General features: G+C 69.8%; 57 non-coding genes across 57 annotated transcripts; all 57 read left to right on the top strand.

Annotated features, from left to right (window-relative positions):
- Window positions 1-362: 362 nt before the first annotated feature.
- LOC132596091 (5S ribosomal RNA) lies at window positions 363-481 on the top strand. Its single transcript, XR_009562192.1, has one exon. It is a non-coding gene; the product is annotated as a 5S ribosomal RNA (ribosomal RNA).
- Window positions 482-3176: 2695 nt separating this feature from the next.
- Window positions 3177-3295, top strand: LOC132596109 (5S ribosomal RNA). The gene has a single exon (XR_009562210.1). It is a non-coding gene; the product is annotated as a 5S ribosomal RNA (ribosomal RNA).
- A 931-nt stretch (window positions 3296-4226) lies between these two features.
- Window positions 4227-4345, top strand: LOC132596120 (5S ribosomal RNA). Its single transcript, XR_009562221.1, has one exon. It is a non-coding gene; the product is annotated as a 5S ribosomal RNA (ribosomal RNA).
- Window positions 4346-5276: 931 nt separating this feature from the next.
- On the top strand, window positions 5277-5395 carry LOC132596131 (5S ribosomal RNA). Its single transcript, XR_009562232.1, has one exon. It is a non-coding gene; the product is annotated as a 5S ribosomal RNA (ribosomal RNA).
- A 2695-nt stretch (window positions 5396-8090) lies between these two features.
- On the top strand, window positions 8091-8209 carry LOC132596093 (5S ribosomal RNA). Its single transcript, XR_009562194.1, has one exon. It is a non-coding gene; the product is annotated as a 5S ribosomal RNA (ribosomal RNA).
- Window positions 8210-9140: 931 nt separating this feature from the next.
- Window positions 9141-9259, top strand: LOC132596142 (5S ribosomal RNA). Its single transcript, XR_009562243.1, has one exon. It is a non-coding gene; the product is annotated as a 5S ribosomal RNA (ribosomal RNA).
- Window positions 9260-10190: 931 nt separating this feature from the next.
- Window positions 10191-10309, top strand: LOC132596097 (5S ribosomal RNA). The gene has a single exon (XR_009562198.1). It is a non-coding gene; the product is annotated as a 5S ribosomal RNA (ribosomal RNA).
- Window positions 10310-11239: 930 nt separating this feature from the next.
- On the top strand, window positions 11240-11358 carry LOC132596100 (5S ribosomal RNA). Its single transcript, XR_009562201.1, has one exon. It is a non-coding gene; the product is annotated as a 5S ribosomal RNA (ribosomal RNA).
- Window positions 11359-14054: 2696 nt separating this feature from the next.
- Window positions 14055-14173, top strand: LOC132596101 (5S ribosomal RNA). Its single transcript, XR_009562202.1, has one exon. It is a non-coding gene; the product is annotated as a 5S ribosomal RNA (ribosomal RNA).
- A 932-nt stretch (window positions 14174-15105) lies between these two features.
- Window positions 15106-15224, top strand: LOC132596102 (5S ribosomal RNA). The gene has a single exon (XR_009562203.1). It is a non-coding gene; the product is annotated as a 5S ribosomal RNA (ribosomal RNA).
- A 2696-nt stretch (window positions 15225-17920) lies between these two features.
- Window positions 17921-18039, top strand: LOC132596103 (5S ribosomal RNA). Its single transcript, XR_009562204.1, has one exon. It is a non-coding gene; the product is annotated as a 5S ribosomal RNA (ribosomal RNA).
- Window positions 18040-20735: 2696 nt separating this feature from the next.
- On the top strand, window positions 20736-20854 carry LOC132596104 (5S ribosomal RNA). Its single transcript, XR_009562205.1, has one exon. It is a non-coding gene; the product is annotated as a 5S ribosomal RNA (ribosomal RNA).
- Window positions 20855-23549: 2695 nt separating this feature from the next.
- LOC132596105 (5S ribosomal RNA) lies at window positions 23550-23668 on the top strand. Its single transcript, XR_009562206.1, has one exon. It is a non-coding gene; the product is annotated as a 5S ribosomal RNA (ribosomal RNA).
- Window positions 23669-26363: 2695 nt separating this feature from the next.
- LOC132596106 (5S ribosomal RNA) lies at window positions 26364-26482 on the top strand. Its single transcript, XR_009562207.1, has one exon. It is a non-coding gene; the product is annotated as a 5S ribosomal RNA (ribosomal RNA).
- Window positions 26483-29176: 2694 nt separating this feature from the next.
- Window positions 29177-29295, top strand: LOC132596107 (5S ribosomal RNA). Its single transcript, XR_009562208.1, has one exon. It is a non-coding gene; the product is annotated as a 5S ribosomal RNA (ribosomal RNA).
- A 2695-nt stretch (window positions 29296-31990) lies between these two features.
- LOC132596108 (5S ribosomal RNA) lies at window positions 31991-32109 on the top strand. Its single transcript, XR_009562209.1, has one exon. It is a non-coding gene; the product is annotated as a 5S ribosomal RNA (ribosomal RNA).
- A 2694-nt stretch (window positions 32110-34803) lies between these two features.
- LOC132596110 (5S ribosomal RNA) lies at window positions 34804-34922 on the top strand. The gene has a single exon (XR_009562211.1). It is a non-coding gene; the product is annotated as a 5S ribosomal RNA (ribosomal RNA).
- Window positions 34923-37616: 2694 nt separating this feature from the next.
- Window positions 37617-37735, top strand: LOC132596111 (5S ribosomal RNA). Its single transcript, XR_009562212.1, has one exon. It is a non-coding gene; the product is annotated as a 5S ribosomal RNA (ribosomal RNA).
- A 2694-nt stretch (window positions 37736-40429) lies between these two features.
- Window positions 40430-40548, top strand: LOC132596094 (5S ribosomal RNA). The gene has a single exon (XR_009562195.1). It is a non-coding gene; the product is annotated as a 5S ribosomal RNA (ribosomal RNA).
- A 931-nt stretch (window positions 40549-41479) lies between these two features.
- LOC132596112 (5S ribosomal RNA) lies at window positions 41480-41598 on the top strand. Its single transcript, XR_009562213.1, has one exon. It is a non-coding gene; the product is annotated as a 5S ribosomal RNA (ribosomal RNA).
- A 931-nt stretch (window positions 41599-42529) lies between these two features.
- LOC132596113 (5S ribosomal RNA) lies at window positions 42530-42648 on the top strand. Its single transcript, XR_009562214.1, has one exon. It is a non-coding gene; the product is annotated as a 5S ribosomal RNA (ribosomal RNA).
- A 931-nt stretch (window positions 42649-43579) lies between these two features.
- On the top strand, window positions 43580-43698 carry LOC132596114 (5S ribosomal RNA). The gene has a single exon (XR_009562215.1). It is a non-coding gene; the product is annotated as a 5S ribosomal RNA (ribosomal RNA).
- A 2695-nt stretch (window positions 43699-46393) lies between these two features.
- LOC132596115 (5S ribosomal RNA) lies at window positions 46394-46512 on the top strand. The gene has a single exon (XR_009562216.1). It is a non-coding gene; the product is annotated as a 5S ribosomal RNA (ribosomal RNA).
- A 931-nt stretch (window positions 46513-47443) lies between these two features.
- On the top strand, window positions 47444-47562 carry LOC132596116 (5S ribosomal RNA). Its single transcript, XR_009562217.1, has one exon. It is a non-coding gene; the product is annotated as a 5S ribosomal RNA (ribosomal RNA).
- Window positions 47563-50257: 2695 nt separating this feature from the next.
- LOC132596117 (5S ribosomal RNA) lies at window positions 50258-50376 on the top strand. Its single transcript, XR_009562218.1, has one exon. It is a non-coding gene; the product is annotated as a 5S ribosomal RNA (ribosomal RNA).
- A 931-nt stretch (window positions 50377-51307) lies between these two features.
- On the top strand, window positions 51308-51426 carry LOC132596118 (5S ribosomal RNA). Its single transcript, XR_009562219.1, has one exon. It is a non-coding gene; the product is annotated as a 5S ribosomal RNA (ribosomal RNA).
- Window positions 51427-52357: 931 nt separating this feature from the next.
- On the top strand, window positions 52358-52476 carry LOC132596119 (5S ribosomal RNA). The gene has a single exon (XR_009562220.1). It is a non-coding gene; the product is annotated as a 5S ribosomal RNA (ribosomal RNA).
- Window positions 52477-55171: 2695 nt separating this feature from the next.
- On the top strand, window positions 55172-55290 carry LOC132596147 (5S ribosomal RNA). The gene has a single exon (XR_009562248.1). It is a non-coding gene; the product is annotated as a 5S ribosomal RNA (ribosomal RNA).
- A 931-nt stretch (window positions 55291-56221) lies between these two features.
- LOC132596121 (5S ribosomal RNA) lies at window positions 56222-56340 on the top strand. Its single transcript, XR_009562222.1, has one exon. It is a non-coding gene; the product is annotated as a 5S ribosomal RNA (ribosomal RNA).
- A 931-nt stretch (window positions 56341-57271) lies between these two features.
- Window positions 57272-57390, top strand: LOC132596122 (5S ribosomal RNA). Its single transcript, XR_009562223.1, has one exon. It is a non-coding gene; the product is annotated as a 5S ribosomal RNA (ribosomal RNA).
- A 2695-nt stretch (window positions 57391-60085) lies between these two features.
- Window positions 60086-60204, top strand: LOC132596095 (5S ribosomal RNA). The gene has a single exon (XR_009562196.1). It is a non-coding gene; the product is annotated as a 5S ribosomal RNA (ribosomal RNA).
- Window positions 60205-61135: 931 nt separating this feature from the next.
- On the top strand, window positions 61136-61254 carry LOC132596123 (5S ribosomal RNA). Its single transcript, XR_009562224.1, has one exon. It is a non-coding gene; the product is annotated as a 5S ribosomal RNA (ribosomal RNA).
- A 931-nt stretch (window positions 61255-62185) lies between these two features.
- On the top strand, window positions 62186-62304 carry LOC132596124 (5S ribosomal RNA). Its single transcript, XR_009562225.1, has one exon. It is a non-coding gene; the product is annotated as a 5S ribosomal RNA (ribosomal RNA).
- A 931-nt stretch (window positions 62305-63235) lies between these two features.
- Window positions 63236-63354, top strand: LOC132596125 (5S ribosomal RNA). Its single transcript, XR_009562226.1, has one exon. It is a non-coding gene; the product is annotated as a 5S ribosomal RNA (ribosomal RNA).
- Window positions 63355-66049: 2695 nt separating this feature from the next.
- LOC132596092 (5S ribosomal RNA) lies at window positions 66050-66168 on the top strand. Its single transcript, XR_009562193.1, has one exon. It is a non-coding gene; the product is annotated as a 5S ribosomal RNA (ribosomal RNA).
- A 931-nt stretch (window positions 66169-67099) lies between these two features.
- LOC132596126 (5S ribosomal RNA) lies at window positions 67100-67218 on the top strand. Its single transcript, XR_009562227.1, has one exon. It is a non-coding gene; the product is annotated as a 5S ribosomal RNA (ribosomal RNA).
- A 931-nt stretch (window positions 67219-68149) lies between these two features.
- Window positions 68150-68268, top strand: LOC132596127 (5S ribosomal RNA). The gene has a single exon (XR_009562228.1). It is a non-coding gene; the product is annotated as a 5S ribosomal RNA (ribosomal RNA).
- Window positions 68269-70963: 2695 nt separating this feature from the next.
- Window positions 70964-71082, top strand: LOC132596096 (5S ribosomal RNA). Its single transcript, XR_009562197.1, has one exon. It is a non-coding gene; the product is annotated as a 5S ribosomal RNA (ribosomal RNA).
- Window positions 71083-72013: 931 nt separating this feature from the next.
- LOC132596128 (5S ribosomal RNA) lies at window positions 72014-72132 on the top strand. The gene has a single exon (XR_009562229.1). It is a non-coding gene; the product is annotated as a 5S ribosomal RNA (ribosomal RNA).
- A 931-nt stretch (window positions 72133-73063) lies between these two features.
- On the top strand, window positions 73064-73182 carry LOC132596129 (5S ribosomal RNA). Its single transcript, XR_009562230.1, has one exon. It is a non-coding gene; the product is annotated as a 5S ribosomal RNA (ribosomal RNA).
- Window positions 73183-74113: 931 nt separating this feature from the next.
- LOC132596130 (5S ribosomal RNA) lies at window positions 74114-74232 on the top strand. Its single transcript, XR_009562231.1, has one exon. It is a non-coding gene; the product is annotated as a 5S ribosomal RNA (ribosomal RNA).
- Window positions 74233-76927: 2695 nt separating this feature from the next.
- On the top strand, window positions 76928-77046 carry LOC132596132 (5S ribosomal RNA). The gene has a single exon (XR_009562233.1). It is a non-coding gene; the product is annotated as a 5S ribosomal RNA (ribosomal RNA).
- Window positions 77047-77977: 931 nt separating this feature from the next.
- Window positions 77978-78096, top strand: LOC132596133 (5S ribosomal RNA). Its single transcript, XR_009562234.1, has one exon. It is a non-coding gene; the product is annotated as a 5S ribosomal RNA (ribosomal RNA).
- Window positions 78097-80791: 2695 nt separating this feature from the next.
- Window positions 80792-80910, top strand: LOC132596134 (5S ribosomal RNA). The gene has a single exon (XR_009562235.1). It is a non-coding gene; the product is annotated as a 5S ribosomal RNA (ribosomal RNA).
- A 931-nt stretch (window positions 80911-81841) lies between these two features.
- On the top strand, window positions 81842-81960 carry LOC132596098 (5S ribosomal RNA). The gene has a single exon (XR_009562199.1). It is a non-coding gene; the product is annotated as a 5S ribosomal RNA (ribosomal RNA).
- Window positions 81961-82891: 931 nt separating this feature from the next.
- On the top strand, window positions 82892-83010 carry LOC132596146 (5S ribosomal RNA). Its single transcript, XR_009562247.1, has one exon. It is a non-coding gene; the product is annotated as a 5S ribosomal RNA (ribosomal RNA).
- A 931-nt stretch (window positions 83011-83941) lies between these two features.
- LOC132596135 (5S ribosomal RNA) lies at window positions 83942-84060 on the top strand. The gene has a single exon (XR_009562236.1). It is a non-coding gene; the product is annotated as a 5S ribosomal RNA (ribosomal RNA).
- Window positions 84061-84991: 931 nt separating this feature from the next.
- On the top strand, window positions 84992-85110 carry LOC132596136 (5S ribosomal RNA). The gene has a single exon (XR_009562237.1). It is a non-coding gene; the product is annotated as a 5S ribosomal RNA (ribosomal RNA).
- A 2695-nt stretch (window positions 85111-87805) lies between these two features.
- On the top strand, window positions 87806-87924 carry LOC132596099 (5S ribosomal RNA). Its single transcript, XR_009562200.1, has one exon. It is a non-coding gene; the product is annotated as a 5S ribosomal RNA (ribosomal RNA).
- A 931-nt stretch (window positions 87925-88855) lies between these two features.
- LOC132596137 (5S ribosomal RNA) lies at window positions 88856-88974 on the top strand. The gene has a single exon (XR_009562238.1). It is a non-coding gene; the product is annotated as a 5S ribosomal RNA (ribosomal RNA).
- Window positions 88975-89905: 931 nt separating this feature from the next.
- LOC132596138 (5S ribosomal RNA) lies at window positions 89906-90024 on the top strand. Its single transcript, XR_009562239.1, has one exon. It is a non-coding gene; the product is annotated as a 5S ribosomal RNA (ribosomal RNA).
- Window positions 90025-90955: 931 nt separating this feature from the next.
- LOC132596139 (5S ribosomal RNA) lies at window positions 90956-91074 on the top strand. Its single transcript, XR_009562240.1, has one exon. It is a non-coding gene; the product is annotated as a 5S ribosomal RNA (ribosomal RNA).
- Window positions 91075-93769: 2695 nt separating this feature from the next.
- LOC132596140 (5S ribosomal RNA) lies at window positions 93770-93888 on the top strand. The gene has a single exon (XR_009562241.1). It is a non-coding gene; the product is annotated as a 5S ribosomal RNA (ribosomal RNA).
- Window positions 93889-94819: 931 nt separating this feature from the next.
- LOC132596141 (5S ribosomal RNA) lies at window positions 94820-94938 on the top strand. Its single transcript, XR_009562242.1, has one exon. It is a non-coding gene; the product is annotated as a 5S ribosomal RNA (ribosomal RNA).
- Window positions 94939-97633: 2695 nt separating this feature from the next.
- LOC132596143 (5S ribosomal RNA) lies at window positions 97634-97752 on the top strand. Its single transcript, XR_009562244.1, has one exon. It is a non-coding gene; the product is annotated as a 5S ribosomal RNA (ribosomal RNA).
- A 931-nt stretch (window positions 97753-98683) lies between these two features.
- LOC132596144 (5S ribosomal RNA) lies at window positions 98684-98802 on the top strand. Its single transcript, XR_009562245.1, has one exon. It is a non-coding gene; the product is annotated as a 5S ribosomal RNA (ribosomal RNA).
- A 931-nt stretch (window positions 98803-99733) lies between these two features.
- LOC132596145 (5S ribosomal RNA) lies at window positions 99734-99852 on the top strand. The gene has a single exon (XR_009562246.1). It is a non-coding gene; the product is annotated as a 5S ribosomal RNA (ribosomal RNA).
- Window positions 99853-101849: the final 1997 nt, after the last annotated feature.

Below are 101849 nucleotides of genomic sequence, written 5' to 3' on the forward strand. Positions count from 1 at the left end.
CGGGCAGGAGGGCCGGCCCGGGCTGCGGCCGGGCTGCGCCTAGGGCCGCGTGGGCGGGCAGGGCCGATGCCCAAGGGACCGCGGGCCCCGGGCCCTGAAGCCTCCGGGGCCACGTCCCTGTGAGCGACGTGCGGGATCTTGGGCGGGGCGCCAAGCGCCGAAGGGTTTGCTGGGTCACGGCCGCCCTGGGCTGGGAGGTGGTCGCCAAACCCTCCGCCGCCGCCCGATACCCGAGACCTCCGTTGCCCCTGCCTGGGCGGGCGAGGGGGCCCTGCCGGGGCGGGCCGGCCGCCAGGCTGGCGTTAAGGCGCCAGCGCCAGCGAAACTGGGCCTCAAGAGGCCGCCCGCGGCGCCCCGCCCCCGTCTACGGCCATACCACCCTGAACGCGCCCGATCTCGTCTGATCTCGGAAGCTAAGCAGGGTCGGGCCTGGTTAGTACTTGGATGGGAGACCGCCTGGGAATACCGGGTGCTGTAGGCTTTTTGCCTCCCGCTCCGCCCGCCTTCTCCTTTACTCGCCCGCGGCGGGGGGGCCGCCGGCTCCGCCCCCGCCGAGCCCCGCTGCAGGCAGTAGTCAAGGTGGGTTTACCTGCCCGAGCAGGAAGCTTGGGCGATGGCAGAAGTGGGAAGAAACTCTTGAGCACAGGTTCTTGGGATCCACGGAGCAGCGCATGCACATGCGATGGGTGCCTACACAGCTGGCTTGCTTGTCTGTGGGGAAAGGCGAGATGGGTCAGGGCCTGGGTTCCTGAGGGGCTGAGAATCAAGGCAGGGATAGAAGAAAGGGGACAGGCCCACATCCCCTGAACCCACGCCGGCGCCCACTCACCTTTGTGGAAAATACGATTGAAAAGTGCCCGCAAGAATCTCTTCAGATGCCTCCAGAGTTGAGGGAAGAAGGGGAGGGGGGAGGCCGGGAGCAGGGTGAGCCCTGAAATCCAACCCTTGTCCCGGTCACACCCCAGCAGCCCTCCCACCTCAGCCCCTTCAAGACCCCAGGGCTCCCCCAACCGCGCTGCACAGATCCTGCCCTGACCATAGTCACCATGTTGATCCCCACGTTGAGCAAGATGAAGCTGACCGGGATCAGAAGAATTGAGTATCCTTGCTCCTGGCATTTCCTGGGGATGGGGCCAGTGAACGGCTCGGCTCGGTAGTAGTTTCGCTCACCCATGGCCGTTGGTCCCAGGACTGCCTGGGCCCTCTGCCCTCCAGTTTTAACTGGGAGCCAGACTGGGTCATAATGGGGCAGGTGGTGAGGTCACAGTGAGGGAGGGGGATGAAAAGGAGGGCCCAGAGTGGCATTCCCTGGTAACCAGGGTCAGGTAAGCTGAGCCTGGACAGTCAAACAGGGCCCGGTGGCCGGCATACATCCCCTCGAGCGGTCATTCATTCGCTCACCGCCCGCTGACTCACTTGTTCAAATGACACATTGCGTCTCTTGGCCCCTCTTGAGACTAGGAAGACCTTGGCCTCAGAGGCCTGCTGAAGGCCTGGCTGGAGTCCAGAGCCTCAGCCTTCTTCATGCCCTTCACTGGGCCTGGAGCTGGACCTGCCCAGATGTGGAACCTCCCAGTTTGGAAGCAACTTCTTGTATGAGGCTCTCTGTGGACAGGGACAGCTGAGACACAGAGGAGGTGCCCAGAGACCAGGGGTTTGGAGTCTGCAGCTGCAGATGTACTTAGTGCATGGTATAGGACCAGGAGGGGCCTGCTGGCAGAACTGTGGCCACTAAACCAAAGGGACCCTCAGGCCAAGAAGGGGACACTGGCTTCTTATTGCAGGAAGCCAAGCGCAGGGACCCAGGCTGGCAGAAGGAGTGGCGCTTCCAAGCCACAGACCACCAATGTTTCCTGGACTCTGGCGCTCTTTATTCCTCTCTCCATGCCCTGCCGCCCCCTGCCCCTGCCCCCACTTGCTGCTGGTAAGTTCATTTTCCCAGTCTGGCTCCCGTGCAGAGAGGGCCTGGAGGCCGAGGTGGAAGGTAGCAGCGAGTTGGCCCGCGCTTGGCCCTCCTGCGGTTGCCGCTTCAGCACCAGACTGTCATACACCTGGTAGTTGGCATTGCCTCCCGGGTTCCGGCTGAGTGGCATGAAGGTGGGCGGGGGTGGAGGGTGCTCGGTAGCCTGGACGTCGGGCAGGAGGTGAGAGGGGCGGAGGAGCAGCGCTGAGCTGGGAGCCGGGGCCCGCTGGTCCGAGGCCTCGGCCAGTACCGTGAGGGAGGCGGAGGTGGCCACAGGGCGCCGCAAGGGCAGGATCTCAGCCCATTCGGCCGCCGGGTGCCGCACCTCGTGGGGATCGCGGGAGTAATCCAAGTGTCCCGTGGAGGGATGCAGGCTGCGGTTGGACTCGCTGTGAGCACAGCTGGGGAGGCTACGTCTGTGGGCCGGTGGGGTGTCGCGCTACCAGGCGTCGGGCCGGTAGACCCGAGGCACCAGAGCGGATGGAGGCTCAGAGCCCTCCAGACCCAGACTCCGCCGCGGGCCCAGTTGCCGTCCTTTCGGCCCGCGAGCCCCTCGACCTGCACCTGGCCGCCCCCACCGGCGCCCAGCCCCGGCGCCGCCACCTGTGTGCCGGTGTGTCCCTCCACAGCTCCCTCCGACAAAAGCCCCCCCCACCCCGCCCCTCTGGCGTGTCACCGCGGCCGGGTGCGGGAGCGGGATCGAGGGCAGGGGCCGCTTCCCCGGGCCTGCCGGCCACCAGGGGCGGGGTCCTGAGCTCGGCGGGGGGTGTGGGGGCAAGGGTGGCCTTGCCGGGGCTGAGGGGCCGTGGCGACTCAATGGTGGCTCCCAGTGGCTTCGGGCCAGCTGCTGTCGGGCAGGAGGGCCGGCCCGGGCTGCGGCCGGGCTGCGCCTAGGGCCGCGTGGGCGGGCAGGGCCGATGCCCAAGGGACCGCGGGCCCCGGGCCCTGAAGCCTCCGGGGCCACGTCCCTGTGAGCGACGTGCGGGATCTTGGGCGGGGCGCCAAGCGCCGAAGGGTTTGCTGGGTCACGGCCGCCCTGGGCTGGGAGGTGGTCGCCAAACCCTCCGCCGCCGCCCGATACCCGAGACCTCCGTTGCCCCTGCCTGGGCGGGCGAGGGGGCCCTGCCGGGGCGGGCCGGCCGCCAGGCTGGCGTTAAGGCGCCAGCGCCAGCGAAACTGGGCCTCAAGAGGCCGCCCGCGGCCCCCCGCCCCCGTCTACGGCCATACCACCCTGAACGCGCCCGATCTCGTCTGATCTCGGAAGCTAAGCAGGGTCGGGCCTGGTTAGTACTTGGATGGGAGACCGCCTGGGAATACCGGGTGCTGTAGGCTTTTTGCCTCCCGCTCCGCCCGCCTTCTCCTTTACTCGCCCGCGGCGGGGGCCGCCGGCTCCGCCCCCGCCGGGCCCCGCTGCAGGCCCCACCTCCTCAGGCCCCTCCCACCACGGCGCGCGCCGGCGGGGTCGCTCCCCGCCGGCCCGGCCGGCCAGGCGGCCAGAAGGCGGCCCTGGAAGGCAGGCGCACCCCAGACGCTCCCGGGGTGGCTGGCCCGGACCCAGACTCCGCCGCGGGCCCAGTTGCCGTCCTTTCGGCCCGCGAGCCCCTCGACCTGCACCTGGCCGCCCCCACCGGCGCCCAGCCCCGGCGCCGCCACCTGTGTGCCGGTGTGTCCCTCCACAGCTCCCTCCGACAAAAGCCCCCCCCACCCCGCCCCTCTGGCGTGTCACCGCGGCCGGGTGCGGGAGCGGGATCGAGGGCAGGGGCCGCTTCCCCGGGCCTGCCGGCCACCAGGGGCGGGGTCCTGAGCTCGGCGGGGGGTGTGGGGGCAAGGGTGGCCTTGCCGGGGCTGAGGGGCCGTGGCGACTCAATGGTGGCTCCCAGTGGCTTCGGGCCAGCTGCTGTCGGGCAGGAGGGCCGGCCCGGGCTGCGGCCGGGCTGCGCCTAGGGCCGCGTGGGCGGGCAGGGCCGATGCCCAAGGGACCGCGGGCCCCGGGCCCTGAAGCCTCCGGGGCCACGTCCCTGTGAGCGACGTGCGGGATCTTGGGCGGGGCGCCAAGCGCCGAAGGGTTTGCTGGGTCACGGCCGCCCTGGGCTGGGAGGTGGTCGCCAAACCCTCCGCCGCCGCCCGATACCCGAGACCTCCGTTGCCCCTGCCTGGGCGGGCGAGGGGGCCCTGCCGGGGCGGGCCGGCCGCCAGGCTGGCGTTAAGGCGCCAGCGCCAGCGAAACTGGGCCTCAAGAGGCCGCCCGCGGCCCCCCGCCCCCGTCTACGGCCATACCACCCTGAACGCGCCCGATCTCGTCTGATCTCGGAAGCTAAGCAGGGTCGGGCCTGGTTAGTACTTGGATGGGAGACCGCCTGGGAATACCGGGTGCTGTAGGCTTTTTGCCTCCCGCTCCGCCCGCCTTCTCCTTTACTCGCCCGCGGCGGGGGCCGCCGGCTCCGCCCCCGCCGGGCCCCGCTGCAGGCCCCACCTCCTCAGGCCCCTCCCACCACGGCGCGCGCCGGCGGGGTCGCTCCCCGCCGGCCCGGCCGGCCAGGCGGCCAGAAGGCGGCCCTGGAAGGCAGGCGCACCCCAGACGCTCCCGGGGTGGCTGGCCCGGACCCAGACTCCGCCGCGGGCCCAGTTACCGTCCTTTCGGCCCGCGAGCCCCTCGACCTGCACCTGGCCGCCCCCACCGGCGCCCAGCCCCGGCGCCGCCACCTGTGTGCCGGTGTGTCCCTCCACAGCTCCCTCCGACAAAAGCCCCCCCCACCCCGCCCCTCTGGCGTGTCACCGCGGCCGGGTGCGGGAGCGGGATCGAGGGCAGGGGCCGCTTCCCCGGGCCTGCCGGCCACCAGGGGCGGGGTCCTGAGCTCGGCGGGGGGTGTGGGGGCAAGGGTGGCCTTGCCGGGGCTGAGGGGCCGTGGCGACTCAATGGTGGCTCCCAGTGGCTTCGGGCCAGCTGCTGTCGGGCAGGAGGGCCGGCCCGGGCTGCGGCCGGGCTGCGCCTAGGGCCGCGTGGGCGGGCAGGGCCGATGCCCAAGGGACCGCGGGCCCCGGGCCCTGAAGCCTCCGGGGCCACGTCCCTGTGAGCGACGTGCGGGATCTTGGGCGGGGCGCCAAGCGCCGAAGGGTTTGCTGGGTCACGGCCGCCCTGGGCTGGGAGGTGGTCGCCAAACCCTCCGCCGCCGCCCGATACCCGAGACCTCCGTTGCCCCTGCCTGGGCGGGCGAGGGGGCCCTGCCGGGGCGGGCCGGCCGCCAGGCTGGCGTTAAGGCGCCAGCGCCAGCGAAACTGGGCCTCAAGAGGCCGCCCGCGGCGCCCCGCCCCCGTCTACGGCCATACCACCCTGAACGCGCCCGATCTCGTCTGATCTCGGAAGCTAAGCAGGGTCGGGCCTGGTTAGTACTTGGATGGGAGACCGCCTGGGAATACCGGGTGCTGTAGGCTTTTTGCCTCCCGCTCCGCCCGCCTTCTCCTTTACTCGCCCGCGGCGGGGGGGCCGCCGGCTCCGCCCCCGCCGAGCCCCGCTGCAGGCAGTAGTCAAGGTGGGTTTACCTGCCCGAGCAGGAAGCTTGGGCGATGGCAGAAGTGGGAAGAAACTCTTGAGCACAGGTTCTTGGGATCCACGGAGCAGCGCATGCACATGCGATGGGTGCCTACACAGCTGGCTTGCTTGTCTGTGGGGAAAGGCGAGATGGGTCAGGGCCTGGGTTCCTGAGGGGCTGAGAATCAAGGCAGGGATAGAAGAAAGGGGACAGGCCCACATCCCCTGAACCCACGCCGGCGCCCACTCACCTTTGTGGAAAATACGATTGAAAAGTGCCCGCAAGAATCTCTTCAGATGCCTCCAGAGTTGAGGGAAGAAGGGGAGGGGGGAGGCCGGGAGCAGGGTGAGCCCTGAAATCCAACCCTTGTCCCGGTCACACCCCAGCAGCCCTCCCACCTCAGCCCCTTCAAGACCCCAGGGCTCCCCCAACCGCGCTGCACAGATCCTGCCCTGACCATAGTCACCATGTTGATCCCCACGTTGAGCAAGATGAAGCTGACCGGGATCAGAAGAATTGAGTATCCTTGCTCCTGGCATTTCCTGGGGATGGGGCCAGTGAACGGCTCGGCTCGGTAGTAGTTTCGCTCACCCATGGCCGTTGGTCCCAGGACTGCCTGGGCCCTCTGCCCTCCAGTTTTAACTGGGAGCCAGACTGGGTCATAATGGGGCAGGTGGTGAGGTCACAGTGAGGGAGGGGGATGAAAAGGAGGGCCCAGAGTGGCATTCCCTGGTAACCAGGGTCAGGTAAGCTGAGCCTGGACAGTCAAACAGGGCCCGGTGGCCGGCATACATCCCCTCGAGCGGTCATTCATTCGCTCACCGCCCGCTGACTCACTTGTTCAAATGACACATTGCGTCTCTTGGCCCCTCTTGAGACTAGGAAGACCTTGGCCTCAGAGGCCTGCTGAAGGCCTGGCTGGAGTCCAGAGCCTCAGCCTTCTTCATGCCCTTCACTGGGCCTGGAGCTGGACCTGCCCAGATGTGGAACCTCCCAGTTTGGAAGCAACTTCTTGTATGAGGCTCTCTGTGGACAGGGACAGCTGAGACACAGAGGAGGTGCCCAGAGACCAGGGGTTTGGAGTCTGCAGCTGCAGATGTACTTAGTGCATGGTATAGGACCAGGAGGGGCCTGCTGGCAGAACTGTGGCCACTAAACCAAAGGGACCCTCAGGCCAAGAAGGGGACACTGGCTTCTTATTGCAGGAAGCCAAGCGCAGGGACCCAGGCTGGCAGAAGGAGTGGCGCTTCCAAGCCACAGACCACCAATGTTTCCTGGACTCTGGCGCTCTTTATTCCTCTCTCCATGCCCTGCCGCCCCCTGCCCCTGCCCCCACTTGCTGCTGGTAAGTTCATTTTCCCAGTCTGGCTCCCGTGCAGAGAGGGCCTGGAGGCCGAGGTGGAAGGTAGCAGCGAGTTGGCCCGCGCTTGGCCCTCCTGCGGTTGCCGCTTCAGCACCAGACTGTCATACACCTGGTAGTTGGCATTGCCTCCCGGGTTCCGGCTGAGTGGCATGAAGGTGGGCGGGGGTGGAGGGTGCTCGGTAGCCTGGACGTCGGGCAGGAGGTGAGAGGGGCGGAGGAGCAGCGCTGAGCTGGGAGCCGGGGCCCGCTGGTCCGAGGCCTCGGCCAGTACCGTGAGGGAGGCGGAGGTGGCCACAGGGCGCCGCAAGGGCAGGATCTCAGCCCATTCGGCCGCCGGGTGCCGCACCTCGTGGGGATCGCGGGAGTAATCCAAGTGTCCCGTGGAGGGATGCAGGCTGCGGTTGGACTCGCTGTGAGCACAGCTGGGGAGGCTACGTCTGTGGGCCGGTGGGGTGTCGCGCTACCAGGCGTCGGGCCGGTAGACCCGAGGCACCAGAGCGGATGGAGGCTCAGAGCCCTCCAGACCCAGACTCCGCCGCGGGCCCAGTTGCCGTCCTTTCGGCCCGCGAGCCCCTCGACCTGCACCTGGCCGCCCCCACCGGCGCCCAGCCCCGGCGCCGCCACCTGTGTGCCGGTGTGTCCCTCCACAGCTCCCTCCGACAAAAGCCCCCCCCACCCCGCCCCTCTGGCGTGTCACCGCGGCCGGGTGCGGGAGCGGGATCGAGGGCAGGGGCCGCTTCCCCGGGCCTGCCGGCCACCAGGGGCGGGGTCCTGAGCTCGGCGGGGGGTGTGGGGGCAAGGGTGGCCTTGCCGGGGCTGAGGGGCCGTGGCGACTCAATGGTGGCTCCCAGTGGCTTCGGGCCAGCTGCTGTCGGGCAGGAGGGCCGGCCCGGGCTGCGGCCGGGCTGCGCCTAGGGCCGCGTGGGCGGGCAGGGCCGATGCCCAAGGGACCGCGGGCCCCGGGCCCTGAAGCCTCCGGGGCCACGTCCCTGTGAGCGACGTGCGGGATCTTGGGCGGGGCGCCAAGCGCCGAAGGGTTTGCTGGGTCACGGCCGCCCTGGGCTGGGAGGTGGTCGCCAAACCCTCCGCCGCCGCCCGATACCCGAGACCTCCGTTGCCCCTGCCTGGGCGGGCGAGGGGGCCCTGCCGGGGCGGGCCGGCCGCCAGGCTGGCGTTAAGGCGCCAGCGCCAGCGAAACTGGGCCTCAAGAGGCCGCCCGCGGTCCCCCGCCCCCGTCTACGGCCATACCACCCTGAACGCGCCAGATCTCGTCTGATCTCGGAAGCTAAGCAGGGTCGGGCCTGGTTAGTACTTGGATGGGAGACCGCCTGGGAATACCGGGTGCTCTAGGCTTTTTGCCTCCCGCTCCGCCCGCCTTCTCCTTTACTCGCCCGCGGCGGGGGCCGCCGGCTCCGCCCCCGCCGGGCCCCGCTGCAGGCCCCACCTCCTCAGGCCCCTCCCACCACGGCGCGCGCCGGCGGGGTCGCTGCCCGCCGGCCCGGCCGGCCAGGCGGCCAGAAGGCGGCCCTGGAAGGCAGGCGCACCCCAGACGCTCCCGGGGTGGCTGGCCCGGACCCAGACTCCGCCGCGGGCCCAGTTGCCGTCCTTTCGGCCCGCGAGCCCCTCGACCTGCACCTGGCCGCCCCCACCGGCGCCCAGCCCCGGCGCCGCCACCTGTGTGCCGGTGTGTCCCTCCACAGCTCCCTCCGACAAAAGCCCCCCCCACCCCGCCCCTCTGGCGTGTCACCGCGGCCGGGTGCGGGAGCGGGATCGAGGGCAGGGGCCGCTTCCCCGGGCCTGCCGGCCACCAGGGGCGGGGTCCTGAGCTCGGCGGGGGGTGTGGGGGCAAGGGTGGCCTTGCCGGGGCTGAGGGGCCGTGGCGACTCAATGGTGGCTCCCGGTGGCTTCGGGCCAGCTGCTGTCGGGCAGGAGGGCCGGCCCGGGCTGCGGCCGGGCTGCGCCTAGGGCCGCGTGGGCGGGCAGGGCCGATGCCCAAGGGACCGCGGGCCCCGGGCCCTGAAGCCTCCGGGGCCACGTCCCTGTGAGCGACGTGCGGGATCTTGGGCGGGGCGCCAAGCGCCGAAGGGTTTGCTGGGTCACGGCCGCCCTGGGCTGGGAGGTGGTCGCCAAACCCTCCGCCGCCGCCCGATACCCGAGACCTCCGTTGCCCCTGCCTGGGCGGGCGAGGGGGCCCTGCCGGGGCGGGCCGGCCGCCAGGCTGGCGTTAAGGCGCCAGCGCCAGCGAAACTGGGCCTCAAGAGGCCGCCCGCGGCCCCCCGCCCCCGTCTACGGCCATACCACCCTGAACGCGCCCGATCTCGTCTGATCTCGGAAGCTAAGCAGGGTCGGGCCTGGTTAGTACTTGGATGGGAGACCGCCTGGGAATACCGGGTGCTGTAGGCTTTTTGCCTCCCGCTCCGCCCGCCTTCTCCTTTACTCGCCCGCGGCGGGGGCCGCCGGCTCCGCCCCCGCCGGGCCCCGCTGCAGGCCCCACCTCCTCAGGCCCCTCCCACCACGGCGCGCGCCGGCGGGGTCGCTCCCCGCCGGCCCGGCCGGCCAGGCGGCCAGAAGGCGGCCCTGGAAGGCAGGCGCACCCCAGACGCTCCCGGGGTGGCTGGCCCGGACCCAGACTCCGCCGCGGGCCCAGTTGCCGTCCTTTCGGCCCGCGAGCCCCTCGACCTGCACCTGGCCGCCCCCACCGGCGCCCAGCCCCGGCTCCGCCACCTGTGTGCCGGTGTGTCCCTCCACAGCTCCCTCCGACAAAAGCCCCCCCCACCCCGCCCCTCTGGCGTGTCACCGCGGCCGGGTGCGGGAGCGGGATCGAGGGCAGGGGCCGCTTCCCCGGGCCTGCCGGCCACCAGGGGCGGGGTCCTGAGCTCGGCGGGGGGTGTGGGGGCAAGGGTGGCCTTGCCGGGGCTGAGGGGCCGTGGCGACTCAATGGTGGCTCCCAGTGGCTTCGGGCCAGCTGCTGTCGGGCAGGAGGGCCGGCCCGGGCTGCGGCCGGGCTGCGCCTAGGGCCGCGTGGGCGGGCAGGGCCGATGCCCAAGGGACCGCGGGCCCCGGGCCCTGAAGCCTCCGGGGCCACGTCCCTGTGAGCGACGTGCGGGATCTTGGGCGGGGCGCCAAGCGCCGAAGGGTTTGCTGGGTCACGGCCGCCCTGGGCTGGGAGGTGGTCGCCAAACCCTCCGCCGCCGCCCGATACCCGAGACCTCCGTTGCCCCTGCCTGGGCGGGCGAGGGGGCCCTGCCGGGGCGGGCCGGCCGCCAGGCTGGCGTTAAGGCGCCAGCGCCAGCGAAACTGGGCCTCAAGAGGCCGCCCGCGGCCCCCCGCCCCCGTCTACGGCCATACCACCCTGAACGCGCCCGATCTCGTCTGATCTCGGAAGCTAAGCAGGGTCGGGCCTGGTTAGTACTTGGATGGGAGACCGCCTGGGAATACCGGGTGCTGTAGGCTTTTTGCCTCCCGCTCCGCCCGCCTTCTCCTTTACTCGCCCGCGGCGGGGGCCGCCGGCTCCGCCCCCGCCGGGCCCCGCTGCAGGCCCCACCTCCTCAGGCCCCTCCCACCACGGCGCGCGCCGGCGGGGTCGCTCCCCGCCGGCCCGGCCGGCCAGGCGGCCAGAAGGCGGCCCTGGAAGGCAGGCGCACCCCAGACGCTCCCGGGGTGGCTGGCCCGGACCCAGACTCCGCCGCGGGCCCAGTTGCCATCCTTTCGGCCCGCGAGCCCCTCGACCTGCACCTGGCCGCCCCCACCGGCGCCCAGCCCCGGCGCCGCCACCTGTGTGCCGGTGTGTCCCTCCACAGCTCCCTCCGACAAAAGCCCCCCCCACCCCGCCCCTCTGGCGTGTCACCGCGGCCGGGTGCGGGAGCGGGATCGAGGGCAGGGGCCGCTTCCCCGGGCCTGCCGGCCACCAGGGGCGGGGTCCTGAGCTCGGCGGGGGGTGTGGGGGCAAGGGTGGCCTTGCCGGGGCTGAGGGGCCGTGGCGACTCAATGGTGGCTCCCAGTGGCTTCGGGCCAGCTGCTGTCGGGCAGGAGGGCCGGCCCGGGCTGCGGCCGGGCTGCGCCTAGGGCCGCGTGGGCGGGCAGGGCCGATGCCCAAGGGACCGCGGGCCCCGGGCCCTGAAGCCTCCGGGGCCACGTCCCTGTGAGCGACGTGCGGGATCTTGGGCGGGGCGCCAAGCGCCGAAGGGTTTGCTGGGTCACGGCCGCCCTGGGCTGGGAGGTGGTCGCCAAACCCTCCGCCGCCGCCCGATACCCGAGACCTCCGTTGCCCCTGCCTGGGCGGGCGAGGGGTCCTGCCGGGGCGGGCCGGCCGCCAGGCTGGTGTTAAGGCGCCAGCGCCAGCGAAACTGGGCCTCAAGAGGCCGCCCGCGGCCCCCCGCCCCCGTCTACGGCCATACCACCCTGAACGCGCCCGATCTCGTCTGATCTCGGAAGCTAAGCAGGGTCGGGCCTGGTTAGTACTTGGATGGGAGACCGCCTGGGAATACCGGGTGCTGTAGGCTTTTTGCCTCCCGCTCCGCCCGCCTTCTCCTTTACTCGCCCGCGGCGGGGGGGCCGCCGGCTCCGCCCCCGCCGAGCCCCGCTGCAGGCAGTAGTCAAGGTGGGTTTACCTGCCCGAGCAGGAAGCTTGGGCGATGGCAGAAGTGGGAAGAAACTCTTGAGCACAGGTTCTTGGGATCCACGGAGCAGCGCATGCACATGCGATGGGTGCCTACACAGCTGGCTTGCTTGTCTGTGGGGAAAGGCGAGATGGGTCAGGGCCTGGGTTCCTGAGGGGCTGAGAATCAAGGCAGGGATAGAAGAAAGGGGACAGGCCCACATCCCCTGAACCCACGCCGGCGCCCACTCACCTTTGTGGAAAATACGATTGAAAAGTGCCCGCAAGAATCTCTTCAGATGCCTCCAGAGTTGAGGGAAGAAGGGGAGGGGGGAGGCCGGGAGCAGGGTGAGCCCTGAAATCCAACCCTTGTCCCGGTCACACCCCAGCAGCCCTCCCACCTCAGCCCCTTCAAGACCCCAGGGCTCCCCCAACCGCGCTGCACAGATCCTGCCCTGACCGTAGTCACCATGTTGATCCCCACGTTGAGCAAGATGAAGCTGACCGGGATCAGAAGAATTGAGTATCCTTGCTCCTGGCATTTCCTGGGGATGGGGCCAGTGAACGGCTCGGCTCGGTAGTAGTTTCGCTCACCCATGGCCGTTGGTCCCAGGACTGCCTGGGCCCTCTGCCCTCCAGTTTTAACTGGGAGCCAGACTGGGTCATAATGGGGCAGGTGGTGAGGTCACAGTGAGGGAGGGGGATGAAAAGGAGGGCCCAGAGTGGCATTCCCTGGTAACCAGGGTCAGGTAAGCTGAGCCTGGACAGTCAAACAGGGCCCGGTGGCCGGCATACATCCCCTCGAGCGGTCATTCATTCGCTCACCGCCCGCTGACTCACTTGTTCAAATGACACATTGCGTCTCTTGGCCCCTCTTGAGACTAGGAAGACCTTGGCCTCAGAGGCCTGCTGAAGGCCTGGCTGGAGTCCAGAGCCTCAGCCTTCTTCATGCCCTTCACTGGGCCTGGAGCTGGACCTGCCCAGATGTGGAACCTCCCAGTTTGGAAGCAACTTCTTGTATGAGGCTCTCTGTGGACAGGGACAGCTGAGACACAGAGGAGGTGCCCAGAGACCAGGGGTTTGGAGTCTGCAGCTGCAGATGTACTTAGTGCATGGTATAGGACCAGGAGGGGCCTGCTGGCAGAACTGTGGCCACTAAACCAAAGGGACCCTCAGGCCAAGAAGGGGACACTGGCTTCTTATTGCAGGAAGCCAAGCGCAGGGACCCAGGCTGGCAGAAGGAGTGGCGCTTCCAAGCCACAGACCACCAATGTTTCCTGGACTCTGGCGCTCTTTATTCCTCTCTCCATGCCCTGCCGCCCCCTGCCCCTGCCCCCACTTGCTGCTGGTAAGTTCATTTTCCCAGTCTGGCTCCCGTGCAGAGAGGGCCTGGAGGCCGAGGTGGAAGGTAGCAGCGAGTTGGCCCGCGCTTGGCCCTCCTGCGGTTGCCGCTTCAGCACCAGACTGTCATACACCTGGTAGTTGGCATTGCCTCCCGGGTTCCGGCTGAGTGGCATGAAGGTGGGCGGGGGTGGAGGGTGCTCGGTAGCCTGGACGTCGGGCAGGAGGTGAGAGGGGCGGAGGAGCAGCGCTGAGCTGGGAGCCGGGGCCCGCTGGTCCGAGGCCTCGGCCAGTACCGGGAGGGAGGCGGAGGTGGCCACAGGGCGCCGCAAGGGCAGGATCTCAGCCCATTCGGCCGCCGGGTGCCGCACCTCGTGGGGATCGCGGGAGTAATCCAAGTGTCCCGTGGAGGGATGCAGGCTGCGGTTGGACTCGCTGTGAGCACAGCTGGGGAGGCTACGTCTGTGGGCCGGTGGGGTGTCGCGCTACCAGGCGTCGGGCCGGTAGACCCGAGGCACCAGAGCGGATGGAGGCTCAGAGCCCTCCAGACCCAGACTCCGCCATGGGCCCAGTTGCCGTCCTTTCGGCCCGCGAGCCCCTCGACCTGCACCTGGCCGCCCCCACCGGCGCCCAGCCCCGGCGCCGCCACCTGTGTGCCGGTGTGTCCCTCCACAGCTCCCTCCGACAAAAGCCCCACCCCCACCCCGCCCCTCTGGCGTGTCACCGCGGCCGGGTGCGGGAGCGGGATCGAGGGCAGGGGCCGCTTCCCCGGGCCTGCCGGCCACCAGGGGCGGGGTCCTGAGTCGGCGGGGGGTGTGGGGGCAAGGGTGGCCTTGCCGGGGCTGAGGGGCCGTGGCGACTCAATGGTGGCTCCCGGTGGCTTCGGGCCAGCTGCTGTCGGGCAGGAGGGCCGGCCCGGGCTGCGGCCGGGCTGCGCCTAGGGCCGCGTGGGCGGGCAGGGCCGATGCCCAAGGGACCGCGGGCCCCGGGCCCTGAAGCCTCCGGGGCCACGTCCCTGTGAGCGACGTGCGGGATCTTGGGCGGGGCGCCAAGCGCCGAAGGGTTTGCTGGGTCACGGCCGCCCTGGGCTGGGAGGTGGTCGCCAAACCCTCCGCCGCCGCCCGATACCCGAGACCTCCGTTGCCCCTGCCTGGGCGGGCGAGGGGGCCCTGCCGGGGCGGGCCGGCCGCCAGGCTGGCGTTAAGGCGCCAGCGCCAGCGAAACTGGGCCTCAAGAGGCCGCCCGCGGCCCCCCGCCCCCGTCTACGGCCATACCACCCTGAACGCGCCCGATCTCGTCTGATCTCGGAAGCTAAGCAGGGTCGGGCCTGGTTAGTACTTGGATGGGAGACCGCCTGGGAATACCGGGTGCTGTAGGCTTTTTGCCTCCCGCTCCGCCCGCCTTCTCCTTTACTCGCCCGCGGCGGGGGCCGCCGGCTCCGCCCCCGCCGGGCCCCGCTGCAGGCCCCACCTCCTCAGGCCCCTCCCACCACGGCGCGCGCCGGCGGGGTCGCTCCCCGCCGGCCCGGCCGGCCAGGCGGCCAGAAGGCGGCCCTGGAAGGCAGGCGCACCCCAGACGCTCCCGGGGTGGCTGGCCCGGACCCAGACTCCGCCGCGGGCCCAGTTGCCGTCCTTTCGGCCCGCGAGCCCCTCGACCTGCACCTGGCCGCCCCCACCGGCGCCCAGCCCCGGCGCCGCCACCTGTGTGCCGGTGTGTCCCTCCACAGCTCCCTCCGACAAAAGCCCCCCCCCACCCCGCCCCTCTGGCGTGTCACCGCGGCCGGGTGCGGGAGCGGGATCGAGGGCAGGGGCCGCTTCCCCGGGCCTGCCGGCCACCAGGGGCGGGGTCCTGAGCTCGGCGGGGGGTGTGGGGGCAAGGGTGGCCTTGCCGGGGCTGAGGGGCCGTGGCGACTCAATGGTGGCTCCCAGTGGCTTCGGGCCAGCTGCTGTCGGGCAGGAGGGCCGGCCCGGGCTGCGGCCGGGCTGCGCCTAGGGCCGCGTGGGCGGGCAGGGCCGATGCCCAAGGGACCGCGGGCCCCGGGCCCTGAAGCCTCCGGGGCCACGTCCCTGTGAGCGACGTGCGGGATCTTGGGCGGGGCGCCAAGCGCCGAAGGGTTTGCTGGGTCACGGCCGCCCTGGGCTGGGAGGTGGTCGCCAAACCCTCCGCCGCCGCCCGATACCCGAGACCTCCGTTGCCCCTGCCTGGGCGGGCGAGGGGGCCCTGCCGGGGCGGGCCGGCCGCCAGGCTGGCGTTAAGGCGCCAGCGCCAGCGAAACTGGGCCTCAAGAGGCCGCCCGCGGCGCCCCGCCCCCGTCTACGGCCATACCACCCTGAACGCGCCCGATCTCGTCTGATCTCGGAAGCTAAGCAGGGTCGGGCCTGGTTAGTACTTGGATGGGAGACCGCCTGGGAATACCGGGTGCTGTAGGCTTTTTGCCTCCCGCTCCGCCCGCCTTCTCCTTTACTCGCCCGCGGCGGGGGGGCCGCCGGCTCCGCCCCCGCCGAGCCCCGCTGCAGGCAGTAGTCAAGGTGGGTTTACCTGCCCGAGCAGGAAGCTTGGGCGATGGCAGAAGTGGGAAGAAACTCTTGAGCACAGGTTCTTGGGATCCACGGAGCAGCGCATGCACATGCGATGGGTGCCTACACAGCTGGCTTGCTTGTCTGTGGGGAAAGGCGAGATGGGTCAGGGCCTGGGTTCCTGAGGGGCTGAGAATCAAGGCAGGGATAGAAGAAAGGGGACAGGCCCACATCCCCTGAACCCACGCCGGCGCCCACTCACCTTTGTGGAAAATACGATTGAAAAGTGCCCGCAAGAATCTCTTCAGATGCCTCCAGAGTTGAGGGAAGAAGGGGAGGGGGGAGGCCGGGAGCAGGGTGAGCCCTGAAATCCAACCCTTGTCCCGGTCACACCCCAGCAGCCCTCCCACCTCAGCCCCTTCAAGACCCCAGGGCTCCCCCAACCGCGCTGCACAGATCCTGCCCTGACCGTAGTCACCATGTTGATCCCCACGTTGAGCAAGATGAAGCTGACCGGGATCAGAAGAATTGAGTATCCTTGCTCCTGGCATTTCCTGGGGATGGGGCCAGTGAACGGCTCGGCTCGGTAGTAGTTTCGCTCACCCATGGCCGTTGGTCCCAGGACTGCCTGGGCCCTCTGCCCTCCAGTTTTAACTGGGAGCCAGACTGGGTCATAATGGGGCAGGTGGTGAGGTCACAGTGAGGGAGGGGGATGAAAAGGAGGGCCCAGAGTGGCATTCCCTGGTAACCAGGGTCAGGTAAGCTGAGCCTGGACAGTCAAACAGGGCCCGGTGGCCGGCATACATCCCCTCGAGCGGTCATTCATTCGCTCACCGCCCGCTGACTCACTTGTTCAAATGACACATTGCGTCTCTTGGCCCCTCTTGAGACTAGGAAGACCTTGGCCTCAGAGGCCTGCTGAAGGCCTGGCTGGAGTCCAGAGCCTCAGCCTTCTTCATGCCCTTCACTGGGCCTGGAGCTGGACCTGCCCAGATGTGGAACCTCCCAGTTTGGAAGCAACTTCTTGTATGAGGCTCTCTGTGGACAGGGACAGCTGAGACGCAGAGGAGGTGCCCAGAGACCAGGGGTTTGGAGTCTGCAGCTGCAGATGTACTTAGTGCATGGTATAGGACCAGGAGGGGCCTGCTGGCAGAACTGTGGCCACTAAACCAAAGGGACCCTCAGGCCAAGAAGGGGACACTGGCTTCTTATTGCAGGAAGCCAAGCGCAGGGACCCAGGCTGGCAGAAGGAGTGGCGCTTCCAAGCCACAGACCACCAATGTTTCCTGGACTCTGGCGCTCTTTATTCCTCTCTCCATGCCCTGCCGCCCCCTGCCCCTGCCCCCACTTGCTGCTGGTAAGTTCATTTTCCCAGTCTGGCTCCCGTGCAGAGAGGGCCTGGAGGCCGAGGTGGAAGGTAGCAGCGAGTTGGCCCGCGCTTGGCCCTCCTGCGGTTGCCGCTTCAGCACCAGACTGTCATACACCTGGTAGTTGGCATTGCCTCCCGGGTTCCGGCTGAGTGGCATGAAGGTGGGCGGGGGTGGAGGGTGCTCGGTAGCCTGGACGTCGGGCAGGAGGTGAGAGGGGCGGAGGAGCAGCGCTGAGCTGGGAGCCGGGGCCCGCTGGTCCGAGGCCTCGGCCAGTACCGGGAGGGAGGCGGAGGTGGCCACAGGGCGCCGCAAGGGCAGGATCTCAGCCCATTCGGCCGCCGGGTGCCGCACCTCGTGGGGATCGCGGGAGTAATCCAAGTGTCCCGTGGAGGGATGCAGGCTGCGGTTGGACTCGCTGTGAGCACAGCTGGGGAGGCTACGTCTGTGGGCCGGTGGGGTGTCGCGCTACCAGGCGTCGGGCCGGTAGACCCGAGGCACCAGAGCGGATGGAGGCTCAGAGCCCTCCAGACCCAGACTCCGCCGCGGGCCCAGTTGCCGTCCTTTCGGCCCGCGAGCCCCTCGACCTGCACCTGGCCGCCCCCACCGGCGCCCAGCCCCGGCGCCGCCACCTGTGTGCCGGTGTGTCCCTCCACAGCTCCCTCCGACAAAAGCCCCCCCCCACCCCGCCCCTCTGGCGTGTCACCGCGGCCGGGTGCGGGAGCGGGATCGAGGGCAGGGGCCGCTTCCCCGGGCCTGCCGGCCACCAGGGGCGGGGTCCTGAGCTCGGCGGGGGGTGTGGGGGCAAGGGTGGCCTTGCCGGGGCTGAGGGGCCGTGGCGACTCAATGGTGGCTCCCAGTGGCTTCGGGCCAGCTGCTGTCGGGCAGGAGGGCCGGCCCGGGCTGCGGCCGGGCTGCGCCTAGGGCCGCGTGGGCGGGCAGGGCCGATGCCCAAGGGACCGCGGGCCCCGGGCCCTGAAGCCTCCGGGGCCACGTCCCTGTGAGCGACGTGCGGGATCTTGGGCGGGGCGCCAAGCGCCGAAGGGTTTGCTGGGTCACGGCCGCCCTGGGCTGGGAGGTGGTCGCCAAACCCTCCGCCGCCGCCCGATACCCGAGACCTCCGTTGCCCCTGCCTGGGCGGGCGAGGGGGCCCTGCCGGGGCGGGCCGGCCGCCAGGCTGGCGTTAAGGCGCCAGCGCCAGCGAAACTGGGCCTCAAGAGGCCGCCCGCGGCCCCCCGCCCCCGTCTACGGCCATACCACCCTGAACGCGCCCGATCTCGTCTGATCTCGGAAGCTAAGCAGGGTCGGGCCTGGTTAGTACTTGGATGGGAGACCGCCTGGGAATACCGGGTGCTGTAGGCTTTTTGCCTCCCGCTCCGCCCGCCTTCTCCTTTACTCGCCCGCGGCGGGGGGGCCGCCGGCTCCGCCCCCGCCGAGCCCCGCTGCAGGCAGTAGTCAAGGTGGGTTTACCTGCCCGAGCAGGAAGCTTGGGCGATGGCAGAAGTGGGAAGAAACTCTTGAGCACAGGTTCTTGGGATCCACGGAGCAGCGCATGCACATGCGATGGGTGCCTACACAGCTGGCTTGCTTGTCTGTGGGGAAAGGCGAGATGGGTCAGGGCCTGGGTTCCTGAGGGGCTGAGAATCAAGGCAGGGATAGAAGAAAGGGGACAGGCCCACATCCCCTGAACCCACGCCGGCGCCCACTCACCTTTGTGGAAAATACGATTGAAAAGTGCCCGCAAGAATCTCTTCAGATGCCTCCAGAGTTGAGGGAAGAAGGGGAGGGGGGAGGCCGGGAGCAGGGTGAGCCCTGAAATCCAACCCTTGTCCCGGTCACACCCCAGCAGCCCTCCCACCTCAGCCCCTTCAAGACCCCAGGGCTCCCCCAACCGCGCTGCACAGATCCTGCCCTGACCGTAGTCACCATGTTGATCCCCACGTTGAGCAAGATGAAGCTGACCGGGATCAGAAGAATTGAGTATCCTTGCTCCTGGCATTTCCTGGGGATGGGGCCAGTGAACGGCTCGGCTCGGTAGTAGTTTCGCTCACCCATGGCCGTTGGTCCCAGGACTGCCTGGGCCCTCTGCCCTCCAGTTTTAACTGGGAGCCAGACTGGGTCATAATGGGGCAGGTGGTGAGGTCACAGTGAGGGAGGGGGATGAAAAGGAGGGCCCAGAGTGGCATTCCCTGGTAACCAGGGTCAGGTAAGCTGAGCCTGGACAGTCAAACAGGGCCCGGTGGCCGGCATACATCCCCTCGAGCGGTCATTCATTCGCTCACCGCCCGCTGACTCACTTGTTCAAATGACACATTGCGTCTCTTGGCCCCTCTTGAGACTAGGAAGACCTTGGCCTCAGAGGCCTGCTGAAGGCCTGGCTGGAGTCCAGAGCCTCAGCCTTCTTCATGCCCTTCACTGGGCCTGGAGCTGGACCTGCCCAGATGTGGAACCTCCCAGTTTGGAAGCAACTTCTTGTATGAGGCTCTCTGTGGACAGGGACAGCTGAGACGCAGAGGAGGTGCCCAGAGACCAGGGGTTTGGAGTCTGCAGCTGCAGATGTACTTAGTGCATGGTATAGGACCAGGAGGGGCCTGCTGGCAGAACTGTGGCCACTAAACCAAAGGGACCCTCAGGCCAAGAAGGGGACACTGGCTTCTTATTGCAGGAAGCCAAGCGCAGGGACCCAGGCTGGCAGAAGGAGTGGCGCTTCCAAGCCACAGACCACCAATGTTTCCTGGACTCTGGCGCTCTTTATTCCTCTCTCCATGCCCTGCCGCCCCCTGCCCCTGCCCCCACTTGCTGCTGGTAAGTTCATTTTCCCAGTCTGGCTCCCGTGCAGAGAGGGCCTGGAGGCCGAGGTGGAAGGTAGCAGCGAGTTGGCCCGCGCTTGGCCCTCCTGCGGTTGCCGCTTCAGCACCAGACTGTCATACACCTGGTAGTTGGCATTGCCTCCCGGGTTCCGGCTGAGTGGCATGAAGGTGGGCGGGGGTGGAGGGTGCTCGGTAGCCTGGACGTCGGGCAGGAGGTGAGAGGGGCGGAGGAGCAGCGCTGAGCTGGGAGCCGGGGCCCGCTGGTCCGAGGCCTCGGCCAGTACCGGGAGGGAGGCGGAGGTGGCCACAGGGCGCCGCAAGGGCAGGATCTCAGCCCATTCGGCCGCCGGGTGCCGCACCTCGTGGGGATCGCGGGAGTAATCCAAGTGTCCCGTGGAGGGATGCAGGCTGCGGTTGGACTCGCTGTGAGCACAGCTGGGGAGGCTACGTCTGTGGGCCGGTGGGGTGTCGCGCTACCAGGCGTCGGGCCGGTAGACCCGAGGCACCAGAGCGGATGGAGGCTCAGAGCCCTCCAGACCCAGACTCCGCCGCGGGCCCAGTTGCCGTCCTTTCGGCCCGCGAGCCCCTCGACCTGCACCTGGCCGCCCCCACCGGCGCCCAGCCCCGGCGCCGCCACCTGTGTGCCGGTGTGTCCCTCCACAGCTCCCTCCGACAAAAGCCCCCCCCCACCCCGCCCCTCTGGCGTGTCACCGCGGCCGGGTGCGGGAGCGGGATCGAGGGCAGGGGCCGCTTCCCCGGGCCTGCCGGCCACCAGGGGCGGGGTCCTGAGCTCGGCGGGGGGTGTGGGGGCAAGGGTGGCCTTGCCGGGGCTGAGGGGCCGTGGCGACTCAATGGTGGCTCCCAGTGGCTTCGGGCCAGCTGCTGTCGGGCAGGAGGGCCGGCCCGGGCTGCGGCCGGGCTGCGCCTAGGGCCGCGTGGGCGGGCAGGGCCGATGCCCAAGGGACCGCGGGCCCCGGGCCCTGAAGCCTCCGGGGCCACGTCCCTGTGAGCGACGTGCGGGATCTTGGGCGGGGCGCCAAGCGCCGAAGGGTTTGCTGGGTCACGGCCGCCCTGGGCTGGGAGGTGGTCGCCAAACCCTCCGCCGCCGCCCGATACCCGAGACCTCCGTTGCCCCTGCCTGGGCGGGCGAGGGGGCCCTGCCGGGGCGGGCCGGCCGCCAGGCTGGCGTTAAGGCGCCAGCGCCAGCGAAACTGGGCCTCAAGAGGCCGCCCGCGGCCCCCCGCCCCCGTCTACGGCCATACCACCCTGAACGCGCCCGATCTCGTCTGATCTCGGAAGCTAAGCAGGGTCGGGCCTGGTTAGTACTTGGATGGGAGACCGCCTGGGAATACCGGGTGCTGTAGGCTTTTTGCCTCCCGCTCCGCCCGCCTTCTCCTTTACTCGCCCGCGGCGGGGGGGCCGCCGGCTCCGCCCCCGCCGAGCCCCGCTGCAGGCAGTAGTCAAGGTGGTTTACCTGCCCGAGCAGGAAGCTTGGGCGATGGCAGAAGTGGGAAGAAACTCTTGAGCACAGGTTCTTGGGATCCACGGAGCAGCGCATGCACATGCGATGGGTGCCTACACAGCTGGCTTGCTTGTCTGTGGGGAAAGGCGAGATGGGTCAGGGCCTGGGTTCCTGAGGGGCTGAGAATCAAGGCAGGGATAGAAGAAAGGGGACAGGCCCACATCCCCTGAACCCACGCCGGCGCCCACTCACCTTTGTGGAAAATACGATTGAAAAGTGCCCGCAAGAATCTCTTCAGATGCCTCCAGAGTTGAGGGAAGAAGGGGAGGGGGGAGGCCGGGAGCAGGGTGAGCCCTGAAATCCAACCCTTGTCCCGGTCACACCCCAGCAGCCCTCCCACCTCAGCCCCTTCAAGACCCCAGGGCTCCCCCAACCGCGCTGCACAGATCCTGCCCTGACCGTAGTCACCATGTTGATCCCCACGTTGAGCAAGATGAAGCTGACCGGGATCAGAAGAATTGAGTATCCTTGCTCCTGGCATTTCCTGGGGATGGGGCCAGTGAACGGCTCGGCTCGGTAGTAGTTTCGCTCACCCATGGCCGTTGGTCCCAGGACTGCCTGGGCCCTCTGCCCTCCAGTTTTAACTGGGAGCCAGACTGGGTCATAATGGGGCAGGTGGTGAGGTCACAGTGAGGGAGGGGGATGAAAAGGAGGGCCCAGAGTGGCATTCCCTGGTAACCAGGGTCAGGTAAGCTGAGCCTGGACAGTCAAACAGGGCCCGGTGGCCGGCATACATCCCCTCGAGCGGTCATTCATTCGCTCACCGCCCGCTGACTCACTTGTTCAAATGACACATTGCGTCTCTTGGCCCCTCTTGAGACTAGGAAGACCTTGGCCTCAGAGGCCTGCTGAAGGCCTGGCTGGAGTCCAGAGCCTCAGCCTTCTTCATGCCCTTCACTGGGCCTGGAGCTGGACCTGCCCAGATGTGGAACCTCCCAGTTTGGAAGCAACTTCTTGTATGAGGCTCTCTGTGGACAGGGACAGCTGAGACGCAGAGGAGGTGCCCAGAGACCAGGGGTTTGGAGTCTGCAGCTGCAGATGTACTTAGTGCATGGTATAGGACCAGGAGGGGCCTGCTGGCAGAACTGTGGCCACTAAACCAAAGGGACCCTCAGGCCAAGAAGGGGACACTGGCTTCTTATTGCAGGAAGCCAAGCGCAGGGACCCAGGCTGGCAGAAGGAGTGGCGCTTCCAAGCCACAGACCACCAATGTTTCCTGGACTCTGGCGCTCTTTATTCCTCTCTCCATGCCCTGCCGCCCCCTGCCCCTGCCCCCACTTGCTGCTGGTAAGTTCATTTTCCCAGTCTGGCTCCCGTGCAGAGAGGGCCTGGAGGCCGAGGTGGAAGGTAGCAGCGAGTTGGCCCGCGCTTGGCCCTCCTGCGGTTGCCGCTTCAGCACCAGACTGTCATACACCTGGTAGTTGGCATTGCCTCCCGGGTTCCGGCTGAGTGGCATGAAGGTGGGCGGGGGTGGAGGGTGCTCGGTAGCCTGGACGTCGGGCAGGAGGTGAGAGGGGCGGAGGAGCAGCGCTGAGCTGGGAGCCGGGGCCCGCTGGTCCGAGGCCTCGGCCAGTACCGTGAGGGAGGCGGAGGTGGCCACAGGGCGCCGCAAGGGCAGGATCTCAGCCCATTCGGCCGCCGGGTGCCGCACCTCGTGGGGATCGCGGGAGTAATCCAAGTGTCCCGTGGAGGGATGCAGGCTGCGGTTGGACTCGCTGTGAGCACAGCTGGGGAGGCTACGTCTGTGGGCCGGTGGGGTGTCGCGCTACCAGGCGTCGGGCCGGTAGACCCGAGGCACCAGAGCGGATGGAGGCTCAGAGCCCTCCAGACCCAGACTCCGCCGCGGGCCCAGTTGCCGTCCTTTCGGCCCGCGAGCCCCTCGACCTGCACCTGGCCGCCCCCACCGGCGCCCAGCCCCGGCGCCACCACCTGTGTGCCGGTGTGTCCCTCCACAGCTCCCTCCGACAAAAGCCCCCCCCCACCCCGCCCCTCTGGCGTGTCACCGCGGCCGGGTGCGGGAGCGGGATCGAGGGCAGGGGCCGCTTCCCCGGGCCTGCCGGCCACCAGGGGCGGGGTCCTGAGCTCGGCGGGGGGTGTGGGAGCAAGGGTGGCCTTGCCGGGGCTGAGGGGCCGTGGCGACTCAATGGTGGCTCCCAGTGGCTTCGGGCCAGCTGCTGTCGGGCAGGAGGGCCGGCCCGGGCTGCGGCCGGGCTGCGCCTAGGGCCGCGTGGGCGGGCAGGGCCGATGCCCAAGGGACCGCGGGCCCCGGGCCCTGAAGCCTCCGGGGCCACGTCCCTGTGAGCGACGTGCGGGATCTTGGGCGGGGCGCCAAGCGCCGAAGGGTTTGCTGGGTCACGGCCGCCCTGGGCTGGGAGGTGGTCGCCAAACCCTCCGCCGCCGCCCGATACCCGAGACCTCCGTTGCCCCTGCCTGGGCGGGCGAGGGGGCCCTGCCGGGGCGGGCCGGCCGCCAGGCTGGCGTTGAGGCGCCAGCGCCAGCGAAACTGGGCCTCAAGAGGCCGCCCGCGGCCCCCCGCCCCCGTCTACGGCCATACCACCCTGAACGCGCCCGATCTCGTCTGATCTCGGAAGCTAAGCAGGGTCGGGCCTGGTTAGTACTTGGATGGGAGACCGCCTGGGAATACCGGGTGCTGTAGGCTTTTTGCCTCCCGCTCCGCCCGCCTTCTCCTTTACTCGCCCGCGGCGGGGGGGCCGCCGGCTCCGCCCCCGCCGAGCCCCGCTGCAGGCAGTAGTCAAGGTGGTTTACCTGCCCGAGCAGGAAGCTTGGGCGATGGCAGAAGTGGGAAGAAACTCTTGAGCACAGGTTCTTGGGATCCACGGAGCAGCGCATGCACATGCGATGGGTGCCTACACAGCTGGCTTGCTTGTCTGTGGGGAAAGGCGAGATGGGTCAGGGCCTGGGTTCCTGAGGGGCTGAGAATCAAGGCAGGGATAGAAGAAAGGGGACAGGCCCACATCCCCTGAACCCACGCCGGCGCCCACTCACCTTTGTGGAAAATACGATTGAAAAGTGCCCGCAAGAATCTCTTCAGATGCCTCCAGAGTTGAGGGAAGAAGGGGAGGGGGGAGGCCGGGAGCAGGGTGAGCCCTGAAATCCAACCCTTGTCCCGGTCACACCCCAGCAGCCCTCCCACCTCAGCCCCTTCAAGACCCCAGGGCTCCCCCAACCGCGCTGCACAGATCCTGCCCTGACCGTAGTCACCATGTTGATCCCCACGTTGAGCAAGATGAAGCTGACCGGGATCAGAAGAATTGAGTATCCTTGCTCCTGGCATTTCCTGGGGATGGGGCCAGTGAACGGCTCGGCTCGGTAGTAGTTTCGCTCACCCATGGCCGTTGGTCCCAGGACTGCCTGGGCCCTCTGCCCTCCAGTTTTAACTGGGAGCCAGACTGGGTCATAATGGGGCAGGTGGTGAGGTCACAGTGAGGGAGGGGGATGAAAAGGAGGGCCCAGAGTGGCATTCCCTGGTAACCAGGGTCAGGTAAGCTGAGCCTGGACAGTCAAACAGGGCCCGGTGGCCGGCATACATCCCCTCGAGCGGTCATTCATTCGCTCACCGCCCGCTGACTCACTTGTTCAAATGACACATTGCGTCTCTTGGCCCCTCTTGAGACTAGGAAGACCTTGGCCTCAGAGGCCTGCTGAAGGCCTGGCTGGAGTCCAGAGCCTCAGCCTTCTTCATGCCCTTCACTGGGCCTGGAGCTGGACCTGCCCAGATGTGGAACCTCCCAGTTTGGAAGCAACTTCTTGTATGAGGCTCTCTGTGGACAGGGACAGCTGAGACGCAGAGGAGGTGCCCAGAGACCAGGGGTTTGGAGTCTGCAGCTGCAGATGTACTTAGTGCATGGTATAGGACCAGGAGGGGCCTGCTGGCAGAACTGTGGCCACTAAACCAAAGGGACCCTCAGGCCAAGAAGGGGACACTGGCTTCTTATTGCAGGAAGCCAAGCGCAGGGACCCAGGCTGGCAGAAGGAGTGGCGCTTCCAAGCCACAGACCACCAATGTTTCCTGGACTCTGGCGCTCTTTATTCCTCTCTCCATGCCCTGCCGCCCCCTGCCCCTGCCCCCACTTGCTGCTGGTAAGTTCATTTTCCCAGTCTGGCTCCCGTGCAGAGAGGGCCTGGAGGCCGAGGTGGAAGGTAGCAGCGAGTTGGCCCGCGCTTGGCCCTCCTGCGGTTGCCGCTTCAGCACCAGACTGTCATACACCTGGTAGTTGGCATTGCCTCCCGGGTTCCGGCTGAGTGGCATGAAGGTGGGCGGGGGTGGAGGGTGCTCGGTAGCCTGGACGTCGGGCAGGAGGTGAGAGGGGCGGAGGAGCAGCGCTGAGCTGGGAGCCGGGGCCCGCTGGTCCGAGGCCTCGGCCAGTACCGTGAGGGAGGCGGAGGTGGCCACAGGGCGCCGCAAGGGCAGGATCTCAGCCCATTCGGCCGCCGGGTGCCGCACCTCGTGGGGATCGCGGGAGTAATCCAAGTGTCCCGTGGAGGGATGCAGGCTGCGGTTGGACTCGCTGTGAGCACAGCTGGGGAGGCTACGTCTGTGGGCCGGTGGGGTGTCGCGCTACCAGGCGTCGGGCCGGTAGACCCGAGGCACCAGAGCGGATGGAGGCTCAGAGCCCTCCAGACCCAGACTCCGCCGCGGGCCCAGTTGCCGTCCTTTCGGCCCGCGAGCCCCTCGACCTGCACCTGGCCGCCCCCACCGGCGCCCAGCCCCGGCGCCACCACCTGTGTGCCGGTGTGTCCCTCCACAGCTCCCTCCGACAAAAGCCCCCCCCCACCCCGCCCCTCTGGCGTGTCACCGCGGCCGGGTGCGGGAGCGGGATCGAGGGCAGGGGCCGCTTCCCCGGGCCTGCCGGCCACCAGGGGCGGGGTCCTGAGCTCGGCGGGGGGTGTGGGAGCAAGGGTGGCCTTGCCGGGGCTGAGGGGCCGTGGCGACTCAATGGTGGCTCCCAGTGGCTTCGGGCCAGCTGCTGTCGGGCAGGAGGGCCGGCCCGGGCTGCGGCCGGGCTGCGCCTAGGGCCGCGTGGGCGGGCAGGGCCGATGCCCAAGGGACCGCGGGCCCCGGGCCCTGAAGCCTCCGGGGCCACGTCCCTGTGAGCGACGTGCGGGATCTTGGGCGGGGCGCCAAGCGCCGAAGGGTTTGCTGGGTCACGGCCGCCCTGGGCTGGGAGGTGGTCGCCAAACCCTCCGCCGCCGCCCGATACCCGAGACCTCCGTTGCCCCTGCCTGGGCGGGCGAGGGGGCCCTGCCGGGGCGGGCCGGCCGCCAGGCTGGCGTTGAGGCGCCAGCGCCAGCGAAACTGGGCCTCAAGAGGCCGCCCGCGGCCCCCCGCCCCCGTCTACGGCCATACCACCCTGAACGCGCCCGATCTCGTCTGATCTCGGAAGCTAAGCAGGGTCGGGCCTGGTTAGTACTTGGATGGGAGACCGCCTGGGAATACCGGGTGCTGTAGGCTTTTTGCCTCCCGCTCCGCCCGCCTTCTCCTTTACTCGCCCGCGGCGGGGGGGCCGCCGGCTCCGCCCCCGCCGAGCCCCGCTGCAGGCAGTAGTCAAGGTGGTTTACCTGCCCGAGCAGGAAGCTTGGGCGATGGCAGAAGTGGGAAGAAACTCTTGAGCACAGGTTCTTGGGATCCACGGAGCAGCGCATGCACATGCGATGGGTGCCTACACAGCTGGCTTGCTTGTCTGTGGGGAAAGGCGAGATGGGTCAGGGCCTGGGTTCCTGAGGGGCTGAGAATCAAGGCAGGGATAGAAGAAAGGGGACAGGCCCACATCCCCTGAACCCACGCCGGCGCCCACTCACCTTTGTGGAAAATACGATTGAAAAGTGCCCGCAAGAATCTCTTCAGATGCCTCCAGAGTTGAGGGAAGAAGGGGAGGGGGGAGGCCGGGAGCAGGGTGAGCCCTGAAATCCAACCCTTGTCCCGGTCACACCCCAGCAGCCCTCCCACCTCAGCCCCTTCAAGACCCCAGGGCTCCCCCAACCGCGCTGCACAGATCCTGCCCTGACCGTAGTCACCATGTTGATCCCCACGTTGAGCAAGATGAAGCTGACCGGGATCAGAAGAATTGAGTATCCTTGCTCCTGGCATTTCCTGGGGATGGGGCCAGTGAACGGCTCGGCTCGGTAGTAGTTTCGCTCACCCATGGCCGTTGGTCCCAGGACTGCCTGGGCCCTCTGCCCTCCAGTTTTAACTGGGAGCCAGACTGGGTCATAATGGGGCAGGTGGTGAGGTCACAGTGAGGGAGGGGGATGAAAAGGAGGGCCCAGAGTGGCATTCCCTGGTAACCAGGGTCAGGTAAGCTGAGCCTGGACAGTCAAACAGGGCCCGGTGGCCGGCATACATCCCCTCGAGCGGTCATTCATTCGCTCACCGCCCGCTGACTCACTTGTTCAAATGACACATTGCGTCTCTTGGCCCCTCTTGAGACTAGGAAGACCTTGGCCTCAGAGGCCTGCTGAAGGCCTGGCTGGAGTCCAGAGCCTCAGCCTTCTTCATGCCCTTCACTGGGCCTGGAGCTGGACCTGCCCAGATGTGGAACCTCCCAGTTTGGAAGCAACTTCTTGTATGAGGCTCTCTGTGGACAGGGACAGCTGAGACGCAGAGGAGGTGCCCAGAGACCAGGGGTTTGGAGTCTGCAGCTGCAGATGTACTTAGTGCATGGTATAGGACCAGGAGGGGCCTGCTGGCAGAACTGTGGCCACTAAACCAAAGGGACCCTCAGGCCAAGAAGGGGACACTGGCTTCTTATTGCAGGAAGCCAAGCGCAGGGACCCAGGCTGGCAGAAGGAGTGGCGCTTCCAAGCCACAGACCACCAATGTTTCCTGGACTCTGGCGCTCTTTATTCCTCTCTCCATGCCCTGCCGCCCCCTGCCCCTGCCCCCACTTGCTGCTGGTAAGTTCATTTTCCCAGTCTGGCTCCCGTGCAGAGAGGGCCTGGAGGCCGAGGTGGAAGGTAGCAGCGAGTTGGCCCGCGCTTGGCCCTCCTGCGGTTGCCGCTTCAGCACCAGACTGTCATACACCTGGTAGTTGGCATTGCCTCCCGGGTTCCGGCTGAGTGGCATGAAGGTGGGCGGGGGTGGAGGGTGCTCGGTAGCCTGGACGTCGGGCAGGAGGTGAGAGGGGCGGAGGAGCAGCGCTGAGCTGGGAGCCGGGGCCCGCTGGTCCGAGGCCTCGGCCAGTACCGTGAGGGAGGCGGAGGTGGCCACAGGGCGCCGCAAGGGCAGGATCTCAGCCCATTCGGCCGCCGGGTGCCGCACCTCGTGGGGATCGCGGGAGTAATCCAAGTGTCCCGTGGAGGGATGCAGGCTGCGGTTGGACTCGCTGTGAGCACAGCTGGGGAGGCTACGTCTGTGGGCCGGTGGGGTGTCGCGCTACCAGGCGTCGGGCCGGTAGACCCGAGGCACCAGAGCGGATGGAGGCTCAGAGCCCTCCAGACCCAGACTCTGCCGCGGGCCCAGTTGCCGTCCTTTCGGCCCGCGAGCCCCTCGACCTGCACCTGGCCGCCCCCACCGGCGCCCAGCCCCGGCGCCGCCACCTGTGTGCCGGTGTGTCCCTCCACAGCTCCCTCCGACAAAAGCCCCCCCCACCCCGCCCCTCTGGCGTGTCACCGCGGCCGGGTGCGGGAGCGGGATCGAGGGCAGGGGCCGCTTCCCCGGGCCTGCCGGCCACCAGGGGCGGGGTCCTGAGCTCGGCGGGGGGTGTGGGGGCAAGGGTGGCCTTGCCGGGGCTGAGGGGCCGTGGCGACTCAATGGTGGCTCCCAGTGGCTTCGGGCCAGCTGCTGTCGGGCAGGAGGGCCGGCCCGGGCTGCGGCCGGGCTGCGCCTAGGGCCGCGTGGGCGGGCAGGGCCGATGCCCAAGGGACCGCGGGCCCCGGGCCCTGAAGCCTCCGGGGCCACGTCCCTGTGAGCGACGTGCGGGATCTTGGGCGGGGCGCCAAGCGCCGAAGGGTTTGCTGGGTCACGGCCGCCCTGGGCTGGGAGGTGGTCGCCAAACCCTCCGCCGCCGCCCGATACCCGAGACCTCCGTTGCCCCTGCCTGGGCGGGCGAGGGGGCCCTGCCGGGGCGGGCCGGCCGCCAGGCTGGCGTTGAGGCGCCAGCGCCAGCGAAACTGGGCCTCAAGAGGCCGCCCGCGGCCCCCCGCCCCCGTCTACGGCCATACCACCCTGAACGCGCCCGATCTCGTCTGATCTCGGAAGCTAAGCAGGGTCGGGCCTGGTTAGTACTTGGATGGGAGACCGCCTGGGAATACCGGGTGCTGTAGGCTTTTTGCCTCCCGCTCCGCCCGCCTTCTCCTTTACTCGCCCGCGGCGGGGGGGCCGCCGGCTCCGCCCCCGCCGAGCCCCGCTGCAGGCAGTAGTCAAGGTGGTTTACCTGCCCGAGCAGGAAGCTTGGGCGATGGCAGAAGTGGGAAGAAACTCTTGAGCACAGGTTCTTGGGATCCACGGAGCAGCGCATGCACATGCGATGGGTGCCTACACAGCTGGCTTGCTTGTCTGTGGGGAAAGGCGAGATGGGTCAGGGCCTGGGTTCCTGAGGGGCTGAGAATCAAGGCAGGGATAGAAGAAAGGGGACAGGCCCACATCCCCTGAACCCACGCCGGCGCCCACTCACCTTTGTGGAAAATACGATTGAAAAGTGCCCGCAAGAATCTCTTCAGATGCCTCCAGAGTTGAGGGAAGAAGGGGAGGGGGGAGGCCGGGAGCAGGGTGAGCCCTGAAATCCAACCCTTGTCCCGGTCACACCCCAGCAGCCCTCCCACCTCAGCCCCTTCAAGACCCCAGGGCTCCCCCAACCGCGCTGCACAGATCCTGCCCTGACCGTAGTCACCATGTTGATCCCCACGTTGAGCAAGATGAAGCTGACCGGGATCAGAAGAATTGAGTATCCTTGCTCCTGGCATTTCCTGGGGATGGGGCCAGTGAACGGCTCGGCTCGGTAGTAGTTTCGCTCACCCATGGCCGTTGGTCCCAGGACTGCCTGGGCCCTCTGCCCTCCAGTTTTAACTGGGAGCCAGACTGGGTCATAATGGGGCAGGTGGTGAGGTCACAGTGAGGGAGGGGGATGAAAAGGAGGGCCCAGAGTGGCATTCCCTGGTAACCAGGGTCAGGTAAGCTGAGCCTGGACAGTCAAACAGGGCCCGGTGGCCGGCATACATCCCCTCGAGCGGTCATTCATTCGCTCACCGCCCGCTGACTCACTTGTTCAAATGACACATTGCGTCTCTTGGCCCCTCTTGAGACTAGGAAGACCTTGGCCTCAGAGGCCTGCTGAAGGCCTGGCTGGAGTCCAGAGCCTCAGCCTTCTTCATGCCCTTCACTGGGCCTGGAGCTGGACCTGCCCAGATGTGGAACCTCCCAGTTTGGAAGCAACTTCTTGTATGAGGCTCTCTGTGGACAGGGACAGCTGAGACACAGAGGAGGTGCCCAGAGACCAGGGGTTTGGAGTCTGCAGCTGCAGATGTACTTAGTGCATGGTATAGGACCAGGAGGGGCCTGCTGGCAGAACTGTGGCCACTAAACCAAAGGGACCCTCAGGCCAAGAAGGGGACACTGGCTTCTTATTGCAGGAAGCCAAGCGCAGGGACCCAGGCTGGCAGAAGGAGTGGCGCTTCCAAGCCACAGACCACCAATGTTTCCTGGACTCTGGCGCTCTTTATTCCTCTCTCCATGCCCTGCCGCCCCCTGCCCCTGCCCCCACTTGCTGCTGGTAAGTTCATTTTCCCAGTCTGGCTCCCGTGCAGAGAGGGCCTGGAGGCCGAGGTGGAAGGTAGCAGCGAGTTGGCCCGCGCTTGGCCCTCCTGCGGTTGCCGCTTCAGCACCAGACTGTCATACACCTGGTAGTTGGCATTGCCTCCCGGGTTCCGGCTGAGTGGCATGAAGGTGGGCGGGGGTGGAGGGTGCTCGGTAGCCTGGACGTCGGGCAGGAGGTGAGAGGGGCGGAGGAGCAGCGCTGAGCTGGGAGCCGGGGCCCGCTGGTCCGAGGCCTCGGCCAGTACCGTGAGGGAGGCGGAGGTGGCCACAGGGCGCCGCAAGGGCAGGATCTCAGCCCATTCGGCCGCCGGGTGCCGCACCTCGTGGGGATCGCGGGAGTAATCCAAGTGTCCCGTGGAGGGATGCAGGCTGCGGTTGGACTCGCTGTGAGCACAGCTGGGGAGGCTACGTCTGTGGGCCGGTGGGGTGTCGCGCTACCAGGCGTCGGGCCGGTAGACCCGAGGCACCAGAGCGGATGGAGGCTCAGAGCCCTCCAGACCCAGACTCCGCCGCGGGCCCAGTTGCCGTCCTTTCGGCCCGCGAGCCCCTCGACCTGCACCTGGCCGCCCCCACCGGCGCCCAGCCCCGGCGCCACCACCTGTGTGCCGGTGTGTCCCTCCACAGCTCCCTCCGACAAAAGCCCCCCCCCACCCCGCCCCTCTGGCGTGTCACCGCGGCCGGGTGCGGGAGCGGGATCGAGGGCAGGGGCCGCTTCCCCGGGCCTGCCGGCCACCAGGGGCGGGGTCCTGAGCTCGGCGGGGGGTGTGGGAGCAAGGGTGGCCTTGCCGGGGCTGAGGGGCCGTGGCGACTCAATGGTGGCTCCCAGTGGCTTCGGGCCAGCTGCTGTCGGGCAGGAGGGCCGGCCCGGGCTGCGGCCGGGCTGCGCCTAGGGCCGCGTGGGCGGGCAGGGCCGATGCCCAAGGGACCGCGGGCCCCGGGCCCTGAAGCCTCCGGGGCCACGTCCCTGTGAGCGACGTGCGGGATCTTGGGCGGGGCGCCAAGCGCCGAAGGGTTTGCTGGGTCACGGCCGCCCTGGGCTGGGAGGTGGTCGCCAAACCCTCCGCCGCCGCCCGATACCCGAGACCTCCGTTGCCCCTGCCTGGGCGGGCGAGGGGGCCCTGCCGGGGCGGGCCGGCCGCCAGGCTGGCGTTGAGGCGCCAGCGCCAGCGAAACTGGGCCTCAAGAGGCCGCCCGCGGCCCCCCGCCCCCGTCTACGGCCATACCACCCTGAACGCGCCCGATCTCGTCTGATCTCGGAAGCTAAGCAGGGTCGGGCCTGGTTAGTACTTGGATGGGAGACCGCCTGGGAATACCGGGTGCTGTAGGCTTTTTGCCTCCCGCTCCGCCCGCCTTCTCCTTTACTCGCCCGCGGCGGGGGGGCCGCCGGCTCCGCCCCCGCCGAGCCCCGCTGCAGGCAGTAGTCAAGGTGGTTTACCTGCCCGAGCAGGAAGCTTGGGCGATGGCAGAAGTGGGAAGAAACTCTTGAGCACAGGTTCTTGGGATCCACGGAGCAGCGCATGCACATGCGATGGGTGCCTACACAGCTGGCTTGCTTGTCTGTGGGGAAAGGCGAGATGGGTCAGGGCCTGGGTTCCTGAGGGGCTGAGAATCAAGGCAGGGATAGAAGAAAGGGGACAGGCCCACATCCCCTGAACCCACGCCGGCGCCCACTCACCTTTGTGGAAAATACGATTGAAAAGTGCCCGCAAGAATCTCTTCAGATGCCTCCAGAGTTGAGGGAAGAAGGGGAGGGGGGAGGCCGGGAGCAGGGTGAGCCCTGAAATCCAACCCTTGTCCCGGTCACACCCCAGCAGCCCTCCCACCTCAGCCCCTTCAAGACCCCAGGGCTCCCCCAACCGCGCTGCACAGATCCTGCCCTGACCGTAGTCACCATGTTGATCCCCACGTTGAGCAAGATGAAGCTGACCGGGATCAGAAGAATTGAGTATCCTTGCTCCTGGCATTTCCTGGGGATGGGGCCAGTGAACGGCTCGGCTCGGTAGTAGTTTCGCTCACCCATGGCCGTTGGTCCCAGGACTGCCTGGGCCCTCTGCCCTCCAGTTTTAACTGGGAGCCAGACTGGGTCATAATGGGGCAGGTGGTGAGGTCACAGTGAGGGAGGGGGATGAAAAGGAGGGCCCAGAGTGGCATTCCCTGGTAACCAGGGTCAGGTAAGCTGAGCCTGGACAGTCAAACAGGGCCCGGTGGCCGGCATACATCCCCTCGAGCGGTCATTCATTCGCTCACCGCCCGCTGACTCACTTGTTCAAATGACACATTGCGTCTCTTGGCCCCTCTTGAGACTAGGAAGACCTTGGCCTCAGAGGCCTGCTGAAGGCCTGGCTGGAGTCCAGAGCCTCAGCCTTCTTCATGCCCTTCACTGGGCCTGGAGCTGGACCTGCCCAGATGTGGAACCTCCCAGTTTGGAAGCAACTTCTTGTATGAGGCTCTCTGTGGACAGGGACAGCTGAGACGCAGAGGAGGTGCCCAGAGACCAGGGGTTTGGAGTCTGCAGCTGCAGATGTACTTAGTGCATGGTATAGGACCAGGAGGGGCCTGCTGGCAGAACTGTGGCCACTAAACCAAAGGGACCCTCAGGCCAAGAAGGGGACACTGGCTTCTTATTGCAGGAAGCCAAGCGCAGGGACCCAGGCTGGCAGAAGGAGTGGCGCTTCCAAGCCACAGACCACCAATGTTTCCTGGACTCTGGCGCTCTTTATTCCTCTCTCCATGCCCTGCCGCCCCCTGCCCCTGCCCCCACTTGCTGCTGGTAAGTTCATTTTCCCAGTCTGGCTCCCGTGCAGAGAGGGCCTGGAGGCCGAGGTGGAAGGTAGCAGCGAGTTGGCCCGCGCTTGGCCCTCCTGCGGTTGCCGCTTCAGCACCAGACTGTCATACACCTGGTAGTTGGCATTGCCTCCCGGGTTCCGGCTGAGTGGCATGAAGGTGGGCGGGGGTGGAGGGTGCTCGGTAGCCTGGACGTCGGGCAGGAGGTGAGAGGGGCGGAGGAGCAGCGCTGAGCTGGGAGCCGGGGCCCGCTGGTCCGAGGCCTCGGCCAGTACCGTGAGGGAGGCGGAGGTGGCCACAGGGCGCCGCAAGGGCAGGATCTCAGCCCATTCGGCCGCCGGGTGCCGCACCTCGTGGGGATCGCGGGAGTAATCCAAGTGTCCCGTGGAGGGATGCAGGCTGCGGTTGGACTCGCTGTGAGCACAGCTGGGGAGGCTACGTCTGTGGGCCGGTGGGGTGTCGCGCTACCAGGCGTCGGGCCGGTAGACCCGAGGCACCAGAGCGGATGGAGGCTCAGAGCCCTCCAGACCCAGACTCTGCCGCGGGCCCAGTTGCCGTCCTTTCGGCCCGCGAGCCCCTCGACCTGCACCTGGCCGCCCCCACCGGCGCCCAGCCCCGGCGCCGCCACCTGTGTGCCGGTGTGTCCCTCCACAGCTCCCTCCGACAAAAGCCCCCCCCACCCCGCCCCTCTGGCGTGTCACCGCGGCCGGGTGCGGGAGCGGGATCGAGGGCAGGGGCCGCTTCCCCGGGCCTGCCGGCCACCAGGGGCGGGGTCCTGAGCTCGGCGGGGGGTGTGGGGGCAAGGGTGGCCTTGCCGGGGCTGAGGGGCCGTGGCGACTCAATGGTGGCTCCCAGTGGCTTCGGGCCAGCTGCTGTCGGGCAGGAGGGCCGGCCCGGGCTGCGGCCGGGCTGCGCCTAGGGCCGCGTGGGCGGGCAGGGCCGATGCCCAAGGGACCGCGGGCCCCGGGCCCTGAAGCCTCCGGGGCCACGTCCCTGTGAGCGACGTGCGGGATCTTGGGCGGGGCGCCAAGCGCCGAAGGGTTTGCTGGGTCACGGCCGCCCTGGGCTGGGAGGTGGTCGCCAAACCCTCCGCCGCCGCCCGATACCCGAGACCTCCGTTGCCCCTGCCTGGGCGGGCGAGGGGGCCCTGCCGGGGCGGGCCGGCCGCCAGGCTGGCGTTGAGGCGCCAGCGCCAGCGAAACTGGGCCTCAAGAGGCCGCCCGCGGCCCCCCGCCCCCGTCTACGGCCATACCACCCTGAACGCGCCCGATCTCGTCTGATCTCGGAAGCTAAGCAGGGTCGGGCCTGGTTAGTACTTGGATGGGAGACCGCCTGGGAATACCGGGTGCTGTAGGCTTTTTGCCTCCCGCTCCGCCCGCCTTCTCCTTTACTCGCCCGCGGCGGGGGGGCCGCCGGCTCCGCCCCCGCCGAGCCCCGCTGCAGGCAGTAGTCAAGGTGGTTTACCTGCCCGAGCAGGAAGCTTGGGCGATGGCAGAAGTGGGAAGAAACTCTTGAGCACAGGTTCTTGGGATCCACGGAGCAGCGCATGCACATGCGATGGGTGCCTACACAGCTGGCTTGCTTGTCTGTGGGGAAAGGCGAGATGGGTCAGGGCCTGGGTTCCTGAGGGGCTGAGAATCAAGGCAGGGATAGAAGAAAGGGGACAGGCCCACATCCCCTGAACCCACGCCGGCGCCCACTCACCTTTGTGGAAAATACGATTGAAAAGTGCCCGCAAGAATCTCTTCAGATGCCTCCAGAGTTGAGGGAAGAAGGGGAGGGGGGAGGCCGGGAGCAGGGTGAGCCCTGAAATCCAACCCTTGTCCCGGTCACACCCCAGCAGCCCTCCCACCTCAGCCCCTTCAAGACCCCAGGGCTCCCCCAACCGCGCTGCACAGATCCTGCCCTGACCGTAGTCACCATGTTGATCCCCACGTTGAGCAAGATGAAGCTGACCGGGATCAGAAGAATTGAGTATCCTTGCTCCTGGCATTTCCTGAGGATGGGGCCAGTGAACGGCTCGGCTCGGTAGTAGTTTCGCTCACCCATGGCCGTTGGTCCCAGGACTGCCTGGGCCCTCTGCCCTCCAGTTTTAACTGGGAGCCAGACTGGGTCATAATGGGGCAGGTGGTGAGGTCACAGTGAGGGAGGGGGATGAAAAGGAGGGCCCAGAGTGGCATTCCCTGGTAACCAGGGTCAGGTAAGCTGAGCCTGGACAGTCAAACAGGGCCCGGTGGCCGGCATACATCCCCTCGAGCGGTCATTCATTCGCTCACCGCCCGCTGACTCACTTGTTCAAATGACACATTGCGTCTCTTGGCCCCTCTTGAGACTAGGAAGACCTTGGCCTCAGAGGCCTGCTGAAGGCCTGGCTGGAGTCCAGAGCCTCAGCCTTCTTCATGCCCTTCACTGGGCCTGGAGCTGGACCTGCCCAGATGTGGAACCTCCCAGTTTGGAAGCAACTTCTTGTATGAGGCTCTCTGTGGACAGGGACAGCTGAGACGCAGAGGAGGTGCCCAGAGACCAGGGGTTTGGAGTCTGCAGCTGCAGATGTACTTAGTGCATGGTATAGGACCAGGAGGGGCCTGCTGGCAGAACTGTGGCCACTAAACCAAAGGGACCCTCAGGCCAAGAAGGGGACACTGGCTTCTTATTGCAGGAAGCCAAGCGCAGGGACCCAGGCTGGCAGAAGGAGTGGCGCTTCCAAGCCACAGACCACCAATGTTTCCTGGACTCTGGCGCTCTTTATTCCTCTCTCCATGCCCTGCCGCCCCCTGCCCCTGCCCCCACTTGCTGCTGGTAAGTTCATTTTCCCAGTCTGGCTCCCGTGCAGAGAGGGCCTGGAGGCCGAGGTGGAAGGTAGCAGCGAGTTGGCCCGCGCTTGGCCCTCCTGCGGTTGCCGCTTCAGCACCAGACTGTCATACACCTGGTAGTTGGCATTGCCTCCCGGGTTCCGGCTGAGTGGCATGAAGGTGGGCGGGGGTGGAGGGTGCTCGGTAGCCTGGACGTCAGGCAGGAGGTGAGAGGGGCGGAGGAGCAGCGCTGAGCTGGGAGCCGGGGCCCGCTGGTCCGAGGCCTCGGCCAGTACCGTGAGGGAGGCGGAGGTGGCCACAGGGCGCCGCAAGGGCAGGATCTCAGCCCATTCGGCCGCCGGGTGCCGCACCTCGTGGGGATCGCGGGAGTAATCCAAGTGTCCCGTGGAGGGATGCAGGCTGCGGTTGGACTCGCTGTGAGCACAGCTGGGGAGGCTACGTCTGTGGGCCGGTGGGGTGTCGCGCTACCAGGCGTCGGGCCGGTAGACCCGAGGCACCAGAGCGGATGGAGGCTCAGAGCCCTCCAGACCCAGACTCTGCCGCGGGCCCAGTTGCCGTCCTTTCGGCCCGCGAGCCCCTCGACCTGCACCTGGCCGCCCCCACCGGCGCCCAGCCCCGGCGCCGCCACCTGTGTGCCGGTGTGTCCCTCCACAGCTCCCTCCGACAAAAGCCCCCCCCACCCCGCCCCTCTGGCGTGTCACCGCGGCCGGGTGCGGGAGCGGGATCGAGGGCAGGGGCCGCTTCCCCGGGCCTGCCGGCCACCAGGGGCGGGGTCCTGAGCTCGGCGGGGGGTGTGGGGGCAAGGGTGGCCTTGCCGGGGCTGAGGGGCCGTGGCGACTCAATGGTGGCTCCCAGTGGCTTCGGGCCAGCTGCTGTCGGGCAGGAGGGCCGGCCCGGGCTGCGGCCGGGCTGCGCCTAGGGCCGCGTGGGCGGGCAGGGCCGATGCCCAAGGGACCGCGGGCCCCGGGCCCTGAAGCCTCCGGGGCCACGTCCCTGTGAGCGACGTGCGGGATCTTGGGCGGGGCGCCAAGCGCCGAAGGGTTTGCTGGGTCACGGCCGCCCTGGGCTGGGAGGTGGTCGCCAAACCCTCCGCCGCCGCCCGATACCCGAGACCTCCGTTGCCCCTGCCTGGGCGGGCGAGGGGGCCCTGCCGGGGCGGGCCGGCCGCCAGGCTGGCGTTGAGGCGCCAGCGCCAGCGAAACTGGGCCTCAAGAGGCCGCCCGCGGCCCCCCGCCCCCGTCTACGGCCATACCACCCTGAACGCGCCCGATCTCGTCTGATCTCGGAAGCTAAGCAGGGTCGGGCCTGGTTAGTACTTGGATGGGAGACCGCCTGGGAATACCGGGTGCTGTAGGCTTTTTGCCTCCCGCTCCGCCCGCCTTCTCCTTTACTCGCCCGCGGCGGGGGGGCCGCCGGCTCCGCCCCCGCCGAGCCCCGCTGCAGGCAGTAGTCAAGGTGGTTTACCTGCCCGAGCAGGAAGCTTGGGCGATGGCAGAAGTGGGAAGAAACTCTTGAGCACAGGTTCTTGGGATCCACGGAGCAGCGCATGCACATGCGATGGGTGCCTACACAGCTGGCTTGCTTGTCTGTGGGGAAAGGCGAGATGGGTCAGGGCCTGGGTTCCTGAGGGGCTGAGAATCAAGGCAGGGATAGAAGAAAGGGGACAGGCCCACATCCCCTGAACCCACGCCGGCGCCCACTCACCTTTGTGGAAAATACGATTGAAAAGTGCCCGCAAGAATCTCTTCAGATGCCTCCAGAGTTGAGGGAAGAAGGGGAGGGGGGAGGCCGGGAGCAGGGTGAGCCCTGAAATCCAACCCTTGTCCCGGTCACACCCCAGCAGCCCTCCCACCTCAGCCCCTTCAAGACCCCAGGGCTCCCCCAACCGCGCTGCACAGATCCTGCCCTGACCGTAGTCACCATGTTGATCCCCACGTTGAGCAAGATGAAGCTGACCGGGATCAGAAGAATTGAGTATCCTTGCTCCTGGCATTTCCTGGGGATGGGGCCAGTGAACGGCTCGGCTCGGTAGTAGTTTCGCTCACCCATGGCCGTTGGTCCCAGGACTGCCTGGGCCCTCTGCCCTCCAGTTTTAACTGGGAGCCAGACTGGGTCATAATGGGGCAGGTGGTGAGGTCACAGTGAGGGAGGGGGATGAAAAGGAGGGCCCAGAGTGGCATTCCCTGGTAACCAGGGTCAGGTAAGCTGAGCCTGGACAGTCAAACAGGGCCCGGTGGCCGGCATACATCCCCTCGAGCGGTCATTCATTCGCTCACCGCCCGCTGACTCACTTGTTCAAATGACACATTGCGTCTCTTGGCCCCTCTTGAGACTAGGAAGACCTTGGCCTCAGAGGCCTGCTGAAGGCCTGGCTGGAGTCCAGAGCCTCAGCCTTCTTCATGCCCTTCACTGGGCCTGGAGCTGGACCTGCCCAGATGTGGAACCTCCCAGTTTGGAAGCAACTTCTTGTATGAGGCTCTCTGTGGACAGGGACAGCTGAGACACAGAGGAGGTGCCCAGAGACCAGGGGTTTGGAGTCTGCAGCTGCAGATGTACTTAGTGCATGGTATAGGACCAGGAGGGGCCTGCTGGCAGAACTGTGGCCACTAAACCAAAGGGACCCTCAGGCCAAGAAGGGGACACTGGCTTCTTATTGCAGGAAGCCAAGCGCAGGGACCCAGGCTGGCAGAAGGAGTGGCGCTTCCAAGCCACAGACCACCAATGTTTCCTGGACTCTGGCGCTCTTTATTCCTCTCTCCATGCCCTGCCGCCCCCTGCCCCTGCCCCCACTTGCTGCTGGTAAGTTCATTTTCCCAGTCTGGCTCCCGTGCAGAGAGGGCCTGGAGGCCGAGGTGGAAGGTAGCAGCGAGTTGGCCCGCGCTTGGCCCTCCTGCGGTTGCCGCTTCAGCACCAGACTGTCATACACCTGGTAGTTGGCATTGCCTCCCGGGTTCCGGCTGAGTGGCATGAAGGTGGGCGGGGGTGGAGGGTGCTCGGTAGCCTGGACGTCGGGCAGGAGGTGAGAGGGGCGGAGGAGCAGCGCTGAGCTGGGAGCCGGGGCCCGCTGGTCCGAGGCCTCGGCCAGTACCGTGAGGGAGGCGGAGGTGGCCACAGGGCGCCGCAAGGGCAGGATCTCAGCCCATTCGGCCGCCGGGTGCCGCACCTCGTGGGGATCGCGGGAGTAATCCAAGTGTCCCGTGGAGGGATGCAGGCTGCGGTTGGACTCGCTGTGAGCACAGCTGGGGAGGCTACGTCTGTGGGCCGGTGGGGTGTCGCGCTACCAGGCGTCGGGCCGGTAGACCCGAGGCACCAGAGCGGATGGAGGCTCAGAGCCCTCCAGACCCAGACTCCGCCGCGGGCCCAGTTGCCGTCCTTTCGGCCCGCGAGCCCCTCGACCTGCACCTGGCCGCCCCCACCGGCGCCCAGCCCCGGCGCCGCCACCTGTGTGCCGGTGTGTCCCTCCACAGCTCCCTCCGACAAAAGCCCCCCCCACCCCGCCCCTCTGGCGTGTCACCGCGGCCGGGTGCGGGAGCGGGATCGAGGGCAGGGGCCGCTTCCCCGGGCCTGCCGGCCACCAGGGGCGGGGTCCTGAGCTCGGCGGGGGGTGTGGGGGCAAGGGTGGCCTTGCCGGGGCTGAGGGGCCGTGGCGACTCAATGGTGGCTCCCAGTGGCTTCGGGCCAGCTGCTGTCGGGCAGGAGGGCCGGCCCGGGCTGCGGCCGGGCTGCGCCTAGGGCCGCGTGGGCGGGCAGGGCCGATGCCCAAGGGACCGCGGGCCCCGGGCCCTGAAGCCTCCGGGGCCACGTCCCTGTGAGCGACGTGCGGGATCTTGGGCGGGGCGCCAAGCGCCGAAGGGTTTGCTGGGTCACGGCCGCCCTGGGCTGGGAGGTGGTCGCCAAACCCTCCGCCGCCGCCCGATACCCGAGACCTCCGTTGCCCCTGCCTGGGCGGGCGAGGGGGCCCTGCCGGGGCGGGCCGGCCGCCAGGCTGGCGTTAAGGCGCCAGCGCCAGCGAAACTGGGCCTCAAGAGGCCGCCCGCGGTCCCCCGCCCCCGTCTACGGCCATACCACCCTGAACGCGCCAGATCTCGTCTGATCTCGGAAGCTAAGCAGGGTCGGGCCTGGTTAGTACTTGGATGGGAGACCGCCTGGGAATACCGGGTGCTCTAGGCTTTTTGCCTCCCGCTCCGCCCGCCTTCTCCTTTACTCGCCCGCGGCGGGGGCCGCCGGCTCCGCCCCCGCCGGGCCCCGCTGCAGGCCCCACCTCCTCAGGCCCCTCCCACCACGGCGCGCGCCGGCGGGGTCGCTGCCCGCCGGCCCGGCCGGCCAGGCGGCCAGAAGGCGGCCCTGGAAGGCAGGCGCACCCCAGACGCTCCCGGGGTGGCTGGCCCGGACCCAGACTCCGCCGCGGGCCCAGTTGCCGTCCTTTCGGCCCGCGAGCCCCTCGACCTGCACCTGGCCGCCCCCACCGGCGCCCAGCCCCGGCGCCGCCACCTGTGTGCCGGTGTGTCCCTCCACAGCTCCCTCCGACAAAAGCCCCCCCCACCCCGCCCCTCTGGCGTGTCACCGCGGCCGGGTGCGGGAGCGGGATCGAGGGCAGGGGCCGCTTCCCCGGGCCTGCCGGCCACCAGGGGCGGGGTCCTGAGCTCGGCGGGGGGTGTGGGGGCAAGGGTGGCCTTGCCGGGGCTGAGGGGCCGTGGCGACTCAATGGTGGCTCCCAGTGGCTTCGGGCCAGCTGCTGTCGGGCAGGAGGGCCGGCCCGGGCTGCGGCCGGGCTGCGCCTAGGGCCGCGTGGGCGGGCAGGGCCGATGCCCAAGGGACCGCGGGCCCCGGGCCCTGAAGCCTCCGGGGCCACGTCCCTGTGAGCGACGTGCGGGATCTTGGGCGGGGCGCCAAGCGCCGAAGGGTTTGCTGGGTCACGGCCGCCCTGGGCTGGGAGGTGGTCGCCAAACCCTCCGCCGCCGCCCGATACCCGAGACCTCCGTTGCCCCTGCCTGGGCGGGCGAGGGGGCCCTGCCGGGGCGGGCCGGCCGCCAGGCTGGCGTTAAGACGCCAGCGCCAGCGAAACTGGGCCTCAAGAGGCCGCCCGCGGCCCCCCGCCCCCGTCTACGGCCATACCACCCTGAACGCGCCCGATCTCGTCTGATCTCGGAAGCTAAGCAGGGTCGGGCCTGGTTAGTACTTGGATGGGAGACCGCCTGGGAATACCGGGTGCTGTAGGCTTTTTGCCTCCCGCTCCGCCCGCCTTCTCCTTTACTCGCCCGCGGCGGGGGCCGCCGGCTCCGCCCCCGCCGGGCCCCGCTGCAGGCCCCACCTCCTCAGGCCCCTCCCACCACGGCGCGCGCCGGCGGGGTCGCTGCCCGCCGGCCCGGCCGGCCAGGCGGCCAGAAGGCGGCCCTGGAAGGCAGGCGCACCCCAGACGCTCCCGGGGTGGCTGGCCCGGACCCAGACTCCGCCGCGGGCCCAGTTGCCGTCCTTTCGGCCCGCGAGCCCCTCGACCTGCACCTGGCCGCCCCCACCGGCGCCCAGCCCCGGCGCCGCCACCTGTGTGCCGGTGTGTCCCTCCACAGCTCCCTCCGACAAAAGCCCCCCCCACCCCGCCCCTCTGGCGTGTCACCGCGGCCGGGTGCGGGAGCGGGATCGAGGGCAGGGGCCGCTTCCCCGGGCCTGCCGGCCACCAGGGGCGGGGTCCTGAGCTCGGCGGGGGGTGTGGGGGCAAGGGTGGCCTTGCCGGGGCTGAGGGGCCGTGGCGACTCAATGGTGGCTCCCAGTGGCTTCGGGCCAGCTGCTGTCGGGCAGGAGGGCCGGCCCGGGCTGCGGCCGGGCTGCGCCTAGGGCCGCGTGGGCGGGCAGGGCCGATGCCCAAGGGACCGCGGGCCCCGGGCCCTGAAGCCTCCGGGGCCACGTCCCTGTGAGCGACGTGCGGGATCTTGGGCGGGGCGCCAAGCGCCGAAGGGTTTGCTGGGTCACGGCCGCCCTGGGCTGGGAGGTGGTCGCCAAACCCTCCGCCGCCGCCCGATACCCGAGACCTCCGTTGCCCCTGCCTGGGCCGGCGAGGGGGCCCTGCCGGGGCGGGCCGGCCGCCAGGCTGGCGTTAAGGCGCCAGCGCCAGCGAAACTGGGCCTCAAGAGGCCGCCCGCGGTCCCCCGCCCCCGTCTACGGCCATACCACCCTGAACGCGCCCGATCTCGTCTGATCTCGGAAGCTAAGCAGGGTCGGGCCTGGTTAGTACTTGGATGGGAGACCGCCTGGGAATACCGGGTGCTGTAGGCTTTTTGCCTCCCGCTCCGCCCGCCTTCTCCTTTACTCGCCCGCGGCGGGGGCCGCCGGCTCCGCCCCCGCCGGGCCCCGCTGCAGGCCCCACCTCCTCAGGCCCCTCCCACCACGGCGCGCGCCGGCGGGGTCGCTCCCCGCCGGCCCGGCCGGCCAGGCGGCCAGAAGGCGGCCCTGGAAGGCAGGCGCACCCCAGACGCTCCCGGGGTGGCTGGCCCGGACCCAGACTCCGCCGCGGGCCCAGTTGCCGTCCTTTCGGCCCGCGAGCCCCTCGACCTGCACCTGGCCGCCCCCACCGGCGCCCAGCCCCGGCGCCGCCACCTGTGTGCCGGTGTGTCCCTCCACAGCTCCCTCCGACAAAAGCCCCCCCCACCCCGCCCCTCTGGCGTGTCACCGCGGCCGGGTGCGGGAGCGGGATCGAGGGCAGGGGCCGCTTCCCCGGGCCTGCCGGCCACCAGGGGCGGGGTCCTGAGCTCGGCGGGGGGTGTGGGGGCAAGGGTGGCCTTGCCGGGGCTGAGGGGCCGTGGCGACTCAATGGTGGCTCCCAGTGGCTTCGGGCCAGCTGCTGTCGGGCAGGAGGGCCGGCCCGGGCTGCGGCCGGGCTGCGCCTAGGGCCGCGTGGGCGGGCAGGGCCGATGCCCAAGGGACCGCGGGCCCCGGGCCCTGAAGCCTCCGGGGCCACGTCCCTGTGAGCGACGTGCGGGATCTTGGGCGGGGCGCCAAGCGCCGAAGGGTTTGCTGGGTCACGGCCGCCCTGGGCTGGGAGGTGGTCGCCAAACCCTCCGCCGCCGCCCGATACCCGAGACCTCCGTTGCCCCTGCCTGGGCGGGCGAGGGGGCCCTGCCGGGGCGGGCCGGCCGCCAGGCTGGCGTTAAGGCGCCAGCGCCAGCGAAACTGGGCCTCAAGAGGCCGCCCGCGGCCCCCCGCCCCCGTCTACGGCCATACCACCCTGAACGCGCCCGATCTCGTCTGATCTCGGAAGCTAAGCAGGGTCGGGCCTGGTTAGTACTTGGATGGGAGACCGCCTGGGAATACCGGGTGCTGTAGGCTTTTTGCCTCCCGCTCCGCCCGCCTTCTCCTTTACTCGCCCGCGGCGGGGGGGCCGCCGGCTCCGCCCCCGCCGAGCCCCGCTGCAGGCAGTAGTCAAGGTGGGTTTACCTGCCCGAGCAGGAAGCTTGGGCGATGGCAGAAGTGGGAAGAAACTCTTGAGCACAGGTTCTTGGGATCCACGGAGCAGCGCATGCACATGCGATGGGTGCCTACACAGCTGGCTTGCTTGTCTGTGGGGAAAGGCGAGATGGGTCAGGGCCTGGGTTCCTGAGGGGCTGAGAATCAAGGCAGGGATAGAAGAAAGGGGACAGGCCCACATCCCCTGAACCCACGCCGGCGCCCACTCACCTTTGTGGAAAATACGATTGAAAAGTGCCCGCAAGAATCTCTTCAGATGCCTCCAGAGTTGAGGGAAGAAGGGGAGGGGGGAGGCCGGGAGCAGGGTGAGCCCTGAAATCCAACCCTTGTCCCGGTCACACCCCAGCAGCCCTCCCACCTCAGCCCCTTCAAGACCCCAGGGCTCCCCCAACCGCGCTGCACAGATCCTGCCCTGACCATAGTCACCATGTTGATCCCCACGTTGAGCAAGATGAAGCTGACCGGGATCAGAAGAATTGAGTATCCTTGCTCCTGGCATTTCCTGGGGATGGGGCCAGTGAACGGCTCGGCTCGGTAGTAGTTTCGCTCACCCATGGCCGTTGGTCCCAGGACTGCCTGGGCCCTCTGCCCTCCAGTTTTAACTGGGAGCCAGACTGGGTCATAATGGGGCAGGTGGTGAGGTCACAGTGAGGGAGGGGGATGAAAAGGAGGGCCCAGAGTGGCATTCCCTGGTAACCAGGGTCAGGTAAGCTGAGCCTGGACAGTCAAACAGGGCCCGGTGGCCGGCATACATCCCCTCGAGCGGTCATTCATTCGCTCACCGCCCGCTGACTCACTTGTTCAAATGACACATTGCGTCTCTTGGCCCCTCTTGAGACTAGGAAGACCTTGGCCTCAGAGGCCTGCTGAAGGCCTGGCTGGAGTCCAGAGCCTCAGCCTTCTTCATGCCCTTCACTGGGCCTGGAGCTGGACCTGCCCAGATGTGGAACCTCCCAGTTTGGAAGCAACTTCTTGTATGAGGCTCTCTGTGGACAGGGACAGCTGAGACACAGAGGAGGTGCCCAGAGACCAGGGGTTTGGAGTCTGCAGCTGCAGATGTACTTAGTGCATGGTATAGGACCAGGAGGGGCCTGCTGGCAGAACTGTGGCCACTAAACCAAAGGGACCCTCAGGCCAAGAAGGGGACACTGGCTTCTTATTGCAGGAAGCCAAGCGCAGGGACCCAGGCTGGCAGAAGGAGTGGCGCTTCCAAGCCACAGACCACCAATGTTTCCTGGACTCTGGCGCTCTTTATTCCTCTCTCCATGCCCTGCCGCCCCCTGCCCCTGCCCCCACTTGCTGCTGGTAAGTTCATTTTCCCAGTCTGGCTCCCGTGCAGAGAGGGCCTGGAGGCCGAGGTGGAAGGTAGCAGCGAGTTGGCCCGCGCTTGGCCCTCCTGCGGTTGCCGCTTCAGCACCAGACTGTCATACACCTGGTAGTTGGCATTGCCTCCCGGGTTCCGGCTGAGTGGCATGAAGGTGGGCGGGGGTGGAGGGTGCTCGGTAGCCTGGACGTCGGGCAGGAGGTGAGAGGGGCGGAGGAGCAGCGCTGAGCTGGGAGCCGGGGCCCGCTGGTCCGAGGCCTCGGCCAGTACCGTGAGGGAGGCGGAGGTGGCCACAGGGCGCCGCAAGGGCAGGATCTCAGCCCATTCGGCCGCCGGGTGCCGCACCTCGTGGGGATCGCGGGAGTAATCCAAGTGTCCCGTGGAGGGATGCAGGCTGCGGTTGGACTCGCTGTGAGCACAGCTGGGGAGGCTACGTCTGTGGGCCGGTGGGGTGTCGCGCTACCAGGCGTCGGGCCGGTAGACCCGAGGCACCAGAGCGGATGGAGGCTCAGAGCCCTCCAGACCCAGACTCCGCCATGGGCCCAGTTGCCGTCCTTTCGGCCCGCGAGCCCCTCGACCTGCACCTGGCCGCCCCCACCGGCGCCCAGCCCCGGCGCCGCCACCTGTGTGCCGGTGTGTCCCTCCACAGCTCCCTCCGACAAAAGCCCCCCCCACCCCGCCCCTCTGGCGTGTCACCGCGGCCGGGTGCGGGAGCGGGATCGAGGGCAGGGGCCGCTTCCCCGGGCCTGCCGGCCACCAGGGGCGGGGTCCTGAGCTCGGCGGGGGGTGTGGGGGCAAGGGTGGCCTTGCCGGGGCTGAGGGGCCGTGGCGACTCAATGGTGGCTCCCAGTGGCTTCGGGCCAGCTGCTGTCGGGCAGGAGGGCCGGCCCGGGCTGCGGCCGGGCTGCGCCTAGGGCCGCGTGGGCGGGCAGGGCCGATGCCCAAGGGACCGCGGGCCCCGGGCCCTGAAGCCTCCGGGGCCACGTCCCTGTGAGCGACGTGCGGGATCTTGGGCGGGGCGCCAAGCGCCGAAGGGTTTGCTGGGTCACGGCCGCCCTGGGCTGGGAGGTGGTCGCCAAACCCTCCGCCGCCGCCCGATACCCGAGACCTCCGTTGCCCCTGCCTGGGCCGGCGAGGGGGCCCTGCCGGGGCGGGCCGGCCGCCAGGCTGGCGTTAAGGCGCCAGCGCCAGCGAAACTGGGCCTCAAGAGGCCGCCCGCGGTCCCCCGCCCCCGTCTACGGCCATACCACCCTGAACGCGCCCGATCTCGTCTGATCTCGGAAGCTAAGCAGGGTCGGGCCTGGTTAGTACTTGGATGGGAGACCGCCTGGGAATACCGGGTGCTGTAGGCTTTTTGCCTCCCGCTCCGCCCGCCTTCTCCTTTACTCGCCCGCGGCGGGGGCCGCCGGCTCCGCCCCCGCCGGGCCCCGCTGCAGGCCCCACCTCCTCAGGCCCCTCCCACCACGGCGCGCGCCGGCGGGGTCGCTCCCCGCCGGCCCGGCCGGCCAGGCGGCCAGAAGGCGGCCCTGGAAGGCAGGCGCACCCCAGACGCTCCCGGGGTGGCTGGCCCGGACCCAGACTCCGCCGCGGGCCCAGTTGCCGTCCTTTCGGCCCGCGAGCCCCTCGACCTGCACCTGGCCGCCCCCACCGGCGCCCAGCCCCGGCGCCGCCACCTGTGTGCCGGTGTGTCCCTCCACAGCTCCCTCCGACAAAAGCCCCCCCCACCCCGCCCCTCTGGCGTGTCACCGCGGCCGGGTGCGGGAGCGGGATCGAGGGCAGGGGCCGCTTCCCCGGGCCTGCCGGCCACCAGGGGCGGGGTCCTGAGCTCGGCGGGGGGTGTGGGGGCAAGGGTGGCCTTGCCGGGGCTGAGGGGCCGTGGCGACTCAATGGTGGCTCCCAGTGGCTTCGGGCCAGCTGCTGTCGGGCAGGAGGGCCGGCCCGGGCTGCGGCCGGGCTGCGCCTAGGGCCGCGTGGGCGGGCAGGGCCGATGCCCAAGGGACCGCGGGCCCCGGGCCCTGAAGCCTCCGGGGCCACGTCCCTGTGAGCGACGTGCGGGATCTTGGGCGGGGCGCCAAGCGCCGAAGGGTTTGCTGGGTCACGGCCGCCCTGGGCTGGGAGGTGGTCGCCAAACCCTCCGCCGCCGCCCGATACCCGAGACCTCCGTTGCCCCTGCCTGGGCGGGCGAGGGGGCCCTGCCGGGGCGGGCCGGCCGCCAGGCTGGCGTTAAGGCGCCAGCGCCAGCGAAACTGGGCCTCAAGAGGCCGCCCGCGGCCCCCCGCCCCCGTCTACGGCCATACCACCCTGAACGCGCCCGATCTCGTCTGATCTCGGAAGCTAAGCAGGGTCGGGCCTGGTTAGTACTTGGATGGGAGACCGCCTGGGAATACCGGGTGCTGTAGGCTTTTTGCCTCCCGCTCCGCCCGCCTTCTCCTTTACTCGCCCGCGGCGGGGGGGCCGCCGGCTCCGCCCCCGCCGAGCCCCGCTGCAGGCAGTAGTCAAGGTGGGTTTACCTGCCCGAGCAGGAAGCTTGGGCGATGGCAGAAGTGGGAAGAAACTCTTGAGCACAGGTTCTTGGGATCCACGGAGCAGCGCATGCACATGCGATGGGTGCCTACACAGCTGGCTTGCTTGTCTGTGGGGAAAGGCGAGATGGGTCAGGGCCTGGGTTCCTGAGGGGCTGAGAATCAAGGCAGGGATAGAAGAAAGGGGACAGGCCCACATCCCCTGAACCCACGCCGGCGCCCACTCACCTTTGTGGAAAATACGATTGAAAAGTGCCCGCAAGAATCTCTTCAGATGCCTCCAGAGTTGAGGGAAGAAGGGGAGGGGGGAGGCCGGGAGCAGGGTGAGCCCTGAAATCCAACCCTTGTCCCGGTCACACCCCAGCAGCCCTCCCACCTCAGCCCCTTCAAGACCCCAGGGCTCCCCCAACCGCGCTGCACAGATCCTGCCCTGACCATAGTCACCATGTTGATCCCCACGTTGAGCAAGATGAAGCTGACCGGGATCAGAAGAATTGAGTATCCTTGCTCCTGGCATTTCCTGGGGATGGGGCCAGTGAACGGCTCGGCTCGGTAGTAGTTTCGCTCACCCATGGCCGTTGGTCCCAGGACTGCCTGGGCCCTCTGCCCTCCAGTTTTAACTGGGAGCCAGACTGGGTCATAATGGGGCAGGTGGTGAGGTCACAGTGAGGGAGGGGGATGAAAAGGAGGGCCCAGAGTGGCATTCCCTGGTAACCAGGGTCAGGTAAGCTGAGCCTGGACAGTCAAACAGGGCCCGGTGGCCGGCATACATCCCCTCGAGCGGTCATTCATTCGCTCACCGCCCGCTGACTCACTTGTTCAAATGACACATTGCGTCTCTTGGCCCCTCTTGAGACTAGGAAGACCTTGGCCTCAGAGGCCTGCTGAAGGCCTGGCTGGAGTCCAGAGCCTCAGCCTTCTTCATGCCCTTCACTGGGCCTGGAGCTGGACCTGCCCAGATGTGGAACCTCCCAGTTTGGAAGCAACTTCTTGTATGAGGCTCTCTGTGGACAGGGACAGCTGAGACACAGAGGAGGTGCCCAGAGACCAGGGGTTTGGAGTCTGCAGCTGCAGATGTACTTAGTGCATGGTATAGGACCAGGAGGGGCCTGCTGGCAGAACTGTGGCCACTAAACCAAAGGGACCCTCAGGCCAAGAAGGGGACACTGGCTTCTTATTGCAGGAAGCCAAGCGCAGGGACCCAGGCTGGCAGAAGGAGTGGCGCTTCCAAGCCACAGACCACCAATGTTTCCTGGACTCTGGCGCTCTTTATTCCTCTCTCCATGCCCTGCCGCCCCCTGCCCCTGCCCCCACTTGCTGCTGGTAAGTTCATTTTCCCAGTCTGGCTCCCGTGCAGAGAGGGCCTGGAGGCCGAGGTGGAAGGTAGCAGCGAGTTGGCCCGCGCTTGGCCCTCCTGCGGTTGCCGCTTCAGCACCAGACTGTCATACACCTGGTAGTTGGCATTGCCTCCCGGGTTCCGGCTGAGTGGCATGAAGGTGGGCGGGGGTGGAGGGTGCTCGGTAGCCTGGACGTCGGGCAGGAGGTGAGAGGGGCGGAGGAGCAGCGCTGAGCTGGGAGCCGGGGCCCGCTGGTCCGAGGCCTCGGCCAGTACCGTGAGGGAGGCGGAGGTGGCCACAGGGCGCCGCAAGGGCAGGATCTCAGCCCATTCGGCCGCCGGGTGCCGCACCTCGTGGGGATCGCGGGAGTAATCCAAGTGTCCCGTGGAGGGATGCAGGCTGCGGTTGGACTCGCTGTGAGCACAGCTGGGGAGGCTACGTCTGTGGGCCGGTGGGGTGTCGCGCTACCAGGCGTCGGGCCGGTAGACCCGAGGCACCAGAGCGGATGGAGGCTCAGAGCCCTCCAGACCCAGACTCCGCCATGGGCCCAGTTGCCGTCCTTTCGGCCCGCGAGCCCCTCGACCTGCACCTGGCCGCCCCCACCGGCGCCCAGCCCCGGCGCCGCCACCTGTGTGCCGGTGTGTCCCTCCACAGCTCCCTCCGACAAAAGCCCCCCCCACCCCGCCCCTCTGGCGTGTCACCGCGGCCGGGTGCGGGAGCGGGATCGAGGGCAGGGGCCGCTTCCCCGGGCCTGCCGGCCACCAGGGGCGGGGTCCTGAGCTCGGCGGGGGGTGTGGGGGCAAGGGTGGCCTTGCCGGGGCTGAGGGGCCGTGGCGACTCAATGGTGGCTCCCAGTGGCTTCGGGCCAGCTGCTGTCGGGCAGGAGGGCCGGCCCGGGCTGCGGCCGGGCTGCGCCTAGGGCCGCGTGGGCGGGCAGGGCCGATGCCCAAGGGACCGCGGGCCCCGGGCCCTGAAGCCTCCGGGGCCACGTCCCTGTGAGCGACGTGCGGGATCTTGGGCGGGGCGCCAAGCGCCGAAGGGTTTGCTGGGTCACGGCCGCCCTGGGCTGGGAGGTGGTCGCCAAACCCTCCGCCGCCGCCCGATACCCGAGACCTCCGTTGCCCCTGCCTGGGCGGGCGAGGGGGCCCTGCCGGGGCGGGCCGGCCGCCAGGCTGGCGTTAAGGCGCCAGCGCCAGCGAAACTGGGCCTCAAGAGGCCGCCCGCGGCCCCCCGCCCCCGTCTACGGCCATACCACCCTGAACGCGCCCGATCTCGTCTGATCTCGGAAGCTAAGCAGGGTCGGGCCTGGTTAGTACTTGGATGGGAGACCGCCTGGGAATACCGGGTGCTGTAGGCTTTTTGCCTCCCGCTCCGCCCGCCTTCTCCTTTACTCGCCCGCGGCGGGGGCCGCCGGCTCCGCCCCCGCCGGGCCCCGCTGCAGGCCCCACCTCCTCAGGCCCCTCCCACCACGGCGCGCGCCGGCGGGGTCGCTCCCCGCCGGCCCGGCCGGCCAGGCGGCCAGAAGGCGGCCCTGGAAGGCAGGCGCACCCCAGACGCTCCCGGGGTGGCTGGCCCGGACCCAGACTCCGCCGCGGGCCCAGTTGCCGTCCTTTCGGCCCGCGAGCCCCTCGACCTGCACCTGGCCGCCCCCACCGGCGCCCAGCCCCGGCGCCGCCACCTGTGTGCCGGTGTGTCCCTCCACAGCTCCCTCCGACAAAAGCCCCCCCCACCCCGCCCCTCTGGCGTGTCACCGCGGCCGGGTGCGGGAGCGGGATCGAGGGCAGGGGCCGCTTCCCCGGGCCTGCCGGCCACCAGGGGCGGGGTCCTGAGCTCGGCGGGGGGTGTGGGGGCAAGGGTGGCCTTGCCGGGGCTGAGGGGCCGTGGCGACTCAATGGTGGCTCCCAGTGGCTTCGGGCCAGCTGCTGTCGGGCAGGAGGGCCGGCCCGGGCTGCGGCCGGGCTGCGCCTAGGGCCGCGTGGGCGGGCAGGGCCGATGCCCAAGGGACCGCGGGCCCCGGGCCCTGAAGCCTCCGGGGCCACGTCCCTGTGAGCGACGTGCGGGATCTTGGGCGGGGCGCCAAGCGCCGAAGGGTTTGCTGGGTCACGGCCGCCCTGGGCTGGGAGGTGGTCGCCAAACCCTCCGCCGCCGCCCGATACCCGAGACCTCCGTTGCCCCTGCCTGGGCGGGCGAGGGGGCCCTGCCGGGGCGGGCCGGCCGCCAGGCTGGCGTTAAGGCGCCAGCGCCAGCGAAACTGGGCCTCAAGAGGCCGCCCGCGGCCCCCCGCCCCCGTCTACGGCCATACCACCCTGAACGCGCCCGATCTCGTCTGATCTCGGAAGCTAAGCAGGGTCGGGCCTGGTTAGTACTTGGATGGGAGACCGCCTGGGAATACCGGGTGCTGTAGGCTTTTTGCCTCCCGCTCCGCCCGCCTTCTCCTTTACTCGCCCGCGGCGGGGGCCGCCGGCTCCGCCCCCGCCGGGCCCCGCTGCAGGCCCCACCTCCTCAGGCCCCTCCCACCACGGCGCGCGCCGGCGGGGTCGCTCCCCGCCGGCCCGGCCGGCCAGGCGGCCAGAAGGCGGCCCTGGAAGGCAGGCGCACCCCAGACGCTCCCGGGGTGGCTGGCCCGGACCCAGACTCCGCCGCGGGCCCAGTTACCGTCCTTTCGGCCCGCGAGCCCCTCGACCTGCACCTGGCCGCCCCCACCGGCGCCCAGCCCCGGCGCCGCCACCTGTGTGCCGGTGTGTCCCTCCACAGCTCCCTCCGACAAAAGCCCCCCCCACCCCGCCCCTCTGGCGTGTCACCGCGGCCGGGTGCGGGAGCGGGATCGAGGGCAGGGGCCGCTTCCCCGGGCCTGCCGGCCACCAGGGGCGGGGTCCTGAGCTCGGCGGGGGGTGTGGGGGCAAGGGTGGCCTTGCCGGGGCTGAGGGGCCGTGGCGACTCAATGGTGGCTCCCAGTGGCTTCGGGCCAGCTGCTGTCGGGCAGGAGGGCCGGCCCGGGCTGCGGCCGGGCTGCGCCTAGGGCCGCGTGGGCGGGCAGGGCCGATGCCCAAGGGACCGCGGGCCCCGGGCCCTGAAGCCTCCGGGGCCACGTCCCTGTGAGCGACGTGCGGGATCTTGGGCGGGGCGCCAAGCGCCGAAGGGTTTGCTGGGTCACGGCCGCCCTGGGCTGGGAGGTGGTCGCCAAACCCTCCGCCGCCGCCCGATACCCGAGACCTCCGTTGCCCCTGCCTGGGCGGGCGAGGGGGCCCTGCCGGGGCGGGCCGGCCGCCAGGCTGGCGTTAAGGCGCCAGCGCCAGCGAAACTGGGCCTCAAGAGGCCGCCCGCGGCGCCCCGCCCCCGTCTACGGCCATACCACCCTGAACGCGCCCGATCTCGTCTGATCTCGGAAGCTAAGCAGGGTCGGGCCTGGTTAGTACTTGGATGGGAGACCGCCTGGGAATACCGGGTGCTGTAGGCTTTTTGCCTCCCGCTCCGCCCGCCTTCTCCTTTACTCGCCCGCGGCGGGGGGGCCGCCGGCTCCGCCCCCGCCGAGCCCCGCTGCAGGCAGTAGTCAAGGTGGGTTTACCTGCCCGAGCAGGAAGCTTGGGCGATGGCAGAAGTGGGAAGAAACTCTTGAGCACAGGTTCTTGGGATCCACGGAGCAGCGCATGCACATGCGATGGGTGCCTACACAGCTGGCTTGCTTGTCTGTGGGGAAAGGCGAGATGGGTCAGGGCCTGGGTTCCTGAGGGGCTGAGAATCAAGGCAGGGATAGAAGAAAGGGGACAGGCCCACATCCCCTGAACCCACGCCGGCGCCCACTCACCTTTGTGGAAAATACGATTGAAAAGTGCCCGCAAGAATCTCTTCAGATGCCTCCAGAGTTGAGGGAAGAAGGGGAGGGGGGAGGCCGGGAGCAGGGTGAGCCCTGAAATCCAACCCTTGTCCCGGTCACACCCCAGCAGCCCTCCCACCTCAGCCCCTTCAAGACCCCAGGGCTCCCCCAACCGCGCTGCACAGATCCTGCCCTGACCATAGTCACCATGTTGATCCCCACGTTGAGCAAGATGAAGCTGACCGGGATCAGAAGAATTGAGTATCCTTGCTCCTGGCATTTCCTGGGGATGGGGCCAGTGAACGGCTCGGCTCGGTAGTAGTTTCGCTCACCCATGGCCGTTGGTCCCAGGACTGCCTGGGCCCTCTGCCCTCCAGTTTTAACTGGGAGCCAGACTGGGTCATAATGGGGCAGGTGGTGAGGTCACAGTGAGGGAGGGGGATGAAAAGGAGGGCCCAGAGTGGCATTCCCTGGTAACCAGGGTCAGGTAAGCTGAGCCTGGACAGTCAAACAGGGCCCGGTGGCCGGCATACATCCCCTCGAGCGGTCATTCATTCGCTCACCGCCCGCTGACTCACTTGTTCAAATGACACATTGCGTCTCTTGGCCCCTCTTGAGACTAGGAAGACCTTGGCCTCAGAGGCCTGCTGAAGGCCTGGCTGGAGTCCAGAGCCTCAGCCTTCTTCATGCCCTTCACTGGGCCTGGAGCTGGACCTGCCCAGATGTGGAACCTCCCAGTTTGGAAGCAACTTCTTGTATGAGGCTCTCTGTGGACAGGGACAGCTGAGACACAGAGGAGGTGCCCAGAGACCAGGGGTTTGGAGTCTGCAGCTGCAGATGTACTTAGTGCATGGTATAGGACCAGGAGGGGCCTGCTGGCAGAACTGTGGCCACTAAACCAAAGGGACCCTCAGGCCAAGAAGGGGACACTGGCTTCTTATTGCAGGAAGCCAAGCGCAGGGACCCAGGCTGGCAGAAGGAGTGGCGCTTCCAAGCCACAGACCACCAATGTTTCCTGGACTCTGGCGCTCTTTATTCCTCTCTCCATGCCCTGCCGCCCCCTGCCCCTGCCCCCACTTGCTGCTGGTAAGTTCATTTTCCCAGTCTGGCTCCCGTGCAGAGAGGGCCTGGAGGCCGAGGTGGAAGGTAGCAGCGAGTTGGCCCGCGCTTGGCCCTCCTGCGGTTGCCGCTTCAGCACCAGACTGTCATACACCTGGTAGTTGGCATTGCCTCCCGGGTTCCGGCTGAGTGGCATGAAGGTGGGCGGGGGTGGAGGGTGCTCGGTAGCCTGGACGTCGGGCAGGAGGTGAGAGGGGCGGAGGAGCAGCGCTGAGCTGGGAGCCGGGGCCCGCTGGTCCGAGGCCTCGGCCAGTACCGTGAGGGAGGCGGAGGTGGCCACAGGGCGCCGCAAGGGCAGGATCTCAGCCCATTCGGCCGCCGGGTGCCGCACCTCGTGGGGATCGCGGGAGTAATCCAAGTGTCCCGTGGAGGGATGCAGGCTGCGGTTGGACTCGCTGTGAGCACAGCTGGGGAGGCTACGTCTGTGGGCCGGTGGGGTGTCGCGCTACCAGGCGTCGGGCCGGTAGACCCGAGGCACCAGAGCGGATGGAGGCTCAGAGCCCTCCAGACCCAGACTCCGCCGCGGGCCCAGTTGCCGTCCTTTCGGCCCGCGAGCCCCTCGACCTGCACCTGGCCGCCCCCACCGGCGCCCAGCCCCGGCGCCGCCACCTGTGTGCCGGTGTGTCCCTCCACAGCTCCCTCCGACAAAAGCCCCCCCCACCCCGCCCCTCTGGCGTGTCACCGCGGCCGGGTGCGGGAGCGGGATCGAGGGCAGGGGCCGCTTCCCCGGGCCTGCCGGCCACCAGGGGCGGGGTCCTGAGCTCGGCGGGGGGTGTGGGGGCAAGGGTGGCCTTGCCGGGGCTGAGGGGCCGTGGCGACTCAATGGTGGCTCCCAGTGGCTTCGGGCCAGCTGCTGTCGGGCAGGAGGGCCGGCCCGGGCTGCGGCCGGGCTGCGCCTAGGGCCGCGTGGGCGGGCAGGGCCGATGCCCAAGGGACCGCGGGCCCCGGGCCCTGAAGCCTCCGGGGCCACGTCCCTGTGAGCGACGTGCGGGATCTTGGGCGGGGCGCCAAGCGCCGAAGGGTTTGCTGGGTCACGGCCGCCCTGGGCTGGGAGGTGGTCGCCAAACCCTCCGCCGCCGCCCGATACCCGAGACCTCCGTTGCCCCTGCCTGGGCGGGCGAGGGGGCCCTGCCGGGGCGGGCCGGCCGCCAGGCTGGCGTTAAGGCGCCAGCGCCAGCGAAACTGGGCCTCAAGAGGCCGCCCGCGGTCCCCCGCCCCCGTCTACGGCCATACCACCCTGAACGCGCCCGATCTCGTCTGATCTCGGAAGCTAAGCAGGGTCGGGCCTGGTTAGTACTTGGATGGGAGACCGCCTGGGAATACCGGGTGCTCTAGGCTTTTTGCCTCCCGCTCCGCCCGCCTTCTCCTTTACTCGCCCGCGGCGGGGGCCGCCGGCTCCGCCCCCGCCGGGCCCCGCTGCAGGCCCCACCTCCTCAGGCCCCTCCCACCACGGCGCGCGCCGGCGGGGTCGCTCCCCGCCGGCCCGGCCGGCCAGGCGGCCAGAAGGCGGCCCTGGAAGGCAGGCGCACCCCAGACGCTCCCGGGGTGGCTGGCCCGGACCCAGACTCCGCCGCGGGCCCAGTTGCCGTCCTTTCGGCCCGCGAGCCCCTCGACCTGCACCTGGCCGCCCCCACCGGCGCCCAGCCCCGGCGCCGCCACCTGTGTGCCGGTGTGTCCCTCCACAGCTCCCTCCGACAAAAGCCCCCCCCACCCCGCCCCTCTGGCGTGTCACCGCGGCCGGGTGCGGGAGCGGGATCGAGGTCAGGGGCCGCTTCCCCGGGCCTGCCGGCCACCAGGGGCGGGGTCCTGAGCTCGGCGGGGGGTGTGGGGGCAAGGGTGGCCTTGCCGGGGCTGAGGGGCCGTGGCGACTCAATGGTGGCTCCCAGTGGCTTCGGGCCAGCTGCTGTCGGGCAGGAGGGCCGGCCCGGGCTGCGGCCGGGCTGCGCCTAGGGCCGCGTGGGCGGGCAGGGCCGATGCCCAAGGGACCGCGGGCCCCGGGCCCTGAAGCCTCCGGGGCCACGTCCCTGTGAGCGACGTGCGGGATCTTGGGCGGGGCGCCAAGCGCCGAAGGGTTTGCTGGGTCACGGCCGCCCTGGGCTGGGAGGTGGTCGCCAAACCCTCCGCCGCCGCCCGATACCCGAGACCTCCGTTGCCCCTGCCTGGGCGGGCGAGGGGGCCCTGCCGGGGCGGGCCGGCCGCCAGGCTGGCGTTAAGGCGCCAGCGCCAGCGAAACTGGGCCTCAAGAGGCCGCCCGCGGCCCCCCGCCCCCGTCTACGGCCATACCACCCTGAACGCGCCCGATCTCGTCTGATCTCGGAAGCTAAGCAGGGTCGGGCCTGGTTAGTACTTGGATGGGAGACCGCCTGGGAATACCGGGTGCTGTAGGCTTTTTGCCTCCCGCTCCGCCCGCCTTCTCCTTTACTCGCCCGCGGCGGGGGCCGCCGGCTCCGCCCCCGCCGGGCCCCGCTGCAGGCCCCACCTCCTCAGGCCCCTCCCACCACGGCGCGCGCCGGCGGGGTCGCTCCCCGCCGGCCCGGCCGGCCAGGCGGCCAGAAGGCGGCCCTGGAAGGCAGGCGCACCCCAGACGCTCCCGGGGTGGCTGGCCCGGACCCAGACTCCGCCGCGGGCCCAGTTACCGTCCTTTCGGCCCGCGAGCCCCTCGACCTGCACCTGGCCGCCCCCACCGGCGCCCAGCCCCGGCGCCGCCACCTGTGTGCCGGTGTGTCCCTCCACAGCTCCCTCCGACAAAAGCCCCCCCCACCCCGCCCCTCTGGCGTGTCACCGCGGCCGGGTGCGGGAGCGGGATCGAGGGCAGGGGCCGCTTCCCCGGGCCTGCCGGCCACCAGGGGCGGGGTCCTGAGCTCGGCGGGGGGTGTGGGGGCAAGGGTGGCCTTGCCGGGGCTGAGGGGCCGTGGCGACTCAATGGTGGCTCCCAGTGGCTTCGGGCCAGCTGCTGTCGGGCAGGAGGGCCGGCCCGGGCTGCGGCCGGGCTGCGCCTAGGGCCGCGTGGGCGGGCAGGGCCGATGCCCAAGGGACCGCGGGCCCCGGGCCCTGAAGCCTCCGGGGCCACGTCCCTGTGAGCGACGTGCGGGATCTTGGGCGGGGCGCCAAGCGCCGAAGGGTTTGCTGGGTCACGGCCGCCCTGGGCTGGGAGGTGGTCGCCAAACCCTCCGCCGCCGCCCGATACCCGAGACCTCCGTTGCCCCTGCCTGGGCGGGCGAGGGGGCCCTGCCGGGGCGGGCCGGCCGCCAGGCTGGCGTTAAGGCGCCAGCGCCAGCGAAACTGGGCCTCAAGAGGCCGCCCGCGGCGCCCCGCCCCCGTCTACGGCCATACCACCCTGAACGCGCCCGATCTCGTCTGATCTCGGAAGCTAAGCAGGGTCGGGCCTGGTTAGTACTTGGATGGGAGACCGCCTGGGAATACCGGGTGCTGTAGGCTTTTTGCCTCCCGCTCCGCCCGCCTTCTCCTTTACTCGCCCGCGGCGGGGGGGCCGCCGGCTCCGCCCCCGCCGAGCCCCGCTGCAGGCAGTAGTCAAGGTGGGTTTACCTGCCCGAGCAGGAAGCTTGGGCGATGGCAGAAGTGGGAAGAAACTCTTGAGCACAGGTTCTTGGGATCCACGGAGCAGCGCATGCACATGCGATGGGTGCCTACACAGCTGGCTTGCTTGTCTGTGGGGAAAGGCGAGATGGGTCAGGGCCTGGGTTCCTGAGGGGCTGAGAATCAAGGCAGGGATAGAAGAAAGGGGACAGGCCCACATCCCCTGAACCCACGCCGGCGCCCACTCACCTTTGTGGAAAATACGATTGAAAAGTGCCCGCAAGAATCTCTTCAGATGCCTCCAGAGTTGAGGGAAGAAGGGGAGGGGGGAGGCCGGGAGCAGGGTGAGCCCTGAAATCCAACCCTTGTCCCGGTCACACCCCAGCAGCCCTCCCACCTCAGCCCCTTCAAGACCCCAGGGCTCCCCCAACCGCGCTGCACAGATCCTGCCCTGACCATAGTCACCATGTTGATCCCCACGTTGAGCAAGATGAAGCTGACCGGGATCAGAAGAATTGAGTATCCTTGCTCCTGGCATTTCCTGGGGATGGGGCCAGTGAACGGCTCGGCTCGGTAGTAGTTTCGCTCACCCATGGCCGTTGGTCCCAGGACTGCCTGGGCCCTCTGCCCTCCAGTTTTAACTGGGAGCCAGACTGGGTCATAATGGGGCAGGTGGTGAGGTCACAGTGAGGGAGGGGGATGAAAAGGAGGGCCCAGAGTGGCATTCCCTGGTAACCAGGGTCAGGTAAGCTGAGCCTGGACAGTCAAACAGGGCCCGGTGGCCGGCATACATCCCCTCGAGCGGTCATTCATTCGCTCACCGCCCGCTGACTCACTTGTTCAAATGACACATTGCGTCTCTTGGCCCCTCTTGAGACTAGGAAGACCTTGGCCTCAGAGGCCTGCTGAAGGCCTGGCTGGAGTCCAGAGCCTCAGCCTTCTTCATGCCCTTCACTGGGCCTGGAGCTGGACCTGCCCAGATGTGGAACCTCCCAGTTTGGAAGCAACTTCTTGTATGAGGCTCTCTGTGGACAGGGACAGCTGAGACACAGAGGAGGTGCCCAGAGACCAGGGGTTTGGAGTCTGCAGCTGCAGATGTACTTAGTGCATGGTATAGGACCAGGAGGGGCCTGCTGGCAGAACTGTGGCCACTAAACCAAAGGGACCCTCAGGCCAAGAAGGGGACACTGGCTTCTTATTGCAGGAAGCCAAGCGCAGGGACCCAGGCTGGCAGAAGGAGTGGCGCTTCCAAGCCACAGACCACCAATGTTTCCTGGACTCTGGCGCTCTTTATTCCTCTCTCCATGCCCTGCCGCCCCCTGCCCCTGCCCCCACTTGCTGCTGGTAAGTTCATTTTCCCAGTCTGGCTCCCGTGCAGAGAGGGCCTGGAGGCCGAGGTGGAAGGTAGCAGCGAGTTGGCCCGCGCTTGGCCCTCCTGCGGTTGCCGCTTCAGCACCAGACTGTCATACACCTGGTAGTTGGCATTGCCTCCCGGGTTCCGGCTGAGTGGCATGAAGGTGGGCGGGGGTGGAGGGTGCTCGGTAGCCTGGACGTCGGGCAGGAGGTGAGAGGGGCGGAGGAGCAGCGCTGAGCTGGGAGCCGGGGCCCGCTGGTCCGAGGCCTCGGCCAGTACCGTGAGGGAGGCGGAGGTGGCCACAGGGCGCCGCAAGGGCAGGATCTCAGCCCATTCGGCCGCCGGGTGCCGCACCTCGTGGGGATCGCGGGAGTAATCCAAGTGTCCCGTGGAGGGATGCAGGCTGCGGTTGGACTCGCTGTGAGCACAGCTGGGGAGGCTACGTCTGTGGGCCGGTGGGGTGTCGCGCTACCAGGCGTCGGGCCGGTAGACCCGAGGCACCAGAGCGGATGGAGGCTCAGAGCCCTCCAGACCCAGACTCCGCCGCGGGCCCAGTTGCCGTCCTTTCGGCCCGCGAGCCCCTCGACCTGCACCTGGCCGCCCCCACCGGCGCCCAGCCCCGGCGCCGCCACCTGTGTGCCGGTGTGTCCCTCCACAGCTCCCTCCGACAAAAGCCCCCCCCACCCCGCCCCTCTGGCGTGTCACCGCGGCCGGGTGCGGGAGCGGGATCGAGGGCAGGGGCCGCTTCCCCGGGCCTGCCGGCCACCAGGGGCGGGGTCCTGAGCTCGGCGGGGGGTGTGGGGGCAAGGGTGGCCTTGCCGGGGCTGAGGGGCCGTGGCGACTCAATGGTGGCTCCCAGTGGCTTCGGGCCAGCTGCTGTCGGGCAGGAGGGCCGGCCCGGGCTGCGGCCGGGCTGCGCCTAGGGCCGCGTGGGCGGGCAGGGCCGATGCCCAAGGGACCGCGGGCCCCGGGCCCTGAAGCCTCCGGGGCCACGTCCCTGTGAGCGACGTGCGGGATCTTGGGCGGGGCGCCAAGCGCCGAAGGGTTTGCTGGGTCACGGCCGCCCTGGGCTGGGAGGTGGTCGCCAAACCCTCCGCCGCCGCCCGATACCCGAGACCTCCGTTGCCCCTGCCTGGGCGGGCGAGGGGGCCCTGCCGGGGCGGGCCGGCCGCCAGGCTGGCGTTAAGGCGCCAGCGCCAGCGAAACTGGGCCTCAAGAGGCCGCCCGCGGTCCCCCGCCCCCGTCTACGGCCATACCACCCTGAACGCGCCAGATCTCGTCTGATCTCGGAAGCTAAGCAGGGTCGGGCCTGGTTAGTACTTGGATGGGAGACCGCCTGGGAATACCGGGTGCTCTAGGCTTTTTGCCTCCCGCTCCGCCCGCCTTCTCCTTTACTCGCCCGCGGCGGGGGCCGCCGGCTCCGCCCCCGCCGGGCCCCGCTGCAGGCCCCACCTCCTCAGGCCCCTCCCACCACGGCGCGCGCCGGCGGGGTCGCTGCCCGCCGGCCCGGCCGGCCAGGCGGCCAGAAGGCGGCCCTGGAAGGCAGGCGCACCCCAGACGCTCCCGGGGTGGCTGGCCCGGACCCAGACTCCGCCGCGGGCCCAGTTGCCGTCCTTTCGGCCCGCGAGCCCCTCGACCTGCACCTGGCCGCCCCCACCGGCGCCCAGCCCCGGCGCCGCCACCTGTGTGCCGGTGTGTCCCTCCACAGCTCCCTCCGACAAAAGCCCCCCCCACCCCGCCCCTCTGGCGTGTCACCGCGGCCGGGTGCGGGAGCGGGATCGAGGGCAGGGGCCGCTTCCCCGGGCCTGCCGGCCACCAGGGGCGGGGTCCTGAGCTCGGCGGGGGGTGTGGGGGCAAGGGTGGCCTTGCCGGGGCTGAGGGGCCGTGGCGACTCAATGGTGGCTCCCAGTGGCTTCGGGCCAGCTGCTGTCGGGCAGGAGGGCCGGCCCGGGCTGCGGCCGGGCTGCGCCTAGGGCCGCGTGGGCGGGCAGGGCCGATGCCCAAGGGACCGCGGGCCCCGGGCCCTGAAGCCTCCGGGGCCACGTCCCTGTGAGCGACGTGCGGGATCTTGGGCGGGGCGCCAAGCGCCGAAGGGTTTGCTGGGTCACGGCCGCCCTGGGCTGGGAGGTGGTCGCCAAACCCTCCGCCGCCGCCCGATACCCGAGACCTCCGTTGCCCCTGCCTGGGCGGGCGAGGGGGCCCTGCCGGGGCGGGCCGGCCGCCAGGCTGGCGTTAAGACGCCAGCGCCAGCGAAACTGGGCCTCAAGAGGCCGCCCGCGGCCCCCCGCCCCCGTCTACGGCCATACCACCCTGAACGCGCCCGATCTCGTCTGATCTCGGAAGCTAAGCAGGGTCGGGCCTGGTTAGTACTTGGATGGGAGACCGCCTGGGAATACCGGGTGCTGTAGGCTTTTTGCCTCCCGCTCCGCCCGCCTTCTCCTTTACTCGCCCGCGGCGGGGGCCGCCGGCTCCGCCCCCGCCGGGCCCCGCTGCAGGCCCCACCTCCTCAGGCCCCTCCCACCACGGCGCGCGCCGGCGGGGTCGCTGCCCGCCGGCCCGGCCGGCCAGGCGGCCAGAAGGCGGCCCTGGAAGGCAGGCGCACCCCAGACGCTCCCGGGGTGGCTGGCCCGGACCCAGACTCCGCCGCGGGCCCAGTTGCCGTCCTTTCGGCCCGCGAGCCCCTCGACCTGCACCTGGCCGCCCCCACCGGCGCCCAGCCCCGGCGCCGCCACCTGTGTGCCGGTGTGTCCCTCCACAGCTCCCTCCGACAAAAGCCCCCCCCACCCCGCCCCTCTGGCGTGTCACCGCGGCCGGGTGCGGGAGCGGGATCGAGGGCAGGGGCCGCTTCCCCGGGCCTGCCGGCCACCAGGGGCGGGGTCCTGAGCTCGGCGGGGGGTGTGGGGGCAAGGGTGGCCTTGCCGGGGCTGAGGGGCCGTGGCGACTCAATGGTGGCTCCCAGTGGCTTCGGGCCAGCTGCTGTCGGGCAGGAGGGCCGGCCCGGGCTGCGGCCGGGCTGCGCCTAGGGCCGCGTGGGCGGGCAGGGCCGATGCCCAAGGGACCGCGGGCCCCGGGCCCTGAAGCCTCCGGGGCCACGTCCCTGTGAGCGACGTGCGGGATCTTGGGCGGGGCGCCAAGCGCCGAAGGGTTTGCTGGGTCACGGCCGCCCTGGGCTGGGAGGTGGTCGCCAAACCCTCCGCCGCCGCCCGATACCCGAGACCTCCGTTGCCCCTGCCTGGGCCGGCGAGGGGGCCCTGCCGGGGCGGGCCGGCCGCCAGGCTGGCGTTAAGGCGCCAGCGCCAGCGAAACTGGGCCTCAAGAGGCCGCCCGCGGTCCCCCGCCCCCGTCTACGGCCATACCACCCTGAACGCGCCCGATCTCGTCTGATCTCGGAAGCTAAGCAGGGTCGGGCCTGGTTAGTACTTGGATGGGAGACCGCCTGGGAATACCGGGTGCTGTAGGCTTTTTGCCTCCCGCTCCGCCCGCCTTCTCCTTTACTCGCCCGCGGCGGGGGCCGCCGGCTCCGCCCCCGCCGGGCCCCGCTGCAGGCCCCACCTCCTCAGGCCCCTCCCACCACGGCGCGCGCCGGCGGGGTCGCTCCCCGCCGGCCCGGCCGGCCAGGCGGCCAGAAGGCGGCCCTGGAAGGCAGGCGCACCCCAGACGCTCCCGGGGTGGCTGGCCCGGACCCAGACTCCGCCGCGGGCCCAGTTGCCGTCCTTTCGGCCCGCGAGCCCCTCGACCTGCACCTGGCCGCCCCCACCGGCGCCCAGCCCCGGCGCCGCCACCTGTGTGCCGGTGTGTCCCTCCACAGCTCCCTCCGACAAAAGCCCCCCCCACCCCGCCCCTCTGGCGTGTCACCGCGGCCGGGTGCGGGAGCGGGATCGAGGGCAGGGGCCGCTTCCCCGGGCCTGCCGGCCACCAGGGGCGGGGTCCTGAGCTCGGCGGGGGGTGTGGGGGCAAGGGTGGCCTTGCCGGGGCTGAGGGGCCGTGGCGACTCAATGGTGGCTCCCAGTGGCTTCGGGCCAGCTGCTGTCGGGCAGGAGGGCCGGCCCGGGCTGCGGCCGGGCTGCGCCTAGGGCCGCGTGGGCGGGCAGGGCCGATGCCCAAGGGACCGCGGGCCCCGGGCCCTGAAGCCTCCGGGGCCACGTCCCTGTGAGCGACGTGCGGGATCTTGGGCGGGGCGCCAAGCGCCGAAGGGTTTGCTGGGTCACGGCCGCCCTGGGCTGGGAGGTGGTCGCCAAACCCTCCGCCGCCGCCCGATACCCGAGACCTCCGTTGCCCCTGCCTGGGCCGGCGAGGGGGCCCTGCCGGGGCGGGCCGGCCGCCAGGCTGGCGTTAAGGCGCCAGCGCCAGCGAAACTGGGCCTCAAGAGGCCGCCCGCGGTCCCCCGCCCCCGTCTACGGCCATACCACCCTGAACGCGCCCGATCTCGTCTGATCTCGGAAGCTAAGCAGGGTCGGGCCTGGTTAGTACTTGGATGGGAGACCGCCTGGGAATACCGGGTGCTGTAGGCTTTTTGCCTCCCGCTCCGCCCGCCTTCTCCTTTACTCGCCCGCGGCGGGGGGGCCGCCGGCTCCGCCCCCGCCGAGCCCCGCTGCAGGCAGTAGTCAAGGTGGGTTTACCTGCCCGAGCAGGAAGCTTGGGCGATGGCAGAAGTGGGAAGAAACTCTTGAGCACAGGTTCTTGGGATCCACGGAGCAGCGCATGCACATGCGATGGGTGCCTACACAGCTGGCTTGCTTGTCTGTGGGGAAAGGCGAGATGGGTCAGGGCCTGGGTTCCTGAGGGGCTGAGAATCAAGGCAGGGATAGAAGAAAGGGGACAGGCCCACATCCCCTGAACCCACGCCGGCGCCCACTCACCTTTGTGGAAAATACGATTGAAAAGTGCCCGCAAGAATCTCTTCAGATGCCTCCAGAGTTGAGGGAAGAAGGGGAGGGGGGAGGCCGGGAGCAGGGTGAGCCCTGAAATCCAACCCTTGTCCCGGTCACACCCCAGCAGCCCTCCCACCTCAGCCCCTTCAAGACCCCAGGGCTCCCCCAACCGCGCTGCACAGATCCTGCCCTGACCGTAGTCACCATGTTGATCCCCACGTTGAGCAAGATGAAGCTGACCGGGATCAGAAGAATTGAGTATCCTTGCTCCTGGCATTTCCTGGGGATGGGGCCAGTGAACGGCTCGGCTCGGTAGTAGTTTCGCTCACCCATGGCCGTTGGTCCCAGGACTGCCTGGGCCCTCTGCCCTCCAGTTTTAACTGGGAGCCAGACTGGGTCATAATGGGGCAGGTGGTGAGGTCACAGTGAGGGAGGGGGATGAAAAGGAGGGCCCAGAGTGGCATTCCCTGGTAACCAGGGTCAGGTAAGCTGAGCCTGGACAGTCAAACAGGGCCCGGTGGCCGGCATACATCCCCTCGAGCGGTCATTCATTCGCTCACCGCCCGCTGACTCACTTGTTCAAATGACACATTGCGTCTCTTGGCCCCTCTTGAGACTAGGAAGACCTTGGCCTCAGAGGCCTGCTGAAGGCCTGGCTGGAGTCCAGAGCCTCAGCCTTCTTCATGCCCTTCACTGGGCCTGGAGCTGGACCTGCCCAGATGTGGAACCTCCCAGTTTGGAAGCAACTTCTTGTATGAGGCTCTCTGTGGACAGGGACAGCTGAGACACAGAGGAGGTGCCCAGAGACCAGGGGTTTGGAGTCTGCAGCTGCAGATGTACTTAGTGCATGGTATAGGACCAGGAGGGGCCTGCTGGCAGAACTGTGGCCACTAAACCAAAGGGACCCTCAGGCCAAGAAGGGGACACTGGCTTCTTATTGCAGGAAGCCAAGCGCAGGGACCCAGGCTGGCAGAAGGAGTGGCGCTTCCAAGCCACAGACCACCAATGTTTCCTGGACTCTGGCGCTCTTTATTCCTCTCTCCATGCCCTGCCGCCCCCTGCCCCTGCCCCCACTTGCTGCTGGTAAGTTCATTTTCCCAGTCTGGCTCCCGTGCAGAGAGGGCCTGGAGGCCGAGGTGGAAGGTAGCAGCGAGTTGGCCCGCGCTTGGCCCTCCTGCGGTTGCCGCTTCAGCACCAGACTGTCATACACCTGGTAGTTGGCATTGCCTCCCGGGTTCCGGCTGAGTGGCATGAAGGTGGGCGGGGGTGGAGGGTGCTCGGTAGCCTGGACGTCGGGCAGGAGGTGAGAGGGGCGGAGGAGCAGCGCTGAGCTGGGAGCCGGGGCCCGCTGGTCCGAGGCCTCGGCCAGTACCGTGAGGGAGGCGGAGGTGGCCACAGGGCGCCGCAAGGGCAGGATCTCAGCCCATTCGGCCGCCGGGTGCCGCACCTCGTGGGGATCGCGGGAGTAATCCAAGTGTCCCGTGGAGGGATGCAGGCTGCGGTTGGACTCGCTGTGAGCACAGCTGGGGAGGCTACGTCTGTGGGCCGGTGGGGTGTCGCGCTACCAGGCGTCGGGCCGGTAGACCCGAGGCACCAGAGCGGATGGAGGCTCAGAGCCCTCCAGACCCAGACTCCGCCGCGGGCCCAGTTGCCGTCCTTTCGGCCCGCGAGCCCCTCGACCTGCACCTGGCCGCCCCCACCGGCGCCCAGCCCCGGCGCCGCCACCTGTGTGCCGGTGTGTCCCTCCACAGCTCCCTCCGACAAAAGCCCCCCCCACCCCGCCCCTCTGGCGTGTCACCGCGGCCGGGTGCGGGAGCGGGATCGAGGGCAGGGGCCGCTTCCCCGGGCCTGCCGGCCACCAGGGGCGGGGTCCTGAGCTCGGCGGGGGGTGTGGGGGCAAGGGTGGCCTTGCCGGGGCTGAGGGGCCGTGGCGACTCAATGGTGGCTCCCAGTGGCTTCGGGCCAGCTGCTGTCGGGCAGGAGGGCCGGCCCGGGCTGCGGCCGGGCTGCGCCTAGGGCCGCGTGGGCGGGCAGGGCCGATGCCCAAGGGACCGCGGGCCCCGGGCCCTGAAGCCTCCGGGGCCACGTCCCTGTGAGCGACGTGCGGGATCTTGGGCGGGGCGCCAAGCGCCGAAGGGTTTGCTGGGTCACGGCCGCCCTGGGCTGGGAGGTGGTCGCCAAACCCTCCGCCGCCGCCCGATACCCGAGACCTCCGTTGCCCCTGCCTGGGCGGGCGAGGGGGCCCTGCCGGGGCGGGCCGGCCGCCAGGCTGGCGTTAAGGCGCCAGCGCCAGCGAAACTGGGCCTCAAGAGGCCGCCCGCGGTCCCCCGCCCCCGTCTACGGCCATACCACCCTGAACGCGCCCGATCTCGTCTGATCTCGGAAGCTAAGCAGGGTCGGGCCTGGTTAGTACTTGGATGGGAGACCGCCTGGGAATACCGGGTGCTCTAGGCTTTTTGCCTCCCGCTCCGCCCGCCTTCTCCTTTACTCGCCCGCGGCGGGGGCCGCCGGCTCCGCCCCCGCCGGGCCCCGCTGCAGGCCCCACCTCCTCAGGCCCCTCCCACCACGGCGCGCGCCGGCGGGGTCGCTCCCCGCCGGCCCGGCCGGCCAGGCGGCCAGAAGGCGGCCCTGGAAGGCAGGCGCACCCCAGACGCTCCCGGGGTGGCTGGCCCGGACCCAGACTCCGCCGCGGGCCCAGTTGCCGTCCTTTCGGCCCGCGAGCCCCTCGACCTGCACCTGGCCGCCCCCACCGGCGCCCAGCCCCGGCGCCGCCACCTGTGTGCCGGTGTGTCCCTCCACAGCTCCCTCCGACAAAAGCCCCCCCCACCCCGCCCCTCTGGCGTGTCACCGCGGCCGGGTGCGGGAGCGGGATCGAGGTCAGGGGCCGCTTCCCCGGGCCTGCCGGCCACCAGGGGCGGGGTCCTGAGCTCGGCGGGGGGTGTGGGGGCAAGGGTGGCCTTGCCGGGGCTGAGGGGCCGTGGCGACTCAATGGTGGCTCCCAGTGGCTTCGGGCCAGCTGCTGTCGGGCAGGAGGGCCGGCCCGGGCTGCGGCCGGGCTGCGCCTAGGGCCGCGTGGGCGGGCAGGGCCGATGCCCAAGGGACCGCGGGCCCCGGGCCCTGAAGCCTCCGGGGCCACGTCCCTGTGAGCGACGTGCGGGATCTTGGGCGGGGCGCCAAGCGCCGAAGGGTTTGCTGGGTCACGGCCGCCCTGGGCTGGGAGGTGGTCGCCAAACCCTCCGCCGCCGCCCGATACCCGAGACCTCCGTTGCCCCTGCCTGGGCGGGCGAGGGGGCCCTGCCGGGGCGGGCCGGCCGCCAGGCTGGCGTTAAGGCGCCAGCGCCAGCGAAACTGGGCCTCAAGAGGCCGCCCGCGGCCCCCCGCCCCCGTCTACGGCCATACCACCCTGAACGCGCCCGATCTCGTCTGATCTCGGAAGCTAAGCAGGGTCGGGCCTGGTTAGTACTTGGATGGGAGACCGCCTGGGAATACCGGGTGCTGTAGGCTTTTTGCCTCCCGCTCCGCCCGCCTTCTCCTTTACTCGCCCGCGGCGGGGGCCGCCGGCTCCGCCCCCGCCGGGCCCCGCTGCAGGCCCCACCTCCTCAGGCCCCTCCCACCACGGCGCGCGCCGGCGGGGTCGCTCCCCGCCGGCCCGGCCGGCCAGGCGGCCAGAAGGCGGCCCTGGAAGGCAGGCGCACCCCAGACGCTCCCGGGGTGGCTGGCCCGGACCCAGACTCCGCCGCGGGCCCAGTTACCGTCCTTTCGGCCCGCGAGCCCCTCGACCTGCACCTGGCCGCCCCCACCGGCGCCCAGCCCCGGCGCCGCCACCTGTGTGCCGGTGTGTCCCTCCACAGCTCCCTCCGACAAAAGCCCCCCCCACCCCGCCCCTCTGGCGTGTCACCGCGGCCGGGTGCGGGAGCGGGATCGAGGGCAGGGGCCGCTTCCCCGGGCCTGCCGGCCACCAGGGGCGGGGTCCTGAGCTCGGCGGGGGGTGTGGGGGCAAGGGTGGCCTTGCCGGGGCTGAGGGGCCGTGGCGACTCAATGGTGGCTCCCAGTGGCTTCGGGCCAGCTGCTGTCGGGCAGGAGGGCCGGCCCGGGCTGCGGCCGGGCTGCGCCTAGGGCCGCGTGGGCGGGCAGGGCCGATGCCCAAGGGACCGCGGGCCCCGGGCCCTGAAGCCTCCGGGGCCACGTCCCTGTGAGCGACGTGCGGGATCTTGGGCGGGGCGCCAAGCGCCGAAGGGTTTGCTGGGTCACGGCCGCCCTGGGCTGGGAGGTGGTCGCCAAACCCTCCGCCGCCGCCCGATACCCGAGACCTCCGTTGCCCCTGCCTGGGCGGGCGAGGGGGCCCTGCCGGGGCGGGCCGGCCGCCAGGCTGGCGTTAAGGCGCCAGCGCCAGCGAAACTGGGCCTCAAGAGGCCGCCCGCGGCGCCCCGCCCCCGTCTACGGCCATACCACCCTGAACGCGCCCGATCTCGTCTGATCTCGGAAGCTAAGCAGGGTCGGGCCTGGTTAGTACTTGGATGGGAGACCGCCTGGGAATACCGGGTGCTGTAGGCTTTTTGCCTCCCGCTCCGCCCGCCTTCTCCTTTACTCGCCCGCGGCGGGGGGGCCGCCGGCTCCGCCCCCGCCGAGCCCCGCTGCAGGCAGTAGTCAAGGTGGGTTTACCTGCCCGAGCAGGAAGCTTGGGCGATGGCAGAAGTGGGAAGAAACTCTTGAGCACAGGTTCTTGGGATCCACGGAGCAGCGCATGCACATGCGATGGGTGCCTACACAGCTGGCTTGCTTGTCTGTGGGGAAAGGCGAGATGGGTCAGGGCCTGGGTTCCTGAGGGGCTGAGAATCAAGGCAGGGATAGAAGAAAGGGGACAGGCCCACATCCCCTGAACCCACGCCGGCGCCCACTCACCTTTGTGGAAAATACGATTGAAAAGTGCCCGCAAGAATCTCTTCAGATGCCTCCAGAGTTGAGGGAAGAAGGGGAGGGGGGAGGCCGGGAGCAGGGTGAGCCCTGAAATCCAACCCTTGTCCCGGTCACACCCCAGCAGCCCTCCCACCTCAGCCCCTTCAAGACCCCAGGGCTCCCCCAACCGCGCTGCACAGATCCTGCCCTGACCATAGTCACCATGTTGATCCCCACGTTGAGCAAGATGAAGCTGACCGGGATCAGAAGAATTGAGTATCCTTGCTCCTGGCATTTCCTGGGGATGGGGCCAGTGAACGGCTCGGCTCGGTAGTAGTTTCGCTCACCCATGGCCGTTGGTCCCAGGACTGCCTGGGCCCTCTGCCCTCCAGTTTTAACTGGGAGCCAGACTGGGTCATAATGGGGCAGGTGGTGAGGTCACAGTGAGGGAGGGGGATGAAAAGGAGGGCCCAGAGTGGCATTCCCTGGTAACCAGGGTCAGGTAAGCTGAGCCTGGACAGTCAAACAGGGCCCGGTGGCCGGCATACATCCCCTCGAGCGGTCATTCATTCGCTCACCGCCCGCTGACTCACTTGTTCAAATGACACATTGCGTCTCTTGGCCCCTCTTGAGACTAGGAAGACCTTGGCCTCAGAGGCCTGCTGAAGGCCTGGCTGGAGTCCAGAGCCTCAGCCTTCTTCATGCCCTTCACTGGGCCTGGAGCTGGACCTGCCCAGATGTGGAACCTCCCAGTTTGGAAGCAACTTCTTGTATGAGGCTCTCTGTGGACAGGGACAGCTGAGACACAGAGGAGGTGCCCAGAGACCAGGGGTTTGGAGTCTGCAGCTGCAGATGTACTTAGTGCATGGTATAGGACCAGGAGGGGCCTGCTGGCAGAACTGTGGCCACTAAACCAAAGGGACCCTCAGGCCAAGAAGGGGACACTGGCTTCTTATTGCAGGAAGCCAAGCGCAGGGACCCAGGCTGGCAGAAGGAGTGGCGCTTCCAAGCCACAGACCACCAATGTTTCCTGGACTCTGGCGCTCTTTATTCCTCTCTCCATGCCCTGCCGCCCCCTGCCCCTGCCCCCACTTGCTGCTGGTAAGTTCATTTTCCCAGTCTGGCTCCCGTGCAGAGAGGGCCTGGAGGCCGAGGTGGAAGGTAGCAGCGAGTTGGCCCGCGCTTGGCCCTCCTGCGGTTGCCGCTTCAGCACCAGACTGTCATACACCTGGTAGTTGGCATTGCCTCCCGGGTTCCGGCTGAGTGGCATGAAGGTGGGCGGGGGTGGAGGGTGCTCGGTAGCCTGGACGTCGGGCAGGAGGTGAGAGGGGCGGAGGAGCAGCGCTGAGCTGGGAGCCGGGGCCCGCTGGTCCGAGGCCTCGGCCAGTACCGTGAGGGAGGCGGAGGTGGCCACAGGGCGCCGCAAGGGCAGGATCTCAGCCCATTCGGCCGCCGGGTGCCGCACCTCGTGGGGATCGCGGGAGTAATCCAAGTGTCCCGTGGAGGGATGCAGGCTGCGGTTGGACTCGCTGTGAGCACAGCTGGGGAGGCTACGTCTGTGGGCCGGTGGGGTGTCGCGCTACCAGGCGTCGGGCCGGTAGACCCGAGGCACCAGAGCGGATGGAGGCTCAGAGCCCTCCAGACCCAGACTCCGCCGCGGGCCCAGTTGCCGTCCTTTCGGCCCGCGAGCCCCTCGACCTGCACCTGGCCGCCCCCACCGGCGCCCAGCCCCGGCGCCGCCACCTGTGTGCCGGTGTGTCCCTCCACAGCTCCCTCCGACAAAAGCCCCCCCCACCCCGCCCCTCTGGCGTGTCACCGCGGCCGGGTGCGGGAGCGGGATCGAGGGCAGGGGCCGCTTCCCCGGGCCTGCCGGCCACCAGGGGCGGGGTCCTGAGCTCGGCGGGGGGTGTGGGGGCAAGGGTGGCCTTGCCGGGGCTGAGGGGCCGTGGCGACTCAATGGTGGCTCCCAGTGGCTTCGGGCCAGCTGCTGTCGGGCAGGAGGGCCGGCCCGGGCTGCGGCCGGGCTGCGCCTAGGGCCGCGTGGGCGGGCAGGGCCGATGCCCAAGGGACCGCGGGCCCCGGGCCCTGAAGCCTCCGGGGCCACGTCCCTGTGAGCGACGTGCGGGATCTTGGGCGGGGCGCCAAGCGCCGAAGGGTTTGCTGGGTCACGGCCGCCCTGGGCTGGGAGGTGGTCGCCAAACCCTCCGCCGCCGCCCGATACCCGAGACCTCCGTTGCCCCTGCCTGGGCGGGCGAGGGGGCCCTGCCGGGGCGGGCCGGCCGCCAGGCTGGCGTTAAGGCGCCAGCGCCAGCGAAACTGGGCCTCAAGAGGCCGCCCGCGGTCCCCCGCCCCCGTCTACGGCCATACCACCCTGAACGCGCCAGATCTCGTCTGATCTCGGAAGCTAAGCAGGGTCGGGCCTGGTTAGTACTTGGATGGGAGACCGCCTGGGAATACCGGGTGCTCTAGGCTTTTTGCCTCCCGCTCCGCCCGCCTTCTCCTTTACTCGCCCGCGGCGGGGGCCGCCGGCTCCGCCCCCGCCGGGCCCCGCTGCAGGCCCCACCTCCTCAGGCCCCTCCCACCACGGCGCGCGCCGGCGGGGTCGCTGCCCGCCGGCCCGGCCGGCCAGGCGGCCAGAAGGCGGCCCTGGAAGGCAGGCGCACCCCAGACGCTCCCGGGGTGGCTGGCCCGGACCCAGACTCCGCCGCGGGCCCAGTTGCCGTCCTTTCGGCCCGCGAGCCCCTCGACCTGCACCTGGCCGCCCCCACCGGCGCCCAGCCCCGGCGCCGCCACCTGTGTGCCGGTGTGTCCCTCCACAGCTCCCTCCGACAAAAGCCCCCCCCACCCCGCCCCTCTGGCGTGTCACCGCGGCCGGGTGCGGGAGCGGGATCGAGGGCAGGGGCCGCTTCCCCGGGCCTGCCGGCCACCAGGGGCGGGGTCCTGAGCTCGGCGGGGGGTGTGGGGGCAAGGGTGGCCTTGCCGGGGCTGAGGGGCCGTGGCGACTCAATGGTGGCTCCCAGTGGCTTCGGGCCAGCTGCTGTCGGGCAGGAGGGCCGGCCCGGGCTGCGGCCGGGCTGCGCCTAGGGCCGCGTGGGCGGGCAGGGCCGATGCCCAAGGGACCGCGGGCCCCGGGCCCTGAAGCCTCCGGGGCCACGTCCCTGTGAGCGACGTGCGGGATCTTGGGCGGGGCGCCAAGCGCCGAAGGGTTTGCTGGGTCACGGCCGCCCTGGGCTGGGAGGTGGTCGCCAAACCCTCCGCCGCCGCCCGATACCCGAGACCTCCGTTGCCCCTGCCTGGGCGGGCGAGGGGGCCCTGCCGGGGCGGGCCGGCCGCCAGGCTGGCGTTAAGACGCCAGCGCCAGCGAAACTGGGCCTCAAGAGGCCGCCCGCGGCCCCCCGCCCCCGTCTACGGCCATACCACCCTGAACGCGCCCGATCTCGTCTGATCTCGGAAGCTAAGCAGGGTCGGGCCTGGTTAGTACTTGGATGGGAGACCGCCTGGGAATACCGGGTGCTGTAGGCTTTTTGCCTCCCGCTCCGCCCGCCTTCTCCTTTACTCGCCCGCGGCGGGGGCCGCCGGCTCCGCCCCCGCCGGGCCCCGCTGCAGGCCCCACCTCCTCAGGCCCCTCCCACCACGGCGCGCGCCGGCGGGGTCGCTGCCCGCCGGCCCGGCCGGCCAGGCGGCCAGAAGGCGGCCCTGGAAGGCAGGCGCACCCCAGACGCTCCCGGGGTGGCTGGCCCGGACCCAGACTCCGCCGCGGGCCCAGTTGCCGTCCTTTCGGCCCGCGAGCCCCTCGACCTGCACCTGGCCGCCCCCACCGGCGCCCAGCCCCGGCGCCGCCACCTGTGTGCCGGTGTGTCCCTCCACAGCTCCCTCCGACAAAAGCCCCCCCCACCCCGCCCCTCTGGCGTGTCACCGCGGCCGGGTGCGGGAGCGGGATCGAGGGCAGGGGCCGCTTCCCCGGGCCTGCCGGCCACCAGGGGCGGGGTCCTGAGCTCGGCGGGGGGTGTGGGGGCAAGGGTGGCCTTGCCGGGGCTGAGGGGCCGTGGCGACTCAATGGTGGCTCCCAGTGGCTTCGGGCCAGCTGCTGTCGGGCAGGAGGGCCGGCCCGGGCTGCGGCCGGGCTGCGCCTAGGGCCGCGTGGGCGGGCAGGGCCGATGCCCAAGGGACCGCGGGCCCCGGGCCCTGAAGCCTCCGGGGCCACGTCCCTGTGAGCGACGTGCGGGATCTTGGGCGGGGCGCCAAGCGCCGAAGGGTTTGCTGGGTCACGGCCGCCCTGGGCTGGGAGGTGGTCGCCAAACCCTCCGCCGCCGCCCGATACCCGAGACCTCCGTTGCCCCTGCCTGGGCCGGCGAGGGGGCCCTGCCGGGGCGGGCCGGCCGCCAGGCTGGCGTTAAGGCGCCAGCGCCAGCGAAACTGGGCCTCAAGAGGCCGCCCGCGGTCCCCCGCCCCCGTCTACGGCCATACCACCCTGAACGCGCCCGATCTCGTCTGATCTCGGAAGCTAAGCAGGGTCGGGCCTGGTTAGTACTTGGATGGGAGACCGCCTGGGAATACCGGGTGCTGTAGGCTTTTTGCCTCCCGCTCCGCCCGCCTTCTCCTTTACTCGCCCGCGGCGGGGGCCGCCGGCTCCGCCCCCGCCGGGCCCCGCTGCAGGCCCCACCTCCTCAGGCCCCTCCCACCACGGCGCGCGCCGGCGGGGTCGCTCCCCGCCGGCCCGGCCGGCCAGGCGGCCAGAAGGCGGCCCTGGAAGGCAGGCGCACCCCAGACGCTCCCGGGGTGGCTGGCCCGGACCCAGACTCCGCCGCGGGCCCAGTTGCCGTCCTTTCGGCCCGCGAGCCCCTCGACCTGCACCTGGCCGCCCCCACCGGCGCCCAGCCCCGGCGCCGCCACCTGTGTGCCGGTGTGTCCCTCCACAGCTCCCTCCGACAAAAGCCCCCCCCACCCCGCCCCTCTGGCGTGTCACCGCGGCCGGGTGCGGGAGCGGGATCGAGGGCAGGGGCCGCTTCCCCGGGCCTGCCGGCCACCAGGGGCGGGGTCCTGAGCTCGGCGGGGGGTGTGGGGGCAAGGGTGGCCTTGCCGGGGCTGAGGGGCCGTGGCGACTCAATGGTGGCTCCCAGTGGCTTCGGGCCAGCTGCTGTCGGGCAGGAGGGCCGGCCCGGGCTGCGGCCGGGCTGCGCCTAGGGCCGCGTGGGCGGGCAGGGCCGATGCCCAAGGGACCGCGGGCCCCGGGCCCTGAAGCCTCCGGGGCCACGTCCCTGTGAGCGACGTGCGGGATCTTGGGCGGGGCGCCAAGCGCCGAAGGGTTTGCTGGGTCACGGCCGCCCTGGGCTGGGAGGTGGTCGCCAAACCCTCCGCCGCCGCCCGATACCCGAGACCTCCGTTGCCCCTGCCTGGGCGGGCGAGGGGGCCCTGCCGGGGCGGGCCGGCCGCCAGGCTGGCGTTAAGGCGCCAGCGCCAGCGAAACTGGGCCTCAAGAGGCCGCCCGCGGCCCCCCGCCCCCGTCTACGGCCATACCACCCTGAACGCGCCCGATCTCGTCTGATCTCGGAAGCTAAGCAGGGTCGGGCCTGGTTAGTACTTGGATGGGAGACCGCCTGGGAATACCGGGTGCTGTAGGCTTTTTGCCTCCCGCTCCGCCCGCCTTCTCCTTTACTCGCCCGCGGCGGGGGGGCCGCCGGCTCCGCCCCCGCCGAGCCCCGCTGCAGGCAGTAGTCAAGGTGGGTTTACCTGCCCGAGCAGGAAGCTTGGGCGATGGCAGAAGTGGGAAGAAACTCTTGAGCACAGGTTCTTGGGATCCACGGAGCAGCGCATGCACATGCGATGGGTGCCTACACAGCTGGCTTGCTTGTCTGTGGGGAAAGGCGAGATGGGTCAGGGCCTGGGTTCCTGAGGGGCTGAGAATCAAGGCAGGGATAGAAGAAAGGGGACAGGCCCACATCCCCTGAACCCACGCCGGCGCCCACTCACCTTTGTGGAAAATACGATTGAAAAGTGCCCGCAAGAATCTCTTCAGATGCCTCCAGAGTTGAGGGAAGAAGGGGAGGGGGGAGGCCGGGAGCAGGGTGAGCCCTGAAATCCAACCCTTGTCCCGGTCACACCCCAGCAGCCCTCCCACCTCAGCCCCTTCAAGACCCCAGGGCTCCCCCAACCGCGCTGCACAGATCCTGCCCTGACCGTAGTCACCATGTTGATCCCCACGTTGAGCAAGATGAAGCTGACCGGGATCAGAAGAATTGAGTATCCTTGCTCCTGGCATTTCCTGGGGATGGGGCCAGTGAACGGCTCGGCTCGGTAGTAGTTTCGCTCACCCATGGCCGTTGGTCCCAGGACTGCCTGGGCCCTCTGCCCTCCAGTTTTAACTGGGAGCCAGACTGGGTCATAATGGGGCAGGTGGTGAGGTCACAGTGAGGGAGGGGGATGAAAAGGAGGGCCCAGAGTGGCATTCCCTGGTAACCAGGGTCAGGTAAGCTGAGCCTGGACAGTCAAACAGGGCCCGGTGGCCGGCATACATCCCCTCGAGCGGTCATTCATTCGCTCACCGCCCGCTGACTCACTTGTTCAAATGACACATTGCGTCTCTTGGCCCCTCTTGAGACTAGGAAGACCTTGGCCTCAGAGGCCTGCTGAAGGCCTGGCTGGAGTCCAGAGCCTCAGCCTTCTTCATGCCCTTCACTGGGCCTGGAGCTGGACCTGCCCAGATGTGGAACCTCCCAGTTTGGAAGCAACTTCTTGTATGAGGCTCTCTGTGGACAGGGACAGCTGAGACACAGAGGAGGTGCCCAGAGACCAGGGGTTTGGAGTCTGCAGCTGCAGATGTACTTAGTGCATGGTATAGGACCAGGAGGGGCCTGCTGGCAGAACTGTGGCCACTAAACCAAAGGGACCCTCAGGCCAAGAAGGGGACACTGGCTTCTTATTGCAGGAAGCCAAGCGCAGGGACCCAGGCTGGCAGAAGGAGTGGCGCTTCCAAGCCACAGACCACCAATGTTTCCTGGACTCTGGCGCTCTTTATTCCTCTCTCCATGCCCTGCCGCCCCCTGCCCCTGCCCCCACTTGCTGCTGGTAAGTTCATTTTCCCAGTCTGGCTCCCGTGCAGAGAGGGCCTGGAGGCCGAGGTGGAAGGTAGCAGCGAGTTGGCCCGCGCTTGGCCCTCCTGCGGTTGCCGCTTCAGCACCAGACTGTCATACACCTGGTAGTTGGCATTGCCTCCCGGGTTCCGGCTGAGTGGCATGAAGGTGGGCGGGGGTGGAGGGTGCTCGGTAGCCTGGACGTCGGGCAGGAGGTGAGAGGGGCGGAGGAGCAGCGCTGAGCTGGGAGCCGGGGCCCGCTGGTCCGAGGCCTCGGCCAGTACCGTGAGGGAGGCGGAGGTGGCCACAGGGCGCCGCAAGGGCAGGATCTCAGCCCATTCGGCCGCCGGGTGCCGCACCTCGTGGGGATCGCGGGAGTAATCCAAGTGTCCCGTGGAGGGATGCAGGCTGCGGTTGGACTCGCTGTGAGCACAGCTGGGGAGGCTACGTCTGTGGGCCGGTGGGGTGTCGCGCTACCAGGCGTCGGGCCGGTAGACCCGAGGCACCAGAGCGGATGGAGGCTCAGAGCCCTCCAGACCCAGACTCCGCCGCGGGCCCAGTTGCCGTCCTTTCGGCCCGCGAGCCCCTCGACCTGCACCTGGCCGCCCCCACCGGCGCCCAGCCCCGGCGCCGCCACCTGTGTGCCGGTGTGTCCCTCCACAGCTCCCTCCGACAAAAGCCCCCCCCACCCCGCCCCTCTGGCGTGTCACCGCGGCCGGGTGCGGGAGCGGGATCGAGGGCAGGGGCCGCTTCCCCGGGCCTGCCGGCCACCAGGGGCGGGGTCCTGAGCTCGGCGGGGGGTGTGGGGGCAAGGGTGGCCTTGCCGGGGCTGAGGGGCCGTGGCGACTCAATGGTGGCTCCCAGTGGCTTCGGGCCAGCTGCTGTCGGGCAGGAGGGCCGGCCCGGGCTGCGGCCGGGCTGCGCCTAGGGCCGCGTGGGCGGGCAGGGCCGATGCCCAAGGGACCGCGGGCCCCGGGCCCTGAAGCCTCCGGGGCCACGTCCCTGTGAGCGACGTGCGGGATCTTGGGCGGGGCGCCAAGCGCCGAAGGGTTTGCTGGGTCACGGCCGCCCTGGGCTGGGAGGTGGTCGCCAAACCCTCCGCCGCCGCCCGATACCCGAGACCTCCGTTGCCCCTGCCTGGGCCGGCGAGGGGGCCCTGCCGGGGCGGGCCGGCCGCCAGGCTGGCGTTAAGGCGCCAGCGCCAGCGAAACTGGGCCTCAAGAGGCCGCCCGCGGTCCCCCGCCCCCGTCTACGGCCATACCACCCTGAACGCGCCCGATCTCGTCTGATCTCGGAAGCTAAGCAGGGTCGGGCCTGGTTAGTACTTGGATGGGAGACCGCCTGGGAATACCGGGTGCTGTAGGCTTTTTGCCTCCCGCTCCGCCCGCCTTCTCCTTTACTCGCCCGCGGCGGGGGCCGCCGGCTCCGCCCCCGCCGGGCCCCGCTGCAGGCCCCACCTCCTCAGGCCCCTCCCACCACGGCGCGCGCCGGCGGGGTCGCTCCCCGCCGGCCCGGCCGGCCAGGCGGCCAGAAGGCGGCCCTGGAAGGCAGGCGCACCCCAGACGCTCCCGGGGTGGCTGGCCCGGACCCAGACTCCGCCGCGGGCCCAGTTGCCGTCCTTTCGGCCCGCGAGCCCCTCGACCTGCACCTGGCCGCCCCCACCGGCGCCCAGCCCCGGCGCCGCCACCTGTGTGCCGGTGTGTCCCTCCACAGCTCCCTCCGACAAAAGCCCCCCCCACCCCGCCCCTCTGGCGTGTCACCGCGGCCGGGTGCGGGAGCGGGATCGAGGGCAGGGGCCGCTTCCCCGGGCCTGCCGGCCACCAGGGGCGGGGTCCTGAGCTCGGCGGGGGGTGTGGGGGCAAGGGTGGCCTTGCCGGGGCTGAGGGGCCGTGGCGACTCAATGGTGGCTCCCAGTGGCTTCGGGCCAGCTGCTGTCGGGCAGGAGGGCCGGCCCGGGCTGCGGCCGGGCTGCGCCTAGGGCCGCGTGGGCGGGCAGGGCCGATGCCCAAGGGACCGCGGGCCCCGGGCCCTGAAGCCTCCGGGGCCACGTCCCTGTGAGCGACGTGCGGGATCTTGGGCGGGGCGCCAAGCGCCGAAGGGTTTGCTGGGTCACGGCCGCCCTGGGCTGGGAGGTGGTCGCCAAACCCTCCGCCGCCGCCCGATACCCGAGACCTCCGTTGCCCCTGCCTGGGCGGGCGAGGGGGCCCTGCCGGGGCGGGCCGGCCGCCAGGCTGGCGTTAAGGCGCCAGCGCCAGCGAAACTGGGCCTCAAGAGGCCGCCCGCGGCCCCCCGCCCCCGTCTACGGCCATACCACCCTGAACGCGCCCGATCTCGTCTGATCTCGGAAGCTAAGCAGGGTCGGGCCTGGTTAGTACTTGGATGGGAGACCGCCTGGGAATACCGGGTGCTGTAGGCTTTTTGCCTCCCGCTCCGCCCGCCTTCTCCTTTACTCGCCCGCGGCGGGGGGGCCGCCGGCTCCGCCCCCGCCGAGCCCCGCTGCAGGCAGTAGTCAAGGTGGGTTTACCTGCCCGAGCAGGAAGCTTGGGCGATGGCAGAAGTGGGAAGAAACTCTTGAGCACAGGTTCTTGGGATCCACGGAGCAGCGCATGCACATGCGATGGGTGCCTACACAGCTGGCTTGCTTGTCTGTGGGGAAAGGCGAGATGGGTCAGGGCCTGGGTTCCTGAGGGGCTGAGAATCAAGGCAGGGATAGAAGAAAGGGGACAGGCCCACATCCCCTGAACCCACGCCGGCGCCCACTCACCTTTGTGGAAAATACGATTGAAAAGTGCCCGCAAGAATCTCTTCAGATGCCTCCAGAGTTGAGGGAAGAAGGGGAGGGGGGAGGCCGGGAGCAGGGTGAGCCCTGAAATCCAACCCTTGTCCCGGTCACACCCCAGCAGCCCTCCCACCTCAGCCCCTTCAAGACCCCAGGGCTCCCCCAACCGCGCTGCACAGATCCTGCCCTGACCATAGTCACCATGTTGATCCCCACGTTGAGCAAGATGAAGCTGACCGGGATCAGAAGAATTGAGTATCCTTGCTCCTGGCATTTCCTGGGGATGGGGCCAGTGAACGGCTCGGCTCGGTAGTAGTTTCGCTCACCCATGGCCGTTGGTCCCAGGACTGCCTGGGCCCTCTGCCCTCCAGTTTTAACTGGGAGCCAGACTGGGTCATAATGGGGCAGGTGGTGAGGTCACAGTGAGGGAGGGGGATGAAAAGGAGGGCCCAGAGTGGCATTCCCTGGTAACCAGGGTCAGGTAAGCTGAGCCTGGACAGTCAAACAGGGCCCGGTGGCCGGCATACATCCCCTCGAGCGGTCATTCATTCGCTCACCGCCCGCTGACTCACTTGTTCAAATGACACATTGCGTCTCTTGGCCCCTCTTGAGACTAGGAAGACCTTGGCCTCAGAGGCCTGCTGAAGGCCTGGCTGGAGTCCAGAGCCTCAGCCTTCTTCATGCCCTTCACTGGGCCTGGAGCTGGACCTGCCCAGATGTGGAACCTCCCAGTTTGGAAGCAACTTCTTGTATGAGGCTCTCTGTGGACAGGGACAGCTGAGACACAGAGGAGGTGCCCAGAGACCAGGGGTTTGGAGTCTGCAGCTGCAGATGTACTTAGTGCATGGTATAGGACCAGGAGGGGCCTGCTGGCAGAACTGTGGCCACTAAACCAAAGGGACCCTCAGGCCAAGAAGGGGACACTGGCTTCTTATTGCAGGAAGCCAAGCGCAGGGACCCAGGCTGGCAGAAGGAGTGGCGCTTCCAAGCCACAGACCACCAATGTTTCCTGGACTCTGGCGCTCTTTATTCCTCTCTCCATGCCCTGCCGCCCCCTGCCCCTGCCCCCACTTGCTGCTGGTAAGTTCATTTTCCCAGTCTGGCTCCCGTGCAGAGAGGGCCTGGAGGCCGAGGTGGAAGGTAGCAGCGAGTTGGCCCGCGCTTGGCCCTCCTGCGGTTGCCGCTTCAGCACCAGACTGTCATACACCTGGTAGTTGGCATTGCCTCCCGGGTTCCGGCTGAGTGGCATGAAGGTGGGCGGGGGTGGAGGGTGCTCGGTAGCCTGGACGTCGGGCAGGAGGTGAGAGGGGCGGAGGAGCAGCGCTGAGCTGGGAGCCGGGGCCCGCTGGTCCGAGGCCTCGGCCAGTACCGTGAGGGAGGCGGAGGTGGCCACAGGGCGCCGCAAGGGCAGGATCTCAGCCCATTCGGCCGCCGGGTGCCGCACCTCGTGGGGATCGCGGGAGTAATCCAAGTGTCCCGTGGAGGGATGCAGGCTGCGGTTGGACTCGCTGTGAGCACAGCTGGGGAGGCTACGTCTGTGGGCCGGTGGGGTGTCGCGCTACCAGGCGTCGGGCCGGTAGACCCGAGGCACCAGAGCGGATGGAGGCTCAGAGCCCTCCAGACCCAGACTCCGCCGCGGGCCCAGTTGCCGTCCTTTCGGCCCGCGAGCCCCTCGACCTGCACCTGGCCGCCCCCACCGGCGCCCAGCCCCGGCGCCGCCACCTGTGTGCCGGTGTGTCCCTCCACAGCTCCCTCCGACAAAAGCCCCCCCCACCCCGCCCCTCTGGCGTGTCACCGCGGCCGGGTGCGGGAGCGGGATCGAGGGCAGGGGCCGCTTCCCCGGGCCTGCCGGCCACCAGGGGCGGGGTCCTGAGCTCGGCGGGGGGTGTGGGGGCAAGGGTGGCCTTGCCGGGGCTGAGGGGCCGTGGCGACTCAATGGTGGCTCCCAGTGGCTTCGGGCCAGCTGCTGTCGGGCAGGAGGGCCGGCCCGGGCTGCGGCCGGGCTGCGCCTAGGGCCGCGTGGGCGGGCAGGGCCGATGCCCAAGGGACCGCGGGCCCCGGGCCCTGAAGCCTCCGGGGCCACGTCCCTGTGAGCGACGTGCGGGATCTTGGGCGGGGCGCCAAGCGCCGAAGGGTTTGCTGGGTCACGGCCGCCCTGGGCTGGGAGGTGGTCGCCAAACCCTCCGCCGCCGCCCGATACCCGAGACCTCCGTTGCCCCTGCCTGGGCCGGCGAGGGGGCCCTGCCGGGGCGGGCCGGCCGCCAGGCTGGCGTTAAGGCGCCAGCGCCAGCGAAACTGGGCCTCAAGAGGCCGCCCGCGGTCCCCCGCCCCCGTCTACGGCCATACCACCCTGAACGCGCCCGATCTCGTCTGATCTCGGAAGCTAAGCAGGGTCGGGCCTGGTTAGTACTTGGATGGGAGACCGCCTGGGAATACCGGGTGCTGTAGGCTTTTTGCCTCCCGCTCCGCCCGCCTTCTCCTTTACTCGCCCGCGGCGGGGGCCGCCGGCTCCGCCCCCGCCGGGCCCCGCTGCAGGCCCCACCTCCTCAGGCCCCTCCCACCACGGCGCGCGCCGGCGGGGTCGCTCCCCGCCGGCCCGGCCGGCCAGGCGGCCAGAAGGCGGCCCTGGAAGGCAGGCGCACCCCAGACGCTCCCGGGGTGGCTGGCCCGGACCCAGACTCCGCCGCGGGCCCAGTTGCCGTCCTTTCGGCCCGCGAGCCCCTCGACCTGCACCTGGCCGCCCCCACCGGCGCCCAGCCCCGGCGCCGCCACCTGTGTGCCGGTGTGTCCCTCCACAGCTCCCTCCGACAAAAGCCCCCCCCACCCCGCCCCTCTGGCGTGTCACCGCGGCCGGGTGCGGGAGCGGGATCGAGGGCAGGGGCCGCTTCCCCGGGCCTGCCGGCCACCAGGGGCGGGGTCCTGAGCTCGGCGGGGGGTGTGGGGGCAAGGGTGGCCTTGCCGGGGCTGAGGGGCCGTGGCGACTCAATGGTGGCTCCCAGTGGCTTCGGGCCAGCTGCTGTCGGGCAGGAGGGCCGGCCCGGGCTGCGGCCGGGCTGCGCCTAGGGCCGCGTGGGCGGGCAGGGCCGATGCCCAAGGGACCGCGGGCCCCGGGCCCTGAAGCCTCCGGGGCCACGTCCCTGTGAGCGACGTGCGGGATCTTGGGCGGGGCGCCAAGCGCCGAAGGGTTTGCTGGGTCACGGCCGCCCTGGGCTGGGAGGTGGTCGCCAAACCCTCCGCCGCCGCCCGATACCCGAGACCTCCGTTGCCCCTGCCTGGGCGGGCGAGGGGGCCCTGCCGGGGCGGGCCGGCCGCCAGGCTGGCGTTAAGGCGCCAGCGCCAGCGAAACTGGGCCTCAAGAGGCCGCCCGCGGTCCCCCGCCCCCGTCTACGGCCATACCACCCTGAACGCGCCAGATCTCGTCTGATCTCGGAAGCTAAGCAGGGTCGGGCCTGGTTAGTACTTGGATGGGAGACCGCCTGGGAATACCGGGTGCTCTAGGCTTTTTGCCTCCCGCTCCGCCCGCCTTCTCCTTTACTCGCCCGCGGCGGGGGCCGCCGGCTCCGCCCCCGCCGGGCCCCGCTGCAGGCCCCACCTCCTCAGGCCCCTCCCACCACGGCGCGCGCCGGCGGGGTCGCTGCCCGCCGGCCCGGCCGGCCAGGCGGCCAGAAGGCGGCCCTGGAAGGCAGGCGCACCCCAGACGCTCCCGGGGTGGCTGGCCCGGACCCAGACTCCGCCGCGGGCCCAGTTGCCGTCCTTTCGGCCCGCGAGCCCCTCGACCTGCACCTGGCCGCCCCCACCGGCGCCCAGCCCCGGCGCCGCCACCTGTGTGCCGGTGTGTCCCTCCACAGCTCCCTCCGACAAAAGCCCCCCCCACCCCGCCCCTCTGGCGTGTCACCGCGGCCGGGTGCGGGAGCGGGATCGAGGGCAGGGGCCGCTTCCCCGGGCCTGCCGGCCACCAGGGGCGGGGTCCTGAGCTCGGCGGGGGGTGTGGGGGCAAGGGTGGCCTTGCCGGGGCTGAGGGGCCGTGGCGACTCAATGGTGGCTCCCAGTGGCTTCGGGCCAGCTGCTGTCGGGCAGGAGGGCCGGCCCGGGCTGCGGCCGGGCTGCGCCTAGGGCCGCGTGGGCGGGCAGGGCCGATGCCCAAGGGACCGCGGGCCCCGGGCCCTGAAGCCTCCGGGGCCACGTCCCTGTGAGCGACGTGCGGGATCTTGGGCGGGGCGCCAAGCGCCGAAGGGTTTGCTGGGTCACGGCCGCCCTGGGCTGGGAGGTGGTCGCCAAACCCTCCGCCGCCGCCCGATACCCGAGACCTCCGTTGCCCCTGCCTGGGCGGGCGAGGGGGCCCTGCCGGGGCGGGCCGGCCGCCAGGCTGGCGTTAAGACGCCAGCGCCAGCGAAACTGGGCCTCAAGAGGCCGCCCGCGGCCCCCCGCCCCCGTCTACGGCCATACCATCCTGAACGCGCCCGATCTCGTCTGATCTCGGAAGCTAAGCAGGGTCGGGCCTGGTTAGTACTTGGATGGGAGACCGCCTGGGAATACCGGGTGCTGTAGGCTTTTTGCCTCCCGCTCCGCCCGCCTTCTCCTTTACTCGCCCGCGGCGGGGGCCGCCGGCTCCGCCCCCGCCGGGCCCCGCTGCAGGCCCCACCTCCTCAGGCCCCTCCCACCACGGCGCGCGCCGGCGGGGTCGCTGCCCGCCGGCCCGGCCGGCCAGGCGGCCAGAAGGCGGCCCTGGAAGGCAGGCGCACCCCAGACGCTCCCGGGGTGGCTGGCCCGGACCCAGACTCCGCCGCGGGCCCAGTTGCCGTCCTTTCGGCCCGCGAGCCCCTCGACCTGCACCTGGCCGCCCCCACCGGCGCCCAGCCCCGGCGCCGCCACCTGTGTGCCGGTGTGTCCCTCCACAGCTCCCTCCGACAAAAGCCCCCCCCACCCCGCCCCTCTGGCGTGTCACCGCGGCCGGGTGCGGGAGCGGGATCGAGGGCAGGGGCCGCTTCCCCGGGCCTGCCGGCCACCAGGGGCGGGGTCCTGAGCTCGGCGGGGGGTGTGGGGGCAAGGGTGGCCTTGCCGGGGCTGAGGGGCCGTGGCGACTCAATGGTGGCTCCCAGTGGCTTCGGGCCAGCTGCTGTCGGGCAGGAGGGCCGGCCCGGGCTGCGGCCGGGCTGCGCCTAGGGCCGCGTGGGCGGGCAGGGCCGATGCCCAAGGGACCGCGGGCCCCGGGCCCTGAAGCCTCCGGGGCCACGTCCCTGTGAGCGACGTGCGGGATCTTGGGCGGGGCGCCAAGCGCCGAAGGGTTTGCTGGGTCACGGCCGCCCTGGGCTGGGAGGTGGTCGCCAAACCCTCCGCCGCCGCCCGATACCCGAGACCTCCGTTGCCCCTGCCTGGGCGGGCGAGGGGGCCCTGCCGGGGCGGGCCGGCCGCCAGGCTGGCGTTAAGGCGCCAGCGCCAGCGAAACTGGGCCTCAAGAGGCCGCCCGCGGCCCCCCGCCCCCGTCTACGGCCATACCACCCTGAACGCGCCCGATCTCGTCTGATCTCGGAAGCTAAGCAGGGTCGGGCCTGGTTAGTACTTGGATGGGAGACCGCCTGGGAATACCGGGTGCTGTAGGCTTTTTGCCTCCCGCTCCGCCCGCCTTCTCCTTTACTCGCCCGCGGCGGGGGCCGCCGGCTCCGCCCCCGCCGGGCCCCGCTGCAGGCCCCACCTCCTCAGGCCCCTCCCACCACGGCGCGCGCCGGCGGGGTCGCTCCCCGCCGGCCCGGCCGGCCAGGCGGCCAGAAGGCGGCCCTGGAAGGCAGGCGCACCCCAGACGCTCCCGGGGTGGCTGGCCCGGACCCAGACTCCGCCGCGGGCCCAGTTGCCGTCCTTTCGGCCCGCGAGCCCCTCGACCTGCACCTGGCCGCCCCCACCGGCGCCCAGCCCCGGCGCCGCCACCTGTGTGCCGGTGTGTCCCTCCACAGCTCCCTCCGACAAAAGCCCCCCCCACCCCGCCCCTCTGGCGTGTCACCGCGGCCGGGTGCGGGAGCGGGATCGAGGGCAGGGGCCGCTTCCCCGGGCCTGCCGGCCACCAGGGGCGGGGTCCTGAGCTCGGCGGGGGGTGTGGGGGCAAGGGTGGCCTTGCCGGGGCTGAGGGGCCGTGGCGACTCAATGGTGGCTCCCAGTGGCTTCGGGCCAGCTGCTGTCGGGCAGGAGGGCCGGCCCGGGCTGCGGCCGGGCTGCGCCTAGGGCCGCGTGGGCGGGCAGGGCCGATGCCCAAGGGACCGCGGGCCCCGGGCCCTGAAGCCTCCGGGGCCACGTCCCTGTGAGCGACGTGCGGGATCTTGGGCGGGGCGCCAAGCGCCGAAGGGTTTGCTGGGTCACGGCCGCCCTGGGCTGGGAGGTGGTCGCCAAACCCTCCGCCGCCGCCCGATACCCGAGACCTCCGTTGCCCCTGCCTGGGCGGGCGAGGGGGCCCTGCCGGGGCGGGCCGGCCGCCAGGCTGGCGTTAAGGCGCCAGCGCCAGCGAAACTGGGCCTCAAGAGGCCGCCCGCGGCCCCCCGCCCCCGTCTACGGCCATACCACCCTGAACGCGCCCGATCTCGTCTGATCTCGGAAGCTAAGCAGGGTCGGGCCTGGTTAGTACTTGGATGGGAGACCGCCTGGGAATACCGGGTGCTGTAGGCTTTTTGCCTCCCGCTCCGCCCGCCTTCTCCTTTACTCGCCCGCGGCGGGGGGGCCGCCGGCTCCGCCCCCGCCGAGCCCCGCTGCAGGCAGTAGTCAAGGTGGGTTTACCTGCCCGAGCAGGAAGCTTGGGCGATGGCAGAAGTGGGAAGAAACTCTTGAGCACAGGTTCTTGGGATCCACGGAGCAGCGCATGCACATGCGATGGGTGCCTACACAGCTGGCTTGCTTGTCTGTGGGGAAAGGCGAGATGGGTCAGGGCCTGGGTTCCTGAGGGGCTGAGAATCAAGGCAGGGATAGAAGAAAGGGGACAGGCCCACATCCCCTGAACCCACGCCGGCGCCCACTCACCTTTGTGGAAAATACGATTGAAAAGTGCCCGCAAGAATCTCTTCAGATGCCTCCAGAGTTGAGGGAAGAAGGGGAGGGGGGAGGCCGGGAGCAGGGTGAGCCCTGAAATCCAACCCTTGTCCCGGTCACACCCCAGCAGCCCTCCCACCTCAGCCCCTTCAAGACCCCAGGGCTCCCCCAACCGCGCTGCACAGATCCTGCCCTGACCATAGTCACCATGTTGATCCCCACGTTGAGCAAGATGAAGCTGACCGGGATCAGAAGAATTGAGTATCCTTGCTCCTGGCATTTCCTGGGGATGGGGCCAGTGAACGGCTCGGCTCGGTAGTAGTTTCGCTCACCCATGGCCGTTGGTCCCAGGACTGCCTGGGCCCTCTGCCCTCCAGTTTTAACTGGGAGCCAGACTGGGTCATAATGGGGCAGGTGGTGAGGTCACAGTGAGGGAGGGGGATGAAAAGGAGGGCCCAGAGTGGCATTCCCTGGTAACCAGGGTCAGGTAAGCTGAGCCTGGACAGTCAAACAGGGCCCGGTGGCCGGCATACATCCCCTCGAGCGGTCATTCATTCGCTCACCGCCCGCTGACTCACTTGTTCAAATGACACATTGCGTCTCTTGGCCCCTCTTGAGACTAGGAAGACCTTGGCCTCAGAGGCCTGCTGAAGGCCTGGCTGGAGTCCAGAGCCTCAGCCTTCTTCATGCCCTTCACTGGGCCTGGAGCTGGACCTGCCCAGATGTGGAACCTCCCAGTTTGGAAGCAACTTCTTGTATGAGGCTCTCTGTGGACAGGGACAGCTGAGACACAGAGGAGGTGCCCAGAGACCAGGGGTTTGGAGTCTGCAGCTGCAGATGTACTTAGTGCATGGTATAGGACCAGGAGGGGCCTGCTGGCAGAACTGTGGCCACTAAACCAAAGGGACCCTCAGGCCAAGAAGGGGACACTGGCTTCTTATTGCAGGAAGCCAAGCGCAGGGACCCAGGCTGGCAGAAGGAGTGGCGCTTCCAAGCCACAGACCACCAATGTTTCCTGGACTCTGGCGCTCTTTATTCCTCTCTCCATGCCCTGCCGCCCCCTGCCCCTGCCCCCACTTGCTGCTGGTAAGTTCATTTTCCCAGTCTGGCTCCCGTGCAGAGAGGGCCTGGAGGCCGAGGTGGAAGGTAGCAGCGAGTTGGCCCGCGCTTGGCCCTCCTGCGGTTGCCGCTTCAGCACCAGACTGTCATACACCTGGTAGTTGGCATTGCCTCCCGGGTTCCGGCTGAGTGGCATGAAGGTGGGCGGGGGTGGAGGGTGCTCGGTAGCCTGGACGTCGGGCAGGAGGTGAGAGGGGCGGAGGAGCAGCGCTGAGCTGGGAGCCGGGGCCCGCTGGTCCGAGGCCTCGGCCAGTACCGTGAGGGAGGCGGAGGTGGCCACAGGGCGCCGCAAGGGCAGGATCTCAGCCCATTCGGCCGCCGGGTGCCGCACCTCGTGGGGATCGCGGGAGTAATCCAAGTGTCCCGTGGAGGGATGCAGGCTGCGGTTGGACTCGCTGTGAGCACAGCTGGGGAGGCTACGTCTGTGGGCCGGTGGGGTGTCGCGCTACCAGGCGTCGGGCCGGTAGACCCGAGGCACCAGAGCGGATGGAGGCTCAGAGCCCTCCAGACCCAGACTCCGCCGCGGGCCCAGTTGCCGTCCTTTCGGCCCGCGAGCCCCTCGACCTGCACCTGGCCGCCCCCACCGGCGCCCAGCCCCGGCGCCGCCACCTGTGTGCCGGTGTGTCCCTCCACAGCTCCCTCCGACAAAAGCCCCCCCCACCCCGCCCCTCTGGCGTGTCACCGCGGCCGGGTGCGGGAGCGGGATCGAGGGCAGGGGCCGCTTCCCCGGGCCTGCCGGCCACCAGGGGCGGGGTCCTGAGCTCGGCGGGGGGTGTGGGGGCAAGGGTGGCCTTGCCGGGGCTGAGGGGCCGTGGCGACTCAATGGTGGCTCCCAGTGGCTTCGGGCCAGCTGCTGTCGGGCAGGAGGGCCGGCCCGGGCTGCGGCCGGGCTGCGCCTAGGGCCGCGTGGGCGGGCAGGGCCGATGCCCAAGGGACCGCGGGCCCCGGGCCCTGAAGCCTCCGGGGCCACGTCCCTGTGAGCGACGTGCGGGATCTTGGGCGGGGCGCCAAGCGCCGAAGGGTTTGCTGGGTCACGGCCGCCCTGGGCTGGGAGGTGGTCGCCAAACCCTCCGCCGCCGCCCGATACCCGAGACCTCCGTTGCCCCTGCCTGGGCGGGCGAGGGGGCCCTGCCGGGGCGGGCCGGCCGCCAGGCTGGCGTTAAGGCGCCAGCGCCAGCGAAACTGGGCCTCAAGAGGCCGCCCGCGGTCCCCCGCCCCCGTCTACGGCCATACCACCCTGAACGCGCCAGATCTCGTCTGATCTCGGAAGCTAAGCAGGGTCGGGCCTGGTTAGTACTTGGATGGGAGACCGCCTGGGAATACCGGGTGCTCTAGGCTTTTTGCCTCCCGCTCCGCCCGCCTTCTCCTTTACTCGCCCGCGGCGGGGGCCGCCGGCTCCGCCCCCGCCGGGCCCCGCTGCAGGCCCCACCTCCTCAGGCCCCTCCCACCACGGCGCGCGCCGGCGGGGTCGCTGCCCGCCGGCCCGGCCGGCCAGGCGGCCAGAAGGCGGCCCTGGAAGGCAGGCGCACCCCAGACGCTCCCGGGGTGGCTGGCCCGGACCCAGACTCCGCCGCGGGCCCAGTTGCCGTCCTTTCGGCCCGCGAGCCCCTCGACCTGCACCTGGCCGCCCCCACCGGCGCCCAGCCCCGGCGCCGCCACCTGTGTGCCGGTGTGTCCCTCCACAGCTCCCTCCGACAAAAGCCCCCCCCACCCCGCCCCTCTGGCGTGTCACCGCGGCCGGGTGCGGGAGCGGGATCGAGGGCAGGGGCCGCTTCCCCGGGCCTGCCGGCCACCAGGGGCGGGGTCCTGAGCTCGGCGGGGGGTGTGGGGGCAAGGGTGGCCTTGCCGGGGCTGAGGGGCCGTGGCGACTCAATGGTGGCTCCCAGTGGCTTCGGGCCAGCTGCTGTCGGGCAGGAGGGCCGGCCCGGGCTGCGGCCGGGCTGCGCCTAGGGCCGCGTGGGCGGGCAGGGCCGATGCCCAAGGGACCGCGGGCCCCGGGCCCTGAAGCCTCCGGGGCCACGTCCCTGTGAGCGACGTGCGGGATCTTGGGCGGGGCGCCAAGCGCCGAAGGGTTTGCTGGGTCACGGCCGCCCTGGGCTGGGAGGTGGTCGCCAAACCCTCCGCCGCCGCCCGATACCCGAGACCTCCGTTGCCCCTGCCTGGGCGGGCGAGGGGGCCCTGCCGGGGCGGGCCGGCCGCCAGGCTGGCGTTAAGACGCCAGCGCCAGCGAAACTGGGCCTCAAGAGGCCGCCCGCGGCCCCCCGCCCCCGTCTACGGCCATACCACCCTGAACGCGCCCGATCTCGTCTGATCTCGGAAGCTAAGCAGGGTCGGGCCTGGTTAGTACTTGGATGGGAGACCGCCTGGGAATACCGGGTGCTGTAGGCTTTTTGCCTCCCGCTCCGCCCGCCTTCTCCTTTACTCGCCCGCGGCGGGGGCCGCCGGCTCCGCCCCCGCCGGGCCCCGCTGCAGGCCCCACCTCCTCAGGCCCCTCCCACCACGGCGCGCGCCGGCGGGGTCGCTGCCCGCCGGCCCGGCCGGCCAGGCGGCCAGAAGGCGGCCCTGGAAGGCAGGCGCACCCCAGACGCTCCCGGGGTGGCTGGCCCGGACCCAGACTCCGCCGCGGGCCCAGTTGCCGTCCTTTCGGCCCGCGAGCCCCTCGACCTGCACCTGGCCGCCCCCACCGGCGCCCAGCCCCGGCGCCGCCACCTGTGTGCCGGTGTGTCCCTCCACAGCTCCCTCCGACAAAAGCCCCCCCCACCCCGCCCCTCTGGCGTGTCACCGCGGCCGGGTGCGGGAGCGGGATCGAGGGCAGGGGCCGCTTCCCCGGGCCTGCCGGCCACCAGGGGCGGGGTCCTGAGCTCGGCGGGGGGTGTGGGGGCAAGGGTGGCCTTGCCGGGGCTGAGGGGCCGTGGCGACTCAATGGTGGCTCCCAGTGGCTTCGGGCCAGCTGCTGTCGGGCAGGAGGGCCGGCCCGGGCTGCGGCCGGGCTGCGCCTAGGGCCGCGTGGGCGGGCAGGGCCGATGCCCAAGGGACCGCGGGCCCCGGGCCCTGAAGCCTCCGGGGCCACGTCCCTGTGAGCGACGTGCGGGATCTTGGGCGGGGCGCCAAGCGCCGAAGGGTTTGCTGGGTCACGGCCGCCCTGGGCTGGGAGGTGGTCGCCAAACCCTCCGCCGCCGCCCGATACCCGAGACCTCCGTTGCCCCTGCCTGGGCCGGCGAGGGGGCCCTGCCGGGGCGGGCCGGCCGCCAGGCTGGCGTTAAGGCGCCAGCGCCAGCGAAACTGGGCCTCAAGAGGCCGCCCGCGGTCCCCCGCCCCCGTCTACGGCCATACCACCCTGAACGCGCCCGATCTCGTCTGATCTCGGAAGCTAAGCAGGGTCGGGCCTGGTTAGTACTTGGATGGGAGACCGCCTGGGAATACCGGGTGCTGTAGGCTTTTTGCCTCCCGCTCCGCCCGCCTTCTCCTTTACTCGCCCGCGGCGGGGGCCGCCGGCTCCGCCCCCGCCGGGCCCCGCTGCAGGCCCCACCTCCTCAGGCCCCTCCCACCACGGCGCGCGCCGGCGGGGTCGCTCCCCGCCGGCCCGGCCGGCCAGGCGGCCAGAAGGCGGCCCTGGAAGGCAGGCGCACCCCAGACGCTCCCGGGGTGGCTGGCCCGGACCCAGACTCCGCCGCGGGCCCAGTTGCCGTCCTTTCGGCCCGCGAGCCCCTCGACCTGCACCTGGCCGCCCCCACCGGCGCCCAGCCCCGGCGCCGCCACCTGTGTGCCGGTGTGTCCCTCCACAGCTCCCTCCGACAAAAGCCCCCCCCACCCCGCCCCTCTGGCGTGTCACCGCGGCCGGGTGCGGGAGCGGGATCGAGGGCAGGGGCCGCTTCCCCGGGCCTGCCGGCCACCAGGGGCGGGGTCCTGAGCTCGGCGGGGGGTGTGGGGGCAAGGGTGGCCTTGCCGGGGCTGAGGGGCCGTGGCGACTCAATGGTGGCTCCCAGTGGCTTCGGGCCAGCTGCTGTCGGGCAGGAGGGCCGGCCCGGGCTGCGGCCGGGCTGCGCCTAGGGCCGCGTGGGCGGGCAGGGCCGATGCCCAAGGGACCGCGGGCCCCGGGCCCTGAAGCCTCCGGGGCCACGTCCCTGTGAGCGACGTGCGGGATCTTGGGCGGGGCGCCAAGCGCCGAAGGGTTTGCTGGGTCACGGCCGCCCTGGGCTGGGAGGTGGTCGCCAAACCCTCCGCCGCCGCCCGATACCCGAGACCTCCGTTGCCCCTGCCTGGGCGGGCGAGGGGGCCCTGCCGGGGCGGGCCGGCCGCCAGGCTGGCGTTAAGGCGCCAGCGCCAGCGAAACTGGGCCTCAAGAGGCCGCCCGCGGCCCCCCGCCCCCGTCTACGGCCATACCACCCTGAACGCGCCCGATCTCGTCTGATCTCGGAAGCTAAGCAGGGTCGGGCCTGGTTAGTACTTGGATGGGAGACCGCCTGGGAATACCGGGTGCTGTAGGCTTTTTGCCTCCCGCTCCGCCCGCCTTCTCCTTTACTCGCCCGCGGCGGGGGGGCCGCCGGCTCCGCCCCCGCCGAGCCCCGCTGCAGGCAGTAGTCAAGGTGGGTTTACCTGCCCGAGCAGGAAGCTTGGGCGATGGCAGAAGTGGGAAGAAACTCTTGAGCACAGGTTCTTGGGATCCACGGAGCAGCGCATGCACATGCGATGGGTGCCTACACAGCTGGCTTGCTTGTCTGTGGGGAAAGGCGAGATGGGTCAGGGCCTGGGTTCCTGAGGGGCTGAGAATCAAGGCAGGGATAGAAGAAAGGGGACAGGCCCACATCCCCTGAACCCACGCCGGCGCCCACTCACCTTTGTGGAAAATACGATTGAAAAGTGCCCGCAAGAATCTCTTCAGATGCCTCCAGAGTTGAGGGAAGAAGGGGAGGGGGGAGGCCGGGAGCAGGGTGAGCCCTGAAATCCAACCCTTGTCCCGGTCACACCCCAGCAGCCCTCCCACCTCAGCCCCTTCAAGACCCCAGGGCTCCCCCAACCGCGCTGCACAGATCCTGCCCTGACCATAGTCACCATGTTGATCCCCACGTTGAGCAAGATGAAGCTGACCGGGATCAGAAGAATTGAGTATCCTTGCTCCTGGCATTTCCTGGGGATGGGGCCAGTGAACGGCTCGGCTCGGTAGTAGTTTCGCTCACCCATGGCCGTTGGTCCCAGGACTGCCTGGGCCCTCTGCCCTCCAGTTTTAACTGGGAGCCAGACTGGGTCATAATGGGGCAGGTGGTGAGGTCACAGTGAGGGAGGGGGATGAAAAGGAGGGCCCAGAGTGGCATTCCCTGGTAACCAGGGTCAGGTAAGCTGAGCCTGGACAGTCAAACAGGGCCCGGTGGCCGGCATACATCCCCTCGAGCGGTCATTCATTCGCTCACCGCCCGCTGACTCACTTGTTCAAATGACACATTGCGTCTCTTGGCCCCTCTTGAGACTAGGAAGACCTTGGCCTCAGAGGCCTGCTGAAGGCCTGGCTGGAGTCCAGAGCCTCAGCCTTCTTCATGCCCTTCACTGGGCCTGGAGCTGGACCTGCCCAGATGTGGAACCTCCCAGTTTGGAAGCAACTTCTTGTATGAGGCTCTCTGTGGACAGGGACAGCTGAGACACAGAGGAGGTGCCCAGAGACCAGGGGTTTGGAGTCTGCAGCTGCAGATGTACTTAGTGCATGGTATAGGACCAGGAGGGGCCTGCTGGCAGAACTGTGGCCACTAAACCAAAGGGACCCTCAGGCCAAGAAGGGGACACTGGCTTCTTATTGCAGGAAGCCAAGCGCAGGGACCCAGGCTGGCAGAAGGAGTGGCGCTTCCAAGCCACAGACCACCAATGTTTCCTGGACTCTGGCGCTCTTTATTCCTCTCTCCATGCCCTGCCGCCCCCTGCCCCTGCCCCCACTTGCTGCTGGTAAGTTCATTTTCCCAGTCTGGCTCCCGTGCAGAGAGGGCCTGGAGGCCGAGGTGGAAGGTAGCAGCGAGTTGGCCCGCGCTTGGCCCTCCTGCGGTTGCCGCTTCAGCACCAGACTGTCATACACCTGGTAGTTGGCATTGCCTCCCGGGTTCCGGCTGAGTGGCATGAAGGTGGGCGGGGGTGGAGGGTGCTCGGTAGCCTGGACGTCGGGCAGGAGGTGAGAGGGGCGGAGGAGCAGCGCTGAGCTGGGAGCCGGGGCCCGCTGGTCCGAGGCCTCGGCCAGTACCGTGAGGGAGGCGGAGGTGGCCACAGGGCGCCGCAAGGGCAGGATCTCAGCCCATTCGGCCGCCGGGTGCCGCACCTCGTGGGGATCGCGGGAGTAATCCAAGTGTCCCGTGGAGGGATGCAGGCTGCGGTTGGACTCGCTGTGAGCACAGCTGGGGAGGCTACGTCTGTGGGCCGGTGGGGTGTCGCGCTACCAGGCGTCGGGCCGGTAGACCCGAGGCACCAGAGCGGATGGAGGCTCAGAGCCCTCCAGACCCAGACTCCGCCATGGGCCCAGTTGCCGTCCTTTCGGCCCGCGAGCCCCTCGACCTGCACCTGGCCGCCCCCACCGGCGCCCAGCCCCGGCGCCGCCACCTGTGTGCCGGTGTGTCCCTCCACAGCTCCCTCCGACAAAAGCCCCCCCCACCCCGCCCCTCTGGCGTGTCACCGCGGCCGGGTGCGGGAGCGGGATCGAGGGCAGGGGCCGCTTCCCCGGGCCTGCCGGCCACCAGGGGCGGGGTCCTGAGCTCGGCGGGGGGTGTGGGGGCAAGGGTGGCCTTGCCGGGGCTGAGGGGCCGTGGCGACTCAATGGTGGCTCCCAGTGGCTTCGGGCCAGCTGCTGTCGGGCAGGAGGGCCGGCCCGGGCTGCGGCCGGGCTGCGCCTAGGGCCGCGTGGGCGGGCAGGGCCGATGCCCAAGGGACCGCGGGCCCCGGGCCCTGAAGCCTCCGGGGCCACGTCCCTGTGAGCGACGTGCGGGATCTTGGGCGGGGCGCCAAGCGCCGAAGGGTTTGCTGGGTCACGGCCGCCCTGGGCTGGGAGGTGGTCGCCAAACCCTCCGCCGCCGCCCGATACCCGAGACCTCCGTTGCCCCTGCCTGGGCCGGCGAGGGGGCCCTGCCGGGGCGGGCCGGCCGCCAGGCTGGCGTTAAGGCGCCAGCGCCAGCGAAACTGGGCCTCAAGAGGCCGCCCGCGGTCCCCCGCCCCCGTCTACGGCCATACCACCCTGAACGCGCCCGATCTCGTCTGATCTCGGAAGCTAAGCAGGGTCGGGCCTGGTTAGTACTTGGATGGGAGACCGCCTGGGAATACCGGGTGCTGTAGGCTTTTTGCCTCCCGCTCCGCCCGCCTTCTCCTTTACTCGCCCGCGGCGGGGGCCGCCGGCTCCGCCCCCGCCGGGCCCCGCTGCAGGCCCCACCTCCTCAGGCCCCTCCCACCACGGCGCGCGCCGGCGGGGTCGCTCCCCGCCGGCCCGGCCGGCCAGGCGGCCAGAAGGCGGCCCTGGAAGGCAGGCGCACCCCAGACGCTCCCGGGGTGGCTGGCCCGGACCCAGACTCCGCCGCGGGCCCAGTTGCCGTCCTTTCGGCCCGCGAGCCCCTCGACCTGCACCTGGCCGCCCCCACCGGCGCCCAGCCCCGGCGCCGCCACCTGTGTGCCGGTGTGTCCCTCCACAGCTCCCTCCGACAAAAGCCCCCCCCACCCCGCCCCTCTGGCGTGTCACCGCGGCCGGGTGCGGGAGCGGGATCGAGGGCAGGGGCCGCTTCCCCGGGCCTGCCGGCCACCAGGGGCGGGGTCCTGAGCTCGGCGGGGGGTGTGGGGGCAAGGGTGGCCTTGCCGGGGCTGAGGGGCCGTGGCGACTCAATGGTGGCTCCCAGTGGCTTCGGGCCAGCTGCTGTCGGGCAGGAGGGCCGGCCCGGGCTGCGGCCGGGCTGCGCCTAGGGCCGCGTGGGCGGGCAGGGCCGATGCCCAAGGGACCGCGGGCCCCGGGCCCTGAAGCCTCCGGGGCCACGTCCCTGTGAGCGACGTGCGGGATCTTGGGCGGGGCGCCAAGCGCCGAAGGGTTTGCTGGGTCACGGCCGCCCTGGGCTGGGAGGTGGTCGCCAAACCCTCCGCCGCCGCCCGATACCCGAGACCTCCGTTGCCCCTGCCTGGGCGGGCGAGGGGGCCCTGCCGGGGCGGGCCGGCCGCCAGGCTGGCGTTAAGGCGCCAGCGCCAGCGAAACTGGGCCTCAAGAGGCCGCCCGCGGCCCCCCGCCCCCGTCTACGGCCATACCACCCTGAACGCGCCCGATCTCGTCTGATCTCGGAAGCTAAGCAGGGTCGGGCCTGGTTAGTACTTGGATGGGAGACCGCCTGGGAATACCGGGTGCTGTAGGCTTTTTGCCTCCCGCTCCGCCCGCCTTCTCCTTTACTCGCCCGCGGCGGGGGGGCCGCCGGCTCCGCCCCCGCCGAGCCCCGCTGCAGGCAGTAGTCAAGGTGGGTTTACCTGCCCGAGCAGGAAGCTTGGGCGATGGCAGAAGTGGGAAGAAACTCTTGAGCACAGGTTCTTGGGATCCACGGAGCAGCGCATGCACATGCGATGGGTGCCTACACAGCTGGCTTGCTTGTCTGTGGGGAAAGGCGAGATGGGTCAGGGCCTGGGTTCCTGAGGGGCTGAGAATCAAGGCAGGGATAGAAGAAAGGGGACAGGCCCACATCCCCTGAACCCACGCCGGCGCCCACTCACCTTTGTGGAAAATACGATTGAAAAGTGCCCGCAAGAATCTCTTCAGATGCCTCCAGAGTTGAGGGAAGAAGGGGAGGGGGGAGGCCGGGAGCAGGGTGAGCCCTGAAATCCAACCCTTGTCCCGGTCACACCCCAGCAGCCCTCCCACCTCAGCCCCTTCAAGACCCCAGGGCTCCCCCAACCGCGCTGCACAGATCCTGCCCTGACCATAGTCACCATGTTGATCCCCACGTTGAGCAAGATGAAGCTGACCGGGATCAGAAGAATTGAGTATCCTTGCTCCTGGCATTTCCTGGGGATGGGGCCAGTGAACGGCTCGGCTCGGTAGTAGTTTCGCTCACCCATGGCCGTTGGTCCCAGGACTGCCTGGGCCCTCTGCCCTCCAGTTTTAACTGGGAGCCAGACTGGGTCATAATGGGGCAGGTGGTGAGGTCACAGTGAGGGAGGGGGATGAAAAGGAGGGCCCAGAGTGGCATTCCCTGGTAACCAGGGTCAGGTAAGCTGAGCCTGGACAGTCAAACAGGGCCCGGTGGCCGGCATACATCCCCTCGAGCGGTCATTCATTCGCTCACCGCCCGCTGACTCACTTGTTCAAATGACACATTGCGTCTCTTGGCCCCTCTTGAGACTAGGAAGACCTTGGCCTCAGAGGCCTGCTGAAGGCCTGGCTGGAGTCCAGAGCCTCAGCCTTCTTCATGCCCTTCACTGGGCCTGGAGCTGGACCTGCCCAGATGTGGAACCTCCCAGTTTGGAAGCAACTTCTTGTATGAGGCTCTCTGTGGACAGGGACAGCTGAGACACAGAGGAGGTGCCCAGAGACCAGGGGTTTGGAGTCTGCAGCTGCAGATGTACTTAGTGCATGGTATAGGACCAGGAGGGGCCTGCTGGCAGAACTGTGGCCACTAAACCAAAGGGACCCTCAGGCCAAGAAGGGGACACTGGCTTCTTATTGCAGGAAGCCAAGCGCAGGGACCCAGGCTGGCAGAAGGAGTGGCGCTTCCAAGCCACAGACCACCAATGTTTCCTGGACTCTGGCGCTCTTTATTCCTCTCTCCATGCCCTGCCGCCCCCTGCCCCTGCCCCCACTTGCTGCTGGTAAGTTCATTTTCCCAGTCTGGCTCCCGTGCAGAGAGGGCCTGGAGGCCGAGGTGGAAGGTAGCAGCGAGTTGGCCCGCGCTTGGCCCTCCTGCGGTTGCCGCTTCAGCACCAGACTGTCATACACCTGGTAGTTGGCATTGCCTCCCGGGTTCCGGCTGAGTGGCATGAAGGTGGGCGGGGGTGGAGGGTGCTCGGTAGCCTGGACGTCGGGCAGGAGGTGAGAGGGGCGGAGGAGCAGCGCTGAGCTGGGAGCCGGGGCCCGCTGGTCCGAGGCCTCGGCCAGTACCGTGAGGGAGGCGGAGGTGGCCACAGGGCGCCGCAAGGGCAGGATCTCAGCCCATTCGGCCGCCGGGTGCCGCACCTCGTGGGGATCGCGGGAGTAATCCAAGTGTCCCGTGGAGGGATGCAGGCTGCGGTTGGACTCGCTGTGAGCACAGCTGGGGAGGCTACGTCTGTGGGCCGGTGGGGTGTCGCGCTACCAGGCGTCGGGCCGGTAGACCCGAGGCACCAGAGCGGATGGAGGCTCAGAGCCCTCCAGACCCAGACTCCGCCATGGGCCCAGTTGCCGTCCTTTCGGCCCGCGAGCCCCTCGACCTGCACCTGGCCGCCCCCACCGGCGCCCAGCCCCGGCGCCGCCACCTGTGTGCCGGTGTGTCCCTCCACAGCTCCCTCCGACAAAAGCCCCCCCCACCCCGCCCCTCTGGCGTGTCACCGCGGCCGGGTGCGGGAGCGGGATCGAGGGCAGGGGCCGCTTCCCCGGGCCTGCCGGCCACCAGGGGCGGGGTCCTGAGCTCGGCGGGGGGTGTGGGGGCAAGGGTGGCCTTGCCGGGGCTGAGGGGCCGTGGCGACTCAATGGTGGCTCCCAGTGGCTTCGGGCCAGCTGCTGTCGGGCAGGAGGGCCGGCCCGGGCTGCGGCCGGGCTGCGCCTAGGGCCGCGTGGGCGGGCAGGGCCGATGCCCAAGGGACCGCGGGCCCCGGGCCCTGAAGCCTCCGGGGCCACGTCCCTGTGAGCGACGTGCGGGATCTTGGGCGGGGCGCCAAGCGCCGAAGGGTTTGCTGGGTCACGGCCGCCCTGGGCTGGGAGGTGGTCGCCAAACCCTCCGCCGCCGCCCGATACCCGAGACCTCCGTTGCCCCTGCCTGGGCGGGCGAGGGGGCCCTGCCGGGGCGGGCCGGCCGCCAGGCTGGCGTTAAGGCGCCAGCGCCAGCGAAACTGGGCCTCAAGAGGCCGCCCGCGGCCCCCCGCCCCCGTCTACGGCCATACCACCCTGAACGCGCCCGATCTCGTCTGATCTCGGAAGCTAAGCAGGGTCGGGCCTGGTTAGTACTTGGATGGGAGACCGCCTGGGAATACCGGGTGCTGTAGGCTTTTTGCCTCCCGCTCCGCCCGCCTTCTCCTTTACTCGCCCGCGGCGGGGGCCGCCGGCTCCGCCCCCGCCGGGCCCCGCTGCAGGCCCCACCTCCTCAGGCCCCTCCCACCACGGCGCGCGCCGGCGGGGTCGCTCCCCGCCGGCCCGGCCGGCCAGGCGGCCAGAAGGCGGCCCTGGAAGGCAGGCGCACCCCAGACGCTCCCGGGGTGGCTGGCCCGGACCCAGACTCCGCCGCGGGCCCAGTTGCCGTCCTTTCGGCCCGCGAGCCCCTCGACCTGCACCTGGCCGCCCCCACCGGCGCCCAGCCCCGGCGCCGCCACCTGTGTGCCGGTGTGTCCCTCCACAGCTCCCTCCGACAAAAGCCCCCCCCACCCCGCCCCTCTGGCGTGTCACCGCGGCCGGGTGCGGGAGCGGGATCGAGGGCAGGGGCCGCTTCCCCGGGCCTGCCGGCCACCAGGGGCGGGGTCCTGAGCTCGGCGGGGGGTGTGGGGGCAAGGGTGGCCTTGCCGGGGCTGAGGGGCCGTGGCGACTCAATGGTGGCTCCCAGTGGCTTCGGGCCAGCTGCTGTCGGGCAGGAGGGCCGGCCCGGGCTGCGGCCGGGCTGCGCCTAGGGCCGCGTGGGCGGGCAGGGCCGATGCCCAAGGGACCGCGGGCCCCGGGCCCTGAAGCCTCCGGGGCCACGTCCCTGTGAGCGACGTGCGGGATCTTGGGCGGGGCGCCAAGCGCCGAAGGGTTTGCTGGGTCACGGCCGCCCTGGGCTGGGAGGTGGTCGCCAAACCCTCCGCCGCCGCCCGATACCCGAGACCTCCGTTGCCCCTGCCTGGGCGGGCGAGGGGGCCCTGCCGGGGCGGGCCGGCCGCCAGGCTGGCGTTAAGGCGCCAGCGCCAGCGAAACTGGGCCTCAAGAGGCCGCCCGCGGCCCCCCGCCCCCGTCTACGGCCATACCACCCTGAACGCGCCCGATCTCGTCTGATCTCGGAAGCTAAGCAGGGTCGGGCCTGGTTAGTACTTGGATGGGAGACCGCCTGGGAATACCGGGTGCTGTAGGCTTTTTGCCTCCCGCTCCGCCCGCCTTCTCCTTTACTCGCCCGCGGCGGGGGCCGCCGGCTCCGCCCCCGCCGGGCCCCGCTGCAGGCCCCACCTCCTCAGGCCCCTCCCACCACGGCGCGCGCCGGCGGGGTCGCTCCCCGCCGGCCCGGCCGGCCAGGCGGCCAGAAGGCGGCCCTGGAAGGCAGGCGCACCCCAGACGCTCCCGGGGTGGCTGGCCCGGACCCAGACTCCGCCGCGGGCCCAGTTACCGTCCTTTCGGCCCGCGAGCCCCTCGACCTGCACCTGGCCGCCCCCACCGGCGCCCAGCCCCGGCGCCGCCACCTGTGTGCCGGTGTGTCCCTCCACAGCTCCCTCCGACAAAAGCCCCCCCCACCCCGCCCCTCTGGCGTGTCACCGCGGCCGGGTGCGGGAGCGGGATCGAGGGCAGGGGCCGCTTCCCCGGGCCTGCCGGCCACCAGGGGCGGGGTCCTGAGCTCGGCGGGGGGTGTGGGGGCAAGGGTGGCCTTGCCGGGGCTGAGGGGCCGTGGCGACTCAATGGTGGCTCCCAGTGGCTTCGGGCCAGCTGCTGTCGGGCAGGAGGGCCGGCCCGGGCTGCGGCCGGGCTGCGCCTAGGGCCGCGTGGGCGGGCAGGGCCGATGCCCAAGGGACCGCGGGCCCCGGGCCCTGAAGCCTCCGGGGCCACGTCCCTGTGAGCGACGTGCGGGATCTTGGGCGGGGCGCCAAGCGCCGAAGGGTTTGCTGGGTCACGGCCGCCCTGGGCTGGGAGGTGGTCGCCAAACCCTCCGCCGCCGCCCGATACCCGAGACCTCCGTTGCCCCTGCCTGGGCGGGCGAGGGGGCCCTGCCGGGGCGGGCCGGCCGCCAGGCTGGCGTTAAGGCGCCAGCGCCAGCGAAACTGGGCCTCAAGAGGCCGCCCGCGGCGCCCCGCCCCCGTCTACGGCCATACCACCCTGAACGCGCCCGATCTCGTCTGATCTCGGAAGCTAAGCAGGGTCGGGCCTGGTTAGTACTTGGATGGGAGACCGCCTGGGAATACCGGGTGCTGTAGGCTTTTTGCCTCCCGCTCCGCCCGCCTTCTCCTTTACTCGCCCGCGGCGGGGGGGCCGCCGGCTCCGCCCCCGCCGAGCCCCGCTGCAGGCAGTAGTCAAGGTGGGTTTACCTGCCCGAGCAGGAAGCTTGGGCGATGGCAGAAGTGGGAAGAAACTCTTGAGCACAGGTTCTTGGGATCCACGGAGCAGCGCATGCACATGCGATGGGTGCCTACACAGCTGGCTTGCTTGTCTGTGGGGAAAGGCGAGATGGGTCAGGGCCTGGGTTCCTGAGGGGCTGAGAATCAAGGCAGGGATAGAAGAAAGGGGACAGGCCCACATCCCCTGAACCCACGCCGGCGCCCACTCACCTTTGTGGAAAATACGATTGAAAAGTGCCCGCAAGAATCTCTTCAGATGCCTCCAGAGTTGAGGGAAGAAGGGGAGGGGGGAGGCCGGGAGCAGGGTGAGCCCTGAAATCCAACCCTTGTCCCGGTCACACCCCAGCAGCCCTCCCACCTCAGCCCCTTCAAGACCCCAGGGCTCCCCCAACCGCGCTGCACAGATCCTGCCCTGACCATAGTCACCATGTTGATCCCCACGTTGAGCAAGATGAAGCTGACCGGGATCAGAAGAATTGAGTATCCTTGCTCCTGGCATTTCCTGGGGATGGGGCCAGTGAACGGCTCGGCTCGGTAGTAGTTTCGCTCACCCATGGCCGTTGGTCCCAGGACTGCCTGGGCCCTCTGCCCTCCAGTTTTAACTGGGAGCCAGACTGGGTCATAATGGGGCAGGTGGTGAGGTCACAGTGAGGGAGGGGGATGAAAAGGAGGGCCCAGAGTGGCATTCCCTGGTAACCAGGGTCAGGTAAGCTGAGCCTGGACAGTCAAACAGGGCCCGGTGGCCGGCATACATCCCCTCGAGCGGTCATTCATTCGCTCACCGCCCGCTGACTCACTTGTTCAAATGACACATTGCGTCTCTTGGCCCCTCTTGAGACTAGGAAGACCTTGGCCTCAGAGGCCTGCTGAAGGCCTGGCTGGAGTCCAGAGCCTCAGCCTTCTTCATGCCCTTCACTGGGCCTGGAGCTGGACCTGCCCAGATGTGGAACCTCCCAGTTTGGAAGCAACTTCTTGTATGAGGCTCTCTGTGGACAGGGACAGCTGAGACACAGAGGAGGTGCCCAGAGACCAGGGGTTTGGAGTCTGCAGCTGCAGATGTACTTAGTGCATGGTATAGGACCAGGAGGGGCCTGCTGGCAGAACTGTGGCCACTAAACCAAAGGGACCCTCAGGCCAAGAAGGGGACACTGGCTTCTTATTGCAGGAAGCCAAGCGCAGGGACCCAGGCTGGCAGAAGGAGTGGCGCTTCCAAGCCACAGACCACCAATGTTTCCTGGACTCTGGCGCTCTTTATTCCTCTCTCCATGCCCTGCCGCCCCCTGCCCCTGCCCCCACTTGCTGCTGGTAAGTTCATTTTCCCAGTCTGGCTCCCGTGCAGAGAGGGCCTGGAGGCCGAGGTGGAAGGTAGCAGCGAGTTGGCCCGCGCTTGGCCCTCCTGCGGTTGCCGCTTCAGCACCAGACTGTCATACACCTGGTAGTTGGCATTGCCTCCCGGGTTCCGGCTGAGTGGCATGAAGGTGGGCGGGGGTGGAGGGTGCTCGGTAGCCTGGACGTCGGGCAGGAGGTGAGAGGGGCGGAGGAGCAGCGCTGAGCTGGGAGCCGGGGCCCGCTGGTCCGAGGCCTCGGCCAGTACCGTGAGGGAGGCGGAGGTGGCCACAGGGCGCCGCAAGGGCAGGATCTCAGCCCATTCGGCCGCCGGGTGCCGCACCTCGTGGGGATCGCGGGAGTAATCCAAGTGTCCCGTGGAGGGATGCAGGCTGCGGTTGGACTCGCTGTGAGCACAGCTGGGGAGGCTACGTCTGTGGGCCGGTGGGGTGTCGCGCTACCAGGCGTCGGGCCGGTAGACCCGAGGCACCAGAGCGGATGGAGGCTCAGAGCCCTCCAGACCCAGACTCCGC

The sequence above is a fragment of the Globicephala melas genome, unplaced genomic scaffold (genome assembly GCF_963455315.2).
Source record: "Globicephala melas unplaced genomic scaffold, mGloMel1.2 SCAFFOLD_612, whole genome shotgun sequence".
Classification (NCBI taxonomy): domain Eukaryota; kingdom Metazoa; phylum Chordata; class Mammalia; order Artiodactyla; family Delphinidae; genus Globicephala; species Globicephala melas.